This window comes from Schistocerca serialis, chromosome 4 (assembly GCF_023864345.2).
Source record: "Schistocerca serialis cubense isolate TAMUIC-IGC-003099 chromosome 4, iqSchSeri2.2, whole genome shotgun sequence".
In the NCBI taxonomy this organism is placed as follows: Eukaryota; Metazoa; Arthropoda; class Insecta; order Orthoptera; family Acrididae; genus Schistocerca; species Schistocerca serialis.
In genome coordinates, this window is record NC_064641.1 from 10,030,081 (window position 1) to 10,174,259 (window position 144,179).

Genomic DNA, 144,179 nt, shown 5'->3' on the forward strand with positions numbered 1-144,179 from the left:
CGTACTGTAACCAGCAGAATGGTCCGGTATTCACGTCGGGAACAAGCCGAGACGGTGTTTGTGTACTGCCAAGCAGGTGGAAACGGTCGAGAGGCAGCGCAGCTACACCAAAGCAACTACCCTCACACTCACCCAACCACATCACACAACATTTCAAGCCCTTTTACGGTGTTTTCATGATCATTGGATCTTTCAGACGGAGGAATGTGTAGCGATGATGATGATGATGATGATGTTGGTTTGTGGGGTGCTCAACTGCGGGGTTATCAGCAGCCGTACAAATTCCCAACCTCTGCTCAATCCAATCTCACCACTTTCATGAATGATGATGAAATTATGAGGACAACACAAGCACTCAGTGATCTCGAGGCAGGTGAAAATCCCTGATCCCGCCGGGAATCGAAACCGGGACCCCGTGCTCGGGAAGCAAGAACGCGACCACGAGAAATCTGCAGGGAAGCGATGGACTGTGTGTGTGTATAGACCAGATTTGGAGGTCCAGGTTCTAAAGGATGTTGAAACGAACCCTCGTACAAGCTCTACTTAAGTGGCCCGCCCATAGCGTGTAAGCCAAAGTAAGATCACGTGCATCCCTCATGATAAGCGCTACCACCCCTGTCACCTGCAATACCATGGAGACCACTTTGCAAGTCTGTTGTGACGCGGATGCTATGCAACTCTGCACTGTGTTCCGGGACGATTTGTCGCCCATTTCCGGACACATGTTCATAGGACCTTTTACCCTTCATTTCCAATCACGACTCCGTCCCTGCAGATAGTCGGTTTTATTAACGCATGGAAGTATGGCTGTATGGAAAACGACACAAAAGGAATGAAAGGTAAGCAAGTTCTTTGCGTTAGGTTTGCAGATGGTATAGTAATACAAACACTTCCATAAAATGAGTGTGAAGTATATGCTAAAACTTTTGAATTATACCCGAAAATTCAATACAGTAGATATTTTTTAAAACTAGGAAATCAGTTCCGTTGCTCGGAGAGTACAGAAGGTGGTGAGTGAGAACGCAAGACGAGACGCTCCCTTCGCCCATTTCACCGGCAGCCCCGCAGCCGGAACGCACGCACACCTCGCAAGGAGCGACACTCGAGACAAATTACACGACCTGCTGATCCGCTGATTTAATCTGAAACGTTTACTAGCGGACCCTGGTCACTTGTCTGCTCCACTAAACTGTTAAATAAATCTAACCACGTGTCGCAAGCCTCTCTTTGAAACCAGAGACGGGAATAAAATCCGTATTAGCAAACACTTCAAGCGTTCACTCGATTCCAATTGTAGTTTGCCTATCTAACGGCCTCCAGGGGCAACATAAAATTTCACTTTCAGTATTTCAAGTTATAATGGACCTACACCTTCAGACAACTGAAATAATTGAAGATACGTGTTACTAACGTCCCGGTTCTCTGTAAATAAAAAAGATATTGGTTCCGAAGAACAAATTAAATCCAAAAATATGTAGAATCAGTTGAACCGTTATTGCTCGGCTACCTCTACCCAATAACAATCCTAAGAATTTTCACGAAGGATGGGAATTGCAAAGTAGTTAGTGAAATTTCAGATAGCGAAATTAAATATTCGTTAGTTTAGACTGCAATGCTTATAGAAAACCGTCCTTAGCTCATGGTGTGAGCGAACAATATTGTACAGATGTTAACCAATTTGTAAAAGTATTTACGTAATAATTAACCCAAGACAATCACTTGGCAACAGGCTCAATAGCACTGACTCGAGCTCAGATTCAAAATCACACTTACAAACATGAAATGAATCTAACAGCGAAATCATTAAAGCAAAGGACGTGCCATATGCACTTCACTGCTAACAGTTTGGTTCGCAGTTTGCATAACAATAGCTTCGCGCAGCCTGCCATAATGGATACTGTTAATGTTTCTAATACCGTAATAGGCCTTAAATAAACATTTTATGTTAATCGAAAGATTTAACTTTTATTAAATAACCACTGATTTACTTTTACATAACATTGTTACGTATTTTGGAAATGTGAACAGAAATTACCGACCACAAAGAGAAATTAAACATTTGTATCGACAATGATCTCTAAAAACTCACTGAAATTATTTTTTCATTAATCACTGAATATTAATACTGGTTCTTTAAGTGAAGATTTCACTGAGCAACGAAGTACTTTATCTTTGACTACCAGTCTTAATTATTTTTTAAGTCCTTATAGCTTTCACTTTTTTAAGCAAATTATCAAATTTAAATTAACTCAGCAATCTTTTTTACCATCAACAGTGACACTCGGTTTTAATTAATAATGACAGGTTAGGACCCTAATAGGTAACTATTGAAGTTAAAACACTTGTAAAACAGAGTTAACCTTAAAAAGAGTTAGAACGGAATTTTTTTCACGTTTTTGACTTTTTATGTCATTATAAAGTTTGTAATTTTCCGAATACAATGATATATAATCTACGACAGTTGAAAATACCGAGCGACGTGGCGCAGTGGTTAGCACACTGGACTCGCATTCGGGAGGACGACGGTTCATCCGGCCATCCTGATTTAGGTTTTCCGTGATTTCCCTAAATCGCTCCAGGCAAATGCCGGGATGGTTCCTTTGAAAGGGCACGGCCGGCTTCCTTCCCCGTCCTTCCTTAATCCGATGAGACCGATGACCTCGCAGTTTGGTCTCTTCCCCCAAACAACCCAACCCAACAGTTGAAAATGTCAAAGTTTTAAACATGGCTGCTTGGTTCAGTGACCGTTTCTAAATTAAAATTGAAACAAATGAGCCTTCTGTCACAACTATTTTTAGTCTTATTGACCAGGTTTCAACACTTCGAGAGCTTTCATCAGAATTAAAACAATTAAAAAGGAAATGGCAATTAAATGGACACCCTAGCTGCAAACAGGCGTTGATATACTTCATTGGGGACATAACACGTCCTCCCCACTACATTCGTAGTGCACCTGATAGATGTTTGCCCATCATGCTCATTACTCGTTGCAGGTTAATCTACCAAGTCCCGTACGAGGGGCATAGCTTGTGCGTTTGCACAAGAAGGTCAATGGCCGGGAAGTCAATGAAGTATATCAACGCCTGTTTGCAGCTAGGGTGTCCAATTAATTATCATTTCATTCTAGCAAAGCTGCATGGTCATCAACGGTAACTGTTCTTTCAGGAACAGATACTACCGTCATATATACAGTTAAAAGGCCTATAACATAGTTACAAATTTATAGGAAAAGTTTTTTTTATATAAAAAGTTAAGTACTGACAAACAATAAAAGACACAGGCAGTACTTACATGTCACATATAAAATAATTAACAGGCCAGAAGGGCTTTAGTCACAAAATGTATAAAAAGGAATGCGTGAAAGCGAGCCACTATGGGCTGCTCGTACCTGTACAGCCACGAGATGCAACGGTCTAATTGTGACCGAGTGCTCATTTGTTTCAATTTTAATTGAAAATGTTAAAATTTTTAAGTGCAAAATCGGTAATTTTTTATGTAGAAGGCGGTGGGTTGCTGCATTATGAATGTCATGTCCAGAGGAGAATGTGCGCCAAATTGAGGAAGTTGAAACAAAGTTTGAGAGACAAGAAACTTTCTGATGATAAAACAATAAGAGGCAAGCTGACCGACAAAATGATTATGAAACACAGCAGTATTATGGGATGGCCATTAGAAATAATACTGAGGGTTTGTTGAAAATGAAGCAGGCAGTATGGGCTACCTTCTTCCACAGACTGTCAACTGATGGAAAACCAGTACACCACCTTGCATTTTTTCCTAAATCTCAGAAACCACTTCGAGTAGAGCATTCAAATTTTCAGGGAGTAGTAACATACATACCCTGAGTTTACTGGAGTAAAAGAAGAACATAATGTTATGAATAATTAAAATTATTTGGGATTACGAAAAAAAAAAGAAAAACACAAAATTTTAACCGTGTAGTTAAAAAATTGTATTTCCAAAATCAGAGGTTGAAATACAACAATTGTATTTGAGTAGACTCAGAACATGCAGTTTAATGTCCTGTAAAGGCTTCATGTCAATGGCTACAGTGCTTCCCAAAATACAGGGCAGCCAAGTCACTAAATTTAACATTGTCGGGATAGAGCGTTCCAATTCCCATTAATGTGGTAATAATTCACAAAACGGAACTGCCAAGCTGGCTAGTCTTGATACACTTTTAGATATAAGGTCGGTCTGGTCTTCGTGCAGTGAGTCTGGTACTACGTTAGGGGATAGTCGCCGACAATGCATGGCAGCAGGCTCTGCTTAGCGTCGCTTTGCAATACGAGGTGCATTCAAGTTCTAAGGCCTCCGATTTTTTTTCTCCGGACTGGAAAGAGATAGAAACATGCGCATTGTTTTAAAATGAGGCCGCGTTCATTGTCAATACGTCCCAGAGATGGCAGCACCATACAGCAGATGGAATTTTATCGCCAGCGGCGAGAATGAGAACTGTTTTAAATACTTACAATGGCGACGTTTTCCATACTTGAACAGCGTGCAATCATTCGTTTTCTGAATTTGCCTGGTGTGAAACCAATTGAAATTCATCAAAGTTGAAGGAGACATGTGGTGATGGAGTTATGGATGTGACGAAAGTGCGTTCGTGGGTGCGACAGTTTAATGAAGGCAGAACATCGTGTGGCAACAAACCGAAACAACCTCGGGCTCGCACAAGCCGGTCTGACGACGCGATCGAGAAAGTGGAGAGAATTGTTTTGGGTGATCGCCGAATGACTGTTGAACAGATCGCCTCCAGAGTTGGCATCTCTGTGGTTTCTGTGGACACAATCCTGCATGACGACCTGAAAATGCGAAAAATGTCATCCAGGTGGGTGCCACAAATGCTGACGGACGACCACACGGCTGCACGTGTGGCATGTTGCCGAGCAATGTTGACGCGCAACGACAGCATGAATGGGACTTTCTTTTCGTCGGTTGTGACAATGGATGAGACGTGGATGCCATTTTTCAATCCAGAAACAAAGCGCCAGTCAGCTCAATGGAAGCACACAAATTCACCGCCACCAAAAAAATTCCGGGTAACCGCCAGTGCTGAAAAAATGACGGTGTCCATGTTCTGGGACAGCGAGGGCGTAATCCTTAGCCATTGAGTTCCAAAGGGCACTACGGTAACAGGTGCATCCTACGAAAATGTTTTGAAGAACAAATTCCTTCCTGCACTGCAACCAAAACGTCCGGGAAGGGCTGCGCGTGTGCTGTTTCACCAAGACAATGCACCCGCACATCGCGCTAAAGTTACGCAACAGTTTCTTCGTGATAACAACTTTGAAGTGATTCCTCATGCTCCCTACTCACCTGACCTGGCTCCTAGTGACTTTTGGCTTTTTCCAACAATGAAAGACACTCTCCGTGGCCGCACATTCACCAGCCGTGGTGCTATTGCCTCAACGATTTTCCAGTGGTCAAAACAGACTCGTAAAGAAGCCTTCGCCGCTGCCATGGAATCATGGCGTCAGCGTTGTGAAAAATACGTCGGCAGGGCGATTACGTCGAGAAGTAACGCCAGTTTCATCGATTTCGGGTGAGTAGTTAATTAGAAAAAAAAATCGGAGGCCTTAGAACTTGAATGCACCTCGTAAATAATGTTGGGACCACAGTGTTCTTCTTTCACGTTAATTCTTCTTTGTAACTGTGCCCGTTTAACACCGTAGTTAATCCTGGCCGTAACATACAATTCTTCAAATTTGGTACCTTACAATGGGCCGTCCTTCACACCCGATCGTTTCTGTCAGTCTCTGGTGCAGAAGAGTGTGCGCCGTACACAACTGCACTGCGCATGTCCAAACCCAGAAACAACGCTCCCCTCTTCAGACATACTCTTTGGCTGTACGCGATAGGAAACAGCCCCGATTAGACCAGGGTGTTTACTGCATGCTATTATATACTGAAGAGCCAAAGAAAGTGGTACACTTGCCTAATTCGTGTAGGACCCTTGCGAGCACGCAGAAGTGCCGCAACACGACGTGGCGTGGACTCGGCTAATGTCTAAAGTAGAACTGTAGGGAACTGACACCATGAATCCAGCAGGACTGTCCATAAATCCGTAAGAGAACGGTGGGGTTGAGATCTCTTCTGAACAGCGCGTTTCAAGGCATACCAGATATGCCCAGTAATGTTCATGTCTGGGGAGTTTGGTGGCCAAAGGAAGTGTTTAAACTCAGAAGAGTGTTCTTGGAGCGTCTATGTAGCAATTCTGCACGTGTGGGGTGTAGCATTGTTCTGCTGGAATTGCCCAATTCCATCGGAATGCACAATGGACATCAATGGATGCAGGTGAGCAGACAGGATGCTTATGTACGTGTCACGTGTCAGAGTAGTATCATATCATTCCAACTGCACACGCCTCACACCATTACTGGGCCTGCACCAGCTTGAACAGTCCGCTGCTGACATGCAGGGTCGATGTGTTCACGCAGTTGTCTCCACACCTGTACACGTCCGACCGCTCGATACAATTTCAAGGGAGACACGTCCGACCAGGCAACATGTTTCCAGTCATCAACAGCCCAGTGTCGGTGTTGACGGACCCAGGCGAGGCGTAAAGCTTTCTGTCGTGCAGTCATCAAAGGTACAAGAGTGTGCCTTCTGCTCCAAAAGCCCATATCGATGATATTTCGTTGAATGGTTCGCAAGCTGACACTTGTTGATGGCCCAGCATTGAAATCTGCAGCAATTTGCGGAAGGGTTGCTCTCCTGTCACGTTGAATGATTCTCTTCAGGTGTCGTTGGTCGCGTTCTTGCAGGATCTTTTTCCGAACGCAGCGATATCGGAGATTTGATGGTTTACCGGATTACTGACATCACGATACACTACTCGTGAAATGTTCGTACTGGAAAATCCCCACTTCATCGATACTTGGAATTTGCTGTGTCCCATCGCTTGTGCGCTGACTTTTACAACGTCTTCAAACTCAGTTAAATCTTGATACCCTGCCATTGCAGCAGCAGTAATCGATTTAACAACTGCGCCAGACACTTGACGTTGCCGAACGCAGCGCAATATTCTGCCATTTTACATATATCTGTATTTGAACAGCTATGCATATACCAGTTTCTTTGGCGCTTCAGTGTATAATACTTTTTTAGGTATTGCATTTGAATTACATAATCATATTCATTCAGAAGAAAATATTTGCAAACTAGTGACAAAATATAAATATTACATAAGGATTACTCCATTACTCAAAATTACAACATTAGTACTGCGAAGATTTCTTGTTTTAGACCCTGTTTTGTTGTGTTACAATATGGCTATTGACCGAACTTTCTGCCATATTCTAATCATTAACAGAGGAAATCTTAGTTTTAAAGTTGAACACAACAATTACTGCACTCACTATGCATTGAGACAGTATAACTCACAAGGTACAAGTATACCAGATTATATTCATCAAGCGTCTGAGAATGAGACCACCTGGCGACTTCCAGTAAACTTTATCCATAATGTCAAACACTTTCAAAACTATTTCTTGCATGAAAAAACTTATGAAAGGAAACAAAATTATCGCTGACTACATTTTCGCTGTTGAAACAGTAAAGATTTAGCGTCAGACATGATGTTTTATTTTAAACTTCCTTATTCCTCACTCTGTTTGTAACGTATCAAAAAAATGTGTGAAATCTTATGGGATTTAACAGCTAAGGTCATCAGTCCCTAAGCTTACACACTACTGAACCTAAATTAGCCTAAGGACAAACACACACAGCCTCGCCCGAGGGAGGACTCGAACCTCCGCCGGGACCAGCCGCACAGTCCATGACTGCAGCGCCCCAGACCGCTCGGCTGTAACGTATCAAACAGACAGTAACGACATACAGTGCAGAATGTAACTGCAGAATTATATCACTGTACAACTCACAGTTCAAGAGATATGCCGTCATAAACGTAATAATTTAGGTTTTGCTCCTTTAACCATTAAGGTTCTGCATGCTTAACGGCATATATTTAACACAGCAACTTATTTGAAAAGCAATTAGACGTTCGTATCTGCCTTATGCATCGCAGGTGTATTCTTTAAAGAATCAGGTGTGCGTAGTTCCTGATTGTCACTAATAGTTAATACTATACCACTAATTATAGCCTCGTAGCACACCAGTTACATTCAGAAAGGCCGCTAGACTGGAAAACGGCCTCCGCTATACCGTCTGCAACTGGTTTTTAGCTACTCTTATCGATCAGCTTCTCAAGATACTGAACGGGATAACTTAGTCAAAAAGGAGGACGACGTACATAGAAAGATAAAACCTCGAATTACCATCCGAACAGACGGATTTTATTGTTTTCTATTAGTTCTCGCCAAGTTTGTTCGTTCGTTAAACAACGCCCCGACTCATCTTACGTCTGCACCCTCCGCTATGCGTCTTCTTCCTACCGAGTACGTGTATGGCTTGTAAACTACGACACTCTATAACGAAACCGGCAAACGGCCTAACCGGTTCCGACGGCCGCTCGCAGGAACGATCTAGCGATCCATTTAGAACATTACGAAACGGGCAGAACAACTCTATTGATCAACAAGTATCACTCATTACCTAATTCATACGCTCAGCGCTCTTTCAGAACACCAGCTTCGGTTCGCAGAGCCGACTAGCTGCCTGCTACCCTCTCGAGGAATCCCGCTCTGAATTCCGAGTTTGCGAGCTACAAAACTGTTCTATCAAATTATTTAAACACTTATGCCTTATAAAGTGACTTCCATTGGCCGTCTCTTGTTCTCATTAATAGTAGTCTTCAGCAAAGAGATGCGTCATGCCACGAGTTTCAGAAGTTACTTTCCAACAGGTGCTGGAAAAAAAAATTGCCGTCGTGGGAAGTCACAAGCCTTAAGCCAGCCCGATAAGCTACTGCGACAACCCATTTAGAAAGACAATGGAAAGATGGGCGCACGATCTCCTATGGTACCCGACAGTGATTGGGATTCCCTGTCCAGCTCTAGTCTAGACAGTGAGAATACTTCAGAAAATCTCGGGATACTTCCTCACGGCACAGCTTCCTTTTGTGCAAGTGGCTGCCACCTTCGCTAGCATTTCACGCATAGCCGGGCCCAGATGTAGGAATGTCATTAAATACCACATCCCGGCTCTTGCTAGCTAGGCTTTGATGGATTTAGCTACGTGCCATTTAATAGCCTGTCTTTGTTATGATTCTCGTCGTCGGTTGTGAAACGTCCCCTTAGAAAAATTTATGAATTACATTGCTGATAAACCTCTTACGTTATTTGATTTTCAAACAGCTGAGCAGAACTGAACGTACTCAGACATTTCTCTCATTACTTATTATGTTCAACACTAAACTGACACACAATATTTTTAGCTCAATGCAATCTGACTTTTACTAATCCCTACAAAAGAATGGCCCTGACTGACAATAACCTATACCTTTCATGAATCACTTACCTCACAAAAATCTTCGTTACTCGAACTACTGCAATACAGCGAGCGCCAATATTGCCAGCTAAATAAAAGATTCTAACTACTCAAGGCACTAACTACTGATATGCATAGTCAGCAAATGAAAGATTTTGATAGAGAACAAACAATGTTGTTGTTGTGGTCTTCAGTCCTGAGACTGGTTTGATGCAGCTCTCCATGCTACTCTATCCTGTGCAAGCTGCTTCATCTCCCAGTACCTACTGCAACCTACATCCTTCTGAATCTGCTTAGTGTATTCATCTCTTGGTCTCCCTCTACGATTTTTACCCTCCACGCCGCCCTCCAGTACTAAATTTGTGATCCCTTGATGCCTCAAAACGTGTCCTACCAACCGATCCCTTCTTCTAGTCAAGTTGTGCCACAAACTTCTCTTCTCCCCAATCCTATTCAACACCTCCTCATTAGTTATGTGATCTACCCATCTAATCTTCAGCATTCTTCTGTAGCACCACATATCGAAAGCTTCTATTCTCTTCTTGTCCAAACTAGTTATCGTCCATGTTTCACTTCCATACATGGCTACACTCCATACAAATACTTTCATAAACGACTTCGTGACACTTAAGTCTATACTCGACGTTAACAAATTTCTCTTCTTCAGAAACGATTTCCTTGCCATTGCCAGTCTACATTTTATATCCTCTCTGCTTCGACCATCATCAGTTATTTTACTCCCTAAATAGCAAAACTCCTTTACTACTTTAAGTGTCTCATTTCCTAATCTAATTCCCTCAGCATCACCCGATTTAATTTGACTACATTCCATTATCCTCGTTTTGCTTTTGTTGATGTTCATCTTATATCCTCCTTTCAAGACACTGTCCACTCCGTTCAACTGCTCTTCCAAGTCCTTTGCTGTCTCTGACAGAATTACAATGTCATCGGCGAACCTCAAAGTTTTTACTTCTTCTCCATGAATTTTAATACCTACTCCGAATTTTTCTTTTGCTCCCTTTACTGCTTGCTCAATATACAGATTGAATAACATCGGGGAGAGGCTACAACCCTGTCTCACTCCTTTCCCAACCACTGCTTCCCTTTCATGTCCCTCGACTCTTATAACTGCCATCGGGTTTCTGTACAAATTGTAAATAGCCTTTCGCTCCCTGTATTTTACCCCTACCACCTTCAGAATTTGAAAGAGAGTATTCCAGTTAACATTGTCAAAAGCTTTCTCTAAGTCTACAAATGCTAGAAACGTAGGTTCGCCTTTTCTTAATCTTTCTTCTAAGATAAGTCGTAAGGTTAGTATTGCCTCACGTGTTCCAACATTTCTACGGAATCCAAACTGATGTTCCCCGAGGTCCGCTTCTACCAGTTTTTCCATTCGTCTGTAAAGAATTCGCGTTAGTATTTTGCAGCTGTGACTTATTAAACTGATAGTCGGTAATTTTCACATCTGTCAACACCTGCTTTCTTTGGGATAGAAATTATTATATTCTTCTTGAAGTCTGTGGGTATTTCGCCTGTCTCATACATCTTGCTCACCAGATGGTAGAGTTTTGTCATGACTGGCTCTCCCAAGGCCATCAGTAGTTCTAATGGAATGTTGTCTACTCCCGGGGCCTTGTTTCGACTCAGGTCTTTCAGTGCTCTGTCAAACCCTTCACGCAGTATCTTATCTCCCATTTCGTCTTCATCTACATCCTCTTCCATTTCCATAATATTGTCCTCAAGCACATCGCCCTTGTATAAACCCTCTATATACTCCTTCCACCTTTCTGCCTTTCCTTCTTTGCTTAGAACTGGGTTTCCATCTGAGTTCTTGATATTCATACAAGTGGTTCTCTTCTATCCAAAGGTCTCTTTAATTTTCCTGTAAGCAGTATCTATCTTACCCCTAGTGAGACAAGCCTCTACATCCTTACATTTGTCCTCTAGCCATCCCCGCTTAGCCATTTTGCACTTCCTGTCGATCTCATTTTTGAGACGTTTGTATTCCTTTTTGCCTGCTTCATTTACTGCATTTTTATATTTTCTCCTTGCATCAATTAAATTCAATATTTCTTCTGTTACCCAAGGATTTCTATTAGCCCTCGTCTTTTTACCTACTTGATCGTCTGCTGCCTTCACTACTTCATCCCTCAGAGCTACCCATTCTTCTTCTACTGTATTTCTTTCCCCCATTCCTGTCAATTGTTCCCTTATGCTCTCCCTGAAACTCACTACAACCTCTGGTTCTTTCAGTTTATCCAGGTCCCAAGTCCTTAAGTTCCCACCGTTTTGCAGTTTCAATCTGCAGTTCATAACCAATAGATTGTGGTCAGAATCTACATCTGACCCTGGAAATGTCTTACAATTTAAAACCTGGTTCCTAAATCTCTGTCTTACCATTATATAATCTGATACCTTTTAGTATCTCCAGGATTCTTCCAGGTGTACAACCTTCTTTCATGATTCTTGAACCAAGTGTTAGCTATGATTAAGTCATGCTGTGTGCAAAATTCTACAAGGTGGCTGTCTCTTTCATTTCTTCCCCCCAATCCATATTCTCCTACTATGTTTGCTTCTCTCCCTTTTCCTACTGACGAATTCCAGTCACCCATGACTATTAAATTTTCGTCTCCCTTCACTACATGAATAATTTCTTTTATCTCGTCATACATTTCATTTATTTCTTCATCATCTGCAGAGCTAGTTGGCATATAAACTTGTACTACTGTAGTAGGCATGGGCTTTGTGTCTATCCTGGCCACAATAATGCGTTCACTATGCTGTTGGTAGTAGCTTACCCGCATTCCTATTTTTTTATTCATTATTAAACCTTCTCCTGCATTACCCCTATTTGATTTTGTATTTATAACCCTGTATTCACCTGACCAAAAGTCTTGTTCCTCCTGCCACTGAACTTCACTAATTCCCACTATATCTAACTTTAACCTATCCATTTCCATTTTTAAATTTTCTAACCTACCTGCCCGATTAAGGGATCTGACATTCCACGCTCCGATCCGTAGAACGCCGTCTTTCTTTCTCCTGATAACGACGTTCTTGAGTAGTCCCCGCCCGGAGATCCGAATGGGGGACTATTTTACCTCCGGAATATTTTACCCAAGAGGACGCCATCATCATTTAATCATACAGTAAAGCTGCATTTCCTTGGGAAAAATTACGGCTGTAGTTTCCCCTTGCTTTCAGCCGTTCGCAGTACCAGCACAGCAAGGCCGTTTTGGTTAATGTTGCAAGGCCAGATCAGTCAGTCATCCAGACTGTTGCTCCTGCAACTACTGAAAAGGCTGCTGCCCCTCTTCAGGAACCACACGTTTGTCTGGCCTCTCAACAGATACCCCTCCGTTGTGGTTGCACCTACGGTACGGCCATCTGTATCGCTGAGGCACGCAAGCCTCCCCACCAACGGCAAGGTCCATGGTTCATGGGGGGGAACAAACAATATATTTATCTTAACAGTGTTCAAAACTCATTATATATCAGTTCATGACATCCAGTCTTACAAATTTACGGTCTCTGATGGACAAACGTCCAGATCATCCGCTCTCAAAATTCCACCATCTCTTTCCCCACCTCCACCACTGCTGGCGGCTCATCTCCAACTGCGCAACGCTACGCGCTGTTCACATCCAGCTGCCCAACACTACAATAGCAAATAACAATGCAAACCAGCCACAGACTGCACACAGCACAGCCAGTGATTTTGATACAGAGCGCTACGTGGCGTTACCAACATAGAAACCTAAACAGCCTACTTACAGTTGTTATGATGACAGATGGCAAATGCTAAATAGAAACATATATTGCAGGTATGGCAGAGAAGTCGGCAAGGACCTGGCTGCATAGTCTGTATCTGCAACAACTGAAATAATTAGTAGTCGTTGGTTAAAAATAATATATGTTGTACTTAACTTGTATTGTAGGCTTCGCCATATGCTGCATACATATAATTACAAAACAGATATCTAGACAGGCATTACTTATGCCATACTTGACTAAGCGCCTTGTCAGATGTTGATTCCTATCAGCTGAAGGCTGCGCTACATTCCTAGTTGTCGTCCCGAGCAAGACTGGACGAGAGCTCGCTAGATACCTGTCACTAGCCGCGGAGCGGCGCTAGTTGCGATCGCGGGTCTGGCGATATCTATTACGGACCGCGATCGATATCTGCAACCCCTAACAAGTGTGGTATCGAACTTTGATACCACAGTCTTCCCTTTGTGATTTGGATTGTTGCTTGCAATGTTTGCTACGCTCTGTACTTGCTTTGGTTCGGCATTTACTTCGTGAAATCCGCTTTCTTCGACCACAGAAACCACCCGTTGTCCCACAGGTCTTTGTGTTACCGCGAGTGCAAGTTATCGTAAACTGCATTACATCTATTCGGATTAGCATTGAAAATCTCTTTCCCCGGCACGCAGGATACTGGCTCAGGTGTTCGCAGCAGCAAACAGTACGAGTCCATCGTCGTTGATTTGAAACGGTATTTTACAAAGGCTAACTCATGTTGTTGTTGTGGTCTTCAGTCCTGAGACTGGTTTGATGCAGCTCTCCATGCTACTCTATACTGTGCAAGCTTCTTCATCTCCCAGTACCTACTGCAACCTACATCCTTCTGAATCTGCTTAGTGTATTCATCTCTTGGTCTCCCTCTACGAGTTTTACCCTCCACGCTGCCCTCCAATGCTAAATTTGTGATCCCTTGATGCCTCAAAACATGTCCTATCAACCGATCCCTTCTTCTAGTCAAGTTGTGCCACAAACTTCTCTTCTCCCCAATCCTATTCAATACCTCCTCATTAGTTACGTGATCTACCCACCTTATCTTCAGCATTCTTCTGTAGCACCACATTTCGAAAGCTTCTATTCTCTTCTTATCCAAACGAGTTATCATCCATGTCCCACTTCCATACATGGCTACACTCCATACAAATACTTTCAGAAACGACTTCCTGACACCTAAATCTATACTCGATGTTAACAAATTTCTCTTCTTGAGAAACGCTTTCCTTGCCATTGCCAGTCTACATTTTATATCCTCTCTACTTCGACCATCATCGGTTATTTTACTCCCTAAATAGCAAAACTCCTTTACTACTTTAAGTGTCTCATTTCCTAATGTAATTCCCTCAGCATCACCCGACTTAATTACATTACATTCCATTATCCTTGTTTTGCTTTTGTTGATGTTCATCTTCTGAAGGTGGCAGGGGTAAAATACAGGGAGCGAAAGGCTATTTACAATTTGTACAGAAAGCAGATGGCAGTTATAAGAGTCGAGGGGCATGAAAGGGAAGCAGTGGTTGGGAAAGGAGTGAGACAGGGTTGTAGCCTCTCCCCGATGCTATTCAATGTGTATATTGAGCAAGCAGTAAAGGAAACAAAAGAAAAATTCGGAGTAGGTATTAAAATTCATGATGAAGAAGTAAAAACATTGAGGTTCGCTGATGACATTGTAATTCTGTCAGAGACAGCAAAGGACTTGGAAGAGCAGTTGAACGGAATGGACAGTGTCTTGAAAGGAGGCTAACTCATATTAAATGGAAAATCCCAACAGCGTCAAAGGCTTCATAAATAAAACGAATTTTTGTGTATTACAGGTTTGCTCTCAAGTACATTTGGGGTTTCATAAAGCAAATGCGCAAGAACTATCAGACCTACAAAAAATTATACCTATCAGTGGGTATAACAGCTAAAAAATTTTAACTCAAATTACGGGTGCTGAATACGAGCTTAGTTTGTGACGTCAATATGATAGTCGAACTCTTTCCATTCACATCCAACACATTACTGTCGATATCATCAGCGACCGCATTAATTATTCTCCCTTGCGACTCTTGCAAATTAAGTTAAAGTTGGGGCTAGAACATACGACCTTTGACATAATCTTTGAAGAAGATATCACATGGAGTTTGGTCAAGTGGCCAGTGAAGAAGATAAGAGTCACGATGGCAGTTAAGGAGCTCAGTCCTGAGGTAATCATGTACGTGTGAAAGAAAGTGTGGTGGAGGTTCGTCTTGTTGCAAAATGAAGTTTCCACTGTCTCGTTGCAATTGTTTCATAAGCCACTGTTGCAGCACGTCCAGGTATACGAAACCACACACACTTCTCTCCGCAAAGAAAGACTCGGCACAGAAGACGTTAACTTTAGGTGGACCACGAATCTGTTCCACTACGTTGTGAGGGTGATCTGTGGCCCGTATACGCACATTATGACGATACGCCTTTCAGAGACACGAATCGTCAGTGAAAACCAGCTTCTGCGACAAACTGTCTTTCTCCAGTTGCCGCTCGGGGTCAGAACGAAGTTTTCTGCCTCGAATAATCACAGCAGGTAATAACTACATGCAGCATCGTTTTGCACGCGGATGTTTAAATAGAATGCGCCAGACTGTTGACTGCGGTGTCTGCAGTTCCCACAGAGTCCTTCGGCCGACTGACGAATGACTCCCGGCCATGCTCCACCTTGTAAAAATGTTTTGCTTCTTTATAGACGCAATCACATGTTTATGACACAGTCATGACCGGTTTCGGCCATACAATGACCATCTTCAGATTCTAAAACAATACAAAGGAAAATTCATATTAAAACCTAAAAATATGTGCAATATTTAACCAGTCTTATTAGTAATCTTACTGAATTTATGTGAAATATATATCTTTCATATCTAAACGCGGCATATACTGAACACAGGTCCATGCGTTGTCAAACTAGCTATAAAATGTAAAATACCGGTCTTATATCGATAAAAAAATTTGTTGGATTTTGTTCACCTTCTTTGCGCTAGATGTGCAAGTCCTCTATAAGATAGTCTTAATTTTTCAAAAGCCTAAAATATGACAAAGTTACTAGTAATATTTAGTTCAAATGTACACAAAATTTATGTACATTGTATGCCACATTGTATGGGCGAAACCGGTTATTACTGTGTCATAAACATGTCATTGCGTCTATAAATAAACAAAAAACTTCTACAAAATAATGAGTCACGCACTCCATAGACAAAATGTCGTTTTTTCCAAAATTCTCCATCTTCTCTGTTGATAAGCCTGACATGCCTGCTTTCTAAGTAGCCATTACCATGGAATGTTTTGTACCATCAATGAATTATTTAGTCTGTTACAGCTTTCAACTGAAATCTACTACCAAATCGTGGTTTAGTTCAGGGAGGCAATGCGCATGCATGTTCCGGCACGGTTGTCCCCCCCCCCCCCCCTACCCCCTCCCACCTCCACCAAGTTCAATGCACTGCAACTACGCCACAATGCCTATTAAGAGGCGAAATTTGCAGAGATGCTATATCGGCTGACATATGTCATTTTTTTGTATGTTTCGTAGTTTTCACGTCATCGTCTTCTGAAATCCTGGGCGCACTTACGAATCACCCTGTACATGCAAGAAAGACATTTATCGAACAACCCACAAATTTACTTCTGAGCTAGGGCATTTTTCACATCCTCTGTGACCACTCACATGTCCGCATCTTTTGTAGCAATTCGTCGTAAAGTAATGCTGCGAAATAAAACGTTACACAGTGAGATTTACAGGATGTCTCAAACTTTACGGGTCAAATTGAAGCAGGTGATAGTGGGTCGACAATTTATTATACTGAGGTAGGGAGCCAGTGGTCGGAAATTCATGTTTGTTGCGTCACGGACGTACACAGCACACACAGCGTAACAACGTAGTTCAACGTAACTGCAACGACCGCCATCTCAATGTTAAGTACAGCAGCGGCGCATGCAGTACTGCTCCACTCTTGCAAAGTTTGCGAGTGTGTGTTGTACACTGGGACAGGTAGCGGGTAATGAACAGCACACACCCCCGACCGACCACCATGTCATATGACGATCGCATGCATCCCACCGGCGCATGAAACTGTGCTACACGCACACCACTATCCCTGGCGCCAGTTGATCACTGCGTGTGTCCATGGTGAAGTGTGTTACTGTGTATAGTGCAAGACGCACAGTCAAAGACGGAACGTTACTCGTCACGAAACGTGTCCGAACACCAGATTTTGAGGAGACTGTGTTGGATGGTGTGGCCGACCACACATCAACAAGCATCCGTCATCTCGCCCATGACACGTACGCATCGAGCGATGCAGTGTGCACAGTATTGGTGGAACAGTTCTAACACGTCTGCAAGCATTGGAGCCAACGGATTTTCAGCCCCGCGTTCACATCTGTCCATCGATTATCCTCAGAAGGGAACATCCCCATCGCACCCCCCTCAGATTTAGTTATAAGTTGGCACAGTGGATAGGCCTTGAAAAACTGAACACAGATCGATCGAGAAAACAGGAAGAAGTTGTGTGTGGAACTATAAAAAATAAGCAAAATATACAAACTGGGTCGTCCATGCGAAAGATAAACAATATTAAGGGCAAAGTGAGCCGATGAGCGCCGTGGTCCCGTGGTTAGCGTGAACAGCTGCGGAACGAGAGGTCTTTAGTTCAGATCTCGCCTCGACAGAAAATTTTGCTTTCTTTATTTTCGCAAAGTTATGATCTGTCCGTTCGTTCATTGACGTCTCTGTTCACTTAATAAGTTTAGTGTCTGTGTTTTGCGACCGCACCTCAAAACAGTGCGATTAGTTGACGAAAGGACGTGCCTCTCCAATGGGAACCGAAAACATTTGATCGCAAGGTCATAGGTCAACCGATTCCTCCACAGGAAAACACGTCTGATATATTCTATACGACACTGGTGCCGGCATGTGTGTCACATGACAGGAATATGTTGTCGACCCACCTGACTTGTACACTTGGCGAATGGGTAAAAAGATTCTTCTACCTTGCCCGATTTAGGTTTTCTTGTGGATGTAATAATCACTCCAAAAAAAGTGATGAAAACATAAGAGTTTGTCTCATAAACTGAAAATAAAAAGTTAAAATTTTCGGTCGAGGGAAGATTTGAACTAAAGACCTCTCCTTCCGCAGCTGTTCACACTAACCACGGGACCACGGCGCTCCTCTTCCGACACAGCCCTTAATATTGCCTATATTACACATGGACGACCCAGTTTGTATATTTTGCTTATTTTTTCATAGTTCCACACAACTTCTTCCTGTTTTCTCGATCGATCTGTGTTCAGTTTTTCAAGGCCTATCCACTGTGCCAACTTATAACTAAATCTGAGGGGGTTGCGATGGGGAGGTTCCCTTGTCAGTAACGCTGTAGCGCAGAATTTCGTGTAGTCTGAGGCTTTGAGCACTATGCCACTTAACATGTGAGGTCATCAGTCCCCTAGAACTTAGAACTACTTAAACCTAACTAACCTGAGGACATCACACACATCCACGCCCGAGACAGGATTCGAACCTGCGACCGTTGCAGCCGCCTGGTTCCGGACTGAAGCGCCTAGAACCGTTCGGCCACAGCGGCTGGCTTCGTGTAGTCTGTATTCATCACAGATGAGGCCTCATTCACCCGTAGTAGTTGTGGGGCGGTGGGTGACAGTTAATCATTTGTTTGTTCACCGTTTTTCCCACGCGAGCCCCGCAACTAATTTAGTAGTCAGCCAGAAAGCGAAGGGAAACATACTGACCTTAGTTTCCAATCCGCACGGCCACATTCTGGTCCAGCCCACTGAAAGAAAAGTTTCTCTCCTTCTATGTCTTTGCAGGATCAGGACTTTGATTTTAAATAAAAGTGTAAAGTTCCAATCGAAACTATACTGCATAAAGTTTCTCCCATATAACACTTGGAAATTCACTACTTTCAATTGAAAGCAAGTGTTTCTATTTCAACGGCACATTTAGCAGATCAGAGACGACCTCTACGGTACATTCCTACCAGATTGTCTTTCACCCTCCCTAAAATTACTCAATGAAAGTTTGCAGTAAATGTTCAAAATTAATGCTCGCCATAAAAGTGGAAATAAAGCGACCAGTTGCCACGCGTGATTGTAATTCTCACGGACGGCACACTAACAGTTACTTCAGCGAATTCTAAGCGATCGATGGCGGTGTAGGGCCTTCGCGACTTCACTGTCCGTTTTTACCGCAAATACGCGATCCGTCACAGTCCGGCTCTGACGTCATCCGAGGCAGATCTCGATTCGACGTTTGACACACACCTGTTTTTTACCGTGGCTGAGTGCGAAGTGAACCTCACTTACTGCCTCTCGGGCTGCATTTATATAGGTGCCGGAGCGGACGGCCGAGGGAACACCTATTGTTTATGGCCATCTGCACACTGCTGCAGCCTCCGAACGACCGCTGTCTTGGGCTCATAATCTTAGTAACATGGTTACAAATTAATCCAGAAACTTCTTAATTTTTACTTGTATGCAGTTAAGCTGTTTGAAATCACTGAAAAAGTTTCAGCTCGCTTGAATGGAAACTTTGCCTTCTAGAAATTTCATAGTGGAACTAAAGGTAGACCGCTACCTCTGAACCGTACCATTACTAACACTTATATCGGCTGTTAGTAATCTGCAACTCTCAAATTTGGTATAACTTTATAATTTGGTATGTTTTATCACTCACTTAAACGAAAATTCTCTTATCATTAAAATCACACGTACTTAATCTACACTCCTGGAAATGGAAAAAAGAACACATTGACACCGGTGTGTCAGACCCACCATACTTGCTCCGGACACTGCGAGAGGGCTGTACAAGCAATGATCACACGCACGGCACAGCGGACACACCAGGAACCGCGGTGTTGGCCGTCGAATGGCGCTAGCTGCGCAGCATTTGTGCACCGCCGCCGTCAGTGTCAGCCAGTTTGCCGTGGCATACGGAGCTCCATTGCAGTCTTTAACACTGGTAGCATGCCGCGACAGCGTGGACGTGAACCGTATGTACAGTTGACGGACTTTGAGCGAGGGCGTATAGTGGGCATGCGGGAGGCCGGGTGGACGTACCGCCGAATTGCTCAACACGTGGGGCGTGAGGTCTCCACAGTACATCGATGTTGTCGCCAGTGGTCGGCGGAAGGTGCACGTGCCCGTCGACCTGGGACCGGACCGCAGCGACGCACGGATGCACGCCAAGACCGTAGGATCCTACGCAGTGCCGTAGGGGACCGCACCGCCACTTCCCAGCAAATTAGGGACACTGTTGCTCCTGGGGTATCGGCGAGGACCATTCGCAACCGTCTCCATGAAGCTGGGCTACGGTCCCGCACACCGTTAGGCCGTCTTCCGCTCACGCCCCAACATCGTGCGGCCCGCCTCCAGTGGTGTCGCGACAGGCGTGAATGGAGGGACGAATGGAGACGTGTCGTCTTCAGCGATGAGAGTCGCTTCTGCCTTGGTGCCAATGATGGTCGTATGCGTGTTTGGCGCCGTGCAGGTGAGCGCCACAATCAGGACTGCATACGACCGAGGCACACAGGGCCAACACCCGGCATCATGGTGTGGGGAGCGATCTCCCACACTGGCCGTACACCACTGGTGATCGTCGAGGGGACACTGAATAGTGCACGGTACATCCAAACCGTCATCGAACCCATCGTTCTACCATTCCTAGACCGGCAAGGGAACTTGCTGTTCCAACAGGACAATGCACGTCCGCATGTATCCCGTGCCACCCAACGTGCTCTAGAAGGTGTAAGTCAACTACCCTGGCCAGCAAGATCTCCGGATCTGTCCCCCATTGAGCATGTTTGGGACTGGATGAAGCGTCGTCTCACGCTGTCTGCACGTCCAGCACGAACGCTGGTCCAACTGAGGCGCCAGGTGGAAATGGCATGGCAAGCCGTTCCACAGGACTACATCCAGCATCTCTACGATCGTCTCCATGGGAGAATAGCAGCCTGCATTGCTGCGAAAGGTGGATATACACTGTACTAGTGCCGACATTGTGTATGCTCTGTTGCCTGTGTCTATGTGCCTGTGGTTCTGTCACTGTGATCATGTGATGTATCTGACCCCAGGAATGTGTCAATAAAGTTTCCCCTTCTTGGGACAATGAATTCACGGTGTTCTTATTTCAATTTCCAGGAGTGTATATTGAACAACAACGTTTATCATTTAGTAGTATTAGTTGCCTTCCTCATACATTTGTGTTTATATAAAGTATATATAAATTGTACATAAAAAAGAATGAAGACATCCTAAGATCTGCTTCAGATTTTTCCGTTGCGCACATTCATTTTACACCCGCCTGGAGTAGCTTCATGGAAAATAAATATGTATTTCAGACCATCGGTTCTCTATCTCAATATAACCGGTTGTAGACCCACTATTACCTGTTTCAATTTGGCCCTAAAGGTTTGAGGCACACTCTGATCTCGAAAATTATAAACAAATCATCGTAACATACCCCAGCGACCATGTTCGCCCATCTCCTGTTTTCTAGTAACCTGCCTCCTCAGTCGTGTTACGCAGTAATGGTATCAGAGGAGTCCGTCACTTCCTGGTCATCCCCACTCTACGTGCGTCACGGCACGCCTTCGAGACGCGACGCTCGTGTGACGGGAATGCCACCGCGAGAGAGAAACTTGCGAGGAGCGCCCGAGACGGCGGCCGTAAATCGGCGCGTGACTTTCCGTTGCGTTAACGTTACGAGCTTTGCCGCACGCGGCGCATTCCGAACCTCGCCGCGTCTTGTTTGCAGTCCGTCTGACGCTTGATGGGGGCGGTAACCCAGCGTAAAGTTCTCCGACCGCAAGATTAACGCCGCGCCGCACTCTGCCGGCCATTACTATGCAGATCGAAAGGCATAATTCTCCCTCCCTGGCACGCTTGCTGCTGTGCATCCTTCAGCCGTTCCCTGCGTATCCAGAACACTTCACTGATGTGCGAGGGCGACAGAGTAAACAACAGAAAAGTATGCGATGCTACAGTGACAGCTCTACTGTTATGTCCGTTCTCCCCCGCCTCCCCTTAGTGCTTGTTCAAGCCCGTGCAGCATCAGCTGAAGATGGACAATCGCCCATACATGAATGCTTAATTATCTAGATCTACACAGTAAAACGCTCCCTTAGAAAAATTTATGAATTACTGTGCTGGAAAACCTCTTACGTTATTTGATTTTCAAACAGCTGAGCAGAACTGAACGTACTCAGACATTTCTCTCTTTACTTATTCTGATCAACACTAAACTGACACACAATATTTTTAGCGCAACACAATCTCACTTTCAAAAATCCCTACAAAACAATGTCCCTGACTAACAATAACATGTACGTTTCATGAATCACTTACCTCACAAAAATCTTCGTTACTCGAACTACTGCAATACAGCGAGCGCCAATACTCCCCGCTAAATAAAAGATTCTAACTACTGAAGGCACTAACTACTGATTGGCGTATTTAGCAAATGAAAGATTTTAGTCTTACAAATTTACTGTCTCTCATGGACACACGTCCAGATCATCCGCTCTCAAAACTCCGCCATTTCTCTCCCAACATCCACCACTGCTGGCGGCTCACCTCCAACTGCGCAACGCTATGCGCTGTTTACATCCAACTGCCCAACACTACAATAGCAGATTCCAACAATGCAAACCAGCCACAGGCTGCACACAACACAGTGAGTGATTTTCATATAGAGCGCTCCGTGGCGTTACCAAAATAAGAACCTAAACAGCCTACTTACAATAGTTGTTTTGATAAGGCTGTTAAAGAAGGAAGAAAGATATTTGTTATCTAAAGAATGTGCCTTACTTGTCGACATTGTCTTCTTTGAGTGATATGCACTCGGTCCAGTGAGCACTCAGCTTTTTCATCCCATCGGAAAAATGGGTTCTGTCAGACTCTGCAAAATACTCGTTGGCTGCAACTATCGATTACTCATTTGATGAAAATTTCTTTGCAGCAAGTGGAAGTTTCAAGATACTTTGGGTTAAGTGTGCTGAATGGGGTGGATGAGGGACCAAAGTCCAATTCATGCACTTTCGTCATTCTCATCACTGATGTGTGGGATGATGCATTATCCTGGTGAAAGAGGATATTTTTGCGCGACAACCTTTGTCTTTTTTTAGCCAACACAAGTTTCAGATGATTCAACAAAGAAGGTTAATACGATCCGTTATGATTTTTGCTTGTTTTTCCAAGTAATCTATGAGGATTATTCCTTGTGAATACCAAAAAAACGCTGGTCATCACCTTACCAGCTGACAGAATAGTCTTTGCGTTGTTCGGTGCACTTTCACTAGCCTTCGCCCATTGTTTTGATTGCTGTTCTGATTCTGGTGTGTAATTATGGATCCAGGTTTCATCAACAGTCACAAATCAGAGCAAAAGTCTTGCTGATTGCGATAGAAATATCGCCAGACATTGCGTTGGATATGTCGTGCCGCAGTGGATACACTGGTTCCGTCAGATCACCGAAGTTAAGCGCTGTCGGGCGTGGTCGGCACTTGGATGGGTGACCATCCAGCCGCCATGCGCTGTTCCCATTTTTCGGGGTGCACTCAGCTTCGTGATGCCAATTGAGGAGCTACTCGACCAAACAGTTGTCTCCGGTCAAAGAAAACCGTCATAACGACCGAGAGAGCGGTGTGCTGACCACAAGCCCCTCCTATCCGCATCCTCAACTGAGGATGACACGGCGGTCGGATGGTCCCGATGGGCCACTTGTGGCCTGAAGACGGAGTGCTTGCTTGCTTGGGTGCGCTTTCGGTCGCTTTGAGCAATCGTGGCATCCACGCCGTATACAGCTTCTTCATAGCCAATTCTCCGTGCAGAATATTGGCATTCGCTCAGCTGGGATTCCTACAGTCTCAGCCATCTCACGAATTTTTATTCGGTGATCTTGCATTACCGTTTCAAGGATTTTGTTGATGGTTTCGTTTAATGTGATCTGAACTGGACGGCCGGAGAGCGCTTCGGTTTCGGCGCTTTTCCGACTACCTTTAAATTCATTGATCCAAAATCAAATGGTCTTCAATGACGGTACAGAATCCTCGTGAAATTCATACAATTCTGTTTTGATCTGTGTTTAAATGAAAACGTTTAATAACAGCACGAAAAGCGGTTTGCCTCCTTTTTCAATGGCAGTCAACACAATGAGCTACTCAAACGGCTGTTGACAATGAACTATATGCTGCACATCGTTGAAATTCTTTGGACGATCGCTGGAATAATCAAGTTTACCAACCCTGAAGGTGCAACAAAAATATTCTATTCTTTCATGGAAATTTACCAGAGCTATGAAACTGCCCTCGCGCGTGTATAATCCACTTAGCACCGTACAGACCATAGTAGAAGGTGTTTCTGGCACCACTACAATCCGTCCTGCATCCCCTTCACATTCCAGCCCCGAATGGTCTGTAGGAAGAATGACCGTATGCGATCATGTGAGATCTAATTTCTCTGACTTTCTACTAGTGATAATTTAGCCAGACCTCTGAGGGAAGAGTTAATATTTCTTGGAATGTACGCTCTCAGAATTTTACTTATGAAGTTTCTTCAATAAGTGATGACCCACAACTTTTTTCTTCGAACGTACGAGGGATGTTTAGTAAAGAATTAACATAATTTTATTTTGACAATATACCTACACTAATGCCCATAGTTTTGAAGTTCGTTCTCATAACATTCTCCTTTGGAAGCGGTGCACTTAGCCCAGCGATTCTGCCAGTCTGCAAAGACACACTGGAGACCATTTTTTTAAAGGTCTTTCAGAAGGGTCTCCACAGCCTTCACTACTACTTCTGTTGATGAAAAGTCCCTCCTACGAAGGCGTCTGTTCAGTTTACGGAGTAGAGGACAGTCGCACAGGATTAAATCAAGACTACAGGAAAAATCAGAGATGCATTTCACGTTCATTTTTGCAAGATATTCATTAACAACATCTGCGAAATGTGGCCATGCGTTAACGTGGTGCAGCATTCACCCTAATACGCGGCCATGTGGCCTTTTACGACTGACATTGACTTGCAAAGTTTACAGAACATCCCTGTAGTATTTTCCAGTTAGTGATGTGTGTACAAGCACAACATGTTGATAAGCCATTCCGTGAATATAAGAAAATGAGATAGTCGTAACTTTCCCAGAAGAAGCAACCAGTTTTGCTTCTTCGGGAGTTAGCGGCGAAGAAGGTTTCCACATCGAGCCTTGCTATTTTGTCTCAGAATCAAAATGGTGCAGTCAAGTTTTATCGTTGCATGCAGACCTGCACGCGAAAATCCATATTCAGCAGCATTGCAACCCACAGTGCACGAACACGTCTCATGGGTAAATTTTCTTTCACTAATGTATGTGTGGCATCGAACGAAATTTTTAATATTTAAGAGTGTTCGTAAGGTTATTCGTCGATTATCTGTCATTGTGGCTCTAGCGGTATTGACGTTTTCTTCCGTAGCACCAAAATTGTAGCCCATGACTCATCTTCCTTTGAGATTAATAGTGTCTCCCTTTTTCAAGCAATTTAAATCAACTTCGACAGATGCTGAAAGGAAGAACGGACTCTTCGTAGGCCTCCCGTAACATTGAACAAGCCTCAGTTGACGATATGTTGACACTAAAGTAGAATTTCAAAGCCTCATATTGTTGTTCAACATGCGGCACCTCCATTGTTGCTGAAGGCGACACTGAACTTTGCTAAACTTTCCCGCGCCTCTCTCAGGCGAGAACCAGGAGTGCCAACAAAGAAACTAGTGTGGTGTGTTTGTCAGACATTAGGCTAAGAGGATATCGTATTACAGTACGAGAAATCCTTACCTTAAAAAGCTGTAATCATTCTTTTTCGAACAGCCATTGTTGGTCTCAGCGACAGTTGGTCAACTTCCCTTTTAGATGTACTACTTTTACACATAGTCTCCATACGTTACGTTCTATGTCCTTACGCTAACGTTGTGTAAGACCATGTACTCCCTGATGGTAAAAGCTCTCGCCTTGTGCTCGTAGCCGTGTTTTCACTGCGTGAATTGCACTTTGGTGAACTTAAAGGTGTGCAGCAAGATTTCCTTTGGATTCTTGTCGGCTCAGACACAGCGGAACGTGTTGGCATGATTCACAGTCTTCACATACTGTATGTCTCGGAATTAATGGCTGAACCTTTTCGTAGCGCATCGACAAAAATGACACCATCACTATCCCAAAAGTGTCATAATGACTTTAATAACTAGAGAGCTGCCTTGAATTTATTTTTTGTCGGTGGTTACGGGTGGTCCACTCCTGTGCCTGCTTTTTTCTTTCCAGCTCAAAGGGATGCACCCACGTTTCATCACCCATAACGATCCGTAACGGGAAGGCCTCTCCATAGGCGTCGAACTGCTCCAGCAGTTCAGATGATATGGCTTTTCCTCGAATTATGTGGTCAGTTGTACGAGTGGAACACTTCTTGAGGACATCTTTAAATATCCAAGAGTCTCAATCATTCCATAAGCACTTCCAATGCTCACCGATAGCTGTAAAGTTGTAGTGCGTCGGTCTGTACGAATAATAGTAAATGTACGATCCACCATGTTCGGAGCAGTGGCCAGCCGCGGTGGCCGTGCGGTTCTAGGCACTTCAGTCCGGAACCGCGTGACTGCTACGGTCGCAGGTTCGAATCCTGCCTCGGGCATGGATGTGTGTGATGTCCTTAGGTCAGTTAGGTTTAAGTAGTTTTAAGTTCTAGGGAACTGATGACCATAGATGTTAAGTCCCATAGTGCTCAGAGCCGTTTGAACCATTTTTTCGGAGCAGTGGCTATGACTGGACTTCCCGAACATGTGCGACCAGTTCTGCACTTCCTGAAGCTTTAACTCTCCTTAACCGTCGCCCAGTAGTACTCCTATAAACTTCATCTTTACCATACACTGCGCACGAACGTTTGTAGACGATCACCACAACCAGGGCTTCCATTACAGCCCTTTGCTTGTAACGAATGTCGTGCTTAGACGCTATTTCGATGATTATGTGACTATCCCTTCTGTCAGAATGGGTCAATAGTTCGCAGATGTGCAAGAGAAACACAAATACTGAAGCGCTAAAATGACGTTTCCCTATGTAAGAGAAAAAAAAGAGAGATAAAGAAAGAAAAAAAAACAGCATACCACGAATGAATTATCCGAATGGCCGAATGAGACGGAAGTCGGCAAATGTGATGTACAGGCACAAACGAACAAATGATTACAGTTTCCGAAAAATTCGATGATTTATTCAAGAAAAAGAGCTTCACGAATTGAGGAAGTCAGTAACACGTTGGTTCATCTCTGGTACTTATGCAAACAGTTACTCGGCTTGGCACTGATTAATAGAGTTTTTGAGTTGTCGGATGTCCTGGTCAGGGATATCATGCCAAATTCTGTCGAAATGGCGCATCAGAACGTCAAAATCCCGAGCTGGCTGGAGTGCCGCGGTCATAATGCTCGAAACGTTCTCAGTGTCTGAGGAGATATCCGGTGACCTTGCTGGCCCAGGGAGGGTTTAGCAGGCACGGAAACAAGCAGTGGAAACTCTCGCCGTGTGCTGGCGGGCATTACCTTGCTGAAATGGAGCTCAGGATGGCTTTCCATGAACGGCAACAGAACTGGTCGTAGAATATCGACGACGTATCGCTATGCTGTAAGGACGCCAGGGATGAAAACCGGAGGGGTCCTGCCATGAAAAGAGATGGCACCACAAACGTTCACTCCTGGTTGTCGTGACATATGGCGGTCGACAGTGAGGTTGTATCCTATCGCCGTCTGGGGTGCCTCCAGACACCTCTTCGCTGGTCATCAGGGTCCAACTCGAAGCAGGCGTCATCACTGAAGACAATTATACTACAGTCAACGACACTGCATGTCAAAGACTTGTTTAGATACGCCCCAGATAGCGGTAGGATACCAGCCAGACCGTCGTACGCCATGTGGTCGGCAACCAGTGTTCTTCTCATAAAATGGAAATGAGGGTATGGCGGCAATGGCCGGGAGTTCCCCAGTCGGGAAGATTGGCCGCCGAGTGAAGGTCTTATTGAGGACGACGTCACATTGGGCGAACTGCGCGTCGACAATTCGGATGAAATAATGATGACAGCACAACACCCAGCCCCTGAGGGGCGTGGCAATCCAACGCGCTGGCCATTCAGCTAATGGAGCGGACGTTCTTTTCATAGCAAGAACCCGTTGGTTGTCATGTCTGCCACCATTACAGCCTAGCGACACTTCGAAGATATTCTACATCCCGTTTTGTTGCGCTTCATTACAAGCCATCTTTGGCTTACATTTCAGCAAGATAATACCTGCCCCTACAAGGCGAGAGTGTCCACCGCTTGCCTTCTTCTTTGTCAGGCCGTAACTTTGGCAGCAAGATCGCTGCCTCTTTCTCCACTTAAGAACGTTTGCAGCATTATGGGCAGAGCCCTCCAACCAACTAATAATGTCTGACGAGCTAACGCGCCAATTGGACATCTGTCAGTCATTGCACAGCGAATAAGAGCTTGCATAAGGGCCAATGCGTTAATAATGACTTGATGAATTTGTGAAGCTCTTTCTCTTGAATAAATCATGCATTTTTTTCTGAAATTTTAATCTTTTACTTGCCTGTACATCTAAATCACATCTACTGATTTTCGTCCCATTCGGATAAGTCCTACGTGAAGGGTCGCTTGCTTGTCTTAGACTGCATTAACAGCTTTAAAAAATAATAACTGGTGCATTATTTACTGAACGATCCTGGCATAAACCTCTCCGCTATGCACAACGCCTCTCGTGCATCATTTGCCACTGGAGTTCTTTGGCCATCTCCGCCGCCCTCTGATGCTTACTAAACGAACTGACGTGGAATCACTCCGCTTCGTTCGATCTCGTCTACCTCTTCCATGAAGCCAACCTGGTACGAGTTCCAGACTGTCGAGCAATCTTCACGGATCGATCGAACGGTTATTTTGCATGGTGGCGAATAACCTATCTTTACGATGCTTGCAATGCATTTCAAGCAGGCATCTGCTTTTCTACAATTCATTTTATGTGGTCATTCCACATTACGCCGCTCCGCGCAGTTACTCCTAGCTATTTTATGGTTTTCACTGTTATCAGTTAACTACCATCTATCATGTAATACACCTGTGGTGACACTGGACTCGCATTCGGGAGGACGACGGTTCAATCCCGTCTCCAGCCATCCTGATTTAGGTTTTCCGTGATTTCCCTAAATCGTTTCAGGCAAATGCCGGGATGGTTCCTTTGAAAGGGCACGGCCGATTTCCTTCCCCATCCTTCCCTAACCCGAGCTTGCGCTCCGTCTCTAATGACCTCGTTGTCGACGGGACGTTAAACAACACTTACCTACCCTACCTACCTGTGGTGACTAGGCCTTCAACATGCTTGTTACTAAGGAAGTCGGGATGAGGGGTACACTTTGCATGGAAGGTTAAGGCCCCTATAATGTCACTCCTTAAACACAAGAACTACCAAATCAATAAATTAACAATTTATTCAAAGAAAATATATATAAAACAGCTAAGATAATCAACATGTGAGTACCTTCAAGACAATACAAAGTATCACAGGTAGGTTGCTTAAGGCAACAAATTACAATTACCAAAACTGACAAAGAGATGAGCCACAATGATGTCAATACTTAAAGGAACAATAAATTACAATCCCCGCGCAGGATTAGCCGAGCGGTCTAAGGCGCTACAGTCATAGACTGTGCGGCAGGTCCTCCCTCGGGCATGGGCGTGTGTGTTTGTCCTTAGGATAATTTAGGTTAAGTAGTGTGTAAGCGTAGGGACTGATAACCTTAGCAGTTAAGTCCCATAAGATTTCACCCACATTTGAACATTTTTTGAACAACCAGGAAGTGATTTAAAGAAATGTGGCACATATAATTTATTTAAAGGAGCAATAATTTGCAACATGAAAGTGATTTATGAAATGCACACCAATTCCTTAAGAACCCAAATAACATAAGGAGCACAAAGTTACAATTTAATACAGTTCATCCCCAAGCAAATAAAAAAAAACATATATCTTTTTTAATATACATGAAACACGTTAAATATTTACAAAACGGGCAGTGACGCCAGGCTGGCCTGGGCAAAAGGTGACTTAACTTAAAATGCCGGAAGCAGCAGACCAGCCGTCCAAAACAACACCTAAACCCTGGGACCCAACCGGAAGTCACTTCTCATTAGACAGCATGTCACAGCTTCTGTGCACCGAAACGGAACTTTGCGTCGCTCCCACACATCCCAACTCGCAGAAACCTGGAACGCAAACAGAACGCAGATGACACCGCAAACACCAAACAAACATCAATTAATATAAGTTTAAAGTTCAATAAACAACAAATAAATGAAGACTGAGTGAGTGCATTCAAATAAATGCACACATACAAAATTCTACGTACAAATGATCGCGTTTTTCAGAATATGAGCCATTACTAATCACTCAAACATGTTTCACCACGTTTTGGCATCGTCAATTGGTTTTTCTTTTATTTTTCTGTTTAGGTTAGGAAATATGGTACATCGGGGTTTGTTGTTATTTAAATTATCTATGCACTTTACCTTTTATTTTACATTGTGTGTTCTGTGGCTGCCAACCGAAGTCAACTACAGTTCCAAATCAGAACACCATGCCATCTGCTAACATGAGGGATGTTAGGATGTCGTCTGCATTGAACTTTTGTTTATAATCCATTCATTAAAATTTATGTTCCGGTAAAAACGAGGCGTATGCCCATTTGTGGCATTACTGGGTGTTGTGTGATGTCCTTAGGTTAGTTAGGTTTAAGTAGTTCTACGTCTTAGGGCACTGATGACCAGAAACGTTAAGTCCCATAGTGCTCAGAGCCATTTGAACCATTTGTGGCATTACAGTAATGTTTGACTACTCATGAGCTGTGACAGTATTGTTTTTGTGTGCCAAACGTGTTTATATGTAGTTGGACTGACCTGTAGACATCAGTATAATTTTGTGAGGCTTAGGTATGGCTGTTCGGAAAGTAAGTGCCGATTGTCACGAAATGAAAGCCACTGTGAAAATCAAAAATATTTTATTTGCAATAGTTAGCTACAACTTCCAGCTACTTCTCTGCAAAGTCGCCGCTCCGACATTGTCATTTGTCGTAGCGTTGTATCAACTTTCCAAGACTTTCGTTATAGATGACAGTCGCCTGTGCGTTCCGACAATACGCTGGTCTACAGCTCGCTGACGGTGCCAAATTGTTGTATTTAAAGCCAGCTGTTCACGTGAGTAGAGATGAAACTCAGGAGGAGCCAATTAAGGGGCTGTGCGGTGGGTGAGCAAACACTTCCCATCAAAAACGCTGTAGGAGCAACCTCATTCCCCCTCCAGAGTATGGACGAGAACTGTCGTGAAGAAAGAACCGCATCACAGTTGTGCTATGTCGGTTGTATGACATCAGGCGAAATCTTTCACCAGGCCCTTATACTTGGCGGGAGACGCTATTTCCTAGGCATCTTTACATGCTCACTGTGCACTGAGAATTGAAGAAAGCGACGTGACATGATCGATGGGCATACTAGAAACATTTCCAAACATATCTGTGCAAACTTTCATAGGATTTTCACTGTGGTTTACATTTCGTACCGATTGGAACCTACTTTCCTAACAGCCCTTATATTTTGTGTAATTTGTTAGTCATGGACTATGTTTCGTATTTTAGTAGTCTCGCTTTTTCTTCTGTTCATTTGTGAATACTGCGTCTTACTACTTTGCTGTAGGTTGGTCGCACGCTTCGCTGCAAAAATATACGATTTTCATGCGCTTCCGATTGTCGATTGTTTAGCCTTTTGTTTTCGTTTGACGGCCACGAACTTTATATCTGTTCCGTTTGTTTTCATTCTGCGTGTGTATGTGTTTTATTTTGTTTAAACTCATAGTTCTTTCAGAGTGTTGAATAATGATCTGTTACTTACTATTCTTTTTTCACTATTGACATCTTGCCCCCTTGCGATAGCTTTTTGGATGTGGTACTTTTCTTCTATTGTTAAAAACTGGTACAAAAGATTACCGTCTTTTAGGATTTGGTGTCTATTTCTATAACTATAGGGTGGCGGCTGGTTTTGATGAGGTGGTCTACATAAGAGGAATATGTGCTGTCGCTTTTCTGTGTTCCAGTAAAACAAACACCACTCTGCAGAAAAGAAAAAACAAATGTTTCACAGCCAGATATTCATGTAATGTTAAAAACGGGCATATGCCACGATTTTATCTGAACACATATTTTAATGATTGGATTAGAAACAAAAATTCATTGCAGACCATATCCTAACTTCCCTCATGTTTGTAGATGACGTGGTGTATTAATGTAGACCTGTGGCTTATTTCGGCAGGCAGCCACAGGACACACAGGTTAAGAGAATATGTAATTTAAATGACAATATAATTCGATGTAACACACACAGAAACAGAGCCATTGAGGATGCAACAGCTGTGGTAAAACATGTTTGGGTGTTAAAACAATAATTTGTGTACTAGCAAAAGGGCTGAACCTTCCTCAATTCATTATTAATTTCTACAAGCACGCGATCTGAGCTCTAAACTGTAGTATGATAGTTAAACACAATACCTTACAGAACAAAGTTTACATGATTCAGAGACAGATGGAGTAGACGACTTCTCTGCCTTAAGTTACCTTGATTACTGTCGCGTCAGATAGGACATTTGGCGAAAAAATTAAGTAATGGAACAGACTTTGCCAAATTTTCAAAAAGTGGTCCCTTTTCTACACACTCTGAAAAAGAAAAAAATACATACACTAACGTCCCTATGCTACTCCCCTGGATTATTTCAGAAGTAACTTTCAGGTCTGTCCATTTTGTCGTGATTAGAGTTCAGTTCTGTCTAATAGATTCTAGTCACAAATTCGGTCCGAGTCTCTGCAAATTGTATTTTGTTTACAGAACGACAGTGCGGAATTGTATCGAATACCTTCCAGAAGACAAGGGAGACCAAGTAAGCCTGGGCGTCATCGTCTACGGCGCTTTAGATCTCATGACCATTAGAGGGTCCTGAATTTTGTAAGATCTCCGGTTTCTAAATCTATGTTGACGCTTGTAAGTAAGTTTTTCGCTCTGCAAAAATGTTGCGTGAGCATAAAATTTTGTAATTATCTGCACCTCTCCACCGACCGCTCCTGAAGACAGGGATGGTTTGTCGTCTATTCCAATTTCTTGATACCCTTTTCTGGTGTAGTGACGAGGTGTAACATGTGACACTGGAAGAGCAACTTGGCAAAGCATCGAAAACCTGTCAGGACAGGACACCTTCAGAGCCGTTGAGACCCCTGCGAGAACATCACACGACAAAACTATTCCACCTGTTGTTAAAGATGAATAATCAAGGGGAAATATTGTCAGACGTAAGAAGAATGTAATAATTCCAATTTCAAAGAAGTCAAGTGCAGACAAGAGTGAATATTACCGAAGCAGTAGTACAATAACTCATGGTAGTGAGATAATGATACAAATTATTTAATGAAGAATGGAAAAAAAACTGGCAGAAGCCGACCTCAAGGAAGATCCGTTACGGTTCCTAAAAATATGCGAATATTGTACGGAAAGTAACGTCCTATTGGGAGCAAAAGGGAAACCACAGTGAAAATCCGATGAAGCTTTGGACAGATGCGTTGGGCAGTGTGTGAACTATGCCTGTCGACCGCATCACGTGGCTCTTTTCAGTTCTGAGGGCACAGTGAGCACATACGAGGTGTATTCAAGTTCTAAGGCCTCTGATTTTTTTTCTCCAGACTGGAAAGAGATAGAAACATGCGCATTGTTTTAAAATGAGGCTGCGTTCATTGTCAATACGTCCCAGACATGGCAGCACCGTACGGCAGATGGAATTTTACCTCCAGCGGCGAGAATGAGAACTGTTTTAAATACTTAAAATGGCGACGTTTTCCTTATTTGAACAGCGTGCAATCATTCGTTTTCTGAATTTGCGTGGTGTGAAACCAATTGAAATTCATCGACAGTTGAAGGAGACATGTGGTGATGGAGTTATGGATGTGTCGAAAGTGCATTCGTGGGTGTGACAGTTTAATGAAGGCAGAACATCGTGTGACAACAAACCGAAACAACCTCGGGCTCACACAAGCCGGTCTGACGACATGATCGAGAAAGTGGAGAGAATTGTTTTGGGGGATCGCCGAATGACTGTTGAACAGATCGCCTCCAGAGTTGGCATCTCTGTGGTTTCTGTGGACACAATCCTGCATGACGACCTGAAAATGCGAAAAGTGTCATTCAGGTGGGTGCCACAAATGCTGACGGACGACCACATGGGTGCCCGTGTGGCATGTTCCCAAGCAATGTTGACGTGCAATGACAGCATATATGGGACTTTCGTTTCGTCGGTTGTTACAATGGATGAGACGTGGATGCCATTTTTCAATCCAGAAACAAAGCGCCAGTCAGTTCAATGGAAGCACACAGATTCACCGCCACCAAAAAAATTTCGGGTAAACGCCAGTGCTGAAAAAATGATGGTGTCCATGTTCTGGGACAGCGAGGGCGTAATCCTTACCCATTGCATTCCAAAGGGCACTATGGTAACAGGTGCATCCTACGAAGATGTTTTGAAGAACAAATTCCTTCCTGCACTGCAGCACTGCAGCCTTCGCCACTGCCATGGAATCATGGCGTCAGCGTTGTGAAAAATGTGTACGTCTGCAGGGGGATTACGTCGAGAAGTAACGCCAGTTTCATCGATTTCGGGTGAGTAGTTAATTAGAAAAAAATCGGAGGCCTTAGGACTTGAATGCACCTCGTACAGATGCCTAGAAAATAGTGTCACCCGCGAAGTATGAAGGCCTGGTGAGAGATCTCGCCTGATATCATGCAACCCACATAACATAGCTTTGATGCGTTTCCTCCTTCATGATAAATTTCGTGTCCACACTGTGCAGGGGCAGTGAAATTCCTGCTGCAGCGTTTTCAGTGGAAAGTGTTTCATCACCCACAATACAGCTAGTAATTGGCTTCCCCTGAGTTTCGTCCGTGCTCACATGAACCACTGGCTATGAAGACAACATTTTGGTGCAGACAACGAGCTGTAGACCTACGTAGAGAATTGGTGGAAAGGACGGGCGGCTGCCGTCTATCACGAGGCTATTGGGAAGTTGACACAGCACAACGACAAGGTCTAAGTCGTATCAGCGACTATATATATACGTCGCTGGAATGTGTAGCTAACTGTGGCAAATAAAACATTTTTTTTTATTTTCACAGTGCTTTAGCATATCTTATATGATCTATAGAAGAAATGCAAACCCTATGTTAACAGCGTTTGTAGAATTAGAGAATGCTCTTAGCACTACCGACTGTAATATACTCCTAGAATTTTTCAAAGGGATACAAATAAAAAACAGGAAGAAAAAGATCGTCTACAACTTGAAACAAAACTAGACTGCAAATAGAAGAGTGGAAGGAGATGAAAGGGAAGCAGCAGTTGAGAAGGAAATGAGACGGGGTTGTAGCCTCTATCAAAAGTTATTCAATTATACGTTGAAGAGGCAGTAAAGGAAACTAAGGACAAATTTGAAAATTGAATTAAAATTCAGAGAGAAGAAATAAGTAAAAGAAACTACACAGTTTAACTATGAAAAATAACATTGTCACAATTAACAGGATAAAACCTATATTATGGAATGTAGTGGAAATAAATTAGGCAGTCCTGAGGCATGAAGTCAGAAAATAAGAGGCTAAAAGTAGTCTATGAATTTTTGCATTTTGGGAGTAATATGATCGACTATGGTTGAAGTAGGCAGAATTTAAAATGTATACCGACAACAGTAAGAAACTCATTTTTGGGAAAGAGAAGTTTCTTAACTTCGAAAACAAATTCAAGTATTAGTAAATCTTTTTGAAATCTTTCGTCTGCAGTTGGTGAAGTGAAAAGTTGACCACATAGAGCTCAGACGGGAAGGTAATAGAAACTTTTGAGATGTAGTAGTGCAGAAGAATGGTGACGATTATATGGGTAAATCGAATTACTGACCAGGGCGAATTAGGTCGAATTGAGGAGAAAGACTAGAAGAAAGACAAGTTGATAGGACATGTACTGAAGCATCAGAGAAAAAGTTGATAACTGAAGGAAACGTGGGTGGTGAAAGTTTAAGTGGTAGACCAAGGCTTGACTACAGTAAGCGGGTTCAAATGCGGTGTAGACAGACTTAGTCTCATACGGATAAAATGAAGAAGCAAGGAAAACTTTGATTTTTATGACATTTTATACAATACTCGCTTCATAACTGTACATTCGCCCTTGTGCACGTAAATCACATAAATTGCACACATTTTCTCCTCCCCTTCTCTATGTCCATACCATCCTCTCCATCTCCTCTTCCCCCCCTCTCAGTCCTTCCCCCTCTGTCCGTCCATCTCCTCTTCGCCACTTTTTTTTTTATCAATCTTCCCTCCCACTGCTCTCTCTGGCTATTTTCTCCACTCCCCTCTCCTTTCCATATCTTCCTATCCACTCTCTCTGCCCATCTTCTCCTCTGGCCTCTCTCTCTCTCTGTACTTCGCCTCTGCCACCCTCTATTTGTCCATTTTCTCTTCCTCCTCGTCTGTACGTCCACGTCCTCCTCCCCCCCCTCTCTCTCTCTCTCTGTTCATCTTTTCTTCGCACCTCCATTCGTCTGTCTACTCCTCCTCCCCCTCTCTCTGTTTACCTCTCCCTCCCACCTGTATCAGTCCATATCCTCCTCCTCTCTGTCTTCGTCCATCACATCCTCCCCCTCTCACTATCCGTCTCGTCCTTCCTCCCCTCTTTGCCCCGCAATTCTGTCCCCACGTATATCCCCCAAAACGCTTTCTGATACTATCAACACAGCATGCAGATTGCGCAGGGCAACCTAGATCTCAGGCATTACAGATTTTTTCACCCCTACCTCTATCCTTACCGAACAAACCAACAAGAAAGCGAATTAACGTTGCAGTGTCATCCAGTTCTGAGCAATGTGTCAAATTTCAAGTCTGTAGCTCATCGGGGAGTTAGTTGTAAATCAGTTACAAAAGTTGTACCGAATGCACTGACAGACAACAAAGCGACCTAAAAGTACATGGTAAAAAAGCTCTCTTAAACTTCATCATTGTCTTTGCTAGAAAACAACACATGTTAGGAAATGAATCACCCTGTAGGATAGAGAAGTGTGGACACTTTGAGAGAAATTCTCATCAACAAATGTCAAGTCAAAATGTGTTGCATGAAAGGTCACAGTGGGAAACAGAAATGTAAATAGCGTGCCCAAACAGGGGTTTTGAGAAAACGGTGCAAAAAATATTAATGTACGTCCATGTGACTTTGTTTGGAAACAGAAACCACTAATGAGACGTGAGTGGAATAAGGAACAAAGAAAGGCCAAAATTCCTTAACACAGAGCAGATATTAGCGGACGATGAGCGGATATGTACAGCAAGTTTGTCTCCACTGTAGTAGGGCCTACTACTGAATTTTTATTTTGAATACCTAAAACCGCCAGCACACCACATACATGACGTAGAGACGTTCTTCGTGAAAGTACATCATGGAGGATATGGACCAACTATTCTTTTTTACCGCCTTTCGAAGACAACAATCCACAATGTGGATTCAGCACCCACTGGCACTGAAATGTCTCCTTTCAACTCTGCGTTGACACTCCCGGTGACAAGAAACTAGGAGATGTACAATGTATTCTTTGCCTTCTTGTGTTCAGAAAAACAGATATGTACAGAAGAAAAATATACAGTTGGGAAAACTACAGATGACTGAGAGTTGAAGTAAGTAGATTAAGTCGTAAATTTGTACAATCTTATTAATTTATACGCTTTAATACTGTATCTAAAACTGACACATGTAGGATCTTCACAGCATTTTAGTATTTTTATGTAATTCCTTAATTACTTAGTTATGTAGTGTTTAACTTACATTATGATCCTCTCTCTCTCTCTCTCTCTCTCTCTCTCTCTCTCTCTGTCTGTCTGTCTCTCTCTCGCTCTGTCTCTCCCTCTTTCCCTCTCTTCCTCTGTCTGTCCTTCTCCCTCTCTTTTCCCCAGTTGATCGGGTTCGTCATATCTATCCACATAACCAAGCGAAAATTCTCAGAATTAAGCACTAAGGATTAGAAATTGTAGATTACTGTATGGTCAGAGTTGTAAAAGTTACAGGAAAATACTGAGGAGGCTGTCGCATATTTTTACAGTTCCAGTGAAGCTCTTTGCTAATATGCAACCACTTTACCTGCGAAACCTGGGACAAGCGTTGGACGACGACTCAGCTTTGGTTTAATTGCACAAAAAAGCATTTATCGGTTCGAAATTGCAACCAGAGCAGTACCACCTTTAGCCATTTCAGTATTAAGCATAACATGCAGCAAATAGTTATTAAGAAAGTTTCCCTTAATTAGCTATAAATAATCTATTTGTCCTTCATCAAAAACACGAACTTCACTGGAAACAAACTGTGATAACGATAATAAGGAGAAGGTCTGAAATTATTATCTTCGAAGTCCTCTGTGGGTTTACGTTATCCGAAATAGACATTCACAATTCCCGATTTACCACAAGATTATAAGAGGAAATACTTTCAGCCTGTGTTTCCAAGAAAGGCTGCAGTTTCTAGGTGATCGACCGGTAGTTGAAAGCTATCTTGATCAGGGACCGCTGCTACATTCTTTTGTCCTTGATCAATGCACGCAACTGCAACTTGTTTACTTCGTTACAGCAGCCGTTTTCTAGAAAACAGACGACTCTAGAGTCTGGATCACGAAGGCAACCTTGAGGTACTGATACACCGTAGAAAGTGACAATGTGGTTGGACACAGGTCGTGTATTGGAGGGATGTGGTTGTGAGACGGCTGGCGCGGCCAGACGCGCACTGGATTCACAGATGACGTCACGTGACGCGAGTCCAGACTCAGGAGAGCATAGTCAGCGAGGACGTGACGTGTGCAGCTGTCTGTTTCGCCAGCAGACGACGCATCAACCTCTGCTGTTGCCAGAATAAGCGAGAGGACGAAGTATGCCAGCTGTCGTAAGGGAAGCAGGTAGTCTGTAGGATTTTACAAGATCTGAGGCACACGTGTCGTCATTTTGACGTGAAACGCTGTATCGGAGACGATAAAAGCTGTCTATAGACTTTCGTGATCGTTCCGTTTACAACACTTGACGCGGACATGAGGTTCAAAACAATAACGCTCATCTTAACTAGAATGAAGTGGTGGTTACAACTTTTCTTTAGTGCAGAGTGCGCCAACGCTGAAGTTACGTTGTTTATAAATGCGTAAAGTTCTGCATTCACGTGGACTGGATTGTGGGTAAGGATGCGATTAATTTTTTGTTTTGTTTAAATGTTTCATTAGTTTGGAACCCGCCCTGTCAGAGCTGCGTAATAAGTGCCTAGTGTGAGGTAGGAGACAGACGCCGCATGGTATGCTGCTTACATCTACACATTACAATGAGCAGTGAGGACTACGTCCATTTCGACTTAGTAATGTTTTCCTTGATTACGCCATTCCGAAAATACTGGAGCCGGTAAAAAACGATTTCTTCCCTGTGTTCAGAGTCGCTCATTTACGCGCAGGAATGAAGAAAATCTTTTATGTTAACTTCTTTGAAACCTACCATTTGAAAAGATAAAAGGCGGTACAAACACTGCAACAAACCACAGCTTTGGTACTGTCAAGTCTTTCAACACTGCTGAGCTTCGCAAACTCACGTACTTTTTTTTTCGGCTGCTATTTTCGTCCGTTTGTTCTTAAATGTAGGATATCTTTGTTCACCCCTGTAGAGCATTTCTTAGAATCCAGACACATTTGTGTGTAACATATTTCAAAGAAATCCTGTATATCAGGTTTATTCATCCCTCAGGCTGTTTCCATCTAATTTCCTTAACAAAAGATAAGGAAATAAAAAAATGGTTCAAATGGCTCTGAGCACTATGGGACTTAACATCTGAGGTCATCAGTCCCCTAGAACTTAGAACTACTTAAACCTAACTAACCTAAGGACATCACACGCATCCATGCCCGAGGCAGGATTCGAGCCAGCGACCGTAGCGGTGGCGCGGTTCCAGACTGAAGCGCCTAGAACCAATCGGCCACTGCGGCCCGCATAAGGAAATCTCTTCAAAAATCCACCTACATCTACAAACATATTCTGCGAATCACTAAGGAGCTGGCAGACGGTGCTTTACATTGTGTAGCAGTTATCGGGCCTTTCTACTTTCCTTCCACGTATAGGACATGGGTTATGTCATTGTTTAAAAGCCTCTGTACTTGTTGGAACTAGTCTTAGCTTGTCCACGCGATTTCTAGAGGAGCGATACGTAGGAAGGAGTATACAGTACATCACAAGATTCATCACTTAAAGTTCTTGAAAATCTTAAGTGTCCTATCTCGGAATAGTTTGCGTCTATCTTAATGTGTCTGCTACTTCAATTTCTTCAGGATTTCCGTGACATTTTCCCGTGTATCAAACAAACCGGTGGTCATACGTTCTGTTCCTCTTCGTATTTATTCTAAACCCCCTTTAATCCTACTTACGCCTGAGCAATTTCCTGGGACGAGTCGCACGAGTGTTTTGCAAGCGAACTCCTTTCTACACACATTACAATTACCTAGACTACCTACTGCTGAGCCTATAATATTATTTCACTTGATATCCGTAGGAGATATTACATCTAAGTGTTTGTTTAAGGTGACCGATTGCAGTTGTGAAAAAAATGGTTCAAATGGCTCTGAGCACTATGGGACTTAACATCTGTGGTCATCAGTCCCCTAGAATTTAGAACTACTTAAACCTAACTAACCTAAGGACATCACACACATCCATGCCCGAGGCAGGATTCGAACCTGCGACCGTAGCAGTCGCGCAGTTCCGGACTGAGCGCCTAGAACCGCGAGACCACCGCGGCCGGCTGCAGTTGTGACTCATCGGTATAGTAATTACACAATACCATGTTTTTTCGTATTTTGAGGTGCTCAATTTCACATTTCGGAGTATTCAATGAGATCCGACCGCATATTTGTGTTTTTTTTTCGGGTATTACTTCATTGTAGATAACTGCCTCATCTTCGTAAATCGGCAAAGGGAATAAAATACAGCGTGAACGGCAAGGCTCCCAGCACACCTCTGCTTTTGCATCTACGACTCTGCATCAAATATACATAGTGTTCGACGTCAACGTGCGATAACCAGCCACGGACGGCAGGTGGCAGCACTAGCAGTGGAGGGTATATTAAGGGGACATTGTATGTCCTATGGTGCCAATGTTAAATTATCGAACTTTGTGACCCATTATCTTGGAAACTTTTTAAGACAACAACTTACAATTTTCCATAATTATTGAATGCAGCTTCCTAGATACACTGAACTAGAATTATTATTATAATTTTATTGTGGGAGCCGCCCGCTGTGACCGAGCGGTTCTAGGCGCTTCAGTCCGGAACCGCGCTGCTGCTACGGTCGCAGGTTCGAATCCTGCCTCGGGTATGGATGTGTGTGATGTCCTTAGGTTAGTTAGGTTTAAGTAGTTCTAAGTCTAGGGGACTGATGACCTCAAATGTTATGTCTGACAGTGCTTAGAGCCATTTAAACCATTTGTATTGTGGGGCATGTTACCTTTCTTTTCAAACACTCAATTTTTTGACAGAATTTTGAAAATAAATGAACATAAAAACAAAACAACTGAGAATATTTTAATTATTGTAGTTCCATATGCGTTGAATCTCTCACTTGGAATGCTGCGAAAATTTCATTTCTCAACTATCAGTACCTTTCTTCAAAACGGGTCATTTATTGCAAAAAATGTAGTTCAGAGATATTGAGGTTTAAAATTCTTTTTATTACAAATTCTTATACAGACTTACATTTCAAGCGTATTTCGCACTATAATTGTCCTAGCCCATAGTCTTTGTCTTCTTCAGTGTCACAATAGCCCAGTGGTTGCCTCCTCCTTTTTCTTTCTTGGTTCTTTTGTCATTTGTTGAGCAGCTAACTCTGCTTCACGTACACCAAGCTCATCTACTTCCCGCATTCCTTTAGCTGTGTTCCGTCCAAATCTTACCCCTAACTTCTCCCAAACCTTAAGTCTTTCATAGTTCCCACAATTAAAAGTTATTACAGCATCAGACACTGCTAACTTTAGAGTCATAAGGGCAACAAATGTATTTTTAGGCACACAGCATCACACAACATTATTGAAGGACTCGTTCACATTCTTGGTCTTCGTATGTAAACACTTCTTCCATAGCTCCGGATTTTCCAGACCTCTGTAAATAGGTTTGATTGCCTCCATTACTGCCAAAGGAAGACAATTTTTATGTATAAATTCATGCAGGGTGCCAGAAAATTCAGCTTGCCTATATTTACACCAAGTGTTTGATGGAGGTGGACACAGAGCATGACATGGCTTTTCATCGGCAGATATTCAATGAAGGAAAGTGCTCCTCACAGCTCTTTTCATCTTCTCTAAATTGACACAGTTACTTTTACGCTTAGTCATTTTATTTACGTATAAAAAGCAATAGAAGTTAGCTTAAAATAGCCGATAATCACACTACTTTCAACGAAAACTAGTATCAGAAACAAAGGACTGATTTGTTTATTCGTAATGCCAACTTCTGAGACGTAGCAGTAGGAAGAAAAAAAAAAGCAATTCACAGCCTTCTAGACTGTGTAGTTCCCGAGATATGACTGCTCAACTGTGGTAGTACATGCGTAGCCGCGAAATTTGACAGTCACATGCCAACATTCAAAATATTATTTGAAAGTCTCACAATTGTCTGATTTTAATGCATTAATACCAAAATGTTCAGGAAAGTCCAAAGTACATTATGGAGTAGAAAACAGAAAATGTCAAATTTCAACGAATTTCACGTACAATATCCCCTTAAGCATGTCGAGGGGACGAGGAAAACAATGCAGTCGTTCTCGTAGCGATTTATCTGACGTCCAAAAGGGCACGATTATTGGATTTCGAACCAAGAGTGGAAGTATATCAGAAGCAGTTACGCTTGTAAAATCCTCGTGTACCACAGCGGTTAAAGTGCATGGCAGAATGGCGCTATCCAAAACGGCGCTGAGATAACTGTGTTGCAGCACGGGCCATTGATCACGTGTACGATATGTGAAGAGACACTGCATCGTATTTATGAACAATACAGGCACTGGAATATCGTATTTATCCGCCGACACCAGGCAAGTGACTTTCAGTTTCAATGTTCCCCCTGTAGGGGAATATACATAATGGACGTACGAGTGCAGCTTATAGCCACGTGACTGGCGACATAGGGAAGTTGGGGTCCAGCCGTGAAGCGTGCTCTGATAGTCTAGTGGTAAGGCGACCGCCCGCGGTAAGAGGGAAATCCACTGGGGGCTGACCCGCACAATAACCCTGGGTTCGGTGTGGGGCGGCGGTGGGGCGGATGGACTGCTGTGGCCTGCTGTGGGGTTGTGAACCACTGCGGGCTACGGCGGAACGATGCCTCTCCGTCGCTTCTAGGAGCCCGGTTCATCACACATTACACAGTACACACACATCTCAGTCGGGTTGTTGCGCTGTGGATCGTCGACCTAGATACCTATCACAGCTGACCACAGCACTGGAGACATGGTCCCACATCCCTGCTGGTACCTTCCAGAACCTAACACTGAGTCTCTTCCTGCACGTCTCGCTGCAGTCTGCACTGCAAAAGGTGGTTATTCAGGATTTTGACAGGTCGTCACATTGATGCGACCGGATTGTGTAATATCCTGCGTTCTCCCTACTAAGAAATTCTCAGTCCAGTCACAAATTTCGCCTGATACGAGAGTAAGTGTGATACTAAGTCAAATGTTTTTCAGAAGTGAAGAAATGCTGTGTCTGCGTTACTGCCTTGATATGTGGCTTTGGGGATGTCACGCGAGAAAAGTGCGAATCAGGTTTCACACGGTCTTTGTTTTCGGAGACTGTGCTGGAAGGCATGGAGGACGCCATTCTGTACATGATATTTCATTACATCTGAAGTCAGAACTCATTCTACAACGAATGGACTTTAAGGGTGCTGGACTGTAGTTTTTGGATAACCTCTGCGACCCCTTTTGTGATTTTTGCTTTCTTCCAACTTCTGGGCGCATTCTTTGTTCGAGAGATCAGCGATAGACTATGTTCAAAAGCCGTAAATTCAGTATAGATTCCTGTTGGGATTCCATCGGGCCTTGGAGCTTTGTTCAGTTTTAGCGATTTCAGATTTTTCTCAACTCCACTCACACCAATACCTGTATCACTCATTCTTGCAGTGGAGCGAGGATTAAATTGGATTATTCCTCCTAGATTTTCCATTTTAACGGTGTATTTGAAAATGGAGTTCAGCATTTCTCATTTTTCTTTGCCACCCTTAGTTTCAGTTCCTATCTCATTCATGAGTGACTGGATCTAACTTTCGTATCCCTAACAGCCTTTACGTAAGACCAGAATTGTTTGGGTTTTGTGAGAGAGCCGGCCGGGGTGGCCGAGCGGTTCTAGGCGCTACAGTCCAGAACAGCGCGACCGCTACGGTCGCAGGTTCGAATCCTGCCTCGGGCATGGGTGTGTGTGATGTCCTTAGGTTACTTAAGTTTAGGTACTTCTAAGTTCTAGGGGACTGATGACCTCAGAACTTAAGTCCCATAGTGTTCAGAGCCATTTGAACCTTTTTTTTTTCTTGTGAGAGATATTTCGATAGTATTTTGCGACAGTAGTCGTCGAAGGCTTCACTCTTTGTTCTCTTGACGGCCAAGTGTGATTCGTTCATAATCACTATCTACAGCCCTGTGCTTTGTTTTGCTCTTACTGTGCAGTGGTCTGTCTCTCTAGCAGTTTCTTTATAGTAATTGTATATCATATAGGGTCGCTCTCATAATGAACTGTTTTACTAAGTACATATCCAATCTGTCCATGATCGACTATTCTGTTAACGTGGAGCCGCACTTCTGCTACATGCTATTTTCTAGAGTAAAATGTTTCAACTTCTTCATTGAGACATTACAGTGCAGCTTCTTCATCTAGCTTACGGAAGATGTAAATCTCTCTGTGCCGTTTAATTTTCCAAGGACTGTTTCTTTTTCTTTCCTCCGACACAAAGGAGGTAACATTATTTCTTCAGTAGGTGAGATTCCAAAATTCCTACGTGCCAAACTGCTCCGTTATTCTATGATACCCCTTTTCAACTGTCTGATTTTCAACTGATTTGACAGAAAAGTCCTCTTCGTTTCCTGAAAGCCAAATTTCGTTCTATAGTGCTACACATTGTCCTGTAAAGCCGTTGCACGCAAACTTAGGTGTCCATGCAGAACACTTAACATAGCACGGATAATTTTTTTTCCTACCAGTTCTGTCGATTGCGTTTTCAGTTTTTATAAACGTTACATAAGAAATACATAAATAAAGTTCTCAGTCTTTTGTTTGTTGTTGCAAATTAAATGCATTCAGAATAACTCCATAAAATGTCGATAAAATTACCCTCAAGAGTAGTTCCACATTCGGAAAGTTGGATACACTGTGGAGTGAAGCTCTGCCGCAAGTGAAAAAGCCCAACGAAAGGCTTGCCTTCCACCGTATGGTTGAGCAAAATACGAATAAGTTAAAGATGAGTTACGATATTATAGGGCCTGCGTTGTAGACAGGAAAGCTTATTTTAGGAAAAAGGTCCATCAAAAGGAAATAACCTTGTTTCACAAGTATTTTTTACTGGACAACAAGTTTTTCGTAGAGTATAATGACCTGACAAGAAAAATTTGCCTTATGCTTCGGTAAATTGTTGTTACCTATGGATATCATGCAAATCGGCAGTTCTAAAGAGTAACACTTAGCTGTCCGCAAGTGGTCAGTCAGCTAGCTGGTTATCATAATATTAATAAGTGAAAGATAAAATTTAAGTACGGATTTTTAATATTAATAATACACTCCTGGAAATGGAAAAAAGAACACATTGACACCGGTCTGTCAGACCCACCATACTTGCTCCGGACACTGCGAGAGGGCTGTACAAGCAATGATCACACGCACGGCACAGCGGACACACCAGGAACCGCGGTGTTGGCCGTCGAATGGCGCTAGCTGCGCAGCATTTGTGCACCGCCGCCGTCAGTGTCAGCCAGTTTGCCGTGGCATACGGAGCTCCATCGCAGTCTTTAACACTGGTAGCATGCCGCGACAGCGTGGACGTGAACCGTATGTGCAGTTGACGGACTTTGAGCGAGGGCGTATAGTGGGCATGCGGGAGGCCGGGTGGACGTACCGCCGAATTGCTCAACACGTGGGGCGTGAGGTCTCCACAGTACATCGATGTTGTCGCCAGTGGTCGGCGGAAGGTGCACGTGCCCGTCGACCTGGGACCGGACCGCAGCGACGCACGGATGCACGCCAAGACCGTAGGATCCTACGCAGTGCCGTAGGGGACCGCACCGCCACTTCCCAGCAAATTAGGGACACTGTTGCTCCTGGGGCATCGGCGAGGACCATTCGCAACCGTCTCCATGAAGCTGGGCTACGGTCCCGCACACCGTTAGGCCGTCTTCCGCTCACGCCCCAACATCGTGCAGCCCGCCTCCAGTGGTGTCGCGACAGGCGTGAATGGAGGGACGAATGGAGACGTGTCGTCTTCAGCGATGAGAGTCGCTTCTGCCTTGGTGCCAATGATGGTCGTATGCGTGTTTGGCGCCGTGCAGGTGAGCGCCACAATCAGGACTGCATACGACCGAGGCACACAGGGCCAACATGCGGCATCATGGTGTGGGGAGCGATCTCCTACACTGGCCGTACACCACTGGTGATCGTCGAGGGGACACTGAATAGTGCACGGTACATCGAAACCGTCATCGAACCCATCGTTCTACCATTCCTAGATCGGCAAGGGAACTTGCTGTTCCAACAGGACAATGCACGTCCGCATGTATCCCGTGCCACCCAACGTGGTCTAGAAGGTGTAAGTCAACTACCCTGGCCAGCAAGATCTCCGGATCTGTCCCCCATTGAGCATGTTTAAGGACTGGATGAAGCGTCGTCTCACGCGGTCTGCACGTCCAGCACGAACGCTGGTCCAACTGAGGCGCCAGGTGGAAATGGCATGGCAAGCCGTTCCACAGGACTACATCCAGCATCTCTACGATCGTCTCCATGGGAGAATGGCAGCCTGCATTGCTGGGAAAGGTGGATATACACTGTACTAGTGCCGACATTGTGCATGCTCTGTTGCCTGTGTCTATGTGCCTGTGGTTCTGTCAGTGTGATCATGTGATGTATCTGACCCCAGGAATGTGTCAATAAAGTTTTCCCTTCCTGGGACAATGAATTCACGGTGTTCTTATTTCAATTTCCAGGAGTGTACAAGGAAGTCAATGAAACGTATGTAATAGAAAGGCACGTGCCATAGATGTGCACAAAAACAAAAACATGTGTGTACGTAGCCGTTAAGTGTGGTAAAAGTAAGTTGATCTTTCTACATTCACAGCTCTGGTGATACTTTCTGTACCACCGACTAAAATCTCCAATACGTGAACATTGACAACTGAAGTGCTGCTAACTTCTGCCCTACGCATCGATCGAGTGCTAGGGTGGAAATGACGCACGGAAATGACAACGTTTCATGGAATGGCATTCTATGGATGTCCATCTTTATCTGTTTCATTTGCAGCAACACACATAAACCGGGCAGCTACAAAGTGACAATTGCTATGTCGATGATGTCGTGAGCAGTGGAAATCAAAATATCGTAGCAACGATGTCTGCAAATAACTTTGTACATTGACGTCGTTCTCTCCCTTACTTACTTACTTACTTACAAAAACTGTTTCTTTTAGGCTGTAACTAGAAGGAAAACGCTAACAAGGGCGGAGTGAAAGACGCAGAGTTAAACTGACACAATTGTTGGGTGGAGATAGAAAGAGTGATGTGGATATTCATAATGATAATGCATCTGTTTCATTGAAAGATCAGGGTATTAATACCCGAGCATTGAAAATTGAAGCTCCGATTTTGAAATTAATTATACAAGAAAGCCAATGAAATTTATACGAGTATTATTCGGAAGATACTTTGCCATAGATAAACACAAAACGTATCATGTGTGTACATATCCATTAAGAGAGGTTAAAGGAAGCAGACACACACACACACACACACACACACACACAAGAAAAGTTTTCCTTTGCCTCTCACATTGCTACCTTCTACCACTTGTACGGAGTAGGTGGCATTGGACAAATGATACACGAAAGTAACAATGTTTTGTGAAATCGCGTTCAAGGGAAGTTCATTTTTTAATGTCGTAGATGGTCCATATGTAGTGAGACACGCCCAAAAGGCAGCTGCAATGCCACAACTGCTAATTCGTTGGTGTTGTCAGCAGTGGGAAACGAAATTTGGTAACGAAATAATCGAGAATAAGAAACGTTATTTATTAGTATCGCTTTTCCCTTGCTTTTGTCTAAGAACAAACAGAACTAACTTTGTGTCCGTTTGCTGCCGTCACCAGAAAACTCGAAGTGTTCTTAATTTTCAATTTGTTTATCGTCAATAGCTACGACTTCGTTTATTACGCAGAGATTCTATTTGTTTCAAACTCTAACGAGTCGGACTAAAAGACGAAGAGCTATAGGCACACAATTTTTGCGTAGACAGAGTAATAGAAATAATGTGGACGCCTCTAAAGATATATTTAAATGTGCACTGAACGTAATTGCAAATAATTGTGAGAGTTATAAGTGCGGCTTGATGAATTTCGAGTCCAGATTTTGTAATGAAAATCATTTCGCATCTGAGGTTACTTTACGCGATACAGTGTCCTTCAGATTGTGACGTCGTAACTTAATATTGCGCCGTTAATACAAAATTTTATTTTTCAACACGCTGATTGAAGGACTTGCTTCAAATGATCAAACACTGAAGGAGATATCAAAAAATCATTTCAAGAATACTCATAGCCACAATGCAGCATTTGCTATGGGTCTGTTCTGCTGCTAAAGTTTCGCAGTTTTACGTGGTATGTAGCACTTTAAGGTACATGTCACTCTATCACAGATCAAGTATACTGAATCAGCGTGTCGAATTTCGACCACAGGCGACACTGGTCTACATTACTTACAAGAGAAACTCCTGTCGCACCCTCTTTATATTTAGTGCTAAAATGGCCCAGTGTTTACCCTATCAAAAACTGAACACGGATCAAGCATGAAAACAGGAAGAAGAGGTGCTGAACTGGCAAAAAAAGGCAAAATAGAAACAGTGAAGGGTCCAAGGCAAAAAGAGCAATACAGAGCAGCGTTATGGAGCAGCTGCGTCGTGGTTAAGGCCGGCACAATAGCTCAGCGTGTTCGGTCAGAGAGTTGGTTGGCCTCTGTAATAAAAAACGTGAGTGGATCGATCAACAAACGAACTTGACTGGATGTCATGTGACGTCTGCAACGACCAGATACAACGATCAACAACTCAAAAAAAAAAAAGAGTGTTCACGGTGTCGGAATGCCACGAAGCCGAGCCGTGTTCACATCTCCATCGTGCCAATTTTATTTCCGCTGTTCACTCTATTTAGATTTGTGTCTGTGTCGTGGTTTAACGTCCGTTTGCAACAGCGATGTGTAAGGAAGGGACCAGTAATGACAGTTGATTCTGCACAACTTTTCTGTTAGCAGCCGAAAGGAAGCGGCTTTCGAATTGGAATCTTAAACCTCTGATGACAAGGCGACAAGTCAATCTTCCACTGGAAAATACGTCTGGTGTGTCATAGCACGGCGTAAGTGACAGTACGTGTGTCATATTACAGCACACCTAATTTGTACGCCTGATAAGTGAGTGAGATATGCCACCTTGCCCGATTTAGGTGTTCGTCTGAATGTGAATGTGGTCACTCCCATGGAAATGATGAAAACATAACAGTTTGTCACATAAACTGCAACAAATGAACGCAACAGTTTCACAATCACGCAGTTTCTCTGTGGTCTGTGAAAACATATGTTTTTAACATTTTAGAAGTTGCTTTCAGTTTTGGAAATTTTGACTTTGAATTTCTTTATTGTAATATACTTCACACCTGTTTATTTGTTTGTTTTTCTTTGTCATTTGTGTGAGATGTGATATCTCACCTGCTCGTGCTATTCATCACGTTACTTGCAACACGAATTCTATAACCAATGTATAGTCTGACAACTGCCAAGACTAGAGAAAGAGAACAGACATTTCAATCACCGGACAGACAGTTCATAAAGTTGTTAAAGAAAAAAATTAAAATAAACGGTATGAGGGAGTTTTTATCGCTGTTCGTCCGCTTGACAGACCAACATCGCAACTACTTAACCGCGATGCCGCGGCTGTCTATGTTCGCTCAATATTGCGCTTGTTAAGCTTTGACCGTTCACTGTTTCTATTTTGCTTTCGTTCATAGTTGAGTACACCTTCTTGCTGTTTTCATGCTTGATCTGTGTTCAGTTTTTGATACGATATACACTGCGCCATCTTACCACTATATATGAAAAGGGTGCGACGGGGAGTTTCCCTTGTTGGCGCCGTCCGCTGTGACCGAGCGGTTCTAGGCGCTTCAGTCCGGAACCGCGCGACTGCCACGGTCGCAGGTTCGCACTCTGCCTCGGGCATGGATGTGCGTGATGTCCTTAGGTTAGTTACGTTTAAGTTTTTCTAAGTTCTAGGGGACTAATGACCTCAGATGTTTAGTCCCATAGTGCTCTGAGCCATTTGAACCTTGTTGTCAACCATCCCGGGGCGTGGAACCCGAGGCAAGGTGCGTGTTGCCTAACTAACGGCGTCCAGGGGCAACAAATATGTGATTTAAATATTTCACATAAATTTGGCCTGAATTTAAAAATTTAAAATGCTGACATAATGTAGCCAATAAATGGTATAATCGTATGTGGAAGGATCAATCATTACGTTTATAAACTGTGTATATATCTACAGGCAGTGTAACTCACAGCGCGGAAATAGCCAGACTGTACTCACCCACTACTTGAGAACACTTAATGCCTTGTAGCAAACTTTTCACATAATTTGAAATCTTTACGAAACTTTTTCTCGCTGACACCACTCACAAAATGATGAAAGGAAAAAAAAATGTTGTTTACTACGTTTCCGCTACCCATGTTGTGAAACTTCCGCATCACGCACAACATTTTAATTTAATTCTTGTTCATTACTAACAGTATTCGCAACGTTTTTTGCCGACGCTACCCACATAAACCACTGACTGTACATGCAAAGTTATATGATTGTGCGACTCACGGTTCAAGAGAAAAGACGTCTTAAACATTGAGACGCATGTAAGACTAGCTTTTGCTCAAAACGCCGTCCATAATACCCAGGATATACCCATCCAGTATTTGATAATCCGTGCATTTAGCAATTCCAACTTCAAACTTTTCTAAACTCTTTCTAACTTACACGTTTAATGTCAACTATATAACACATTAACCGATTTTTAACCAGAAGTTTAAAGCTGTTATGTATTTCACAGTTCGATTATTTGAAGAATCGGTGTTTACTGGTTGCTACCACAGCGCGAACTGAAAAGGTTGGTAACTGCGAAAGCGAGTATAATAACACAAATGACGTGCCTCAGAAAACAAAAGCGCGATAAAACGCTGACACCTGCAGAAAGCAACAAACAATTAGAAAAAATTTACTGACGTAAAACTCTGCGTTAACGAGTAACAGAGCAAGCTGTTTGAGCTTATAAAAAAGGATAAGTGACTCATTAAAAACACAATTGAATGGCTGCAGTGTCATCGGGGCGATTAACTCCTGAGTAAAAGCAGTAAACAGGTCGGAACTGGAGTAATAAACTGGAAGCAAGCTGAGCTCGACTGTTAGACAATAAAAAAAGAACTCCAATAAAACGGGTAATGAGGGCGTAACTCAAAAACAAAATTACAAACCTCTAACTGACTGGCTATTGTATTCAGTACTGACGTTCTTCTGTATGACACTGAGAATCCATTTATTTCGACGTAATCAGCGCAGTTATTCAGACAGTTATCTCTACGACTGACTGCAGCTTCAGCCCATGCGATGAGGAAATCCGTGCCACCCTAGTGAAGTTATTTGACGGGCAGAGGTGATCACCAACAGGGAGGTGGTGGGGGTGGACAAAAATAGGAAGCACCACAAACATAAGACTTTACCATAGAAATTCTTCCAATATATATGTCGCATACAGCAAACCAATTCTTAACAGTATACGTTAAAAACAGTCTTGGTTGCAATTTTATTTCTTTTTATTTTTCAGTGACGCGTTTCGCCTTATTTAGGGATCTTGAGGTTATCTACATAGAAAATAGAGAACAAATACATCTGTTTAAGAATCGCGATTTCTGATTTTACTATTTTATATTTCTAGTTTTTACTGAGTTTAACGAAGGCGATGTTGGCCTGATATATTCGACGATGCCCTTTGGCTACACTGACAAAAGGATTCTTCTAAGAAATACCAAATTAAGCTATTTGCTCTTTTAGTATTTGACCTGTTTATACATGCCTTTAGGTTATGCAAGTCTGCGCAACGCGATCGCGATTCTTAAATAGATGTATTTGTTCTCTGTTTTCTATGTAGATAACATGAAGATGCCTAAATAAGGCGAAACGCGTCGTTGAAAAATAATTTAAAAAAAACTAAAATTGCAACCAAGACTGTTTTTAACCACGACATTACCATGCCTAGCATGGTGTTAGAAAACCGTTGCCATTCAAAGCAACGTCCAATCTGTAACCTCCCCCTCACTTATCGACCTTAATGACAGTGAAAAATTAAACCGCGTGTACCTAATGGAAATTTGGGAAAAGCAATCGTCACCGAAGTTAATCTGTCGGTAAAGAGGGAGGAAAGGGTTACATCTTAATGAAAGGAAAAATGCAAATGAAACTGGTGGAAATTAATTTTGAAAAGGGGTAAAGTTAATAAAGAAAGTAAATGTGCGGTCGCTACGTTAACAATTAACTAGCGGTAATTAGATATTTGAGATTCGGGGGAAATTACGGTCGCCAGTCCTATGGACAATTACTATTGTAACTGAAAAAGAAAGGTTATTACACATATAATTAGCACTGAAGGTTGACACGTGTAGTGTGAAAACTGAAAGTTTGTCAGAAGTAATAAATTTCGCTACACTCTCACTTAATTTAGCAAAAGAATTAATAAAACCGGAAAATCGAAAGTTAATTTAGTGACTGAAGTTAATAGTGAGCTTTCTTTCTGAAGCACATCGAAATTCAGTAAAATACGGTTAGTCTTGGACTACCTCAACAATGATTTCAAAAGCTACTTGAATCCACGCAATTTAGAAATAAGACATTTAACTTTGAACTTGGATTAAATGATTCTGAACAATTAACAATAGTAAAATTTAGTACGTACCAAGCTGAGCTGCAGTCACAGGTAAGCTAAAATACGGTAACAAAACTCGCACTCCTAATTTGTGCTTGGGTAATCTAAATATTGTAGCCAGCTATGAATACCTTAACCGAACTTTGAAATTAAAGCAGTGAAATCGAGTGATGCTGGCGTTTGAATTCCAACGACACTCGGGTTCATTCCGGAAAAGGAAGGGACCCTGCTTGGTTATGCAATTGGGACAATGAGCAACAAAGGTTCTTGCTAAGTTGCTGTAATGTAGTTATGAAAATGGAACAGTTTGAAAAGCTGAGGTCTGCCATACAGTTCTAAAACTTTACGTGCTTCCAGTCTTCCTTGTTGGTTGATTGAAGGTTTGAAGCCGTCGATTGAGGAGGTGGCGACAGTCACTCATTGTCGGCCGTCGCTGTTGCAGAAGCTGAATGTTGGCGCGCCTTCTTCTCGACACGGTCACCAGGCGAAACGGGCTCTTGACGTGCGCCAGCTAATGCTTCCCGTCCGCGACACCATGTCAGAAACTATCATAGCAAGTCGAGCGCAATTACATGCTGCCCAACCCCGAAAGCGCGGCAACTCGCGGGAGCGTCACACAACACACCTGCTCCACTGCAACACCCCCGCCAGACTCTCCCCCTGCCCGCGCTCCACGCGACAGAGTTAACACTACCAAAGATTCTAAACACTTTGGTTCTCCACACGACCTATCGATGTATTCGTTCGATTGCATAGTTTTCCCTAGGCCAGACCCAGCGTATAAATACAAATAATATTCACAAAACAAACCAACATAAATGCATATATATATATATATATATATATATATATATATATATATATATATATATATATATACAAACAGTAAAACAATTACAATATATAAAAACACAGAAATGTCATATCTTGAGGTAACAAAACAAGGAAAAAAGTTTATAGTACTACAGATGTAAATAGGAGGATATGCATTTCCGGCGTTACAACTGAACAGTGTAAAAACGTTGTGTGGAGTGACGAATAACTGTACACAACGTGGCGGTCCGATTACAGTGTGTGGGTATGGCGAATGCCCGGTGAACGTCATCTGCCACCGTGTTTAGGGCCAACAGTAGAATTCGGAGGCGGTGCTGTCATGGTGTGGCCGTGTTTTTCCTGCAGGGGGCTTGCACCCCTTGTTGTTTTGCATGGCACTATCCCAGCACAGGTCTACACTCACGTTTTAAGCATCTTCTTGCCTCCCACTGCTGAAGAGCAATTCGGGGATGGCGATTGCATCTTTCAACACAGTCGAGCATCCGTTCATAATGCACGGCCTGTGGCGGAGTGGTTACCTGAATCCTATATAACACCTTTGTAAGGTTTTGGAACGCCGACTTGGTGCCAGACCTCACCGGTCGACATCCTTACCTCTCCTTATTGCAGCACTCCGTGAAGAATGTGCTGCCATTCCGCAAGAAATGTTGCAGCTCCTGACTGAATGTATGGCTGCGAGAGTGGAAGCTGTCATCAAGGTTAAGCGTGGGCCAGCACGATACTGAATTCCAGCATTATGTGGCGGACTTTGTGTATCATAAACATCGACAAGTGCAACGAATATGGATGATACGATACTCTATGGTACTCTGCGATTTGAATTCACTCTATTTTTTTTTTTAGCAGTTGCATTGATTTGTTTTTGTAAACGATACTGACAATATTATACACATGTATAATGCATTATTCAAACTATAACTTCTCCCGGATAATTATTTTGTTCAAATCGCTCTAGAATTCCACCTGACGTAGTGTAATAATGTTGACTGTAAGCTGTGTTCATGTCACTAAAATTACAGATCGTACATCAGAGCTTTTATAATTTTTTTTTTTGTCTTCGATGGATTTAATTATTCTTAGCAAATTGATCATGAAAGGGAACCACAGAATACCACCCGCACACAACACTGACCTATGCTACTAGAAACATTTTTCTCCGTGATTCGTGCGTAGTTTAATTTTGGCCACATACATCAGCAATGAAATCTTGTTCAACAATAAATACCATCAGCACTGTTCTTAGAAAATGCAGTCTGATTCGATTAATTTTTTTCTTTTATAAATAGAGTTCAGTACCACCGGTGCACATTTATTTCTTACACATCGGAATATTGAAAGTTTGCAGTTTCAAGTAATTTAAAATTGCCACTGTGATAAAAGTTAAGATGGCGGTCAACAAAAGATAGAGGATTTCTTTTTTAATTAAGATTTTTCCTTTTCCCAAAAAATCATTTAAATCATTTAAATTGATGCTACCAATAAGAAAAAATGATTAAATTGTTTTTCAAATTAGTTTAACACAAACCCATGCTATTTTCAACTAGAAGCACAGACGAAGTCGCTATATAATCGGAACTAACAATGGCTGCGCTTCTTGCAGCTACGATAAAACAATTAATACAAAATTATAATTAAAACAGGAAGTTAATTTTCAATAATTAATCATAAATGGTTTTAACGTATTGTACATCAGAAGAAGACGACCAAAGGGTACAAAAGAAAAGAAAAGAATGACATAGATTAACAAAGAATGTGAAACAAATATTGTCTCTGTTTTACGTAATTATCATCTTATTAAGAAATAATGAGTTACGTAATTTTTCACACGTTCATATTCCACTCGTAATTAAAAAATATATATATCGTGGATGTTATAATTACCGATGGAGGGTGCCACGAACTTGTAAGTAATTTTCAGCCAGGGGTACGTATACTTTTGATCACATAGTGTATATGAACGTGTGGTGTCTGTTCTCACGGGCATGCCCGAAAGAAGAGACACCACGCTATCGTATAATCTACAGAGAACATTGTTCTGACCACAACTGACAGATGCAATGTGTTGAGGACATTGGCCGGGTGTCGTTCGTGGTCCAATACAACACGGCACCCTGCTGGCTTGTCTAGTACCTGTACTGGTGGTCATGTTTAAGCAAGCACTTCTTGCGGTGTTTCGCTGTTTTGCCCAACACCTGTATAAGAGATGCAAACTGCTAAACCTAAAAGAATTTTTCATTATTCATCGAGATGAGAATTATTGAGTTACGCAGGGTGAACAATCCACTACTCTCTACTCATGTAACTGTAAAACGTTACGTGCGGTGGGTCGGGAGATCTCTTGTAGATAATTTACGCAAGGCTGCAGCGACGTGTGTCAATGAACGGCAACATTCATTACTGCATTCTCGGGGGTACAAAAAGGAGAAACAAGTTCTTGTAGCCAAACAAAATACAAGGCAGTGATAAAAAGGAGCTACACAACTAAGCTAATAATGGTCGCAAGAAACATCGGAACAGTGGAGAAGCCTGAAGTAGTTTCACAACGTCATCAAGGAAGAGGCAGCAAAACAAGTGTTTTATTATTTTACCTACTCAGTAGTAAGGTTTCCAATCATATTTCATGAAAGTAGAGGAAAAGGATTGTGTCACATTGCCGCATTTCTTTTTACTGCGGGGAGTTTCGGAATTTAATGCAGGGCATTGGCGCAAAGCCTCGTGAGATGGGAGTGCTCGCCACCGCCCCTCGTGAGTCCTCCATCCATCACCAGCCGCATTCGAACCGGCAGTCACCGAGTGGAACAACAGCCACACGTGTCCCTAATCACTCTGCTGCGAAGGCGCGTTACATACACACCGCCTGACAAAAAAAAAAAAAAAAAAAAAAGTGAATCAACCTGGAGACTTGGACGACTGCCAATGTAATTTCGTACACATACATACCATGGGCAGGTATGGAATGTTAATTATACTTACTATTGTTTTTCCGACTATTGTTCTCTTGATACTACTATAGCTCTATAGATGTATTGTATTGTATCAGAAGATATAAAAGAGCTCATTTCAACTGATTAATAGGTGAAACTCGAAATTGCGATTACGTGCTCATAAATATCCAAAGAGTTCCAGATATCTACGTTGACGTGCATCTGGAGAGGCGCTGGAGGCGTGCCAAAGGAACCTGCAGCCACAAGGCTGTTCTTTACAGACTCAAGAACTCGCAATTAAACAGCGTAACAGTCCTTTACCAAAATTCCGTCATCCAACATACACTGAATAGCTAAAGAAACTGGTGCACCTGTCTAATATCGTGTAGCGCCCCCGCGAGCATGCAGAAGTGCCGCAGCACGACGTGGCGTGGACTCGACCAATATCTGTAGTGCTGGCGGCAACTGACGTTATAAATTCGAAAAAGTATGAGGGGGTTGGAGATCTCAACAGTACGTTACAAGGCGTCCCAGATATGCTCAATAATATGCAAGTCTGGAGAGTTTGGTGGTCAGCGGTAGTATTCCTGGAGCCACTCTGTAGCAATTCTGGACGTCGCATTGTCCTGCTGGAATTGCCCAAGTCCGTCGGAGTGTACAATGGACATGAATGGACGCAGGTGATCAGACAGGATGCTTACGTACGTGTCACCTGTCAGAGTAGTATTTAGACGTATCACGGGTCCCATATAACTCCAAATGCACACGCCCGACACCAGTACAGAGCCTCCACCAGCTTGAACAGTCTTCTGCTGACATGTAGGATCCATGGATCCATTAGGTTGTGAAACGAGACTCGTCCGACCAAGCAATATGTTTCCAGTCATCAACAGTCCAATGTCGGTGTTTAAGGGCCCAGGCGAGGCGTAAAGCTTTGTGTCGTGCAGTCATCAAGGGCACACGAGTGGGTCTTCGGCTCCGAAAGCCCATATCGGTGATGTTCCGTTGAATGGTTTGCACACTGACACTTATTGATGGCCCAGCAACGAAATCTACAGCAATTTGCGGAATGGTTATTGTGGTGTCACCGCCAGACACCACACTTGCTAGGTGGTAGCTTTAAATCGGCCGCGGTCCATTTGTACATGTCGGACCCGCGTGTCGCCACTGTCAGTGATCGCAGACCGAGCGCCACCACAAGGCAGGTCTCGAGATACGGGCTAGCACTCGCCCCAGTTGTACGGACGACTTTGCTAGCGACTACACTGACGAAGACTCGCTCATTTGCAGAGCAGCTAGTTAGAATAGCCTTCAGCTAAGTCCATGGCTACGACTTAGCAAGGCGCCATTAGCATTACATTGCATTTATCTAGAGAGAGTCTCACTTGTATCATCAAGAACGCTGTATACAAATGATGGATTAAAGTTAAGTATTCCAGCAGCTACGTACTTTTCTTTATAGCATTCATTACGTATCCTGTTTCAGACCTCACGCCACCCTGCGTGAGTTAGCGCGTGCATCTTGGCCGCCTCTTTCTACTAGTGTACGTAGTGTTGGCAAGTCTGCCGACACTACACATAATTGGCGACGAGGATGGGATCCGAACCCACGCGTGCAAAGCACATTGGAGTTATTCTTCTTTCACGTTGAACGATTCTCTTCAGTCGTTCTTGGTCTCATTCTTCCAGGACCTTTTTCTGGCCGCACCGATGTCGGAGATTTGATATTTTACTGGATTCCTGATATTCATGGTACACTAATGAAATGTTACGGGAAAATCGCCACTTCACCGCTACCTCGGAGATGCTGTGTCCCACCCTCGCGCCGACTGTAGCACCACGTTCAAACCCCCTTCACTCTTGGTAACCTGCCATTGCAGCAGCAGTAACCGATTTAACAACTGGGTCAGACACTTGTTGTCTTATATAGGCTTTGCCGACCGCAGTGCCGCACCGCATCTGCATGTTAACGTATCTCTGTATTTGGATACGCATACCTATACCAGTTTCTCTGGCGTTTCATTATAAATTTAACGCGATTTGGTCATTACATACCCGGGCGCTGTGGCTGAGTGGTTCTAGGCGCTTCAGTCCGGAACCACGCTGCTGCTACGGTCGCAGGTTCGAATCCTGCTTCGGGCATGGATGTGCGTTATAGGTTATTTAGGTTTAAGTAGTTCTAAGTCTAGAGGACTGATGATCTCAGATGTTAAGTCCCATAGTGCTTAGAGGCATTTGAACCATTTGTCATTACATACCATCTCAACCCGTACAGTTTTATTTCACTTTGTAAGTAGGCTGTTTAGGTTTTTTTATTGGTAACGCCACCTCTGTATGAAAATCACTGGCTGTGCTGTGTGCAGTCTGTGGCTGCTTTGCATTGTTGTAATACTCGCCATTGTAGTGTTGGGCAGCGGCAGCTGGATGTGAACAGCGCGTAGCGTTGCGCAGTTGGAGGTGAGCCGCCAGCAGTGGTGGATGTGGGGAGAGAGATGGCGGAGTTTTGAAATTTGTCATGAACTGCTATATTTATATATGATGATATCAAGGTAAATACATTGTTTGTTCTCTATTAATATCTTTCATTTGCTAACTATCCCTATCAGTAGTTAGTGCCTTCCATAGTTTGAATCTTTTATTTAGCTGGCAGTAGTGGCGCTCGCTGTATTGCAGTAGCTTGAGTAGCGAAGATTTTTGTGAGGTAAGTGATTTGTGAAAGGTATAGTTTAATGTTAGTCAGGGCCATTCTTTTGTAGGGAATTTTGAAAGTCAGATTGCGTTGCGCTAACAAAATATTGTGTGTCAGGTTAAGCACAGTCTTGTATAATTGTTCAAAGGGGACGTTTCATATGTCGACCCTTAGCTGAGGATACCTCACTGGAATCTTCTGATTTTTTCCTGTAGTTTGTGTAATTAGTGTAGCTTTTGTTTATTGCTAGCGCGTAATTGTAGAGGGAATCTCCTTTGTAGTTGCAGTCTTTCATTGTGGTACAGTAAAACAGTTGTAGCATGCATGCAGTTTTACACCAAGTATTTCTCAGCAGCGCGTGCAATTAACTAGATATTTTTTCAGTGCTATGTTAATGTGTTCTCTTATTTTTGCTCTTCAAATTGTGCTTTTCTGTGTTATCGTGTGAAATATTGTGGCAATAATGGCGTGTGAAAAACGTAACACTAGGCTCCAAAGTAAACTGAGAAATAATAGTGACGACGAGCGTAGCTTATCAGCGCCGCCGAGTAATGAATTTTCTAATGTTCAAAGTAGTAATTTGGTAACTGTGCACAGGGAAATGGAGCAGGCGTCAAATAATGGTGTAGACAGTGAAACAGGTAGTGAACAGGGAAGCATTATCGATCGATCGGTCGGCAACAGCTCGCCTCGGGAATCGGGAATGACAGAACACAATATTGCAAATACTGTAGACTCAGGTTTTGGGTTCTCACCGTTTTCTCAAATGAGTCAAGACACATTTTCCGCTTGTCAAAATGTGAATGTTGCCGGAGCAAATTCACTGCCGAAAAGCACTGAGGAACATGTTTCAGACACCAATGCATTGTTATTACAATTAATACAACAAATGGGACAAACACAGCAAAAGCTTCAGAAGTTAGACACAATGGAACAAAATCAGAGACAAACACAGCAAAAGCTTCAAAAGTTAGACACAATGGAACAACACCAGAGACAAACAGAGCAACAGTTAGACGCAATGGAACAAAATCTTCACACCACGCTTGAACAAACACCTGAAGAGTTAACTACTGAGTTACATAACATCGAATCGAAATGTCAAAAAGTCTGTAATGACGTAAAAACACAAATTTGTGAGCATTTTCAACCTATTTTTTCGCGGCATGAAAATGCATTACAGAATCACGAAGCAGCCATAAAAGAACTGCAAACCATTGTTCATGAAAATCATGAGACCTTGTGGGCTAAAATTGACTCAGTTGCATCTACCGATTCAGTTAAGCAACTTGCAAAAACTCAGGAAAACTTAAAGGACACAGTAGATTCGATTTCAACACAAATGGACACTCTGAAACTTGGTTCAGAAAAACACACTGAGGAAATGTGTTCACTATCAGAGAAAGTAGCCGAACTTTCGGATAAGGTCACTAACTTATCTACAAAGGTAGATGATGATCTGAATGACACAAGACCTGTAGCCTTCACTGACACAGAAGAGTATGAACAAATTAGAAAATTCAAACAGAATCAAAATCAAATCAATACACAGTACAAAAGAGAAATCCGGGAAGTACAAGATCAGCTGACACAGGTAATACAAGAATTACATATTTCAGAGGATACTCGCGCCCCAATACGGGAAGAGGGACACAGAAATACGGAACAGCCACAAAATAATAACACAGGGCATTTCGGAAGTTATGAAAGAAATTGGCAATGTGCACCGAATTTTGAGATGGAACGGCCGACACGACCTAACAATGACAGATATGCGACTCGCCGACATGATGATTTTGACTATAAGCTGTTCATTACTACACGTAAATTCAAAACATTTAAGAATTCTGGCAACGACATTCATCCACAAGCATGGCTCCATCAATTCTCGCATTGTTTTCCTCCCAACTGGTCGTTAGAACACAGATTAGAATTTATGTGTGGCTACTTGGAGAATGAACCAGCTGTAAGAATGCGATCGGTAATTCACGATTGCCACAGTGAAGGAGAGTTTTACCATGCCTTCCTCTCAGCATATTGGTCTCAAGCCACACAAGACCGAGTAAAACATAGCATCATAATGATGAAACGTTTCGAACAATCTGAATTTTCCAGTCTTATGAAATATTTTGAAGACATGTTGCATAAGAATCAGTATCTTTCAAACCCATACAGCCCCTCAGAACTCATCCGCATTTGCTTAATCAAATTGCCTGAACATTTACGACACATTATTTTGGCAGGACGTTGCAAAGACGACATTGAAGCTTTTCAGGGACTGTTACAAGAATTGGAAATTGACACTGACAATCGCGGAATGCGGAAATAGGAACACAGCAATTACAGGTCACATCCGTCACAATTCCTCGATAATAACTGGACGCGACAAGGCTATTCTTACAACACAAATCGTGACCAAAACAGACACCACCCTTATGACAACCGGTGGCAGAATAATAGTTACAGAGAAAGATCGCATTTCCGTAGTAATGAATACGACAGAGATAACCATAGAAACAGACAATATGGTAACCAGAACTATTATTATCAAGGGAGACAGAATAATTTCAGACGCAACAGTTCAGCGCGCAGTTACGATTCAGGGAGAAATTCTCCACCACGTGACCGACAAGAAAGAAACTGTGTAAACTACCGACAAAACGACAGACCTGAATTCCATCAGAACTGGCGAGCTTCAAACGGGGCAGGGCCTTCCCGTCAAAGTGAATTTGTAGAAGTTAGGTCTCCTAATCCCAATAACGGCGCGCGCCAACAAAGAGACAGACAATGACTCGCACAGTAGGCAGCCACCTGCGCCGGGCTGGCTCAGAGAAAAATATCGTAGACGCTAACCTTGAGAAAAAATTCCAATATTCTTTACCGACGTATACCGCATGACAATTGCTTTGAAGTTGAAACTCTGTGCACTAGGAAGAGTAAAGGTTTACACCACATTTCACATGTAAAACCGTTTATTGAAAAATAATCTGCTTTTTAACTTTGTCTTTGCCATAAAACTTTTCAATTGACGCTACTAGTACGCTTTGTCACACTGAGAAACTGTTAACATGCAACAATGTTTGAAGTTAAATATCCAGTCAAGAACCAAGAGAACTTATTTAAACAGAAATTACGAATGCATTGTTATTGTGAACAGACGACACAGTGTTATTGTGTGTGTACATTCTTGCTTGTTAGTTGCACGATTACGTAACGACTATAAGGCTCACATACTTAGAACATTTACCAGTACTGCTAATGAGATTTTAATGCAACATTTTGGTTTACTTGAAAATACATTCTGTATTTAAAGTACTTTCTGTGGAATTAATGATGACTTAGCATTTGGTTTCTTTGACAGATACACAATTATATCACGATGCTACTAATGAGTGACAATTTACAATGTTGCTTTTGCGGTGTATCTGTTTTACATCCGCACAGTTTTTCTGAATTCTTCTGGAAAGCAAAACATGTTTTAGTAGTAAGCTACAATGTGAGGGCCTTTTTCGTAGCATAATAATACTTTACAGTATAGTATTTTCTTGATCACAGTAATGTACATAATAATTACGATATCTATACACAAAGCATTTCACTTTCGTTTATGATGGGGTAAGTACATTGACTTCTGCAGAACTTAGCTTTCGGAGGACGATAATTACGACACTTCCACAGAATTATCTTACAGCAAGACGCACATTTAGCGCTACAGGACACGCATTTGAGTGATTAATTTTGTACTTAAAACATTTATTTTTAAAGATATTTGAAGTACAATGATACGAAGTTTTTCCATGATACATTTCATTCCATTGCTGTAATCTGTAACACCTGAGGGTATAATTACATTAATCCTCAGGGGGGTACACGCTTACTTCGTGTATCATGTGTTTGGCAAGCACAAGGAGCCCTAGCTAATATGGTATTTGCTTATACAACTTTACACATCGGTACCATATTTCTCTAACACACAAATTGCACAACTATCTGATCATTTAACTGAGAGATAAACATTTTTTTACTACATCAGTGACACATGTTTACGCAATACACAGTTGGGTAACTTCACACTTATGAAACTGTATTTTGTCTGTACTTTGTAAACTGTTCATATTTTTTCGGAATCATTGTGATACTATGAGAGCTTTGAATGATGTATTTGGTACGGGAGCATGATTTTAAAGTACGTTTGAGGTAGATGACACTATTGAAATGAGCAGAGAATTTTTTTTTGGGTTTTGAAATTATTACAGAAAGCTACGACGTTTTTGAGATTTGACTGAGGTGTTATGATGTTATTATTACGACGACGATGTGTACTATGCTGTTGAGATATGTTTATGATCAATAAGATGATGCTACCGTATATGAGGAATAAGAAGTATGTTGGAAACCAAGAATCGTACTTTAAGAGTTATGAAATGTGCGTAAATGCGTGACTGTATCACAATGCTGACGAATATTTTATTTGGACACTTATATTTATAGGATTTTCTTTCTACAGATTTGCAACGCTAATTCTTGACCTGTGAAATATTTTTATGTGAGACTGTCACTGTAGCGGAAACTGCTGTCTTAAATATTTCCGTAAGAAAGTTAAGTGACCACCTGCACGTAATGCGTCGTGGGCACCCACCTGGGCGACAGCCGCCCGAAAAAAAAAAGCCATTAGCCTTTCAGAGGCGCAGGTGGAGAAAAAAAAAAGGAGAGACCATTGTCCTTGCTATTGACATTTCCTTGTTGAAAGCATACTGTGGAGCTCGTAATTTATGATATTTACTAAAATGCCTAATGAAATGATTAGAAACATTTTACATCTATTGTCTTTGTAGTTAAGAGATTGCTCATTTTGTTTAATATCTGGTTTCCAGCTGTGTTGCAGCATTGGTTTCATAAAATAAAATTAAATGCATTTGCTAATGTGAACACTTTCTGTCAACAGATCTATTAAATAATAATTTTGTGATCCACATTCTTCAAAAAAGGAGCACTTGGAAAGGAAAGAACAATAAGAAGGGACTAGTAACAGTAACTGCATACATAATATTCTTTTCAAGTACATGGTAATATTTCTTTTACAATAAGTTGTTGTGGTGCACCACTTTAATTACATAGACATTAAGATGTGAATATACATTTCCCTTATCTGCATTGTTGTTTTTACTGTAATATTTTTTCTGCTTGAGCTATGTCATGTTTAGATATAAGCTGCTGTTTGCCAGGCATAGTGCTACTGAACTTTAATTTGTGTTACTCTGCTAAGCCAGATTTATTTTTTTGTTTGCTGCGCATTGCCTCATATTAGTTGTAATGTTGAATTGCTTGGTAATTTAGATTTACTGTAGCTTGCTTTGCGATTTTCCATTTTTTTCATTGCTGTTTATATTAATTGTTTTATGTGCTGCTGCATTGCCTCGTCCCTTAGTTTAGCATCTGAGCTCAGTAGATTTAAGTTAGCTTAAGAGGGGGTAGACTATATAAGAAACTGACTATGGAGAATAGGTAAAGAATGCATTGCGAAGTTATATGAAAAATATTTGGGCCCAAATGAGTATTGTACAATCAGAAATAATTACTTTGAAAGAAATATGAACAGAATACAGAAAGCAGGCTTAGATAGGACTTTTTGGGAATAATGATGAACAAAGGGAGATCTCCATGCAAAATACTGCAGTAAAACAAACCCTGCCCTTTCCCTTTTGTGTTATCCCACTATATGTTTGTGTACCCTTGTGTATTTGTTTTCTTCCTGTCTCTGTGTACTGTTTCATAGAACTTTTTTCTCTTCCAATACTAAGTTACATTCACTATGATGAGGAATACTGTTATCCTCAAATACAATTGGCATTAATAATGTGTTATTTACTTAGTAAAGATGTTTAGACGTTATTTATTCTGTTTTGTGTTAATGCTCATGTGTGAAGTTGATGTTTCGAAAGTTATTCTGATCTTTTATGTATGTACTCATGTCATAATTCCTGTAACACTGATGTATATGTCTATTTCTATTCTTTTGTAACGCCTGTTTTACTACAAATGTTATCTGTATTGTTATGTTCTTTAATGATGTATTTTGAACCTCTGTAATTGTATTCTCATGTTATAAAATTGTAATTGACACCAGTTCATCTTATTATTAACTTGTAAGTTACATTTCACTGCACACGTTTCTGTTGGTCATAGTATATGGACAATATGTGAGAAGTAGGGACTGTTAGTGTTTGCACGTGTGTTAATAATTCAGCAAGGGACTGGATAACACCATTGCTGGTTCTAAGGACAATTTCAAAAACTTTGTGAGTGCACAAGTGGTGGTTTATGGACTTGCTATATTATCCGCAAGACTCTTCAATGGTGATTGTGCACCTGCACAGTCACAACAGATGGCTGCTGGCTATCTCTACAAGGACTACAGTGGGTCTGCATCTTTGATGACCCACCAGTACCATTATCTCTACAAGGACTACAGTGGGTCTACATCTTTGATGATCCATCAATACCATTATTTCTACAAGGACTGCAGTGGGTCTGCACCTCTGGTGGCCCACCAATACCGTAATCTCTACCAGGACTACAGTGGGTCTGCTCTGTGATGACCTACCTACCAATACTCTTCAAAATTTCGACTGACTCTGCTGTGGGTTTGCTCTGTTGTGGCCCATTACCTGTATGCATGTCAAGAGTCAGCACTGTCTTTCCGTTGGAAGGACGACACTACTTCTTCAAGACTGCATGGAAATCCACTACTTCTGTGTGCATTTTCTTTTACTGCTCAGACTTTGAGAAAAACTCTGCATTTTTACTGTGATGAACAATCTGGACTGTCTTTATGGACTGTGAGAAATTTTTAGGTTTTGACCAACATTGTATCAATACGTGTGTGCATTTGATTTCTTTGTTATTGTAATTATGAAAATTTTTTTTCAAATCTGTATTGGCCACTGCCCAATCCAATTTGTAAAATTTTTTGTGGGGGCTATGTAAGTAGGCTGTTTAAGTTGTTTTATTGGTAACGCCACCTCTGTATGAAAATCACTGGCTGTGCTGTGTGCAGTCTGTGGCTGCTTTGCATTGTTGTAATACTCGCCATTGTAGTGTTGGGCAGCTGGCTGTGAACAGCACGTAGCGTTGCGCAGTTGGAGGTGAGCCGCCAGCAGTGGTGGATGTGGGGAGAGAGATGTCGGAGTTTTGAAATTTGTCATGAACTGCTATATTTATATATGATGATATCAAGGTAAATACATTGTTTGTTCTCTATTAATATCTTTCATTTGCTAACTATCCTTATCAGTAGTTAGTGCCTTCCATAGTTTGAATCTTTTATTTAGCTGGCAGTAGTGGCGCTCGCTGTATTGCAGTAGCTTGAGTAGTGAAGATTTTTGTGAGGTAAGTGATTTGTGAAAGGTATAGTTTAATGTTAGTCAGGGCCATTCTTTTGTAGGGAATTTTGAAAGTCAGATTGCGTTGCGCTAACAAAATATTGTGTGTCAGGTTAAGCACAGTCTTGTATAATTCTTCAAAGGGGACGTTTCAACTTCCGTCTCCCTTTCTGTGTCCTTTATTTTTCTTGTCTGACAGTCTATATGCATTGCTTATAATAGTAAGTGTGGTGACTTTTCTGATGTACGCAAGCAATTTTTATTGCTGCCGCACTTTTTTATAGTACTGTATATTTCTTTCTGTGTTACTGGAAAAAGCTTTTCAAGAGGACTTCAAAAAATGGTTCAAATGGCTCTGAGCACTATGGGACTTAACATCTGAGGTCATCAGTCCCCTAGAACTTAGAACTACTTGAACCTAACTAACCTAAGGACGTCACACACATGCATGCCCGAGGCAGGATTCGAACCTGCGACCGTAGCAGTCGCGCGGTCCCGTACTGAAGCGCCTAGAACCGCTGGGCCACCACGTCCGGCTAGAGGACTTCAGTAACACTATATGTGAGAAAGTAGATTAAGCAGAAAGAAGATAACAGTTTGTCAAACAACTGTCCCACTATTAGCAGAAGAGGTGCCACAAAGGCCTGCCGTACTGCGCTAGAATGATGTAAGCAGAACACGTAACTCAGTTACGTTTAATGTGTTTATTATTATGACTGTCATATCAAGTGCTTATAATGCTGACCGTCAGCATTGATCCTCGCTATAAAGCGCTTCCTTACAGGCAATACTGCACGTTGAGATTCACTTGGACAAAAAGCAGTTCGGCTTATGCTATACGGTATTGCATGTCTTTGAGAGTCGTTGGTGTTTCGTTGTAAACGTATTAATTTTCCACGCCCGATAAAGGTCCGCACGTACTAAATCTTGTGAAAATGCAGGGCGTTTCGTGTTTCCTCAAAGACTGATCTAACATTATCCAAATTTGCTGGACTGTGCGGAATGGGTGGAACCTCTGTCATTTTCGTACCACATGGATCGTCTTAAGACCAGTCGGATGTCTGCTAATAACTGCAGATGCATGTAAGCCAGGAACTGCTGATACTTATAGACATTTAGAAACCTGTAAAGAAACTGAATTCTTAAAACGATTCCATCATACGTTGACAGTCCAAGTACGTTATCTACACACTTCCCTCAGCCAGAGCTGATTTTCTTCTGCACAGTAGTGCATATTGCAAAGATTTACTTGTACATCAGTTGTAAACTATGCTCCACGTGTAAACAAAATCTTGCATAGAAACGTCTCAGCATACTATCTTGATAAGGTTTCAAAGTGGTGCGAATATTGGCAACTTGCTTTAAATGTTTAGAAATGCAAAATTGTGTACACAAAACGAAAAAAAACGTCGTATCTTATGACTATAAAATCAATGAGTCACCGTTTTAATCGGCCAGCTCATACAAATACCTGGGTGTAACACTTAGTGGAGATATCGAATGGAATAATCACATAGCGAGATGCATTCAAGTACCAAGGCCTCCGATTTTTTTTCTAATTAACTACTCACCCGAAATCGATGAAACTGGCGTTACTTCTCGACGTAATCACCCTGCAGACGTACACATTTTTCATAATGCTGACGCCATGATTCCATGGCAGCGGCGAAGGCTTCTTTAGGAGTCGGTTTTGACCACTGGAAAATCGCTGAGGCAATAGCAGCACGGCTGGTGAATGTGCGGCCAAGGAGAGTGTCTTTCATTGTTGGAAAAAGCCAAAAGTCACTAGGAGCCAAGTCAGGTGAGTAGGGAGCATGAGGAATCAGTTCAAAGTTGTTATCACGAAGAAACTGTTGCGTAACGTTAGCTCGATGTGCGGGTGCGTTGTCTCTGTGAAACAGCACACGCGCAGCCCTTCCCAGACGGTTTTGTTGAGGTGCACGAAGGAATTTGTTCTTCAAAACATTTTCGTAGGATGCACCTGTTACCGTAGTGCCCTTTGGAACGCAATGGGTAAGGATTATGCCCTCGCTGTCCCAGAACATGGACACCATCATTTTTTCAGCACTGGCGGCTACCCGAAATTTTTTTGGTGGCGGTGAATCTGTGTGCTTCCATTGAGCCGACTGGAGCTTTGTTTCTGGATTGAAAAATGGCATCCATGTCTCATCCATTGTCACAACCGACGAAAAGAAAGTCCCATTCGTGCTGTCGTTGCACATCAACATTGCAGGATTGTGTGCACAGAACCCACAGAAATGCCAACTCTGGAGGCGATCTGTTCAACAGTCATTCAGCGATCCCCCAAAACAATTCTCTCCACTTTCTCGATCATGTCGTCAGACCGGCTTGTGCGAGCCCAAGGTTGTTTCGGTTTGTTGTCACACGATGTTCTGCCTTCATTAAACTGTCGCACCCACAAACGCACTTTCGACACATCCTTAACTCCATCACCACATGTCTCCTTCAACTGTTGATGAATTTCAATTGGTTTCAGACCACGCAAATTCAGAAAACGAATGATTGCACGCTGTTCAAGTAAGGAAAACGTCGCCATTTTAAGTATTTAAAACAGTTCTCATTCTCGCCGCTGGAGGTAAAATTCCATCTGCCGTACGGTGCTGCCATCTCTGGGGCGTATTGAGAATGAACGCGGCCTCATTTTAAAACAATGCGCATGTTTCTATCTCTTTCCAGTCCAGAGAAAAAAAATCGGAGGCCTTAGAACTTGAATGCACCTCGTAGGCTCACTTTTGGGTAAAGCAGGTGGTAAATTTCAGATCATTGGTGGAATACCGGGAAGTGCGATGAGCCTTCAAAGCAGATTGCTTACAAATCACTCGTGCGATCCATTCTACAATATTGCTCCAGTGTTTGTGACCCATATCAAATAGGACTCTCAGGGGATTTTGAATGCATACAGAGAAGGACAGCGCGAATGGTCGCAGGTTTGTTCGACCCATGGAAGAGTGTCGCAGAGATGCCGAAGAAACTTTAATAGGCGTAAACAAATTCGAGGAATTCTACTAACAAAGTTTCAAGAACCAGCTTTAAATAACGACTCGAGGAATATGTTACAGGCCCCTAATACAGCACGTGCAGAGGCATTAAAACAATCATTCTTCCGCGCTCTGGACATGAATGGAACGTGAAGAAGCCCTATTAACTGGTGCAGTGGGAGGTACCGTCTCCCTTGCAATTGAATGTCGTTTGTGGAGTATGCATGTAGATGTAGTTAATGAGACGTCCCTTGCAAACACTTGTAATGTTATGTGAGCCTCACTGCTCCTTTTTTTAAACTAATTTGTGTCTGATTTTATTCTGAGAAGCTCAGTAATGTAAGCAAATACCGTAAATGTAAATTTGATTCAAAAAGTACTTGAAGTGCAGTGAAGCGAGCTGGGCAGCAACAAACTCTTTAGTGCGCAGTCCCCGCAACGACAGTAGTTGTGAATCTTTGAGTATGGCCTCTAAAAAAAAAAAAAAAATAAAAAAAAATAAAAAAAAAAAAAGAATACAATTGATTTATAAAAACAAAAAAACAAAAAAAATGGACCGCACGTGTTTCCTTATTTTATGCATCTGTCTACGATATCGATTACAACAGTGACAAAGAATCTATTGATTTAATCCGATTGATCAAAGAAAGAGAATCATTCAGTATATTTCAGCTCTTGTTTGAAGAACTAAGAAGCAACAAGGATGAGTTTTTTTTCATTGCCATCGAATGTCTGTTGGAAGCATCGGCGAGGTGCATGGTCATTTGATCAAACAGCTACAACTGCCAAATTCCAAGATGAGAAATTGTGTTCAGGCAGTTGAAATGCTGTCGATTCCAATAAGGTAAGTAATTATACCCAGAAAACTTCTGGAGAGATGACACTTGGCACTTTCAATGAAAAATTGCCAAGTTCAAAACCGACTACGGCATGTTATAACGATTGGCAAAGCTAGTGTAAACTGGTGCAGAAGAAACATGCGCAGAAGCCTGAAACAGCTTGCAACGATCGGTGACTGATCAGCATAAGCTGATATCCTAGAGTTATTCAATAAATGTGCATTGAAGTTCCTACACGTCAGGGTTAACGAAGCAACGCTATTTTTCCCACCTCCTGCAATTCCTCACACAATAGTCGTCTAAATCTTTCAGATGTTATTTCCGATGGAAATTAATACACTCCTGGAAGTGGAAAAAAGAACACATTGACACCATACTTGCTCCGGACACTGCGAGAGGGCTGTACAAGCAATGATCACACGCACGGCGCAGCGGACACACCAGGAGCCGCGGTGTTGGCCGTCGAATGGCGCTAGCTGCGCAGCATTTGTGCACCGCCGCCGTCAGTGTCAGCCAGTTTGCCGTGGCATACGGAGCTCCATCGCAGTCTTTAACACTGGTAGCATGCCGCGACAGCGTGGACGTGAACCGTATGTGCAGTTGACGGACTTTGAGCGAGGGCGTATAGTGGGCATGCGGGAGGCCGGGTGGACGTACCGCCGAATTGCTCAACACGTAGGGCGTGAGGTCTCCACAGTACATCGATGTTGTCGCCAGTGGTCGGCGGAAGGTGCACGTGCCCGTCGACCTGGGACCGGACCGCAGCGACGCACGGATGCACGCCAAGACCGTAGGATCCTACGCAGTGCCGTAGGGGACCGCACCGCCACTTCCCAGCAAATTAGGGACACTGTTGCTCCTGGGGTATCGGTGAGGACCATTCGCAACCGTCTCCATGAAGCTGGGCTACGGTCCCGCACACCGTTAGGCCGTCTTCCGCTCACGCCCCAACATCGTGCAGCCCGCCTCCAGTGGTGTCGCGACAGGCGTGAATGGAGGGACGAATGGAGACGTGTCGTCTTCAGCGATGAGAGTCGCTTCTGCCTTGGTACCAATGATGGTCGTATGCGTGTTTGGCGCCGTGCAGGTGAGCGCCACAATCAGGACTGCATACGACCGAGGCACACAGGGCCAACACCCGGCATCATGGTGTGGGGAGCGATCTCCTACACTGGCCGTACACCACTGGTGATCGTCGAGGGGACACTGAATAGTGCACGGTACATCCAAACCGTCATCGAACCCATCGTTCTACCATTCCTAGACCGGCAAGGGAACTTGCTGTTCCAACAGGACAATGCACGTCCGCATGTATCCCGTGCCACCCAACGTGCTCTAGAAGGTGTAAGTCAACAACCCTGGCCAGCAAGATCTCCGGATCTGTCCCCCATTGAGCATGTTTGGGACTGGATGAAGCGTCGTCTCACGCGGTCTGCACGTCCAGCACGAACGCTGGTCCAACTGAGGCGCCAGGTGGAAATGGCATGGGAAGCCGTTCCACAGGACTACATCCAGCATCTCTACGATCGTCTCCATGGGAGAATAGCAGCCTGCATTGCTGCGAAAGGTGGATATACACTGTACTAGTGCCGACATTGTGCATGCTCTGTTGCCTGTGTCTATGTGCCTGTGGTTCTGTCAGTGTGATCATGTGATGTATCTGACCCCAGGAATGTGTCAATAAAGTTTCCCCTTCCTGGGACAATGAATTCACGGTGTTCTTATTTCAATTTCCAGGAGTGTATGTAGTGCAATTTGACGAACAGAGAAAAGCTTCTGCGTTCCGATGAGATCTGGTGAATCGGAATGAAGAACAGTCAACAGAATTTTGTGTGGTACTGTGAATTTAATGAGCGGACGATATTAATAAATACGATCGGCATTCAAAAAGCAAGGCAATCAATTATTTTTGTGAAAGCAGGTTGGTTAAAAAATGTTATGGGACTTAATTGCTAAGGTCATGGTTCCCTAAGCTTACACACTACTTAACCCAAATTATCCTAAGGACAAACACATACACCCATGCCCAAGGGAGGACTCGAACCTCCACCGGGACCAGCCGCACAGCCCATGACTGCAGCGCCTCAGACCGCTCGGCTAATCCCGCGCGGCGCAGGTTGGTTACTCAGGATTCCAATACACTGTATAGTTCCCCGTTACTTTGGCTACAAAATGCTATTTTTCAACATAAGCTCCGTTGAATAAGACGGCCTTACGCCACTTCCCCCATCATTGGGGGAAGTGGCAACAAAACGACTATTCACGTTGGTGTGTAGAATATATGAGTCTGGCGATATACCATCTGACTTTCGGAAAAGCATCATCCACACAATTCCGAAGACGGCAGGAGCTGACAAGTGCGAGAATTATCGCACAATCAGCTTAACAGCTCATACATCGAAGCTGCTTACAAGAGTAATATACAGAAGAATGGAAAAGAAAATTGAGAATGCGCTAGGTGACGATCAGTTTGGCTTTAGAACAAGTAAAGGGACGGGAGACGCAATTCTGACGTTACGGCTAATAATGGAAGCAAGGCTAAAGAAAAATCAAGACACTTTCATTGGATTTGTCGATCTGGAAAAAGCGTTCGACAATATAAAATGGTGCAAGCTGTTCGAGATTCTGAAAAAAAGTAGGGGTAAGCTATAGGGAGAAACGGGTCATATACAATATGTACAACAACCAAGAGGGAATAATAAGAGTGGACGATCTAGAACGAAGTGCTCGTATTAAGAAGGGTGTAAGACAAGGCTGTAGCCTTTCGCCCCTACTCTTCAATCTGTACATCGAGGAAGCAATGATGGAAATAAAAGAAAGGTTCAGGAGTGGAATTAAAATACAAGGTGAAAGGATATCAATGATACGATTCGCTGATGACATTGCTATCCTGAGTGAAAGTGAAGAAGAATTAAATGATCTGCTGAACGGAATGAACAGTCTAATGAGTACACAGTATGGTTTGAGAGTAAATCGGAGAAACGAAGGTAATGAGAAGTAGTAGAAATGAGAACAACGAGAAACTTAACATCAGGTTTGATGGTCACGAAGTCAATGAAGTTAAGGAATTCTGCTACCTAGGCAGTAAAATAACCAATGACGGACGGAGCAAGGAGGACATCAAAAGCAGACTCGCTATGGCAAAAAAGGCATTTCTGGCCAAGAGAAGTCTACTAACATCAAATACCGGCCTTAATTTGAGGAAGAAATTTCTGAGGATGTACGTTTGGAGTACACCATTGTATGGTAGTGAAACATGGACTGTGGGAAAACCGGAACAGAAGAGAATCGAAGCATTTGAGATGTGGTGCTATAGACGAATGCTGAAAATTAGGTGGACTGATAAGGTAAGGAATGAGGAGGTTCTACGCAGAATCGGAGAGGAAAGGAATATGTGGAAAACACTGATAAGGAGAAGGGAGAGGATGATAGGACATCTGCTAAGACATGAGGGAATGACTTCCATGGTACTAGAGGGAGTTGTAGAGGCCAAAAACTGTAGAGGAAGACAGAGATTGGAATACGTCAAGGAAATAATTGAGGACGTAGGTTGCAAGTGCTACTCTGAGATGAAGAGGTTAGCACAGGAAAGCAGGAAAGGAATTCGTGGGGGGCGCATCAAACCAGTCAGTAGATTGATAATAAAAAAAAAAAAAAAAAAAAAAACACCACCTTACTGGGAATGCCTGTATGCCCGAATGGTACCACTCTATTCGTCGAAGTCGAAGTCGAAGCCAACCCATTCTGCATCAATAACCTCCCCTCATCCACGTATTGCCTCCCACAAAGTGCGTCTTTGACTGGGCGAAACAGATGGACTTTCGTTGGACCTCATGGTCTTTCGTTAGGCGGCGAGGAAGTCAGGGGGCACACATCTGTGAGTACCCCAACTGGTAGACAGGTGTGCCAACACTACCGACAGAGACGTCCAGCTGAGCAGTGTGGCATTTGATTCGTCGATCACCTCGAATGAGAGTGTCCGCACGTTCCAACATTGCAGGAGTCACAGCTGAGTGCGGCCGATCAGCACGGGGGAGACAGGACGGATTTGCGCGACATGTCTGCGATGATGACAGACGTAGGCGCCCGACGACTCACCGTGCTTTTGTTCAATGCCAGGTCTCCGTACGCATTCTGCAGGCGCCTATGAACATCTGCGATGCTCTGGTTTTCTGCCAAAAGAAATTCAGTGACAGCTGTCTGCTTGGAACGAACCTTCATTGCAGACATCATTTGGAAGGCTACATACAGCGCCGCCAGCAGTGGGAACTCCATGAAACTATAGGCACTGAAGTAGGAATGTACCAGGATGTCCCACAACAGGTTCCTCATTTTTTAAACCGAAAGTAGCAGAGAAAAAAAAAGTGATGCATTACTTGTTAAAAGTCCCTCGTATGAAACTGTTTACTGCACGTAATTTTTTTCTCTCTACGTGCGGAGGGCCTTATATTCTTGGTTGCGGTGTACACACTTATCTCAACATACTCGTTGTGGCAGTGCGATCTGTATGTCTATACCCTTCTCCCCTTAGCAAAGACTTCCTTTATACATCATAGTAATTACTTCCTCTGAGTCGATTTCAGCATCCATTTTCCTACAAAACCACTGACAATTAAGAACGCAAATAGCAACGCAGTGTGGTAGACGACTTTCCGCCATTTGCTTTTCGCCGCGTTGCTTGGTTTCGTTGATGTCCTAGTTATTGTTGACTGAGGAAAAAGTGCCATTAAACCCAGATTTGTCTAGATTACAAAGAGTAGAGATAACACATACTTCGAATAGATCCAAACATTTAGTATAACACTAATCAGAACCAAAATACATTAAAATAGGGGTTCCGCAAGGTAGCATATTAGGACCAATACTGTTCGTGATATACTTCAATGACTTTCCCAGTAGTGTTACTCATGGTGAAAAAATTCTCTTGGCTGATGACAGCGATATTATAGTCACTGAGAAAACAAGAGAACTCCTCGACAAGAAAGCAAATGAAACTCTTCAGGAAGTTTATGACAGGTCAATAAGCAATAAAGCGAAATTGAACATAAAGAAAACTAATGCCATGAATTAAAGGAATTTCAATTTGAAGATGAAAAATGACAATGTTAAATTAAATGCAGATGGCAGCTCTATATACTGTGTAACAAATGCAAAATTTCTAGGAATGAATATTGATTCTCAGTTGAAGAGGTGTGAACACACAAAGGTACTTGGAAACAGAATGTCACGAGCATGTTAAGCCCTTAGAGTCCTATCATCAGTGTGTAACATGCAGTGTCTTTTAGTTACATATTATTCATTTGTAAACTCAGTTTTTAGCTGTGGCATTCTTTTTTGGGGAACAAACGCACAAAATATGAACACAGTTTTCATATGTTCCATCATCTTTCGGGCGTGCACTCGGGACAGCGACAATTCTTCTTGCGATACAGTTTTCATACTCCAGAAAAGAGACATAAGAATAATAACCAAAAATACTAGTCGAGCTCATTGTAAGGATCTGTTCAAAATACTGGGGATTTTAACTGCTCCATGTAAATACATTAACCAGTCAGTTGTACATTTCAAAAATAACATTGGTAATTACTGTAAAAACAGCTCTGTTCATGACCATGCAACAAGAGATAGACTCAACTTACATTTACCAACAAAAAATAAACATAAAACTCAATACAGAATTTTCTACCAAGGAATAAAACTGCACAGTAAATAACAAAAAGATATTAAAGAAATTGCAAAAATACGCTTATTTAAAAAGGCAACTAAAAAGTAGTTGTTATGAAATACATTTTATACATTGAAGGATTACTTAAATAAAACAGAGTAGGGGTTTGATAAAAATGTTATAGAAATAAGTAATAATAATTACTATTATTATAAAACATCATAATAAAATAAGAGAAATCAGAGCTCGAACGGGAAGATTTAGGTGTTCCTTTTTCCCAAACGCCTTTCGAGAGTGCAATGATAGAGAAGTAGTATGAAAATGGTTCGATGAACCCTCTGTCAAGCACTTATGTGTGAATTTCAGAGCCGGCCTGTATGGGCGTGCGGCTCTACGCGCTTCAGGCTGTAACTGCGTGACCGCTACGGTCGCAGGTTCGAATCCTGTCTGGGGCATGGATGTGTGTGATGTCCTTAGGTTAGTTAGTTAAGTAGTTCTACGTTCTAGGGGACTGATGACCCCACATGTTAGGTCCCATAGTGCTCAGAACGATTTGAACCATTTCATTTTTTTTATTTCAGAGAAACCATGTAGATGCAGATGCAGCAATCCATGGTAGAATGACCTGCGCAAGCCTCTTCGTTTCTGAAATACTGTTACAAATCTATCTGATCCTGTTCACTGTAATCTAGACTACTGGCCATTAAAATTGCTACACCACGAAGATGACGTGCTACAAACGCTAAATTTAACCGACACGAAGAAGATGCTGCGATATGCAAATGATTAGTTGTTCAGAGCATTCACACAAGGTTGGCGCCGATGGCGACACCTACAACGTGCTGACATGAGGAAAATTTCCAACCGATTTCTCATACACAAACGGCAGTTGACCGGCGTTGCCTGGTCAAACGTTGTTGTGATGCTTCGTGTAAGGAGGAGAAATGCGTACCGGCACGTTTCCTACTTTGATAAAGGTCGGATTGAAGCCTATCGCGATTGCGGTTTATCGTATCGCGACATTGCTGCTCGCATTGGTCGAGATCCAATGACTGTTAGCAGAATATAGAATCGGTGGGTGCAGGAGGGTAATACGGAACTCCGCGCAGGATCCCAACGGCCTCGTATCACTAGCAGTCGAGATGACAGGCATCTTATCCGCATGGCTGTAACGGATCGTGCAGCCACGTCTCGATCCCTGAGTCAACAGATGGGGATGTTTGCAACACGACAACCATCTGCACGAACAGTTCGACGACGTTTGCAGCAACACGGACTATCAGTTCGGAGACCATGGCTGCGGTTACCCTTGACGCTGCATCACGGACAAGAGCGCCTGCGATGGTGTACTCAACGACGAACCTGGGTGCACGAATGGCAAGACGTCAATGTTTCGGATGAATCCACGTTCTGTTTACACCATCATGATGGTCGCATCCGTGTTTGGCGACATCGCGGTGAACGCATATTGGAAGCGTGTATTCGTCATTCCCATACTGGGGTATAACCCGGCGTGATGATATGGGTTACATGTCTCAGTCACCTCTCCTTCGCATTGACAGCACTTTGAGCAGTGGACATTACATTTCAGATGTGTTACGACCCGTGTCTCTACCCTTCATTCGATCCCTGCGAAATCCTACATTTCAGCAGGATAATGCACGACCGCATGTTGCCGGTCCTGTACGGGCCTTTCTGGATACAGAAAATGTTCGATTGCTGCCCAGGCCAGCACATTGTCCAGATCTTTCACCAATTGAAAACGTCTGGCGAATAGTGGCCGAGCTACCGGCTCGTCACAATACGCCAGCCACTACTCTTGATGAACTGTGGTATCGTGTTGAAGCTGCATGGACAGCTGTACCTGTACACGCCATCCAAGCTCTGTTTGACTCAATGCACAGGCGTATGAAGGCCGTCATTACGGCCAGAGGTGGTTCTACTGGGTAGTGATTTCTCAGGATCTGTGCAACCAAATTGCGTGAAAATGTAATCAGATGTCAGTTCTAGTATAATATATCTGTCCAATGAATACCCGTTTATCATCTGCATTTCATCTTGGTGTAGCAATTTTAATGGCCAGTAGTGTAGCTCCTCCCCCAATCCTCCATCCCCACCCCCACCCCCACTTCCCGTAGTCGTTCACATGACGCCAAACTGTACCGTTTATCGTGAACGTTTTACTTCTGCGTAAGGTACAGTCTGCTCAGATTCTTTCAGAAAAGACTTTCTAACGTCTACAGTTACATTACATGTCAACTTGTTTTGTTGTTGTCGAAACGCTATATATGTCGAAACACTTTATATTGTGCTACCAATGCACCTGCTCCTATGTACCTGCAAATCAGATAAAACATGCGTGGTTGTCCAGTATTGTTTGCAGGAGTGTATAGTTGCGGAAGTAATGAGACTAGGCACTAGTAGATATTACGCACGCGTGGTGGAGCCGTCATCCTTGGGATAACGGACATGTGGGAAGTGGCGACGCGTTACGTCGGTCCCATAGCGGGAAAACCGAAGCCGGCGTCGGCTTTTTGCGATTTTCCGATACGGGCAGCCTTGAGGCCGGCTGAATGGGTGGCGCGCGACAGGAAGTGGGCTCCGGTGTGTGGCCGAGGCGGCCTTCTGCCGGAGACTGCGACCACGCGCCGGCCTCCAGCAGCGGCGGCGGAGCTCCGCAGAGTCGCAGGCAGGGCGGCCACACGGAAACAGAGGCAGGACTGCGGCCACCGCAGGGTACCAGGGAGCTTACTAAACACTAGAAAGTAGCTCCGTATACTGACTTCAAATTCGCCAACGCTCCTATAACGCTATCTCCGGACTCGCCTTCCCCTTACACTCGCGAATTTACGCCACTGTCCATTAAACTGAAACCCCTTCATTTGATTTACTGTAATATAACGAAAACCATGCCAGCGTAGAAAGGAAAGTGATTACACAAAACGCTTGTAGAAATAATACCACTGTTGGGAATGACGTCTAATTGCAACGGAATATTATCGGAGAAGGGGCGAAACGTATGCCAGAAGAAAAAAAATAGTGTGAAAATTGATCAAAATATGGCGCTGTATGTGTCAGAATACGTAAGTGAAAGTCCGCAGCTCGTGGTCGTGCGGTAGCGTTCTCGCTTCCCACGCGCGGGTTCCCGGGTTCGATTCCCGGCGGGGTCAGGGATTTTCTCTGACTCGTGATGACTGGGTGTTATGTGCTGTCCTTAGGTTAGTTAGGTTTAAGTAGGTCAAAGTTCTAGGGGACTGATGACCAAAGGTGTTAAGTCCTATAGTGCTCAGAGCCATTTGAACCATTTTGAACGTAAATGAAAGCACCTGTCATGCGCACGACCCATTGAAGTACACAGTTATTCCTCCTTCCGTGTCTGCGACGTTAGCCGTGACTGTCTCAATTCAGGTTCGCGCTCTGCTTGTAAAACTGTATTACAAGAATGATGACTGTGCACACGTCATTCTCCAAATGTCATTAGTGCTCGTACACTCACAGCAGTTTAAGCTGCAGTCTTACGTTGCTGCCTAACCATAATTACGGAAATAGTGACATGGTCGAAAAGAAACATCAAACATATTTATAAGTAGTAATAATACAGATACCATCGCTGGTCTCATAATCAATCACAAACGCGAAGATGGAAAAAGAAGTTAGCATACAGCAAGCTGTGAACCTGTGGTCTTAGACGCGGTAATAATAATGAGCGTATGGCATTGGTGGCCGGGAGACCCCTCGCGGCGGAGTTCGGCCGCCGCTCCACAAGTTCTTTATCGCCACTACGGCGACTTGCGAGTGAATGAGGATGAAATGATGATGAAAGACACACAACACCCAGTCATCTCGATGTAGAGAAAATCCCTGACCCCGTCGGGAACCGAACCCGGGACCCCGTGCGCGGGAAACGTGAACGCTACCGCAAGACCAAGAGCCGCGGTAATACGATGTCCCTAACCACACTACCAAACGGAAAGTTGGACACGAAGTTCCGGACACTGAAGGATTTGAAAAAAGGTATTCGTCCGATAGATAACTGCAGTGGGTCTGCAGAAAATTATTCGGAAATTCGAAAAGACGGATTCTTTTGGTGTGCAACCTGGTAGCGGGAGGAATCGAATTATTCGACGTCATTGGGGGCAGTGGCCACAGCAATGCAAAAGGGGACGAGTGGTGGTGTGCAAACGCATAGTGCCCAGAGAACTGCCGAACATTGGACATACCCGTGAGTAAGGTGCGTAAAATCCTACGGAACAGCCTTCTTTGGAACCCATTTAAAATTACCCATGTCCAAGAGTTTCTTCCTGTCGACCTGCCAGCAACAGAGACCTATACTTTAAAATTTCTTGCTCACATGGAAGTGGACAATGATTGGCCGTGGAAGATTTTGTGGTCAATCGAAGCCCACTTAGATAGCATATGTCAATACACAGAATAGTCGAATATGGACGAAGGAAAATGCACACGCAAGTCAACCAGAACCACTCCACCCTGAAAAGCTCACCGTGTGGTGCTGGTTTACGGCATCGTGTATCATAGGGCCATAATTTTTCGAAAAGACCACTGCTTCCAGTCATGTTGCCTGTGCCGTCACTGGTAAGCGTTATGAGTGTTTTTTGTGCAACCACGTCATTTCAGCTCCCCAACAGTGTGGATGGGACCATTTTTATGCAAGATCTTGCACCTCCGCACATTGCAAATCCAGTCAAGGAGCTGCCGAAGCGCCACTTCGGAAATGCTAGAATTATCAGCCGACATTTCCCAACAGCCTCGCCGTCCCGATCATCTGATCTGAGTCCGTGTGACTTCTGGCTGTGGGAATATCTGAAACAGGTTGTGTTCAGTGTTCCGATTGCGATATTGGCTGTATTGAAGGCACGCTATGCGCAACACATTCTGAACGTGACCCCGGAAACACGTCTATCAGTTGTGGAACATGCTAATTATCGATTTCAACTTGTTGCAGAACACGGCGGATAGCATACTGAACATATTTTGGCCCAGTCACAGGGAAATTAATAATGTAATTTGATTTTCATTGATACGTTTTAAGCGGTTATTGGCCTCAGGACGATTAAAAACCGATGTGAGTGATGCGTTTTATGCGGTTTTTGGCCTCAGTACCATTAAAAACAGATTTTTCCCATCCGATGTCATATGACCTTTCCGTGGTGGATGGGCTTACGTAACTAACAGTATCACATCTGTACGACCTTGCATAATGAGTAGTACAGTTTGTTTAACGTCAAACGCACACCGTAGGCATTGTTGTATGATTCATTTGTCATTTGTAGTCGACCACTATTAAATTACGATGCTTACAGAGCCATCTGTTGCTACATTTAGAAACTATTTATTTTTCTTCTGCCGTACGTTTCCCCCTTCTCCGATAATATTCCGTTACAATTTGACGTCATTCTGACCAGTGGCGTTACTTTTACAGCGGTTTGAAGATTACAAGCCGCATTTCCGCTACCTACGCATCACTGTTGGGCAAGATGATCATCATACACCAATACAATGGCTGACTGGTTACCAGTGAATGTAGTTCTGTTTATATATATATATATATATATATATATATATATATATATATATGTGTGTGTGTGTGTGTGTGTGTTTATATAGATGGGCACATGTATGTGCTACATATATATGGTGTGTATCTCTGCATCTGTGCATGTGTATATGCACACACACACACACACACACACACACACACACACACACACTCACATATATATATATATATATATATATATATATATATATATATAATCATTTAAGACATTATGCCTTTCAGCGTTCAGTCTGGAGCATAGTCCCCCTTATAAAATTCCTCCATGATCCCCTATTCAGTGCTAACATTGATGCCTCTTCTGCTGTTAAGCCTATTACTTCAAAATCATTCTTAACCGAATCCAGGTACCTTCTCCTTGGTCTACCCCGACTCCTCCTACCCTCTACTGCTGAACCCATGAGTCTCTTGGGTAACCTTGCTTCTCCCATGCGTGTAACATGACCCCACCGTCTAAGCCTGTTCGCCCTGACTGCTACATCTATATAGTTCACTCCCAGTTTTTCTTTGATTACCTCATTGTGGACACCCTCCTGCCATTGTTCCCATCTACTAGTACCTGCAACATCCTAGCTACTTTCATATCCGTAACCTCAACCTTGTCGATAAGGTAACCTGAATCCACCTATACAACAAAGTTGGTCGAAAGATTGAACGGTTCACAGATAACTTAGTCTTGGTACTGACTTCCTTCTCGCAGAAGAGAGTAGATCGTAGCTGAACGCTCACTGCATTAGCTTTGCTACACCTCGCTTCCAGTTCTTTCACTATGTTGCCATCCTGTGAGAATATGCATCCTAAGTACTTGAAACCGTCCACCTGTTCTAACTTTGTTCCTCCTATTTGGCACTCAATCCGTTTATATCTCTGTCCCACTGCCATTACTTTCGTGTCGGAGATGCTAATCTTCATACCATAGTCCTTACATTTCTGATCTAGCTCCGAAATATTACTTTGCAAACTTTCAATCGAATCTGCCATCACAACTAAGTCATCTGCATATGCGAGACTGCTTATTTTGTGTTCACATATTTTAATCTCACCCAGCCAGTCTATTGTTTTCAACATATGGTTCATAAATAATATGAACAACAGTGGAGGCAGGTTGCAGCCTTGTCTTACCCCTGAAACTACTCTGAGCCATGAACTCAATTTACCGTCAACTCTAACTGCTGCCTGACTATTCATGGAAAGACCTTTTAATTGCTTGCAAAAGTTCGCCTCCTATTCCATAATCTCGTAGAACAGACAATAACTTCCTTCTAGGAACCCGGTCATATGCCTTTTCTAGATCTATAAAGATAGATACAATTCCCTGTTCCACTCGTAACACTTCTCCATTATTTGCCGTAAGCTAAGGTTCTGGTCCTGACAACCTCTAAGAGGCCTAAACCCACACTGATTTTCATCCAGTTTGTCCTCAACTAATACTCGCACTTTCCTTTCAACAATAGCTGGGAAGATTTTACCCACAACGCTGATTAAAGAGAGACCTCCGTAGTTGTTATAATCTTTTCTGTTTCCATGTTTAAAGATTGGTGTGATTACTGCTCTCGTCCAGTCTGATGGAACCTGTCCCGACTCCCACGCCATTTCAATTATCCTGTGTAGCCACTTAAGACCTGGCATTCCACTGTATTTGATGAGTTCCGACTTAATTTCATCCACCCCAGCCGCTTTATTGCACTGCAATCTATTGACCATTTTCTCCACTTCCTCAAATGTGATCCTATTTGCATCATCATACCTATCCCATTGTACATCGAAATCTGAAACATTCCTGATCGTATTTTCACCTACATTGAGCAACTCTTCAAAATATTCCCTCCATCTGCCCAAGGCATCAACAGGATTCACCAACAGTTTTCCTGACCTGTACAAAATACGTGTCATTTCCTCCTTACCTCCCTTTCGAAGGCTGCTAATTACACTCCAGAATGATTTTCCAGCAGCTTGACCCAAGGTCTCCAACCTGTTTCCAAAGTCTTCCCAAGATTTCTTCTTGGATGCTGTAATTATCTGTTTGGCTTTGTTTCTTTCTTCAACATAACTTTCTCTGTCTACCTGAGTTCTAGTATGTAGTCATTTTTGATACGCCTTCTTTTTCCTTTTACAGGCTGCCTTGACTGTGTCATTCCAACAAGCTGTTTGCTTCATCCTACTTTTACACACTACTGTTCCAAGACATTCTTTGGCCACTTCTAGTACTGTGTCCCTGTACCTTCTCCATTCCTTTTCCAATGACTGTAATTGACTACATTCAACTAACTGGTACCTTTCTGAGATCACTGTTATGTACTTGAACCTGATTTCCTTATCCTGAAGTTTCTCCACTCTTATCCTCCTACATATGGACCTGACCTGCTGCACTTTCGGCCTCACAATACCAATTTCACTGCAGATTAAATAGTGAACAGTGTCATCAAAGAATCCCCTGAATACACGTGTGTCCTTCACAGCCTTCCTAAATTTCTGATCTGTTATTATATAGCCAATGAGAGATCTGGTTCCCCTGCCTTCCCAAGTATACCGGTGAATGTTCTTATGTTTAAAAAAGGAGTTTGTGATTACTAAGCCCATACTGGCACAGAAATATAAGACTTGTTTCCCGTTCTTGTTGGCCTCCATATCCTCTCCAAATTTACCCATAACCTTTTCATACCCTTCTGTTCGATTTCCAATCCTGGCATTAAAATCACCCATGAGCAGAGCACTGTCCTTGTCCTTTACTCTAACAACTATTTCATTGAGTGCGTCATAAAAACTATCCATATTATTTTTATCTGTCCCTTCACAATGTGAATATACTGACACAATTCTAATTTTCTTGTTAGACACTGTCAAATCTATCCACATCAGTCGTTCGTTTACGTATCTTACTGCAACTACGCTGGATTACATTTCTTTCCTGATGTGAAGCCCCACACCCCATTGTGTTATTCCTGCTTTGACTCCTGACAGGTAAACCTTGTATTCTCCCACTTCCTCTTCTTTCTCACCCCTTACCCGAATGTCACTAACAGCTAAAACGTCCAGCCCCATCTTACTTGCAGCCTCTGCCAACTCTACCTTCTTCCCAGAGTAGCCCCCATTGATATTAATAGCTCCCCATCTCGTTACACACACACACATGTATATATATATATATATATATATATATATATATATATATATATATGTGTGTGTGTGTGTGTGTGTGTGTGTGTGTGTGTGTGTGCCAGCTTATTTGGAAATATTTAACACTTAGTGTCTATTCAGAGAATAACAAATACATTGACATAGACACTCCTTAGGGACGTTGCCGAGTCTGGGACGACAGTACAAGAAAATGTTTTTTTTGTGGATGAGACGCATTCCCCAAACCCCAAATAATTATTAAACTCTATTCACAGTGGTCATAAAAAAGTTACATAAATCAACGATAAGCTATACAACTCGAAATTACCCCTTAAGCGCAAGTTGCCATGTCGAAAAGAATACACATAATGTGGGCTCTTTTCGTGGCAGGTACGTTGTTTATATACCCAACTTTCGGTTGCACTGGAAGAACATTGTTTGTTTCTCGTCTCAGCTGTGGACTACAGCATCAAATTTTTTCACTTGTTGTCTAATGGAAGACATCTGCAATTGTATACACGATCCAGACTGTAATGTACTGGGCACAAAAATGCGAAGAAATCCGCAACTGTACAATTAGACTACTGGCTGCCTTAACTACCGCAGAATCCCATCGGGAGCGACTGAAGGGGGATAACCACGTAAAACAAATTTTAGGAAAAAGAGACAGCAGACTGACATTTATTGGAAGAATCTTAATAAAATGCAATTCATTCACGAAAGAAGTGGCTTCCAGAACACTTGTTCGACCGGTTCTTGAGTACTGCTAATCGGTTTGGGACCATTATAAGGTTTGACTAACAGAGGCAATCGAGAAGATCCTACGAAGAGCAGATCGTTTCGCTACGGGGTCGTCTAGGAGGCGCGAAGGAGTTACAGAGATGCTGGAATAGAGGCTTTCTGCATCACACGGAAGTTTACTATTGAAATTCCGAGACACCGATCTGCAATAAGAGACAGGCAACAGATTACGTAGTCTCAAGGACATATCGCGAAATACCCACCATGCAAAAGTCTAAGAAATTAGAGCTAATACAGAGTTTTACCGACTACCATTATTCCCACACAGCAATCATGAAGGGAACAGGAAAGGATGGATCAGAAAGTGGTAACAGAAGCTGTAGGTGGCTTGCGGAATATGCTTGCAGAAACAGTTGAGAGACAGAAACTACTAACCAGGAAAGCACATGAAATTCTTTACAACGCAGAACAGACTTATTTCTCCGGAGTTAGTCGGCAGGATCCCTTTTGCAAGTGGTAAAGAATATATTTTGGAACAGAGCTACTTCAGTAACCGAGCCGTTGTGGCCGAGCGGCTCTAGGAGCCTCAGTCCGGATCCAAGCTTCTGCTGCGGTCGCAGGTTAGAATCCTGCCTCGGGCATGGATGTGTGTGATGTCCTTAGGTAAGTTAGGTTTAAGTGGTTCTAAGTCTAGGGGACTGATGACCTCAGAAGTTAAGTTCCATAGTGCTTGGAGTCATTTCAACCATTTATTTATTTATTGCTAGACCCCACACGAACGCTGCTACATCTGCAACAATCCGACGCCTTGGGTTCATTGAAAAAACTTCATTGAACCACCAACTTCAGCATACCTACCGAAGAAATGACGCCCAGAGATGGCAAGGCCAGACTGACGGATGGGCGCCCATACACTGATCAGCCAGAGCGTTATGACCATCACTTAATAGCCGGTATGTCAACCTTTGGGACGGATAAAAGCGGCGACAAGTCGTGGATGGAAGCAATGAGGCCTTGGTAAGTCGCTGGAGAGAGTTGGCACCGCATCTTCACACACACAAGTCAGCTAACTCCAGTAAATACCCACGAGGGGGGAGGAGGACATGAGCTCTTAAGCCACGTTCAATCACAACCCACATGTGTTCGATTGGATTCAGACCTGGTGAGCTGGGAGGCCAGTACATCAGTTTGAACTGACCACTGTGTTCTTCGAACCACTCCACCACACTCTTCACCTTATGAGATGGAGGATTATCTTGTTGAAAAATGCCACTGCCTTCGGGAAACACGATCGTCATGAGGGGGTGTAAGTGTACATGTAACTCTGTTGAATAAAGAATAGTATTATTTAGTTCCATAACTACACACCTGGAAATTGAAATAAGAACACCGTGAATTCATTGTCCCAGGAAGGGGAAACTTTATTGACACATTCCTGGGGTCAGATACATGACATGATCACACTGACAGAACCACAGGCACATAGACACAGGCAACAGAGCATGCACAATGTCGGCACTAGTACAGTGTATATCCACCTTTCGCAGCAATGCAGGCTGCTATTCTCCCATGGAGACGATCGTAGAGATGCTGGATGTAGTCCTGTGGAACGGCTTGCCATGCCATTTCCACCTGGCGCCACAGTTGGACCAGCGTTCGTGCTGGACGTGCAGACCGCGTGAGACGACGCTTCATCCAGTCCCAAACATGCTCAATGGGGGACAGATCCGGAGATCTTGCTGGCCAGGGTAGTTGACTTACACCTTCTAGAGCACGTTGGGTGGCACGGGATACATGCGGACGTGCATTGTCCTGTTGGAACAGCAAGTTCCCTTGCCGGTCTAGGAATGGTAGAACGATGGGTTCGATGACGGTTTGGATGTACCGTGCACTATTCAGTGTCCCCTCGACGATCACCAGTGGTGTACGGCCAGTGTAGGAGATCGCTCCCCACACCATGATGCCGGGTGTTGGCCCTGTGTGCCTCGGTCGTATGCAGTCCTGATTGTGGCGCTCACCTGCACGGCGCCAAACACGCATACGACCATCATTGGCACCAAGGCAGAAGCGACTCTCATCGCTGAAGACGACACGTCTCCATTCGTCCCTCCATTCACGCCTGTCGTGACACCACCGGAGGCGGGCTGCACGATGTTGCGGCGTGAGCGGAAGACGGCCTAACGGTGTGCGGGACCGTAGCCCAGCTTCATGGAGACGGTTGCGAATGGTCCTCGCCGATACCCCAGGAGCAACAGTGTCCCTAATTTGCTGGGAAGTGGCGGTGCGGTCCCCTACGGCACTGCGTAGGATCCTACGGTCTTGGCGTGCATCCGTGCGTCGCTGCGGTCCGGTCCCAGGTCGACGGGCACGTGCACCTTCCGCCGACCACTGGTGACAACATCGATGTACTGTGGAGACCTCACGCCCCACGTGTTGAGCAATTCGGCGGTACGTCCACCCGGCCTCCCGCATGCCCACTATACGACCTCGCTCAAAGTCCGTCAACTGCACATACGGTTCACGTCCACGCTGTCACGGAATGCTACCAGTGTTAAAGACTGCGATGGAGCTCCGTATGCCACGGCAAACTGGCTGACACTGACGGCGGCGGTGCACAAATGCTGCGCAGCTAGCGCCATTCGACGGCCAACACCGCGGTTCCTGGTGTGTCCGCTGTGCCGTGCGTGTGATCATTGCTTGTACAGTCCTCTCGCAGTGTCCGGAGCAAGTATGGTGGGTCTGACACACCGGTGTCAATGTGTTCTTTTTTCCATTTCCAGGAGTGTATACAGCGTTGTACGGAATTCTACTAAAGGAATCAATTTAAAAAAAGTCTTTACAAGCAGTGGACCAGTGCCTTGCCCGAGCTGTACTGGACCCATGGATGGCTACATCAGTGTTCCCCAGTGGATAATGGTGCCGCCACCATAGTTTCTGCATCCCGCAGTATACGCGTCAAGGAGCTGCTCCCCTGGACACTGAGGAATTCGCGCCCTCCCATTTTGATGATGAAGAAGCTATCAGAATTCATCCGACCATGGAACGCTCTGCCACTACGCGAACATCTAGTTCCTATGGTCACGTGCACATTTCAGTCGTAGTTTCCGGTGTCGTGATGTTAACATCGGCACACGCATGGGTCGTCGGCTACGGAGGCCCATCTTCAGAAGTGTCCGGTGCACTGTGCGTTCAGACGCACTTGTTCTCTGTTCGGCATTAACGTCTGATGTTAGTTCCACCACAGTTCGCCGCCTGTCCTGTTTTACCAGTCTGCCCAGCCCACGACGTCTGGATGCGGTTTCACCAGTTGTTGAAGTCACCCACCAGAGCACGCCTCGAACACCCGACAAGTTGTGCAGTTTACGAAATGCTCGTGCCGAGCCTCCAGGCCATCACAACCTGCCCTCGGCCACACTCAGCTAGATCGCGCGCCTTCCCCACTCTAGACACGGATAGCACGCTCACTCACACCACATGCAACGTGCGTGTGTCTGACTAGCAGTCGTTCCTCGCCATGTGACGTTCCTATCACCTGTACAGGTTTGTATCGATAGTAGGTCGGTGGTCATAATTTTCTGGCTGATCTGTTTAGCTCAGATGTGATAGGATGGTTCAAATGGCTCTCAGCACTATGAGACTTAACATCTGAGGTCATCAGTCCCCTAGAACTTAGAACTACTTCAACCTAACTAACCTAAGGACATCACATACATCCATGCCCGAGGCAGAATTCGAACGTGCGACCTTAGCGGTCGCGCGGTTCCAGACTCAAGCGCCTAGAACCACTTGGCCACACCGGCCGGCAGACTGCATTAGTGTTGTTCGAAATAAGTATTGTTCGAAATAAGTGTTGATCGAAATAAGTTTTGATCGAAATAAGTGTTCTACGAATTAAGTGTTGTTCGAAGTATGTGTTGCTACCAGCCCTGGTAGTGTACGAACAGCATCAGATGATGAGTGAAAGATACGGAGTTGTTGTGTACGCATGTGACACAGTGTTATCAGCATGTGACACAGCCACTGTGGCTGGTCGAATTGTGCAATATCCAGATTTCTGGAACATTCTGCAGTGACAGTGGCCCGATAGTGGACAGCTCAGGAACGTGGGGTCAGTCACAATCGTCATCAAGGTCCGGCCATCCAAGACTGAAGACCACAAGGGAGCATCACTTTACTGTGCATCAAGCATACAGCCACCCCTTCACACTCGCACATGTCATCCGTCAACAAACAACGGACTCCCCGCAGCACCATCTGTCATATCACGTCACTGGTCGGAGACTAGCAACAACCGAACTGGGGAACCAAAGCCCCATGCATAGACGTGTGTTAATAGCACAACACAAACCGTTGCATTTGGGGTGGCGATGTGCCCGGGAAGCGTAGACCACTGATGAATGGCGTCACATTTTGTTCAGCAATGAATTGGGGCTCTGCACTGCCCAGATGACCATCGTCTCCACCGAGCGAGGTGGCGCAGTGGTTAGCACACTGGACTCGCACTCGGGAGGACGATAGCTCAAACGTGTCTGGTCATATTGATTTACGTTTTTCGCGATTTCCGTAAATGGCTTGAGGCGAATGTCAGGATGGTTCCTCTGAAAGGGCACGGACGACTTCCTTTCGTAATCCGATGAGACTGGTGACCTCCCTGTTTGGTCCTCTCCATCAAATCAACCAACCAAGTATCGTCTCCGAACTTGGCGGTGAGCTGGGGAGATGTCTCATTCTTCTAATGTTTGAGAGAGGCACAGCACTGCTACTCCTGGCATATTGATGAGAGGGTAGAGGGGGGGGGGGGGAGCATAGGGTGTCACTTCACGTAACTGTCGACAGCGGCTAGCGGACCTCTGACGCCCACGACGATACTTCTCAAGCGTCCTACGTCCTCATCCTCGTGTGTTGTCTCTCACGCGTGGATCGTGGTGGCATATTTGTACAGGATAGTACTGGTCCACACATGGCGCGTGACTTTATGAAATGCTTGTTGCTGAAGTACTCCCATGGCCAGCAAGATCCCTAGAGTTGTCCCGACAGAACATGTGTGGGACCAGCTAGGACATGAACTCCGCCCCAGTGCGAGTCTGCAAGATATCAAGGACCAGTGACAACATCAATGGCCCAATTTGGCTCAAGAGAGAATAAAACGGCTGTCTGATACCCTTCCCAACTGAATCAGGGCATGGATATAGGTGAGAGGGGGTGTCATACTGAAAGTGAGATTTTACTGCTTATTTCTTTGTAAATTTGACCCGACTTTCAATTCACTGTCATAAAATACAACATCCACTCAACCCGTGATATTTCATTGTGTTTCCTCCTCCCCTTTTGGGTCCTTTTCTTTTTTATTCAGTCACCGTTGATTCTCTCCGAAATCTCGTCCTGATTTGGTACAAACTTTTTCGCGCCGTGAAAAATTTGCAAGATTCACGTCGAAATATTTCTGATGTAACCTGACACTAAACACGAAATTCACTGCCTCGAAATATGTAGCAAGAGAAAAGAAAAATCGGCGCAAAGTCGATGATAGAAAATACCGCAAACTGCAAAAGTCACGAACGCGTCGAGCGCAAGTGCAAATTAGTACCGAGGAGCAAAGCCAGAATCGTTTTAATACACTGATGACAAAAGATATTATGTAAAGTACACGTCTGGCCAAAAAAACAGTCAATACCGTCACTGCGCAATAGCGATGGAAATCTTACCGATGATGATAACACTAAAGCGGAGTTACTAAATACAGTTTTCCGTAATTCCATCACGAAAGAAGACGAAGTAAATATTCCAGAATTCGAAACCAGAACAGCTGTTAGCATGAGTGACATAAAAGTAGATATTTTAGGTGTTGCGAAACAACTCAAGTCACTTAAGAAAGGCAAGTCTTCCGGTCCAGATGGTATACCAGTCAGGCTCCTCTCAGAGTATGCAGACACAATAGCGCCTTTCTTAACAATCATAGACAACCGCTCACTTGACGAAAGGTCTGTTCCTAAAGACTCGAAAGTAGCACAGGTCACACCAATATTCATGAAACGAAGAAGGAGTAACTCATTGAATTACAGACTCATATCGCTGACCTCAATTTGCAGTAGGATTTTGTAGCAAATACTATACTCGAACATTGTGAATCACCCTGAGGAAAATGACTTATTGATACATAGCCAACACGGATTCAGAAAATATCGCTCTCGTGCGACACGGATATCTCTTTATTCGCATGAAGTAATGAGTGGTGTCGACAAGGGATCTCAATCGATTCCATAATCTTAGTTTTCCAGAAGGCTTTTGATACCGTTCCTCACAAGCGACTATTAATCAAATTGCGTGCATATGGAGTATCGACTCTGTTGTGTGACTGGATTCGTGATTTCCTCTCAGAGAGGTCACAGTTCGTAGTTATAGACGAAAAATCATCGAGTAGAAGTGATATCTGGCGTTCCGGAAGGGAGTGTCATGGGCCCTTTGCTGTTCCTGATTTACATAAATGATCTAGATGATAATCTGAGCATGGTATGAAAAGTGGCAATTGGCACTAAACAAAGAAAAGTGCGAGGTCATCTACATGGGTACTAAAAGAAATCCGATAAATTTTGGGTATACGATAAATCGCACAAATCTTAGGCTGTCAATTCGACTAAATACCTATGAATTACAATTACGAACAACTTAAATTGGAAAGACCACGTAGGTAATATTATAGGGAAAGCGAAACAGAGACTGCGCTTTGTTGGCAGAACAGTTAGAAGATGCGATAAACCCACTAAAGAGACAGTCTACATTCCACTTGTCTGCTGGAATATTGCTGCGCGGTGTGCGATCCTTACCAGGTACGATTGACGCAGGATATCGAAAAAGTCCAAAGAAGGGCAGCTCGATTCATGTTATCGCGCAATAGCGTTGAGAGTGTCACTGATATGATACGCGAGTGGGGGTGCCAGTCACTGAAACAAAGGCGGTTTTCTTTGCGGCGAGATCTAATTACGAAATTTCAATCACCATATTTTTCTTCCGAATACGAAAATATTTTGTTCACACCCACCTAAGCAGAAAGAAATTCCTTCTTCCCACGCGCCATTCGAGAGTGGAATGGTAGAGAAGTAGTATGAAAATGGTTCGATGAACCCTCTGTCAGGCACTTAAGTGTGAATTGCAGAGTAACTATGTAGATTTTATTATTTATTTATTTATTTATTGTTCCGTGGGACCAAATTAAGGAGAAGTCTCTGTGGTCATGGAACGAGTCAATACATGAAATTATAACACGATAGTAGAAACACATAAAATGTAATACAAGAAACGTATTCAGGCGACAATTCGTAAGTTTAAATAAAGAAAATCAACAATGTAACACTGAAATTTCCTTAATTTTTCAGCTCTTCCAGGAGCTCCTCGACAGAATAGAAGGAGCGAGCCATGAGGAAACTCTTCAGTTTAGACTTAAAAGCGTTTGGGCTACTGCTAAGAGTTTTGAGTTCTTGTGGTAGCTTATTGAAAATGGATGCAGTAGAATAGTGCACTCCTTTGTGCATAAGAGTGAAGGAAGTGCATTCCACATGCAGATTTGATTTCGGCCTAGTATTAACTGAGTGAAAGGTGCTAACTCTTGGGAATAAGCTAATATTGCTAACAACAAACGACATTATAGAAAATATATACTGTGAGGGCAATGTCAGAATTCCCAGACTATTGAATAGGGGTCGACAAGATGTTATCGAACTTACACCACATATAGCTCGAACAGCCCGTTTTTGAGCCAAAAATACCCTTTTTGAATCAGAAGAATTACCCCAAAAAAATAATACCATATGACATAAGCGTATGAAAATATGCGAAGTAGACTACTTTTCGTGTTGAACTGTCACTTATTTCAGATACTGTTCTAATGGTAAATAAAGCAGCATTTAGTTTCTGAACAAGATCCTGGACATGGGCTTTCCACAACAGCTTACTATCTATCCGAACATAGCCGAGCGGTCTAGGGCGCTGCAGTCATGGACTGTGCGGCTGGTCCCGGCGGAGGTTCGAGTCCTCCCTCGGGCATGGGTGTGTGTGTTTGTCCTTAGGATAATTTAGGTTAAGTAGTGTGTAAGCTTAGGGACTGATGACCTTAGCAGTTAAGTCCCATAAGATTTCACACACATTTGAACATTTTATTCTATCCGAACACCTAGGAACTTGAACTGTTCCGTCTCGCTTATAATACGCCCATTCTGTCTGATCAAAATATCAGTTCTTGTTGAATTGATGTAGATGTAGACCACTAACTCCCCGCGACACTGAATACCGCCTGTCGCGTTGAGGTCAGGTGACACGGTAAGGAGTGTACATAAGAGTATATGTAAGTGGGGCAAAGATGAATAGGAACTCGTTCTGTCACCGATGTAGGTTGAAAATAGTGAAATCTACTGACATAATCGACTTTGGCAAATGACAGATCGTTATGGCTCGATGCCTGGGAACGAGCATCCCGGAAACAATGAAGCTGGTCGGCTTTTTGTGTGCTACTGTGATGAGCATCTACGAAAAGCGGTTGAAATGCGGTGAAATCACAGGGGGAGGGCAAAGTGCGGACGTCCACATCTCATCACAGAATGTGAAGGTCGAAGGTTCGCCTGCTCTGTAAACCACGACAGGCGGCGGTCTGTGGTGCAGCTCACAACGGTCCCATGTTTACGACATCGTCAGTCGCCATTTGAAGTGGGAAGGGCGTGACCGACACTGGATCGTTGATCAATGTAACGTGCCGCTCGGACGGATGAATCAACTTCCATTTTGCACCAAGTCGATGGTCGATTTGGGATGCACCGCCATCCAGTCAAACGGGTGCTCTAACCGTGTCGACCCAACGACGTCGTGAATTACAACTGCAGCTGGCATGGGATCATCGAGATTCGACTGGGAATCAGGGGATACGTGTCACCTAACACCTAGTCGTATGAATCACGTCTCTTGTTACTGCGTCGAAAGTAATTTGCGATATGCCGTTATCCAGGAGAAGGGCTGCTTGAGACCCATCGCCACAGACGATGGCTGATGGGATAGTAGATGGGGCTATGGAGATTTCTTCTGAGGTTTCGCAGGACCTGAACTGTCATACCTTCAATCTTGATGTTGGCCCGATGAGGAGTGTATCTTCCAGCAGGATAACAGTCCGCATCACAAGGCTAGGATCGTGCTGTTGCCTTTGAGCGGAATGATAGTGAACTCTCGTTGTCGATATGACCACCAAATTTGCCTGATCTGAACCCGAACGAACAAATCTCCACACCTGCAGACCAGCGCCCTGGAATTTACTTCAACTGCTTGACCTGTGCTTAGACATCTAGTGCCAGATCCGCTATGTGATGTAAAGCATCCGGACGTCCCCAGAAATATACGTTTTTCATATTAGGTGCATTGTGCTGTCCCCCCCAGGCACTAAAAGAACACAAAAGCAGCAACAAACACTACAGACAAGAAGAGTACAGATAAACACCAGACAGAAAGAAACAGAAGAAAAGAAGATGGCCGGAGACTGGTTGACTGACCACGAGAACAAAAAAAAGGGGAAGAGTCAACCATCCGACTACACACCAAAACAGCAACAAATTTTGAGAGACGCGAGGACAAAAGACACAGAAAGGGAAAGGTGCAGGACCTCCCTAAATAGAACCATAAAAAGGACTACCACGGATAAAATTTAAAACGTCATCAGCCATGGAGGCATCGTCACATAAAACCAGAGGCAAAGTGCCCGGGAGATTAAAAGACTGCCGGAGGGTGCGCAGTCGGAGACACTCCAACAAAATGTGGGCGACCGTCAGCCGGGACCCACACCGACACAGGGGGGGGGGGGGGGGGGATCCTCCTGACGCAAAAGATGGCCGTGCGTCAGGTAGGTATGGCCGATGCGGAGCCGACACAGGATGACAGAGTCCCTGCGAGAAGCCTGCAGGGAGGAGTGCCACACATCGGTCGTCTCCTTGACAGCCCGCAGTTTATTCGGGGATTCTCATGACACACCACTCAGCAGTCCACATCCCAAGCACCTTACGGCGCAACACCATCTGCTGATCGCGAGCCGTGAGGCCGATCTCCAAAGCTGGGGCGTCGATCGCCCCTTTGGCCAGCCTGTCAACACGTTCGTTCCCCGGGATGCCAACGTGACCTGGCGTCCAAACAAAGACCACCGAACGACCACAACGGGTAATGGCGGAAACAGACTCCTGAATAGAGGACACCAGAGGAGAAGAGGTATAGCAGCGGTCGATGGCCTGGAGGCTGCTCAGGGAGTCACTGCAGATGACGATGGACGTACATCTACATCTACATCTACATTGATACTCCGCAAGCCACCCAACGGTGTGTGGCGGAGGGCACTTTACGTGCCACTGTCATTACCTCCCTTTCCTGTTCCAGTCGCATATGGTTCGCGGGAAGAACGACTGTCTGAAAGCCTCCGTGCGCGCTCTAATCTCTCTAATTTTACATTCGTGATCTCCTCGGGAGGTATAAGTAGGGGGAAGCAATATATTCGATACCTCATCCAGAAACGCACCCTCTCGAAACCTGGCGAGCAAGCTACACCGCGATGCAGAGCGCCTCTCTTGCAGAGTCTGCCACTTGAGTTTATTAAACATCTCCGTAACGCTATCACGGTTACCAAATAACCCTGTGACAAAACGCGCCGCTCTTCTTTGGATCTCCTCTATCTCCTCCGTCAACCCGACCTGGTACGGATCCCACACTGATGAGCAATACTCAAATATAGGTCGAACGAGTGTTTTGTAAGCCACCTCCTTTGTTGATGGACTACATTTTCTAAGCACTCTCCCAATGAATCTCAACCTGGTACCCGCCTTACCAACAATTAATTTTATATGATCATTCCACTTCAAATCGTTCCGTACGCACACTCCCAGATATTTTACAGAAGTAACTGCTACCAGTGTTTGTCCCGCTATCATATAATCATACAATAAAGGATCCTTCTTTCTATGTATTCGCAATACATTACATTTGTCTATGTTAAGGGTCAGTTGGCACTCCCTGCACCAAGTGCCTATCCGCTGCAGATCTTCCTGTATTTCGCTACAATTTTCTAATGCAGCAACTTCTCTGTATACTACAGCATCATCCGCGAAAAGCCGCATGGAACTTCCGACACTATCTACTAGGTCATTTATATATATTGTGAAAAGCAATGGTCCCATAACACTCCCCTGTGGCACGCCAGAGGTTACTTTAACGTCTGTAGACGTCTCTCCATTGATAACAACATGCTGTGTTCTGTTTGCTAAAAACTCTTCAATCCAGCCACACAGCTGGTCTGATATTCCGTAGGCTGTTACTTTGTTTATCAGGCGACAGTGTGGAACTGTATCGAACGCCTTCCGGAAGTCAAGAAAAATAGCATCTACCTGGGAGCCTGTATCTAATATTTTCTGGGTCTCATGAACAAATAAGGCGAGTTGGGTCTCACACGATCGCTGTTTCCGGAATACATGTTGATTCCTACATAGTAGATTCTGGGTTTCCAGAAATGACATGATACGCGAGCAAAAAACATGTTCTAAAATTCTACAAGAGATCGACGTAAGAGATATAGGTCTATAGTTTTGCGCATCTGCTCGACGACCCTTCTTGAAGACTGGGACTATCTGTGCTCTTTTCCAATCATTTGGAACCCTCCGTTCCTCTAGAGACTTGCGGTACACGGCTGTTAGAAGGGGGGCAAGTTCTTTCGCGTACTCAGTGTAGAATCGATTTGGTATCCCGTCAGGTCCAGTGGACTTTCCTCTATTGAGTGATTCCAGTTGCTTTTCTATTCCTTGGACACTTATTTCGATGTCAGCCATTTTTTCGTTTGTGCGAGGATTTAGAGAAGGAACTGCAGTGGGGTCTTCCTCTGTGAAACAGCTTTGGAAAAAGGTGTTTAGTATTTCAGCTTTACGCGTGTCATCCTCTGTTTCAATGCCATCATCATCCCGTAGTGTCTGGATATGCTGTTTCGAGCCACTTACTGATTTAACGTAAGACCAGAACTTCCTAGGATTTTCTGTCAAGTCGGTACATAGAATTTTACTTTCGAATTCAATGAATGCTTCACGCATAGCCCTCCTTACGCTAACTTTGACATCGTTTAGCTTCTGTTTGTCTGAGAGGTTTTGGCTGCGTTTAAACTTGGAGTGGAGCTCTCTTTGCTTTCGCAGTAGTTTCCTAACTTTGTTGTTGTACCACGGTGGATTTTTCCCGTTCCTCACAGTTTTACTCGGCACGTACCTGTCTAAAACGCATTTTACGATTGCCTTGAACTTTTTCCATAAACACTCAACATTGTCAGTGTCGGAACAGAAATTTTCGTTTTGATCTGTTAGGTAGTCTGAAATCTGCCTTCTATTACTCTTGCTAAACAGATAAACCTTCCTCCCTTTTTTTATATTCCTATTAACTTCCATATTCAGGGATGCTGCAACGGCCTTATGATCACTGATTCCCTGTTCTGTACATACAGAGTCGAAAAGTTCGGGTCTGTTTGTTATCAGTAGGTCCAAGATGTTATCTCCACGAGTCGGTTCTCTGTTTAATTGCTCGAGGTAATTTTCGGATAGTGCACTCAGTATAATGTCACTCGATGCTCTGTCCCTACCACCCGTCCTAAACATCTGAATGTCCCAGTCTATATCTGGTAAATTGAAATCTCCACCTAAGACTATAACATGCTGAGAAAATTTATGTGAAATGTATTCCAAATTTTCTCTCAGTTGTTCTGCCACTAATGCTGCTGAGTCGGGAGGTCGGTAAAAGGAGCCAATTATTAACCTAGTTCGGTTGTTTAGTGTAACCTCCACCCATAATAATTCACAGGAACTATCCACTTCTACTTCACTACAGGATAAACTACTACTAACAGCGACGAACACTCCACCACCGGTTGCATGCAATCTATCCTTTCTAAACACCGTCTGTACCTTTGTAAAAATTTCGGCAGAATTTATCTCTGGCTTAAGCCAGCTTTCTGTACCTATAACGATTTCAGCTTCGGTGCTTTCTATCAGCGCTTGAAGTTCCGGTACTTTGCCAACGTACCTGAGCAGAAACGCATATGCTCAAGAGCGCTCAATATGGCCACCAGCTCTGCAGTAAAAATACTGCAGCCAGCCGGCAAGGAGCGCTGCTCAACATGGGCAGCGTGAGCAAAAGCGTAGGCAGTGCGACCATCAACCAGGGAACCATCAGTGTAGACAGTCTCACAGCCCGAAAATGAGGCGAGGAGCGCAAGAAAACGGCTACGGAGGGCCACAGGCGGAACCGAGTCCTTGGGTCCCTGTGCCAAGTCCAGACGGATGGACGGCCGGGGCAAACACCAGGGAGGCGTAGGTGCACGGACCCGGAAGGGAGGCAGAAGAGGGAATGACCCCAGGTCCGACAGCAGGGACTGGACGCAGACAGCTATGGAAAGCCCAGACCTAGGTCGCCATTCGGGCAGATGGAGGACCATGGCAGGGAAAAGCAGGCGATGATTGGGATGGCTGGGCGAGCAATGCACATGGACAGCATAGTCGGCGAGCAGTCGATGGCGGCGAATCCGCAGCGGGGGAACCCCGGCCTCCACCAGTAGACTATCCAAGGGCTCGTACGGAAAGCGCCAGTTGCAAGCCGAACCCCACAGTGGTGTATGGGGTCTAACATCGTCAACACTGAGGGTGATGCAGACCCATAGGCCAGGCTCCCATAATCAAGCCTGGACTGCACAAGGGCCCTGTATTATCGCAACAGCGTGCAGCGATCCGCACCCCAAGATGTGTAGCTCAGGCAGCGGAGGGCGTTGAGGTGCCACCAGCACTTTTGCTTCAGCTGATTAATATGAGAAACTCATGTGAGCCGAGCATCAAAGACGAGTCCTAAGAAGCGGCATGTGTCCACCACTTCAAGCAGGTGGCCGTTGAGGTGAAGTTCAGGATGAGGGTGGACCGTCCGACGCCTGCAGAAGTGCATAACTCGAGTCTTGGCTGCAGAGAACTGAAAACCATGAGTCAGAGCCCATGACGCTGCCTTGCGAACGGCTACTTGCAGCCTGCGTCCGGCGACTCTCGTAGTCGTGGAGCTAAATGAGATGCAGAAGTCGTCAGCATACAAAGAAGGAGACACCGACGACCCCACGGCCACAGCCAGACCATTAATGGCCACTAGAAATAAGGAGATGCTCTACACCGAGCCCTGAGGGACCCCATTTTCCTGTGTATAAGAAGAACTAGAGGCGGCACCGACTTGCACCCGGAAAGAGCGGCGCAATAAAAAGGTTTGAAGAAAAGCCGGGAGCTCACCACGATGACCCCACTCATGCAATGTAGCAAGGATGTGATGCCTCCATGTGGTGTCATACGCCTTCCGCAGATCAAAAATTACAGCAACGAGATGCTGACGTCGGGCAAAGGCCATACGGATAGCAGATTCCAGCCGCACCAAATTGTCCGCTGCAGACCGGCCCCGATGGAAGCCACCCTGGGATGGAGCGAGGAGACCGCGCGACTCAAGGACCCAACACAAGCGCCGCCCCACCATACGTTCGAGCAATTTGCACAAAACGTTGGTAAGGGTAACGGGACGATAGCTGTCCACCGCCAGTGGGTCCGCACCGGGCTTCAAGATGGGGACAATAAGACCCTCTCGCCATTGCGACGGGAACACGCCCTCGCTCCAAATGCGGTTAAAGATGGTGAGGATGTGTCTCTGGCAGTCCCTGGAGAGATGCTTCAGCATCTGTGCGTGGATGCAGTCTGGTCCTGGTGCTGTATCAGGGCAATCTGCGAGGGCAGCGAGGAATTCCCTCTCGCTGAAAGGAGCATTGTATTTTTCAGAACGACGCGTGTGGAATGATAACGGCGTCTGCTCAACTCGCTCCTTTAGAGAGCGAAAGGCGGGGGGATAAGTTGCAGTCGCAGAGCTCTTAGCAAAGTGCGCAGCAAGGTGTTCAGCAATGGCGGCAGTGTCCGTGCAGAAAGCGCCGTCCAAGGAGATCCCAGGGACACCCATAGGGGTCTGGTATCCGTAAATCCGCCGGATCCGGGACCACACGAGCGAGGGGGAGACACGGGAGCCCAAGGAGGAGACATACCTCTCCCAGCACTCCTGCTTACGCCGTGGAATAAGACGACGGGCCAAGGCACGGAGCCTCTTAAAGGCGATGAGGGTCTCGAGAGACGGGTGCCGCCTATGACGCTGGAGAGCCCGCCGACGGTTGCGAATAGCCTCAGCAATCTCCGGCGACCACCAGAGTACAGCCTTCCTCTGAGGGAGTCCAGAAGAGCGGGGGATGGCAGCCTCGGCCGCTGAAATGATGGACGTGGTTAAGACACGGACCACCTCGTCAATGTCACCCTGTGGGGGAGATTCAATGGTTGCAGCGGAAGTAGAAGCCGGCCAGTCAGCCCTGTGGAGAACCCAGCGGGGCAGGCGCCCAGAAGAATGACACTGGGGCAGTGACAAATAGATGGGAAAATGGTCACTACCACACAGGTCAGGGTGCACTCTCCAGTGGAGGGATGGGACAAGTCTGGGGCTGCAAAGAGAGAGATCGATGGCCGAGAACGAGCCATGAGCCACACTGAAGTGCGTGGGAGCACCGGTGTTCAAGAGGCTAAGGTCGAGCTGAGCCAACAAATGCTCCACGGCACGACCGCGGTCATCGACGACAGTCCCACCCCATAGAGGGTTGAGGGCATTGAAATCGCCCAGCAACAAGAAAGGTGGCGGCAGTTGGGCTATCAGAGCAACCAGGACATGCTGCACGACAGCACCATCCGGTGGAAGGTAAAGACTGCAGACAGTAACAGCCTGTGGCGTCCACACCTGAACAGCGACAGCCTCTAAAGCTGTTTGTAGAGGTACAAACTCGCTGTGAAGAGAGTTAAGGACATATATGCAGACGCCACCAGACAACTCTTTCATAAGCTGCCTGGTTCTTATAATAACCCCGATAGCCACGGAGGGCGGGAGTTCGCATTGCTGGAAACCAAGTTTCCTGAAGTGCAATGCAGAAGAAAGGGTGAAGGCTGATAAGTTGGCGGAGCTAAGCTAGATGGTGGAAGAAACCGCTGCAGTTCCACTGGAGGATGGTATTTTCCATGTCTGTGAAAGGCATGGCGGGACTGGGAAGGCAGATTACGCCGCTGGGTCACCTGCTGCCTCCGATGGAGCACCTGTGCTAGTGCTATCCATGGCGTCTGAGGGTTCCACGAGATCGAGGTCCTCAGCAGACGCCAGAATCTCCACCTCGTCCTCAGAGCTGGAAGGTTGCGGTGGGGCGGCTGCCACTGCGAGTTCCTTGGGCTTAGAGCTCTTCTTCTTTGATTTCTCACGCTGCTCCTTGGGTTTAACTGGCTGGGAGGGCTTCACCGATTCAGTCTCCGGGGCTGAGGAGGATCGTGAAGCCCGTCGACCAGCTGATTGCGGGCACTTACGCCACTGTCGGTCGTCAGCCTTCCCACTGGTGGAAACCTGGGAAGGGAGGGACCCGAGGGACCCCCTGCGAGCGTGAGAAGCCGAAGAAGTTGGACACTTCTCCGGCTTAGAAGCAGGGACGGACGTCCCTGATGGGGGGGATGGTGTTGCCCCTGAGGTAGGTGGCGCAGGAGCAACCCGGTGGGTAGAGCCCCCCACTGGCAAGGGGGCAGGAGGAGTTGTACCACTCAGTGATCCGGCTGGAAGTCGCGAAACTGATGGGGCGAGCACAGGTGTTGTAGCAGCGGCGTAGGACGATGTCATTCTCACGGGATGTAATCTGTCGTATTTCCTTTTGCCCTCAGTATAAGTCAGTTGGTCCAGGGTCTTATATTCCATGATTTTAAGCTCTTTCTGGAAGATTCTGCAGTCTGGCGAGCAAGGTGAATGGTGCTCCCCACAGTTGACGCAGATGGGAGCCGGGGCACATGGAGTATCGGGATGAGATGGGCGTCCGCAATCTCGACATGTGAGGCTGGAAGTGCAGCGGGAAGACATATGGCCGAACTTCCAGCACTTGAAGCACCCCATCGGGGGAGGAATATAGGGCCTGACGTCACATCAGTAGACCATCACCTTGACCTTTTCCGGTAACGTATCACCCTCGAAGGCCAAGATGAAGGCACCGGTAGCTATCTGATTTTCCTTCGGACCCCGATGAACGCGCCGGACGAAATGTACACCTCTGCGCTCTAAGTTGGCGCGCAGCGCGTCATCAGACTGCAAAAGAAGGTCCTTATGGTAAATAACTCCCTGGACCATATTTAAACTCTTATGGGGTGTGATCGTAACAGCAACATCCCCGAACTTGTCACAAGCAGGTAACCGTCGTGACTGGGCAGAGGATGCCGTTTGTATCAGGACCGATCCAGAGCGAATTTTGGACAAGCCATCTACCTCCCCAAACTTGTCCTCTAAATGCTTGACGAAGAACTGAGGCTTTGTGGAGAGAAAAGACTCCCCATCAGCTCTCGTACAAACTAAGAATCGGGGCGAATAACTGCTACCTCCATCCTGAGATTTACGTTCCTCCCACGGCGAGGCCAGGGAGGGGAACGTTTTCAGATCATACTACTGAGCGTTGAAGTGAGCCCGAGAACGCTTAGAGACTGCTGGCGGCTGGCCGCCTGCGAGAGACGACGTACCACGCTTCATTGCGGGTCATCCGCCCTGATGCCACCTACTCCGACTAAGGGCCCTCCCCACGGGCGCCACCCAGCCACAGCAAAGGCCACCTGGCAGGATGGCCATTGCCGGGAGTCCCGATACCCCAGGAGGATAGGCATCTACTCCTTGGCATACGTGGGGAGTTAACGGCGCAGGCATCAGTAGAGTGATCCCTGTGTTGTCAGGGGGCTACAACCAACAGGGTACATGGCGGCCCCACCACAACGGACTGGCTACCGTGCTGGATCTTAGGTGCAAAAATGTCCAAGTTCATCGTTGCAGTTAAAAGAAACACTGAAGAGTGCGGCGTGGTAATCACACCCAGGGACGTATCCTCGCCCAAGAGATGGAAAACGAGCGAGACGACGAAATAGCCGGCTAAAGGTCTCAATGCAAGACGGATACAGTGCACCATGTAAGGCGCCCTTCCCCAACTGGCTCGTTCTTCGGAATAATTTAGAAAGATGGAGGTCAAACCCGAGAGGGGACCATCACATACGGCCGAAACATTTGAGACTCCTTTTAGTCGCCTCTTACGACAGGCAGGAATACCGCGGGCCTATTCTAGCCCCCGAACCCGCAGGGGGGCAGCACTCCGTGAAGAATGGGCTGCCATTCCTCAAGAAATCTTCCAGCACCTGACTGAACGTATGCCTGCGAGAGTGGAAGCACTCATCAAGGCTAAGGGTGGACCAACACCATACTGAATTCCAGCATTACCGATGGAGGGCGCCACGAACTTGTAAGTCATTTTCCCATTTTTTGGTGCAGATCTGATGATGGTCATTAAAGACCGAAACCGGTAATCTGTTAAACAGAAAAGACTGTGACCATAGACGTAAATTAAAGGAAAAGTTATTACATATACGGGTCACTGTGTTTTTTCGCGACGGTGTCGCAGCTTGTTGTAAGTCATTTTCAGCCAGGTGTCCGGATACCTTTGACCACACAGTGTATCTATTAGGGACTTGTCGACTTCTTATTACACTGAATCGCTGCTGTATTGCGTTCCTTATGTGATCACAGTGTTTTGCCTCAATAGTCTAGGTACACGCAAGACCGTGCAGATTAATATAAATTACTAAGTGGCTGATCACTTGTGTTTAGTGGCTATGACTCCTCGACTGAGAAAATCTGACACTTTATTCATAGAACAGTACGTTTACAAGGTAGTTATACAGCAGTGAGACAGCCGAAAGAAACAGCGTTATTCACAAAGTCTGCTTGCCGTCATAGTCTAATGATATAAACCTAGGATATAACAGTGGCTCATTAGTAGGTGAGGAAAAAGCATCAGTTAAACTTTAATGTGCTGTACTAATTACGCCTGTTAGACAGAAGCTGCCAACGGGCGAGGTGTAAGAAACTGCAGCTCACAATAATGAAATTACTGCTTTGTTGGTGAGTAGGCTTATAACTTTTTCAAGGTGTACGACCTAACAAAATTCAATAAAATAATTAAAGCGCAGTTCAGACCACACTTCAAACGTGGTAAATTTAAAAGTGCTCATAAGCAAATGTTCCAGCAAGAAACTTAGCAACGGGCAGTTCCTCGTCTTCTCGTCAACCTTCTGTTTGGCAGGTAGCATGATGTTCTAGTGCAATCTTCCGCGAGCTATTTGTTCTGTTTGCCAGTATGCACTGTGTCTTCCGAAGTCATCTTGTGGTTTGTGGCCGCGTGGGGTTGCCGCGCTGTCTATTGCGCCTTGCCAGTGTTTGCGCATCTGCCCCCGTCGGAGGTTCGAGTCCTCCCTCGGGCGTGGGTGTGTGTGTTGTCCTTTGCGTAAGTCAGTTTTAAGTTAGATTACGTAGTGTGTAAGCTTACGGACTAATGACCTCAGCAGTTTGATTCCACAGGAACTTACGTGGTTTGTGTTGTTGGCCTTCCTCGTTTTGGTCTTTCCTCTAAAGCACCAACGTAAGTGACATAATAAATGTCCTACCCTATTACTGCGCCTCTTTTCAAAAATGGTTCAAATGGCACTAAGCACTATGGGACTTTTCTTCTGAGGTCATCAGTTCCCTAGAACTTAGAACTACTTAAACCTAACTAACCTAAGGTCAGCACACATCCATGCCCGAGGCAGGATTCGAACCTGCGACCGTAGCGGTCGCGCGCTTCCAGACTGAAGCGCCTAGAACCGCCCGGCCACTCCGGCCGCCGCGCCTCTTTTCAATCAATGTAGTTGAAGTAAGTTTCACATCTTTTATTTTCTCGTGTAGTTGTGGAGGGAATTTACATTTGGGCAGCATACGGCGCCAGCCACACATCTTCAATGTTTGTAGTCTCTTCTTGTTCTCTCTCAGCAAGATTCAGGTTTCTGTTCCTTATGTTATCTTTCCGCAAGCAAAAGTTATTAAGAAGTGTTTTTAACTTTTAAAGAGATCATCCCAGGTGGCAACAGGCTCAACGTTTTATTGTTGTCTCACTGACCAGAGAAATTCATTCACCCTAAACTAGAAGAAATTAGTATTAACAAGTGTCTGAACTGATTTACATGTGCATATTTTTTCTCTCCTCATCAGATACCAACATACTATTCTTTTTTCCAAGTACATTTCTTTATTGCTTCGGGTTTTGTCTGATTTACTCTTAAATAGCTGTTTTCAGCATGTAAGTCAATCAACTTTTTCTACTTGAAGTCCAAGTATTTTCTGCTGTTAAAGCTAGGTCATCTAGAAATATCATTTGAAACGTCCCCTTAGAAAAATTATACAGGACTGTGCTTAACCTGACACACAATATTTCGTTAGCGCAACGCAATCTGACTTTCAATAATCCCTACAAAAGAATGGCCCTGACTAACATTAAACTATACCTTTCACAAATCACTTACCTCACAAAAATCTTCGCTACTCAAGCTACTGTAATAGAGCGAGCGCCACTACTGCCAGCTAAATAAAAGATTCAAACTACTGAAGGCGCTAACTACTGATAGGCATAGTTAGCAAATGAAAGATTTTGATAGAGAACAAACAATGTATTTACCTTAATAGTGTTGAAAAATCATAATATACATAGCAGTTCATGATATCCAGTATTACAAATTTCAAAACTCCGCCATCTCTCTCCCCACATCCACCACTGCTGGTGGCTCACCTCCAACTGCGCAACGCTACGCGCTGTTCACATCCAGCTGCCGCTGCCCAACACTACAATGGCAGACAACAATGCAAACTAGCCACAGACTTCACACAGCACAGCCAGTGATTTTCATACAGAACGCTACGTGGCGTTACCAATAAGAAAGCCTACTTACACATTTTATTGAGAGAGCACCTGCCTATTTTAAAGCATAGATATACGCGTGGAACAATTATTCCTTAACGTGAATGGAGGCGACAATCCCCAGTCATGTCGAGAACACCAAAACGAATAATAAGGAATTGGGTGCACCACATAATTGTTTTTGCACTCTAATCTCTTTACCTATAAAAAAGAGGCCATTTTTACAACGTTATTTTACATCTCATTAACTCAGGGACATCAATTTCCGTACGTTGACAGCTTCTTACTTCCTAATCGTTGCAGGGAAAAGCTTTGCTTCCTACAAAGTTATGCTTCATGTAGTTCTTGTTACGGTGTCAGTATTTTGTGCGTGAGAAAAATAGTGGAAAGCTGTTCTGGAGCTTGTGTGACGTGTTTCCTTTGGACGCGGTCAGTAAGGTGAAGTGAAGTGCAACAGCATACGCGAGCCGGACTTCTCACGCTCTAGCCTAGAGCCTTCTGGTTATGAAGTAGAACTAAACCCGTTTCCCTGCAGTAAATCTGAGTACGCCGTATAAATTTCATTTATTACAGTGCTATGTTCACTGTAAAACAGTATCTTCTCTAACGTCTCTAAGTGAGAATTAGTTTATTTAGCTGTTGCTCTATGCAATAATTTTTTGAATTTTACGAACGCTATCCACATGTTGCTTCTCGAAACTCATTGAATGCCTACTATGGTAAAATGGAAAGATGTTGGAAGATCCTTAAACGAAACTTTGTAGCTAATTACTGAGTCGATGTTTTATCCATATTTTTCGTCGTTTTACTTTGGATCCATGTCGACTGCTGCAAATTCTTATCCATTGCTATTGCCGTGGGCAGAAAATCTCCAGGCGTTTACAATCCTGATTATTGCTTTTTATTTCCAAAACCATGACGTATCCTTCTGGCATCTGTTCTTTCTGTCTATTATTTTTCTTTGTATTATTGACTAGAAATCTATACTCACAGCAGACAGCCCAAACATACCGTTTCTAGTTCGTTTATTGTGAACAACAACTGCCAAACATCCTTTACTACTCACAAGACTACTTCGTTTGTTACTTGTGAGGCGGCAAATCGGATACTGAGAAGTCGACGGTGGATTCGCATTTAAAAATAGAACTACTTTTTCAGTTCATTCACTTGCATACATTCTTCTTCTTCTTCTTCTTCTTCTTCTTCTTCCTCTTCCCCTCGTAACTTCGTCGATTAGGCTCTGTAGCCTGTTATGTCTTCACAAAATCCTTCCGTCTCATCTAAGGTTTCCTATTCTTCTCGTCGCATAAATTTATAATATATGCTAATTTGGGTCATCTTTCATTGTCCAGTCTTTTTATATGTTGATACAAGTTGTTGAGACACTTCTTTACTTTCACCTTTACTGCCGCCACTAACTTCTTCCGTATTGTTTCACTTCTTATATTTGCAATTGCAGTGTAACCCACTGCTCAAATTCAAATTGTCACTCTGTATTAGATTTTTTTGTACATGTCTTTGACTGCTGCCACACTGAACGAGTGGAAGTTTAGTTTATGGAACTTTACTGTCTTATTTTCTCAGATTTCATTTCTTGAACGCATATAGATAGTGCCGTGTATATGAATTCGTTCAGTTAAGGCCAGCTTTCCTTTAAAATCTTTTCTGGAGTCGTGTCCAATTTGACAACCAAAATAGATCATAATATTTGCTTTACTATCATGCCATTTCTGTTACTTTTTCAAGTTAAAAACAGGAACGTCCAGATTTTCATGCTTTTTGTACGAATATTGCGAGGTCTCCGTTTCATTTAAATAACAGTTCTTCGAAAACTACTAAGTTTCCATATTTTTAATAGAAAAAAAGATGAGCAAAGAATGGTTATTTCAATTAGTTGATGCAGTCTAACAGTAAACAAACACTTTTTCTGATTTTGTAATAAATTTTTATACAGAATTTTAAAGGAGTATAGCGCGTGTTTAGCCAGTAGTAGTGTGGTATAATTCGGAAAAAACATTCCATATAACATCTGTCCTATTCTTACCGTAACCCAAGCAAGTACTAACAAAAAACGATTAGCAAATGCAAATGATTAAGTTTAAAATTGATTTTCATAAATTCTACCACCTACTCTTCTCTCGACACAGCACGTGTAGCTCTCCTGTCTTCTGTTCATAATGCTAATGAACATTTCGTCTCTTGTGTTCATTTTATTTTCAGTCTTCATCTTTCAATCCCCTCGACGGGCAAAAATCTAAAGGGATAATGCCCGCGGATCTTGATGACTAAGAAACGTGGCCGTTTCTGCCGATCTGTCTTGCGAGGAATGTTAGCTTTAAATGATGTGTCACCTGACGAGTTGAGGCCCAATCATGGAGGAAGAACGTAACAGTTCTTGTAGTTACAGTAACTCTTCGATTTATACTGTAAGCTCGTTTTCAAGAAAGACTAGAAAACTGGGCCCCGTAAGACGATGTGGTAACACAACGAGTACAGTCCACTGAACTATCGTGCAATATCACACATTTACCGTTCTTGAAAAAGTGTCTCCGCAAAGGCATTTCAGATTTCGTCGGATGACGGATGCGAGGCATTACTGTCACTGATGCCGTCACGAGTGAAAGTGGGTTCATTGGTGACCAGAATTTTTGGAATTACCTGACGATCTGCAATTAGCCAATGACAAAAATCCATCTCATTCTCGAATAAGCTGTAAATGATGATGATAAAGGTCACGCATATGCAGTGTCCGTCACGTTCTTGTACATCGAACACCGCTACATACAGAAATTCCCTGTGTTCTTGTTGAAGCTGCACGTTTTCCCAACTGAACAGTGTCTTTCACTTCGTTCACGCACTGCACGTTCAGATGATGTGTGACTGGTGGGCAGTGCACCATTCACACGCACACTTAGTGGAAATAGAGTAAGTGCGCTTGAGTCTGGCAGTCTGCGATCAAGAAATCGAAGTTCTATTATCAGAAGTTGTAATTATTATTAGCCTGGAGAAAGTTTTATGCCAAAAATTATTATTATGGCAATAGACGTACGGAAAATACGTACAGCTCTATCTCTGACATTCGGTAGTCTGAATGAGAACAAAAAAACAGAACTTAATTACTCTTGCTATAAACAATGAAAAATCAAGTCTCTTATATCGGGCCGTGATTTCTGAAATAATCTCTAACATCTGCCAACAATTAATACACGCAACAAACAACTTACTTCGTCTTGCGGTTGCAACTGCGTGAATACTCTGCATCCAGTATCTTGCTAAAGCAATTCCAAAGGAATACTGCGATCCATACAGAGTGTAATGCATGGTCACAACTACTGAGGCTGTCATTGCCTCTTTGTTTTATGTACATAAATTGAATGATGAGAAGGAGATTGGTCAACAGACCTTCATCATGATGTGGTCTTCAGTCCTGAGACTCGTTTCATGCAGCTTTCCATGCTACCCTATCCTGTGCAAGTTCCTTCATCTCCCAGTACCTGCTGAAACCTACATCCTTCTGAATCTGCTTCGTGTATTCATCTCTTGGTCTCCCTCTACGATTTTTACCCTTTAACAGACCTTAAGCCATGTAAAAAAAAATATAGAAACTAATAAAAACTTAATACACTTTGCTCTTAAAATTGAAGATTCAAACACTTAGAAACTTTACTAAGACCTTTCGTTTTTTTCGACAGTCCGATTAACAAAAACTTTAATTATTACACAATGTCTTTAACCAATAATCACGAATGTGGTCACAACAAAGATTCGAATATTGCTCTCAATGTATGCATACACAAATCTGAGACAATCCCTCTACTACGCAAGCAACAACTACTCGCAGCAGAAAGACAAATGTAAGTTTGTTACTTTAATTTTTGCTATGTAAGCGGTACTGCTAGACAATAAAAGCGGGTTAAAAGCTGTGAGCTGTCTGGGGAAGTTAACCTTGCATTACTGCGCAACTGTTTCACCAGGTAACTAGTCTAGGTTTACCAAATTCCCAAACAGACTAACATTAATTATAATCTTTTAATAGTCATACAACAACCGGTAATATATATATATATATATATATATATATATATATATATATATATATATATATATATATATATATAAGGAGAATTTAAATAAAAAGAAAGAAATCAGTTTATATTTGGAAATTTATTTTAAGATTGATCATTGAAATTTCAGCATATTAAACGTGAGTTATAACTGAGCTGGTGCCTTATTTAGGATTGTGAAAATGTGAGATTGTAATTTTACGGAACACACAAAATATGGAGCCAAGATTGGGAGACTGCATACAACATTGCATTCATAAAATAACACACGAAGAACGTTGAAAGATAAGCAAGAGGAAATTAACCACAACCAACCGATTCAGTTTTCACCCAAAGAAATTACGTTCGTAGCACAATCCTGTCCGTCATGTAATTACCACACACTGGTATACTAAATTCATACTAACTCTCTGTGAAATCTTCCCAAAAAGAATAGCTGAGGGCTACTTTGATGATTACAGCACATGCTTCACGTGGTCAACTTGGTTTACACAAATCGTATAACTCCACAATAATTTTGATAATTAAAATAAATTAGATCGAAAAGCAATTTACAAAAGAAAAACCTCGAACTGGTTACTAACTTCTTACTATTAACCTGATGGGCCAAACAGTTATATAAGCACGTGGTACTGGTCTCGCAAAGTACACCCCACGTGGGTTGAACATAAAGAAAAGTTGCTATATTGAAAAATATTGTCGAGACGAGACGTTATAATCACACAAGCATTCGCATTTAAGATTGATCTTAGTTAGAGTTACTGATCAACACGTGGTTCCACTTTACTCACAAAGTAGTGACAAAGCAACTACCGGAAAATAATCTTAACTTCACACGAGAATTACACTGCACTGCAATTTAACATAAGATTAGATATTTTAGAGCTAAACCTGAAATAAAGGTGATTAAATTTTCAGTTAGGCTGAACTTAAGAAATCCATTGTCCTACGGACTTAGCAGACACGCGCTTAGCCGGAGATCTTACCACTTCAGACGCTCGCCGCGGACAGACTGCCGTGGTTTCTACCTGAGGGGTGCCTCACAAATACAAACGGAAGTGACCAGAGAGGCAGCTTCCAACATGACAAGGGACGGGCAGGATCATACTAAGGGTAGAAACGTCTTTGCTTTTAGAAAGCGTAGCTACCTCTTCCGACGTTGGTCCTATTCTTCTCTAGCAGACAGGCTTGGCTGCTACCCTCAAGCATGCAACTAGAAATACATTTGCTCATTCATCCTCTCACACAGAAGGGAAGGGGGATGAGAGAATCTTATCATATACAGTACATAAAAGAAAGCGGATGTAGGTTCCGTATGAGACTGTGTGACATGAATTACATATAAACTGTGTTTTAAAGTGTAGTAGTGTGACAGATCGTTCTTGTTTGTGTGTAAAAGTAACACGTTCCACTACTCAGTCTCCTCCCAGATAGTCAGAAACGCCACAGTAAATTTAGAAGAGGAATTTCTTCCATAAATGACAACAGATTTAAGAAATCAAACATGAAAGGAATCCAACAGAGACCTTTCACAAATTACCAAAAATCCGCGATTAATAAAAAAAATCTCCTCTGGCGCCAGTAGCACGATCAGGGCAGGCTGCGACCTACCCTGACGCCGTCAGGGTGCATCCGACCACACTCAACAACTGTTCGCTCGCCACTACACACGATAACAGTATCTAAAAAAAAGGGCTCTGAGCACTATGGGACTTAACATCTATGGTCATCAGTCCCCTAGAACTTAGAACTACTTAAACCTAACTAACGTAAGGACAGCACACAACACCCAGCCATCACTAGGCAGAGAAAATCCCTGACCCCGCCGGGAATCGAACCCGGGAACCCGGGCGTGGGAAGCGAGAACGCTACCGCACGACCACGAGATACGGGCACGGGTTCATCATCAGACGACTATTCACGTTAAGATACATATTTCTTGTTGTTTACATTAATTATCACTTTTTATTCCCCATTCTGATGAAAATTCCTTGGAGAGATGGTGCCCTACAGCCAAAAACGAGATGCGAGATCCTGCCTACTTAACTATAATTGTACCTCAGAACGATTGAAAACAATGTACAAAAAATCATTGAAGTGAACTGTTTTAATTGTTGATTACTTCCACCGAAATCCTGCGTCATTACACTGAAGTGCGTTTTTGGTCAAGAACGTGCTTCATACAGTCATCACTGCTGCACGAACGCAAGCAGTCAGCATTACAACTTCATGACTGGGGTTTTCTACTTAAGCACCGAAGACAGTGCAAAAAAATGGTTCAAATGTCTCTAAGCTCTATAGGACTTAGCACCTGAGCTTGTAACGACAACTGTACATATAATAATTTTTTTCTGTATGAATTTAGATAAATTAATGTAAACAATGTTTTGAACTTTTTTTTGGTTCGTATTGTTAGGTTAAAGAGACTGTGAGCAACTTTTGAAATTAATATTATTATTTATGTTAGATTTTAAATAATGTGGTAATCAAAGGAAAGTGTATTTAATGTTAAATACTATTGTAAGATGTGAAAATTGTAATTTATACACTTGGTCCATACGTAGGTAATGCATTAGGATATGTGTAGTAGAAAACCTGTGGTGAATACCCTACCTGTAGGGGAGCGGGAAAAGGTGGAGGCAGGCGAGGCGGGAAAACGCACACTGGCGCGGTTCGGCACAACGGGCACAGTATAACAGTCGGAGGCGAGCAACAGTCGGAAGTACACGTACTGTACCGAGGAGGCTACCCAGGAAAAGTGGATTCCATTGAGCCTCGGATGAACCGATTCCGACGACTACTTGGCACGGCTATATTCTGAGGCACAAAATTGGAAAGATTACGACGCTAAGAAGATGGAAAGTGCCGATGTTGTGTGAGCCTTAGCCGTGCTTGCATGTGTGCCGTGCTGCCCGCTATCTCGCTGCCCGCCAACCGCCGCACCGACTTGCACAGGTCAAACATTTATTTCATCTTTAGAAGTGTATCTGTGTGGACCAGTGTCGAAAATGTTTCTGACTGTTCAATAACAACGTGACTTTTACCAGAATTGCTTTAGCCATGACTTATCCTGATCACTGACCTAGGCAGGATCCTTACCTCGTATTGTGCAACCCGAGTATCCTAAACTGAAAGTTTAATGTTAGTGTTAATGAAAATTATCAGCAGATTGATCTATGCCATAAAGGAATCTAAAGTGCTGTGTGTTATTGCAAATGTTGGTAAAGAACAAAAGCATGACTAAATTGGAAGAGAGTTTTTTTTAAATTGAGTTAGCGATGTTATTTAATTAATTTGAGACAGAAATAATGACACTTAAATTATTCAGAAGTAAGACAAAAGAGTAGTTATCCATAAATTGATAATTTTGAGTGTTAATTTGCCTTCAGTACTTAATAGTATCAGTATAACGACCATAACAGTTTCAGGGCCCCCCCCCCCCCTTTTTCTCTTGTCCATTCTTTCAAACCTTGATGTGTACTGATCAGATTTGACCAGTAAAGCTAAATTATATATTAATCCTAAGTGTATTACTGTTTTTCCATCTTTAATAGTGACATTGTGTGTGTACTTTCAAGATTGTCGATGCTAGGGCAATCTATGCCCGATTTCAGTCTGCTCAATATACAAAATGCAGTTTGTAGTAATCATTGCTGGGTGGTGTATTTATAGCTCATTCAAATTAGTACTAAAGGAGAAAACTTTAGTTCAGTGGATTTTTCCGGTTCCAAACTTTGCCATATAACGCATCATTGCTACGTCTTACTATGCTTGTACATGCACCCACTTGTACAAGGAAAAACTCACTAATTGCCTAAGTAGGCTGGCGACCGAATTGTTAGTTATAGGTAGCATCTACTGTGTGTACTGCTTGTCCATGCGAACGAGTAGTTATACTTTACATTTGCTTGATGCATCACTGTAGTTATTTACTGAGTATAAGTCCGATCTTGCTTCTATTAGGTACACGCGGTCAACTAATGTACTAAAATCCTTGTTTATAAGGTGAAGCCCGTGAAGTTATTACAGTACAGGCTTTATAGAGCTAACGTACGTCCGAGAAGGGCGGAAGCGTTACAAGCTCATCACTCCCCTAGACTTAGAACTACGTAAACCTAACAAACCTAAGAACAACACACACATCCATCCCCGAAGCAGGATTCGAACCTGCGACCGTAGCGGTCGCGCGGTTATTGACTATAGCGCCCAGAACCGCTTGGTCACTCCGGCCGGCATTGTTTCATCTGAAATTAAAAATCTGAAGTAAATGTGCCAAGAATTTAGAATTATTCGGTCACATACTCTTCGAGTTTTTTTCCCCTTTATTGTGATTTCATTCCCCTTTCCCATATGGAGGGGGGGGGAGGGGGGGGGGGAGGCTGGTAGCAGCACAATCCGCCACTCTTCAGTTGAGTAACATTACAGCTAATAAAAGGAGCAAATTATACATATAAAGGCGATAGAAAGAGGGACATAAGAACAGATTAAGGGGAGACAATGGAGGGAAAATATACACTGACACATAGAAGTTCATCGGGGGACAATTAAAAAAGTGTACATGAAATTAAAAAACACAGTTGGCGATTCATAGAGTACAAAAAAGCCACTGAAGACAAACGTACAGGTTAAAAGTTGGTCACAGTATTAAAACACTCCAGAACAAAGGCACTTTAAAACCACTTAAACAGATGAATCACACACAGCAAAGAATAAAACCTGCCAGGAGGGACCTGCTGAGGGAGAGGCCTGAGAGGACGTAAAAGAGGGGAGAGCCAGGTGCAGTGGGGAATGGGGTGGGATGAAAGGAATAGGGGACTCACGGGGTGTACCAAGAGATAGGTGAGGTGGGAGATGAAGAGGTAAGACAAGGCAGGGGGGAGTGCAGAGATACTGAAGGGGAGCACAGGAGTGGGAGGGGGTGTAGGAGGGGGAAAGGCACTCAGGAGAAGGGAGAGGGAGGAGAGGGAGCCCTCAGGAGAGGGCAGGAGGAAGGTGGGGTTAGAATTGGTAGGAGGGGTAGATGTTAGGGCGAAGTTCACCATCCAGGAGAGATAGGTGCTGGAAGTTGCATTGGGATAGGAGGTGGAGGGTGTGGATGTGGAGAGAGGGTGGGACACAATGGTAAAGGCATGGCAATGGGCTGGGATGGAAAGGGGACACCAAAGGGTTGGGGGGATCAAGTTGGCTGGTAATATGATGCAGGGTGTGGATTTGTTCAAGGAAAAGGAGAAGATGGGGGACAGGGATGAGGTCACAGAGCATGCACTTGTGGGATGGAAGGCAGATACAGAAGGCGAAGCAGAGTGCATGGCGATCAAGGATTTGGAGGGCATTATAGAACCTGGGAGGGGTGGAAATCCAAGCAATGCTGGCATAACAAAGGATGGGGCAGATCAAGGATTTGTAGGTGTGAAGGATGGTGAAGGATGCACTCCCCGTGTCAAGTTGAACAGGAGTTTCAGTAGGCAGAGTCTGTTGTGGGCTTTGTGTTGGACTGTAAGGAAATGGTGAGTCCAGGTGAGGCGGTGGCCAAGGCATTTGAGAGTAGCAGTGAGGTGGATTGGACGGCCATAAATGGTTAGGTAGAAATCATGGTTTCGGAAGGAGTAGGTGGTGCAGCCTCTGATGATTGCCTGGGTCTTGGAGGGGTTGATACAAAAGAACCACTCGTTGCACCAAGTGGTGAATTGGTCAAGGTGGGTTTGGAGGGTACGTTGAGACTGTTGAGGGGTAGGATAAAGGGCTAGGAAGGTGGTGTCATCAGCAAATTGGAGGAGATGAACAGCTGGGGGAGATTTGGGCATACAGCAGTGGACAGGAGGTAGAGGACAGGGGAAAGGAAGGAGCCTTTGAGCACGCCAGTGGAGGGTTGGACGGTACTAGAGTTGGAATTGTGGATAGTGACGTAGGAGAGACAGTGGGAGAGGAAGGAAGCAACGAGGTGGACGAAATTGGTAGTGAGAGCATAGGTCTGGAGTTGGAAGAGGAGCCCAGGACTCCAGACACGGTAGTAAGCGTTCTGGAGGTCAAGGGAAACAAAGATAGTGGAACGATGGGAGTTAAGTTGGTGGGAAAGAAGGTTGGTAAGGTTAAGGAGCTGGTCGTCCGCTGAGAAGGAATGCCGGAAGCCACACTGGGTAAGGAGAAGGAGGTGGTGATGGTTAAGGTGGCAGTGAGTACAGCGAGAGAGGATGGTCTCGAAGACCTTACTGATCATGGAGGTGAGGCAGATGGGACGATAGGAAGAAGTGTTGTTGGGTTTAGGGAAGAGCAGGACACGGGAAGTCTTCCACAGGTCTACTTTTCGAGATGTTTGCTAACATATGCACATACTTTGTTAGCAAACATCTAAAAATGTACGTGACCGAATAATTCTAAATTATTTACCGATTTACTTCAATTTTCTAATTTCAGATGAAACAATGATGAAAATTAATGAAAAATTCAATACCTAACAAATGAAATATATCGTGGTAAACTGATAATAATTTCTATCTTGAAAATAAATTATGACGTCAGTACCCATCCTGGAGGTAGTACCATCAGACGACTGTAGAGTGCGGGACGAGAGAAAGCTCGAAAATTTGACAGGAACATGATTACAAACTTATATTTATTGATTAGTTTCCAATGTTGCAAATGATATTGGGTCTATACCCTAGAGGACATTTAAGTACATGTTTCACAGTTATTTTTCTCATTAGTGCCATGCAATCGGTAAGGACGGTCGTGGATGTAGTATCAACAAAAGTCACTTGACCGCAAGCCGATCAAAATATCAAACAGATCCCGAGATTTCCCGAAGTGTGACGTAAATCGTTCGAGTCGTCCTCGAATGCAGCCCTACTTGAAACAGTGGAAAGTGAGCTGAAACAGAAGAAGACAAATTCTCCGAAAACACAATTACATAGTCATCGCGAAATGTAACACAACACATGGTGCAACTAATCGTCTTTTCATAAAGGTGAAGACGTATTCATTCTTCCCATTCCGTTGACGCCCTGTGATTCAAATATGCCCTTCTATTTAAAGCGATTCCAGTTTCCCATGCGACTTGTATTCTCTACGAGTATCAAGTAGGCACAGGGCCAAGCATTTTGTGTGGCAGATGTTAAACGGCCGGGGCAACACGGGGCACTGCAGCCAGTATTACATGAATTCTACCGAGAAAGTAAATTCCGTGATGTTGCAATGACACGGCTACGCCAGATACAGGTCTTGGCAGCTGTCTGCTGGAGCTCTAATATTCTCAGCAGGTGAAAGGGAGGACACATTGACAAGGTGCTATTCAATCACTTAGAACAGGTTCAATAGAAGTTTCATTTGTGCTCATCGCAAGTTGTAATTCAGATTACCAGTGTCGATTTTATAACCATCATCTTGAGATTAGTAAGGATAGAAGTGAAAAATTGCTACACCTAATGTGCCTTCAATACACAGGGTACGAGCTATGTTGTTTACAGCGAGCCGTTATGGACTGCAAAAAATACCACACAGGAATAGGGCAGACCAGATCGCTCTAGTAACACATGGCGTACGGGTTCGTCGTATCGAAAGTAATTAATGTCGGCGGCCGAAAGAAATTACCCTATCGTAAGTGTGCACGAAGTGCAGTTCGCCGAAGAGAGTTTTTTCATCTAGTCGTAACGACTTGCTCTGAAACATTAGTTCTGTGTACCAAGGCTGCGCTGTTGTGAACTGGAACTGTCTCGGAACGAAATTACTCTATTCAAAACTGGTCAGTAGCTTGGCGAATAGGTGTGAGATCTCATCCGCGTGCGTTACTGCTTAGGTTCCTCATTCTTTAGAAAAATTAGGAACTACACTCGAGCAGTAACGACACTTTTTAAGTTTTAAATCTAAGACACACGAATGGTGCATGTGGCCTCAGTAAACAAAATACAAGCAGTAGCACAGAGAAAATCTAGACCATCGGATAGTATCAAACGGGCTGAGCGCGACATGACCACAGAGAACGCTCCCTGCCAAGTAAGTACGCACAGTGACCGGATCTCAACGTTTTTTTGTGAACAAACAACACATAATTCAAGAAAATTCCGTTAAAGGGCCCCACACAATCAATACATCGCTGGCAATCTACGCAGCAATATCTACCGCAATCCGTCGTTCTCATCTGTCACATACGAAAAATTTTCCAAATAATTTTCACAAGTATTTCGAAAGTTCTGTTATAGGAAAGGTCTGCTATGTTGTAATTTTTTGGTGTTGATCGACTCACACTTAAAAAAAATAGAAGGCAGCTTATTCTGGGAATTTGGAAGCAATTTGAAACGGGTTTTATCTCTTTCATCATCCTTATCGCTTGATGCTAAATCTTTACTCACGTTAGATTGCATGAATTTCGTATTCTCTTTGTAGCCCAGGATCCAGGAGCATCTAATTTACCCCCCGCGCCTCACCACCTATGAACCACGGACCTTGCCGTCGGCGGCGAGGCTTGCGCGCCTAAGCGATACAGATAGCCCTACCATAGGTGCAACCACAGCGGAGGGACATCTGTTGAGGTGTCAGATAAACATGCAGGCCCTGAAGAGGGGCAGCAGCCGTTTCAGTAGTTGCAGGGGCAACAGTCTGAATGATCAACTGCGAGGCCTTGTAACACAACATAAACTGCCTTGCTGTGCTACAATTGCGAACGGCTGAAAGCGAGGGGAAACAACAGGCGTAATTCTTTCCGAGGGCATCCAGCTCTAGTATGCTTAAATAATGACGACATGATCCTGGGTAAAACATTTCGGAGGTAAAATAGTCCCCCATTCAGATCTCCGATCGGGGACTGCTCAGGACGATGTAAAATGCAAACTTTCAGTTTTACTCAGGAGGATGTGTCATGAGGGAAAACAAAAATGGCATTCTACAGATCAGAGCGTGGAATGTCAGATCCCTTAATGAAGCAGGTGGATTAGAAAATTTAAAAAGAGAAATGGACAGGTGGAAGTTAAATATAGTGGGAGTCAGTGAAGTTTGATAGCAGGAGGAACACGACTTCTGGTCAGGTGAATAAAGGGCTATAAGTACAAAGTCAGATAGGCATAATGTAAGTGTCGGTTTAGTAAGGAATAATAAAATAGGAATGCGAGTGGGCTAGTACAAACAGCATAGTCAACACATTATCATAACAAAGACAGACACGAAGCCCATGCCTTCCACAGTCGCTAGAGTTCATATTCCAACTAGTACCGCAGATGGCGAAGAGACTGAAAAAATGCAAGTAAACATGAAAGAAATTATTCAAATACACTCCTGGAAATGGAAAAAAGAACACATTGACACCGGTGTGTCAGACCCACCATACTTGCTCCGGACACTGCGAGAGGGCTGTACAAGCAATGATCACACGCACGGCACAGCGGACACACCAGGAACCGCGGTGTTGGCCGTCGAATGGCGCTAGCTGCGCAGCATTTGTGCACCGCCGCCGTCAGTGTCAGCCAGTTTGCCGTGGCATACGGAGCTCCATCGCAGTCTTTAACACTGGTAGCATGCCGCGACAGCGTGGACGTGAACCGTATGTGCAGTTGACGGACTTTGAGCGAGGGTGTATAGTGGGCATGCGGGAGGCCGGGTGGACGTACCGCCGAATTGCTCAACACGTGGGGCGTGAGGTCTCCACAGTACATCGATGTTGTCGCCAGTGGTCGGCGGAAGGTGCACGTGCCCGTCGACCAGGGACCGGACCGCAGCGACGCACGGATGCACGCCAAGACCGTAGGATTCTACGCAGTGCCGTAGGGGACCGCACCGCCACTTCCCAGCAAATTAGGGACACTGTTGCTCCTGGGGTATCGGCGAGGACCATTCGCAACCGTCTCCATGAAGCTGGGCTACGGTCCCGCACACTGTTAGGCCGTCTTCCGCTCACGCCCCAACATCGTGCAGCCCGCCTCCAGTGGTGTCGCGACAGGCGTGAATGGAGGGACGAATGGAGACGTGTCGTCTTCAGCGATGAGAGTCGCTTCTGCCTTGGTGCCAATGATGGTCGTATGCGTGTTTGGCGCCGTGCAGGTGAGCGCCACAATCAGGACTGCATACGACCGAGGCACACAGGGCCAACACCCGGCATCATGGTGTGGGGAGCGATCTCCTACACTGGCCGTACACCACTGGTGATCGTCGAGGGGACACTGAATAGTGCACAGTACATCCAAACCGTCATCGAACCCATCGTTCTACCATTCCTAGACCGGCAAGGGAACTTGCTGTTCCAACAGGACAATGCACGTCCGCATGTATCCCATGCCACCCAACGTGCTCTAGAAGGTGTAAGTCAACTACCCTGGCCAGCAAGATCTCCGGATCTGTCCCCCATTGAGCATGTTTGGGACTGGATGAAGCGTCGTCTCAAGCGGTCTGCACGTCCAGCACGAACGCTGGTCCAACTGAGGCGCCAGGTGGAAATGGCATGGCAAGCCGTTCCACAGGACTACATCCAGCATCTCTACGATCGTCTCCATGGGAGAATAGCAGCCTGCATTGCTGCGAAAGGTGGATATACACTGTACTAGTGCCGTCATTGTGCATGCTCTGTTGCCTGTGTCTATGTGCCTGTGGGTCAGTCAGTGTGATCATGTGATGTATCTGACCCAGGAATGTGTCAATAAAGTTTCCCCTTCCTGGGACAATGAATTCACGGTGTTCTTATTTCAATTTCCAGGAGTGTAGTTAAAGCAGACGAAAATTTAATTTTGATGAGGGACTGGAATTCGATAGAAGGAGAAAGAAGAGAAGCAAAAGTGGTAGGTGAATATGGTCTGGTGGGGAGGAGGGGGGGGGGGGAGAAGTAAAACATTTATACACAGATAAAATTTTGTAAGAAAACTTTGTATTGAGCCATAGATGCTCAAATGTAGTATCGATTGTGTAGTAGCATCGCTGCTCAACAGGTTATGGCTAATGTATTAAGAGAGGAGCCTCCGAACACTGGCTTATGTGACTCCATATTTCCTGAAAACCAAACAAATATTTCTTGCTTCTGCATGCCGTAAAACCATGAGCTGGCAATTAGTGTCATAGTAATGCATGCATCCTGTTGAAAAACTCAGTGCTGAACCATGTTGTTCCACACAAAGATCCATCACACACTTTGCTACAGAGTTTAGAAGTGGGGTCTCCAAAGTTAAACAACAACAGCTTATCAAAAAAGTTTGCATCAGCAAACATTTTCCGCTATCGTACTGTTGTGGCAACTTCTGGCACTGAACGTATCAGGATGACAACATGTAGCGGGAAGAGGTAGAATGCACTGTATTAAGAGTCGTCCGAGCTTTCCAAGTGACTTATTGTTTCCAGCTACAGTGCCCCCATTCTTCTCGATCTGCATCAGTTGGTCCCGCAATGCTGAGGACACCACTTTGCTGTCTGCAAAATGGCTTGGCATGGAATGGCTGCCTCAGCGACCCGTGCACGCACTGCTGTGTGTCGGCCTTGTACAGCAGTTGAGTAGTGGCATCGTCAGGATGCTGGCAGCTGACTCAGCGGTCTGCGTCCCTGCTGAGCCGCAGGCGGTCAGCTGTGTTCTTCTCGCCAGTGTGGCTGAGATCGTGGAACAACAAGCACACACGATTTGGCATCCAAATCTGCGGAGCCATGGAGTGGCCCACCACTAGCTGGCTACGGACCCTGTGTCAGCCTAAGAGGGTCGAACCAACGACCCACTGTGGACTGGAATACTAGCGCCCCATCTGCTGCTGCGTGTAGCTGGTGGTGTGACACGCCCTGCCATCCAGGAGAGCTGCCACACTTGAATCAATCTCTTTCGAAACCTGCACCTATTGATATGCGGCTGTACGCCTCTGTTTTGCCATATGCGCCACTTCATGTCACGTACTCATAACATGCTAGGTTGGCCAGTGGGCCCCTTCTGCCTGTGCTTTGTGACATGCAAAACTGCTACGTATACTCTTTTAGCAATTTGATGGCCCTGTGGCCTCTGTTCTACTTCGCAACTGTTGGTATGTGTAACTCACTGCAGTCCAGCCCACAGCTGGCTGTAACTTCTGCTCAGAATAGTGCGCAAAACTAACTTTTCCTATCCTAAACGGTGGTACCGCTACAGTAGAACAATGTTCAAAGTGCATGTGTACCCTCAAAGTTAAAGAGGCAGGCGAGCAGAGTTAGAGCTTAATGAAAAAAATTAAGGATCTGTTGTGTAAAAAAGAAAGAAGAATTCTACATCATACGACGTGAATGCAAGTAAGTCCTCTACTTCTGGGCACAGAATTTCGGGAAGAAAACTCGAATTGGGTTCTGAGATATATGGTACATCTTCTTTAAAATCTTACAAATTGACGGTTTCATCTTGTATAATGTACCACTCTACATTTGAAATACATACCTCAAAACACAATCTTTTGCCTTTTGCTTCATATAAAATATTTTTGAGTGTATCTCTAGTGATCTGACACTCCTTCTCATGAGAAGCGACTTATTTTAAATTTTGCGTTTGCTCTTTGGCTTCAGCTCCAATATACCATGTGTGTCTCAGTATTTATCAGGCCATTTTTAGCGAGGACGGAATATATGACTGCTATGTTCAGATCCAAACCGAGTTGGTGATCGTTCACTCACAGCTACAGGTGGCATTGGCTTCGGTCACACAGATTGAGGCTGTTGTCAATGGGCATCACTGTGGGGTGCCGGATGATGCGATCCAAGAGACTTAAATTACAACCCTCGTCTACCCCGATCAGATCACTACTGTGGCGTCCTGGTACTGCCCGAAATGAGGCTGACCCATCACATGTGGTTGAATGGAAGGTCATTCCAAGGTGTGGCTTGCTGGGAAGCCAACAGCAGGGCCTTCCCAGTTCGTGTGAGAAACAGATTTTGGGCGCTGTCTGTGACTGAACAAGTGCCTGAGTCAGATGAAGTCTTTACACTGTTCCAAAGAACGCCTCTCGCTCATAAGATCTGAGCATTCACAGAGGTTGAGATTACTGGTAGTTGGAAGCTCCAGCATTAGTCTTGTAATAGGGATGCTTAAGAATACAGGTCCTAAAGAAGGGAAGGAATCCAGTGTGCATTCTGTGGACATACTGGGAGGATTCGTTCCATATGTGGAACAGGTCTTTCCAGATGCCGTGAAGAGCAAAAGGTGCAGCCAACAGCAGGTGGTGGCTCATTTTGGTGTTAACAATGTGTGTCTCACTTTGGATCGGAAGAGATTCTCTCTGGTTTCAGGTAAAGACTGTGGTACAGTCTAGCAGCCTCGCCTATGAGATGGAGAAGCAGCTCAACATCTACAGCATCGTCGACAGAACCGAATGTTGGACTTTTGTACAAAGCGCAGTACAGGTCTAAATCTGAGGTTCAGACGTTTACGACCAAGGAGGCTGCAAATTCGTCGACTTGCTCCATAGGTGGAGGGTTTCTGGGTTCCAATAAATAAGTCAGAGCTCCACCATGTACAGGAAGCGGCAACACGGGTACCGAGGGCTATGTGAAGGGGTCTGGCCGCTTTTTCAGCTTAGAGGGTCTTGGGAAACTGCAGAAAGGGCTTCAGTTTCAAAGGATGCAGGACCAACACAGGAAGAGGGGAGACGTAGGAATAATCAATGCTGTAGTTGTAACCTGTTACAGGTGTGTTGGGAAAGGACCAGAACACTGAATTGCAAACCATTATTGCTACGAAAGCTGGCTAAAGATGGAAATAAGGTCAGCTGAAATTTGTGATGGATGTAACCGTGTTCAGAAAGGAAAGATTAAATACAATTAGTGGTGGGGTATTCATTGCTGTCTGACGAAGTTTATATAGTAGTGACATTGCACCACATAGTTCCTGTGAGTTATATGGAAGAGGTTATATTTGGCAACCAGTATAAATTAATAATCATTTCTTTTACCGAGCTTCCGACAATGACGTTATATTTGCTGGCAAGTTTAAAGAAAAGGTGCGTCATTTCAAATAGGTACCCCACTCATACAATTGCACTTGGTGGTGACTTCAATCTACCCTCGATATGTTAGCGAAAACATATGTTTAAAGTCGGTACTAGGCATAAAACGTACTCCGAAATCGTAAAGAATGCTTTCTCTGAAAATTATTTCCTACTGGTAGTTATGGAGCCCACTCGAAGTATAAATGGTTGCGAACATATACTTGACCTCTTAACAACAAATAATTCTAACCAACTAGACAGCATCATGACAATTACAGAGATCAGTGATCACAAGGTTATCCTAGCTAGACTGATGACCGTAACATCCATTTCCACCGCACATAAAGTCAAAATATCTTTATTAGAAAAAAGAACAGACAAAAATTCGGGTGACACTTTCCTAAGAGACAGTTTCCACTCCTATCCAACTATGTAAGCGTAGAACAGATATAGTTTAAATTCAAAGAAATATTTTCGGCTGCGATTGAGAGATATATTCCAAATAAATTAAGAATAAGAGATGTACTGATCCTCGAAGGTATACGAAACGGGTCAGAACACTGTTACAGAAGCAATGAAAAAAGCATGGAAAATTTAAAAGAAAGAAAAATATCCAACACAGGCAAAGTTTTATGGAAGCTCGAAATTTAGCACGATCATCAATCCGAGTTGCTTTTGATAGTTCACACAACGAAATTTTGTCTGTAAACGTAGCAGAAAATCCAAAGAGATTCTGGTTGTATGTAAAGTAGGCTAGCTGCAAGACGCAGTCAATGCCGTGTCTGCGCGATACCAATAGAAATACTATCGAGCAGATTTGCTAAATACAGCCCTCCGAAATTTCTTCACTAAAGAAGACGAAGTAAATATTACAAAGTTTTAATTAAGAACAACTGCCAACATGAGTAACTTTCAGGTAGATATCCACAGTGTACTGAAGCAGATTATAACACTTAATAAAGGCGAGGCCTCCGGTCCAGAATGAATACCAGTCAGGTTCCTTTTAGAGTATGCTGATACAGTAGGGAAAGGAGCACCAATATGCAAGAAGGGAAACAGGAGTAATCCGATGAGTTACGAGCCATATCAATATCGTTTATTCGCTGTAGAACTTTGCGCCATACACTGTGCTCGAACATTATGAATTACGTCTAAGAAAAGATTTATCGACAAATAGCCAATTCGGATTCAGAATATACCTTTCTTGTGAAAAACAAGTAGCTCTTTATTCACACAAAATAATGAGTGCTATTGACGAGGGACGTTAAGCTGATTCCATAATTTTACGAGGGTTATTCCAAAAGTAAGGTCCGATCGGTCGCGAAATGGAAACGACTATGAAAATCCGATAAAGCTTTGCACAGATGTGTTGGGTAGTGTCTCTAGTATAACCCCAGTTAGCATCACGTCGCTCTTCTCATTTCTGAGCTTGCAGTGAGTGCGTAAAGATGTCTAGAAAATAGTGTCTGCCGCCAAGTACGAGGGCCTGGTGAGAAATTTCGCCTGAAGCTATGCAGCCAACATTACATAACTGTCGTGCTGTTTCGTCTTCACGACAATTCTCAGCCGCATTCTGCAGGGGCAATGAAGATGCTCCTGCATCGTTTTCAAATGGAAATGTTAGATTACCCACAATACAGTCCGCAATTGTCTCCCCCTGAGTTTCATCTCTGGTCACATGAACCGCTGTCTTTGAAGACAACATTTTGACACAGACAACGAGGTGTAGGCCAGCGTGGAGAATTGGCGGAAAGCACTGGCGGCTGCCTTCTATGATGAGGCTATTGAAAAGTTGGTACAACGCTATGACAAAAGTCTAAGTCAGAACGGCGACTACGTAGAGAAGTAGCTGAAAGGTGTAGCTAATTGTTACAAGTAAAACATTTCTGATGTTCACTGTGGTTTCAATTTGGCAATCAATCGGACCTTACTTTTTGAATAACCCTCGTAGATTTCCGGGAGGCTTTTGATACCGTTCCTCACAAGCGACTTCTAATCTAACTACGTGTCTATGGAGTATCGTCTCAGTAGTGTGAGTGGATACGTGATTCCTGTCTGAAAGGCCAGTTGGCAGTAACTGACGGTAAGTTATCGAGGCAAACAGAAGTAATACACGGAGTTCGCCAAGAAAGTGTTATAGGCCTTCTGCTGTTCCTGATCTGCATAAACGATTTAGGAGACAATCTAAGAAGACCTGCTGGATTTTTTGCAGATGATGCTGCCATTTAGTGCTTTATAGAGTCATCAGATGATTTAGCCAAGATGCCTGTATCGTGAAAAAAGTGTCAGTTGACTCAAAATAATGAAATGACTACTAAAAGAAACCCACTGAATTTAGGTTACACGATAAATCACATAAACCTAAACGATGTAAAGCCAACAAACTACTTATGGATTACAATTACGAATAACTTAAATCAGAACGATCACACAGATATGGGGTTGTGGGGAAAGCAAACGGAAGACTGCAGTTTATTGACAGAACACTTAGCAAACGTAACAGGCCTACCAAAGAGACTGCTTACAGTTCGCTTGTCCGCCGAATTCTGGAATACCGCTGTGCGACGTTGAATTCGCATCAGATACGATTGGCGGAGGACATCGAAATTCTTTAAAGAAGGGCAGCTCGTTTTATAACATCGTGAAGTAGGAGAGAGATATGACAGGCGAGTTAAGCTCGCAGTTTCTCGCTGCGGCAGGACTTTCTCACGAAATTTCAATTCCCAACGTTCTCCTCCAGTTGCGAAAATATTTTGTATTTGCTCACCCATATAGGGAGAAATCATAATTAAATAAGAAGAATCGGAGCTCGCACGGAAAGTTAAAGTTTTCTGTTTTCCATGCACTGTTCGAGAGTGGAACGGTAGAGAAGTAGCTTGAAGATGGTTCTATGAACCCTCTGCCAAGCACTTAATTGTGAATTGCAGAGTAATCATGTAGATGCAGACGTATTCTGTACGTCTTTTTGTGTGACAACGAACATGAAAGTAGCAGAAATATATGTGTTTTAACAGTTGTTATTATCGTTTGCGTTTTATATCACCAAAGCCTCTAGTATCATCCATTATTAGCATGTAACGACTTGTTTCAGCTCCTTTTGTCTGTCTCCAGTCAATTGTGGCTCACCTGCGGTCATTGCTACATGTCTGTCTATGCAATGTGGTGCATTACTCACGGTGTAGCGAAAGGACGGGGCAGTGTTCTGGAAGTACGATGCCGTGCTGGAAAGTAATGGATCTAAGTTTTTTATGCGCGAGATGTTAATGATTTTTAAACAAAGATGTTCATTTTTCATGCCGGTGTATTTATTTCTCAACACAGTCACCCTGGCGACGAAGACATGTCTCCCAACGAGAGACCAGTTTGTTGATACCGTCACTGTAGAATGTCTGACTTTGTTGACGGAGCCATAATCTCTACTATGCTTGCACTGCTTCCTCATTATGGAGGTGAAATCCTCGAGGCTGTTCTTTACGTTTTGGAAGCAAATGAAACTCGGATGGAACCAAGTCGGGATTGTATGAAAGGTGACCGATGACAGTGAACCCAAGGCGTCGGATTGCTGCAGATGTCGCACACCTCGTGTGTGGTCTGGCATTATGCTGAAGGAGAGGGTGATTTCTGAACCACATACATGCATTAAACACGGAGTCCTATAGCGGGAGAGAGAGGAAAGAATAAAGAAGTAGAATGTTATAATGCATCTTTTTTTAAAAAAAGGTTTAAGAGTTTTCACATGAAAATTCGGAGGATTACTTTTCAGCAGCTCTCGTAGTCCGAAGCATTCCACTGAGTGGCTGTTTTCATACAAAAAAAATGGCTCTGAGCACTATGCGACTTAACTTCTGAGATCATCAGTCGCCTATAACTCAGAACTAATTAAACCTAACTAATCTAAGGACACCACACACATCCATGCCCGAGGTAGGATTCGAACCTGCGACCGTAGCGGTCGCTCGGTTCCAGACTGTAGCGCCTAGAACCGTACGGCCACTCCGGCCGCCGGTGTTCATACAGATACACAGTCTATCTGCAGCGTTTACTGAGACATCAGTTAAAATATAGTACAAAAGCTTTATCCTGGTTTTTAAGTATGAGGCAACATTTGAACCGTATTTTACCTAATCGGTGAATTAGTTCGTGCTACCTCCACGTAGAAACATAGAGATCACTAGGACAAGAGTTGAAACATATTATGTTGACAGTAAACAGTTACACTTGTGTGGAAAAAAGACAAGTCTTTGGAACTGATTAATACTGGATGTGAAATCTTATTAATCCATTTCGTAATTCCGTTATGTGTGTTGAACTGATGTAAACGTATTCTGTACTGTTGAAAACGTATTACGAACTGTTGTTAAGTGGCACCCAGAGATATCAGTAACAAGAAATACTACATAAACAACAAAAGGAAAGATTATCACATCGATAACTAGCTCTGCAGATGACGAAGAAATTGAAGAAATGTATGATGAAATAAAAGAAATTATTCAGATTGTGAAGGGAGACGAAAATTTAATAGTCATGGGTGACTGGAATTCGAGTGTAGGAAAAGGGAGAGAAGGAAACATAGTAGGTGAATATGGATTGGGGGACAGAAATGAAAGAGGAAGCCGCCTGGTAGAATTTTGCACAGCGCACAACATAATCATAACTAACACTTGGTTTAAGAATCATGAAAGAAGGTTGTATACATGGAAGAACCCTGGAGATACTAAAAGGTATCAGATAGATTATATAATGGTAAGACAGAGATTTAGGAACCAGGTTTTAAATTGTAAGACATTTCCAGGGGCAGATGTGGACTCTGACCACAATCTATTGGTTATGACCTGTAGATTAAAACTGAAGAAACTGCAAAAAGGTGGGAATTTAAGGAGATGGGACCTGGATAAACTGAAAGAACCAGAGGTTGTACAGAGATTCAGGGAGAGCATAAGGGAGCAATTGACAGGAATGGGGGAAATAAATACAGTACAAGAAGAATGGGTAGCTTTGAGGGATGAAGTAGTGAAGGCAGCAGAGGATCAAGTAGGTAAAAAGACGAGGGCTAGTAGAAATCCTTGGGTAACAGAAGAAATATTGAATTTAATTGATGAAAGGAGAAAATATAAAAATGCAGTAAGTGAAACAGGCAAAAAGGAATACAAACGTCTCAAAAATGAGATCGACAGGAAGTGCAAAATGGCTAAGCAGGGATGGCTAGAGGACAAATGTAAGGATGTAGAGGCCTATCTCACTAGGGGTAAGGTAGATACCGCCTACAGGAAAATTAAAGAGACCTTTGGAGATAAGAGAACGACTGGTATGAATATCAAGAGCTCAGATGGAAACCCAGTTCTAAGCAAAGAAGGGAAAGCAGAAAGGTGGAAGGAGTATATAGAGGGTCTATACAAGGGCAATGTACTTGAGGACAATATTATGGAAATGGAAGAGGATGTAGATGAAGATGAAATGGGAGATACGATACTGCATGAAGTGTTTGACAGAGCACTGAAAGACCTGAGTCGAAACAAGGCCCCCGGAGTAGACAAAATTCCATTGGAACTACTGACGGCCGTGGGAGAGCCAGTCCTGACAAAACTCTACCATCTGGTGTGCAAGATGTATGAAACAGGCGAAATACCCTCAGACTTCAAGAAGAATATAATAATTCCAATCCCAAAGAAAGCAGGTGTTGACAAATGTGAAAATTACCGAACTATCAGCTTAATAAGTCACAGCTGCAAAATACTAACACGAATTCTTTACAGACGAATGGAAAAACTAGTAGAAGCCAACCTCGGGGAAGATCAGTTTGGATTCCGTAGAAACACTGGAACACGTGAGGCAATACTGACCTTACGACTTATCTTAGAAGAAAGATTAAGGAAAGGCAAACCTACGTTTCTAGCATTTGTAGACTTAGAGAAAGCTTTTGACAATGTTGACTGGAATACTCTCTTTCAAATTCTAAAGGTGGCAAGGGTAAAATACAGGGAGCGAAAGGCTATTTACAATTTGTACAGAAACCAGATGGCAGTTATAAGAGTCGAGGGACATGAAAGGGAAGCAGTGGTTGGGAAGGGAATAAGACAGGGTTGTAGCCTCTCCCCGATGTTGTTCAATCTGTATATTGAGCAAGCAGTAAAGGAAACAAAAGAAAAATTCGGGGTAGGTATTAAAATTCATGGAGAAGAAATAAGAACTTTGAAGTTCGCCGATGACATTGTAATTCTGTCAGAGACAGCAAAGGACTTGGAAGAGCAGTTGAATGGAATGGACAGTGTCTTGAAAGGAGGATATAACATGAACATCAACAAAAGCAAAACAAGGATAATGGAATGTAGTCTAATTAAGTCGGGTGATGCTGAGGGAATCAGATTAGGAAATGAGACACTTAAAGTAGTAAAGGAGTTTTGCTATTTGGGGAGCAAAATAACTGATGATGGTCGAAGTAGAGAGGATATAAAATGTAGGCTGGCAATGGCAAGGAAAGCGTTTCTGAAGAAGAGAAATGTGTTAACATCCAGTATTGATTTAAGTGTCAGGAAGTCATTTCTGAAAGTATTCGTATGGAGTGTAGCCATGTATGGAAGTGAAACATGGACGACAAATAGTTTGGACAAGAAGAGAATAGAAGCTTTCGAAATGTGGTGCTACAGAAGAATGCTGAAGATTAGATGGGTAGATCACACAACTAATGAGGAAGTATTGGATAGGATTGGGGAGAAGAGAAGTTTGTGGCACAACTTGACCAGAAGAAGGGATCGGTTGGTTGGACATGTTCTGAGGCATCAAGGGATCACCAATTTAGTATTGGAGGGCAGCGTGGAGGGTAAAAATCGTAGAGGGAGACCAAGAGATGAATACACTAAGCAGATTCAGAAGGATGTAGGTTGCAGTAGGTACTGGGAGATGAAAAAGCTTGCACAGGATAGAGTGGCGTGGAGAGCTGCATCAAACCAGTCTCAGGACTGAAGACCACAACAACAACAACAAACAAACGTTTGTAAGTGGTTTCATCTGGAAATACAAAAGTAAATGTAATAATAAAATCCCATCTCCAATACGCGAATCCTGACGAGTAGCTATGTAACTGAACGATCTGAAAAGCGATCAGAAAGTGAAGGTCGTGAAATGTAGATGGTGCAACAGTTACATCGCTACAGTGAGCGAAGCGTGACAAGCAGGTGGAGGACAAATTCAGGACCCTGGCTGAGAACGCACTTTTGGAATGGATTAGAAACAGATGAATTCCGCATTTATGGAATCAGTATCCATGATGAGATTGCTGTGTTAATGACCAAGACCTCGACGAATGTCGATGACTGCTAGATGACTATCGATTGATCATTAATGCGTCACTATGTTTAAAGCTTTCTAATGAAAAAGAAAAAAAACTGAATGTTAAAAAAGGTGGTTCACGGTCAGACCAACAACCCTGTATGCTGTTGAAGACTGACTTTGGTGTACAAAACGATATCTTTACGACTGGTCTGACTAGAACGAGGAAGAGAGTCAGTAGCTGACAGAAAGCAATAGAAACGCATATAAGTGTAGGAAATAGGACATAAGTCGTCTTCAAAGAAATGACACTATCAAGAAACAAATCTGAAACGCAACGGAAAGCTCGGTTCCTGAAAAACCAGGCTGGTTGAATACATCTCTAGAATCACCGGATCTAGATCCCCAGGAAGTGTAGTCCAACCACGACAGCGGTAGCTTGCAAAACCCGCTTCCGAGAGCTAACTGAGTCATGCTCCTCAGTCTAGGACTTTAGGATAGAACAGGTAGAGCAGGTTTGAAGAACAGCAGATCTTTTCGTCACGGGTTCGATTACTAAGCGTAAAGTCATCACGCGGGAGCTCGTGCATCCTCTGTGGCAGACACTACAAGAGAGGCGTAGGGGATCACTGCGAAATTTGCTGCTAAAATTCCCAGAACGTATGTTCCTAGAAGAGTCAACCAATATAGTGTTTCTTCCTACGTACCCTGCTGCTCAACACTTACGGACGAAAGTAACATTCACATGTAATGTCACTGCCAAGTAATGTAGCTCCATGAAACATGGACCATACACAGAAAGAACTGCTACAGTGTAGTGCAAGAGGTAACTGAAAGAAATACGCAATGAGACGAAAAGAAGTGACAGTTTTATTTAAAGACAAGAGTTACAGTGAAGGTACTGTGGTCCACGATGGTACCCTGGTCATTAGAAAAGGAGGGCCATGGTTCTTAACAGGTTGTGTGATCACCACAGACAGCAATGCATGCTCTGTAAGGTACTCCCATGCTGGCCACGAGGTTACTAAGGAGTTCTTGCGTTAGGCCGCTCTGTTCCTCCACCCTGTGTGACGTTGCATGGTCGTACAGGCCTCCAAATCTTTGAACATCCCACATGCTACGTTCCGGTGTGCTTAGCCCTGTGCGCCACGCAGCTAGTTACCGTGCGTCTTTGGCTGCAAGTGGAGGCACGCTTGCAGGTTTCATACCTGTACCTCACCATGTGTGTGCGAGTGTTTCGATTCACACCCGTGTTTACACAGGGCGCATCTACACCACTGGCCATTGAAACTGCTACACCACGAAGATGACGTGCTACAGACGCGAAATTTGACCGACAGGAAGAAGATGCTATGATATGCAAATGATTTGGTTTTCATAGCATTCACACAAGGTTGGCGCCGGTGGCGACACATACAACGAGCTGACATGAGGAAAGTTTCCAACCGATTTCTCATACACAAACAGCAGTTGACCGGCGTTGCCTGGTGAAACGTTGTTTTGATGCCTCGTGTAAGGAGGAGAAATGCGTACCAGCACGTTTCCGACTTTGATACAGGTCGGATTGTAGCGTATCGCGATTGCGGTTTATCGTATCGCGACATTGCTGCTCGCGTTGGTCGAGATCCAATGACTGTAAGCAGAATATGGAATAGATGGGTTCAGGAGGGTAATACGGAACGCCGTGCTACATCCCAAAGGCCTCGTATCACTAGCAGTCGAGATGACAGGCATCTTATCCGCATGGCTGTAACGGATCGTGCAGCCACGTCTCGATCCCTGAGTCAACAGATGGGGACGTTTGCAAGACAACAACCATTTGCAAGAACAGTTCGACGACGTTTGCAGCAGCATGGACTATCAACTCGGTGACCATGGCTGCGGATACCCTTGACGCTGCATCACAGACAGGCGGGCCTGCCATGGTGTACTCAACGACGAACCTGGGTGCACGAATGGTAAAATGTCATTTTTCGGATGAATCCAGGTTCTGTTTACAGCATCATGATGGTCGCATCCGTGTTTGGGGACATTGCGGTGAACGCACACTGGAAGCGTGCATTCGTCATCGCCATACTGGCGTATCAACCGGCGTGATGGTATGGGGTGCCGTTGGTTACACGTCTCGGTCACTTCTTGTTCGCATTGACGGCACTTTGAACAGTGGACGTTACATTTCAGATGTGTTACGACCCGTGGCTCTACGCTTCATTCGATCCCTGCCAAACCCTACATGTCGGCGGGATAATGCACGACCGCATGTTGCAAGTCCTGTACGGGCCTTTCTGGATACAGAAAATGTTCGACTGCTGCCCTGGCCAGCACATTCTCCAGATCTCTCACCACTTAAAAACGTCTGGTCAGTGGTGTACAAGCAACTGGCTCGTCACAATACGCCAGTCACTACTCTCGATGAATAGTGCTATCGTGTTGAAGCTGCATGGGCAGCTGTACCTGTACACGCCATCCAAGCTCTGTTTGACTCAATGCTCAGGCGTATCAAGACTGTTATTGCGGCCAGAGGTGGTTGTTCTGATTTCTCTGGATCTATGCACCCAAATTGCGTGAAAATGTAATCACACGCAAGTTCTAGTATAATACAGGGTGTTACAAAAAGGTACGGCCAAACTTTCAGGAAACATTCCTCACACACAAATAAAGAAAAGATGTTATGTGGACATGTGTCCGGAAATGCTTAATTTCCATGTTAGAGCTCATTTTAGTTTCGTCAGCATGTACTGTACTTCCTCGATTTACCGCCAGTTGGCCCAATTGAAGGAAGGTAATGTTGACTTCGGTGCTTGTGTTGACATGCGACTCATTGCTCTACAGTACCAGCATCAAGCACATCAGTACGTAGCATCAACAGGTTAGTGTTCATCACGAACGTGGTTTTGCAGTGCAGTGCAGTGCAATGTTTACAAATGCAGAGTTGACAGATTCCCATTTGATGTATGGATTAGCACGGGGAAATAGCCGTGGCGCGGTACGTTTGTATCGAGACAGATTTCCAGAACGAAGGTGTCCCGACAGGAAGACGTTCAATTGATCGCCGTCTTAGGGAGCACGGAACATTCCAGCCTATGACTCGCGACTGGGGAAGACCTAGAACGACGAGGATACCTGCAATGGACGAGGCAATTCTGCGTGCAGTTGACGATAACCCTAATGTCAGCGTCAGAGAAGTTGCTGCTGTACAAGGTAATGTTAACCACGTCACCGTATGGAGAGTGCTACGGGAGAACCAGTTGTTTCCGTACCATGTACAGCGTGTGCAGGCACTATCAGCAGCTGACTGGCCTCCACGGGTACACTTCTGCGAATGGTTCATCCAACAATGTGTCAATCCTCATTTCAGTGCAAATGTTCTCTTTACGGATGAGGCTTCATCCCAACGTGACCAGATTGTAAATTTTCACAATCAACATGTGTGGGCTGACGAGAATCCACACGCAATTGTGCAATCACGTTATCAACACAGATTTTCTGTGAACGTTTGGGCAGGCATTGTTGGTGATGTCTTGATTGGGCCCCATGTTCTTCCACCTACACTCAATGGAGCACGTTATCATGATTTCATACGGGATACTCTACCTGTGGTGCTAGAACATGTGCCTTTACAAGTACGACACAACATGTGGTTCATGCACGATGGAGCTCCTGCACATTTCAGTCGAAGTGTTCGTACGCTTCTCAACAACACATTCGGCGACCGATGGATTGGTAGAGGCCGACCAATTCCATGGCCTGCACGCTCTCCTGACCTCAACCCTCTTGACTTTCATTTATGGGGGCATTTGAAAGCTCTTATCTACGCAACCCCGGTACCAAATGTAGAGACTGTTCGTGCTCGTATTGTGGGCGGCTGTGATACAATACGCCATTCTCCAGGGCTGCATCAGCGCATCAGGGATTCCATGCGACGGAGGGTGGATGCATGTATCCTCGCTAACGGAGGACATTTTGAACATTTCCTGTAACAAAGTGTTTGAAGTCGCGCTGGTACGTTCTGTTGCTGTGTGTTTCCATTCCATGGTTAATGTGATTTGAAGAGAAGTAATAAAATGAGCTCTAACATGGAAAGTAATCGTTTCCGGACACACGTCCACATAATATATTTTCTTTCTTCGTGTGTGAGGAATGTGTCCTGAAAGTTTGGCCGTACCTTTTTGTAACACCCTGTATATTTGTCCAACGAATACCCGTTTATGATCTGCATTTATTCTTGGTGTAGCAATTTTTATGGCCAGTAGTGTACTTCTGCGTGGGGCGAGCTACACGCAGCACGACACTAGCCGCAAAGAGCACAGGTATAAACGCAGCTTTATTGTGACACCATGTTCAATCATATGTGCGTGCTTTCAGGGGTGCGTTCCGCCCTGACTTCATTCTTGTGGACGACAACGCGCTAGCGCATCGAAGAGCAGTGGTGGAGGAGCTCTCGGAGCGAGAACGTGATATTCGGCGAATCGACTGGCCTGCCGGACCCCCCTCCCCCCTCCAACCACCCTCCGACTTACATCGCATCGAGCAGTGTGATGCATTAAGGAGGTATATCGCATCACGTCCACATACACCAACAACCATGCAGCATTTGTCACCCGCGCTGGTCGAGGATTAGAAACACTCCACTACAAGAACTGTCATTTCTTTTTACACAAACTAGTGCAAAACATTATTATAATACCAGAACCAAAAACAATCTGTATGAGGACTATAAAAGGTTAACATTAGAAGAAAAAGGAGTCAAATACCTTGGTACTCATATATTCAATAACTTAGCAGAGCATATCAGAAGTCTTGTAAGTGGTAAGGATCGGTTTCAGAGTGAATTAAAAAACTTCCTGTAAATAAGTTGTACAAAACTGCAACCAGTCACTTTTTTGAATATTTATGTTATATTCCAAGAACCGGTTTTCGAACCTTTTCAGGTTCATCTTCAGATGGTTTCAGGAAGTTACATCGTTATTGCTAGCATAGTACTGGGTGCTGGCTTGCGACAGTATAGGCAGTTTTGTGTGTGTGTGTGTGTGTGTGTGTGTGTGTAAAGCGAATGTTGGATGCTGGAAAAGTCTCGCTGTCAGACTGTCAGAGTGTAGATTTATACAGCTGTGTGGAAGTGTGTGTAGTGGTATAACAACTGGACATCAAAATGGAGGCAGACAGATGGACACTAACAGAAAAAAGCCGCCTATACTGTCGCAAGGTAGTACCCAGCAGTATGTTAGCAATACTGATGTAACTTCCTGAAACCATCTGAAGATGAAGCTGAAAAGGTTCGAAAACCAGTTCGTGGAACAAAACATAATTATTCAAAATAATGACTGGTTGCAGTGTGGCCTGAGCGTGTGAGTTTCGTATAGGAGGTGTAATTTCGAGTTTTAGTTACTGTAATCGTAAATTCAGGCAGATTGTAACGCAATCGTTAGGCATTTGTACAGGTTAGTTCATACATTCTTTGCGTGTTTCCCTTGCGTTATCTAGGCACGGACTCGTGTTTCAGTAACTCTTGTTCAACATCGATTAGAATGGACAGGGACTGTGATTGCTGTGTTCAGATGAGGGCAGAGTTGGCATCCCTTCGCTCACAGCTGCAGGCGGCGCTGACTTCGGTCGCACAGCTTGAGGCTGTTGCCAATGGGCACCACTGTGGGGGGCCGGACTTGCGCATCACGGGGATGTCAACCTCGTCCCATCTGTCCCGAGATCGGTCTGCCGCTGTGGTTGCCCCGGTTGCTGCCCGCAATTGGGGCTGAGCCCTCGCCTGTGGTTGATTGAGAGGTCGTTCCAAGGCGTGGCAGACAGCGAAAGACGTCCCCGGAGGCTGATCAGAAAGCCTCCCCAGTGCGTCTGACAAACAGGTTTCAGGCACTGTCTCTGGCTGAGCCAGATGCAGCTGCCTGCCCTGTTTCAGAGGATGATTCACAGCCTTCAAGGTCCGGGCAGTCACAGAGGGTGGGCTTATTGGTAGTTGGGAGCTCCAATGTTAGGCGCGTAATGAGGCCCCTTAGGGATATGGCAGCTAAGAAGGGTCTTAATCCAGTGTGCACTCCATGTGCATTCCGGGTGGAGTCATTCCTGATGTGGAAAGGGTCCTTCCGGATACCGTGAAGAGCACAGGGTGCAGCCAGCTGCAGGTGGTGGCACATGTCGGCACTAATGACGTGTCGCTTTGGATCTGAGGAAATTCTCTCTGGATTCCAGCGGCTATTTGATTTGGTGATGGCTGCCGGTCTTGCTTACGAGATGAAGGCAGAGCTCACCATCTGTAGCATCGTTGACAGAACCGACTGCGGACCATTGGTGCAGAGCCGGGTGGAGGGTCTGAATCAGAGGCTCAAACGGTTTTGCGACCGTGTTGGCTGCAGATTCCTCGACTTGCGCCATAGGGTGGTGGGGTTTCGGGTTCCGCTAAATAGGTCAGGAGTTCACTACACTCAGCTGGCGGCTACACGGGTAGCGGAGGCTGTGTGCCGTGGACTGGGCGGTTTTTTAGGTTAGAAGGCATCGGGAAAGTACGGGGTGGGCTGCAATCTCAAAGGGTGCATGGCAAATACAGGACGTGCTTGGATCAAGGAACAGTCGGAATTGTAGTTGTGAGTTGTTGTAGTTGTGCTGGGAAAGTCCCTGAGCTTCAAGCGCTAATAGAAAGCACAGAAGCTGAAATCGTTATAGGTACAGAAAGCTGGCTAAAACCTGAAATAAGTTCTGCAGAAATTTTTACGAAGTCTCAGACGGTGTTCAGGAAAGATAGATTAGGCAGAATTGGTGGTGGAGTGTTTGTGTCTGTCAGTAGTGGTTTATCTTGTAGTGAAGTCGAAGTAGATACTCCGTGCGAATTGGTATGGGTGGAGATTATACTTAATAGCCGAACGAAGTTAATAATTGGCTTCTTCTACCGACCCCCAGACTCCGTTGATATAGTTGCTGAACAGTTCAGAGGAAATTTGAGTCTCGTAACAAATAAATACCCCACTCATACGGTTATAGTTGGTGGGGACTTCAACCTTCCCTCGATATGTTGGCAAAAATACTTGTTCAAAACCGGTGTTAGGCAGAAAACATCTTCCGAGATTGTCCTAAATGCTTTCTCCGAAAGTTATTTCGAGCAGTTAGTCCACGAACCCACGCGAATTGTAAATGTTGCAAAAACACACTTGACCTCTTAGCCACAAACAATCCAGAGCTAATAGAGAGCATCATGTCTGATACAGGGATTAGTGATCACAAGGTCATGGAAGCTACGCTCAATACCGTTTCTTCCAACTCCACCAGAAACAAACGCAAAATAATTTTATTTAAAAAAGCGGATAAAGTGTTACTAGAAGCCTTCCTAAGAGACAATCTCCATTCCTTCCGAACTTACTATGCAAATGTAGACGAGATGTGGCTCAAATTCAAAGATATAGTAGCAACAGCAATTGAGAGATTCATACTTCATTAATTGGTAAGAGATGGAACTGATCCCCAAAGGTACAAAATTTGGCACGGACTTCAATGCGAGATGCCTTTAATAGGTTCCACAACGAAACGTTGTCTCGAAATTTGGTAGAAAATCCGGAGAAATTCTGGTCGTATGTAAAGTACACAAGCGGCAAGACGCAGTCAATACCTTCGGTGCGCAGTGCCGATGGTACTGTTACCGACGACTGTGCCGCTAAAGCGGAGTTATTGAACGCAGTTTTCCGAAATTCCTTCACGAGGGAAGACGAATGGAATATTCCAGAATTTGAAACACGAACAGCTGCTAGCATGAATTTGTTAGAAGTGGATACCTTAGGGGTTGCGAAGCAAACCAAATCGCTTGATCCGGGCAAGTCCTCAGGTCCAGATTCTATACCGATTAGATTCCTTTCAGATTACGCTGATACAATAGCTCCATACTTAGCAATCATACACAACCGCTCGATCACCGATAGATCTGTACCTACAGATTGGAAAATTGCGCAGGTTGCACCAGTGTTTAAGAAGGGCAGTAGGAGTAATCCATCGAACTACAGACCTATACCATTGACGTCGGTTTGCAGTAGGGTTTTGGAGCATATACTGTATTCAAACATTATGAATCACCTCGAAGGGAACGATCTATTGATACGTAAACAGCATGGTTTCAGAAAACATCGTTCTTGTGCAACGCAGCTAGCTCTTTATTCGCACGAAGTAATGGCCGCTATCGATGGGGGATCTCAAATTGATTCCGTATTTCTAGATTTCCGGAAAGCTTTTGACACCGTTCCTCACAAGCGACTTCTAATCAAGCTGCGGGACTATGGGGTATCGTCTCAGTTGTGCGACTGGATTCGTGATTTCCTGTCAGGAAGGTCGCAGTTCGTAGTAATAGACGGCAAATCATCGAGTAAAACTGAAGTGATATCAGGTGTTCCCCAGGGAAGCGTCCTGGGACCTCTGCTGTTCCTGATCTATATAAATGGCGTGGGTGACAATCTGAGCAGTTCTCTTAGGTTGTTCGCAGATGATGCTGTAAATTTACCGTCTAGTAAGGTCATCCGAAGACCAGTATCAGTTTCAAAGCGATTTAGAAAAGATTGCTGTATGGTGTGGCAGGTGGCAGTTGACGCTAAGTAACGAAAAGTGTGAGGTGATCCACATGAGTTCCAAAAGAAATCCGTTGGAAATCGATTACTCGATAAATAGTACAATTCTCGAGGCTGTCAATTCAACTAAGTACCTGGGTGTTAAAATTACGAACAACTTCAGTTGGAAAGACCACATAGATAATACTGTGGGGAAGGCGAGCCAAAGGTTGCGTTTCATTGGCAGGACCCTTAGAAGATGCAACAAGTCCACTAAAGAGACAGCTTACACTACACTCGTTCGTTCTCTGTTAGAATATTGCTGCGCGGTGTCGGATCCTTACCAGGAGGGACTGACGGAGGACATCGAAAGGGTGCAAAAAAGGGCAGCTCGTTTTGTATTATCACGTAGTAGGGGAGAGAGTGTGGCAGATATGATACGCGACTTGGGATGCAAGTCATTAAAGCAAAGACGTTTTTCGTCGCGGCGAGATCTATTTACGAAATTTCAGTCAGCAACTTTCTCTTGAGAATGCGAAAATATTTTGTTGAGCCCAACCTACATAGGTAGGAATGATCATCAAAATAAAATAACAGAAATCAGAGCTCGAACAGAAAGATTTAGGTGTTCGTTTTTCCCGCGCGCTGTTCGGGAGTGGAATGGTAGAGAGATAGTATGATTGTGGTTCGACGAACCCTCTGCCAAGCACTTAAATGTGAATTGCAGAGTAATCATGTAGATGATAACTTATTTACATTTAATATACAGTCAGGGTTCTTAAATAACCGTAATGGATAAGCATAATCTAAAGAACTTGCTGCCGGTCGGAGTGGCCGAGCGGTTCTAGGCGCTACAGTGTGGAACCGCGCGACCGCTACGGTAGCAGGTTCGAATCCTGCCTCGGGCATGGATGTGTGTGACGTCCTTAGGTTAGTTAGGTTTAAGTAGTTCTAAGTTCTAGGGGACTGATGACCATAGATGTTAAGTCCCATAGTGCTCAGAGCCATTTGAACCAAAGAACTTCCTGTTGGCCAACTCCTTCTACTCCATCCATGAATATCTTCACAAGGATTATAGCTCATAACTCTGTGTGCATTATAATTGTATAATATCCATGTATCTGAGGGGTAAAAAAGGAAAACCTTTGACTCTTTGCAGATCCCAGAGACTCCTCTCCAAGGGATCCATGGAAAACGATAAATTCTGTCGTTAGCAGACGAGTACGTTTCACAGCATGCGCTGCATTTCGTGCTAATTGCACACTGCATTAAAAACCATGTCCCGCCTTTCTTAATGCTCAGGGAATATCATAAAGCGTGGCGACTTAAGTGTCATTCTTGGCTTTGAATAAAAGGGTCATTCCTGTTTGTCTGTCTCCGTGTCTCTTTCTACAACTATATCAACATCTACATCGATACTTCGCAAGCCATCTTACAGTGCGTGGCGGAGGGTACCCTGTACCATGACTAGTAATTTCCTTTCCTCTTCCACTTGCAAATAGAGCCAGAGAGTAACGACTGTCTATATGCCTCTGTGTGGATCCTAATTTTTCATATCTTATCTTCGGGGTCCTCACGCACAGTGGCAGTCAGTTTCAAATGTGGTTCTCTAAATTTTCTCAATCGTGCTTCAGTTACCCTCTGCACTGTACTGCTGCAGTTCTTTCCATAAGTCGTCCAAGTTTCAACGAGCTATGTTACTTAGCAGTGACACATCATGCAAAAGTTACTTTCGTCTTTAATTCTTGAACATCAGTGTGAACTGCACACCTCGGTGATAAAGTTAGCGACAATCGAGTTCTTGCGGAGTGTTACCCGCAGTCCTTCTGTGTCACATTCGCGGGTGGAACACAAGAGATGAGAAGTGATAGTGGTACACAAATTACCCACCGAGACACACTGCGAAGCGTCTTGCGCAATATAGCTGTAGGTGAAGAATAATTCAAACTATCGCTGGAGTAACACAAGGTCAATTTCCCCTTTCAGATGGGCATTTCAGCAGACTACAAGCCATCGCTGTACAAAATTAAAAGCGCAATAAAAGCAAGCCGTCAAGTACACAATGACACCGAATTCGCTACAGAGACTCTTGCAGTTTATTCTTTTTGCTGGGCCTTGCTCTGTCGCGAGTTGACAGGCATGCAGGGGACGTCAGTGGATAGCTAAGTGGCCCTGTCTTACAATCTGTCCGTGTGAATGAAGAGCGGAGAAAGCTACGCTCGCGGAAGAACCGCCGCCTCCACCAGCCACACCACAGTGTCGAAGCTAACAGGTGGCGCGGATCGGCGCTATCTCGGCGCTGCAGCCGACACTCCACAAAGAGACTGTCGCCGGGCGAAAGCTATTCTTCCGGGACCTGCTGGGGTTTTCCCAGAAGCGCCATTGTCATTGTCCTGACGGTCCGCTCGGCTGCACCTGGGACGCCAGAGAAACCGAAAGCGGCCCCTGCACCGAAAGTCAATCCCCTTTCCTCTTCTTATAAGTGTAAAAAAACGACTGCCATTTTAGCTAAGGCTGCTGTCGGCGAAGGTGTGTTACATCCAACCCTAATGATTAGGCTACATAAAATTAGAACCTTCCAAATTTATATTGGTTTACGTGCCGTTTTCTTTATTTGCAAATAGGAAGGACGAATATTCTTTAATACGATAGTCACTGACGAGCCAAAACATCTTGTTCACTTTATGGTCGACCTCTGCAAAGGAATGTAGCAGCTATTTTGCGTGGGATGGCGTGGTTTCAACACGTTCTTGGCAAGTTTCTGGGTATGTGTGGCAGCGGAAGCGCACGCACAGTTCATGCACTTCTTACCAATTACATTTCCATGGTTAGCGGGCGCGAAGCGTGCGCTTGTTGGCTTCCCAGATATGTTCCATCAGCTTCACAGCATGCAGATTTGGTTTCCAGCACATCAACGCGAGTTCACAATCGTGCTTCGAAAGCCCTGTAGCACAATTCTGTCTTTGTGACAAACAGTTGTCCTGCTGGAAATACCACCTGTATGACGGAGGTCATGAAAGAGGAGGAGATGCCAATGGCACTATCATAAGACCCATGCAGGTCCAGGTGATTGTCCTCCGTACCATAGTACTGCCCCCATCGGTGTGAGTCTGTGCCCTGGTATATGTTCAGAGGAGCCAATCGTCTGTATGACAGCGTATCTAGACACGACCATACCTTGTTATAACTA